Source organism: Eschrichtius robustus, chromosome 18 (assembly GCF_028021215.1).
Source record: "Eschrichtius robustus isolate mEscRob2 chromosome 18, mEscRob2.pri, whole genome shotgun sequence".
In the NCBI taxonomy this organism is placed as follows: Eukaryota; Metazoa; Chordata; class Mammalia; order Artiodactyla; family Eschrichtiidae; genus Eschrichtius; species Eschrichtius robustus.
Window position 1 is genome coordinate 79,774,362 of NC_090841.1, and position 141,176 is coordinate 79,915,537.

At 50.2% G+C, this 141,176-nt stretch overlaps 3 protein-coding genes across 9 annotated transcripts; 2 read left to right on the top strand and 1 right to left on the bottom strand.

The window, feature by feature from the left end:
* Positions 1–904: 904 nt before the first annotated feature.
* Positions 905–22,431, top strand: NAXD (NAD(P)HX dehydratase). 2 transcript variants are annotated; one of them, XM_068526412.1, is made up of 10 exons: positions 905–1,009; positions 4,416–4,566; positions 6,484–6,529; positions 7,163–7,251; positions 10,348–10,456; positions 17,962–18,012; positions 18,091–18,195; positions 19,033–19,153; positions 20,170–20,290; positions 20,983–22,431. In XM_068526412.1, the coding sequence occupies exons 1-10, from the start codon at positions 964–966 to the stop codon at positions 21,179–21,181; spliced, it is 1,038 nt and encodes a 345-aa protein (XP_068382513.1). In that variant the 5' UTR covers positions 905–963; the 3' UTR covers positions 21,182–22,431. The 2 variants fall into 2 exon arrangements, with proteins under 2 accessions (XP_068382513.1, XP_068382512.1); XM_068526411.1 differs by having other exon boundaries at positions 975–1,136.
* Positions 22,432–22,552: 121 nt separating this feature from the next.
* CARS2 (cysteinyl-tRNA synthetase 2, mitochondrial) lies at positions 22,553–62,730 on the bottom strand. 2 transcript variants are annotated; one of them, XM_068526410.1, is made up of 15 exons: positions 62,332–62,730; positions 58,749–58,799; positions 54,978–55,095; positions 46,312–46,383; positions 46,102–46,207; positions 42,607–42,690; positions 40,382–40,511; positions 36,893–37,026; positions 34,487–34,554; positions 29,561–29,627; positions 28,631–28,769; positions 27,053–27,176; positions 26,452–26,550; positions 24,146–24,349; positions 22,553–24,044 (listed from the first exon to the last, which is right to left on the bottom strand). In XM_068526410.1, exons 3-15 carry the CDS (start codon positions 55,029–55,031, stop codon positions 23,976–23,978), a joined length of 1,350 nt encoding a protein of 449 aa, XP_068382511.1. In that variant the 5' UTR covers positions 55,032–55,095; positions 58,749–58,799; positions 62,332–62,730; the 3' UTR covers positions 22,553–23,975. The 2 variants fall into 2 exon arrangements, with proteins under 2 accessions (XP_068382511.1, XP_068382510.1); XM_068526409.1 differs by lacking the exon at positions 62,332–62,730 and adding an exon at positions 59,139–59,376.
* A 421-nt stretch (positions 62,731–63,151) lies between these two features.
* Positions 63,152–69,555, top strand: ING1 (inhibitor of growth family member 1). Of its 5 annotated transcripts, none has more exons than XM_068526778.1 (3): positions 63,152–63,211; positions 66,238–66,397; positions 68,617–69,555. In XM_068526778.1, the coding sequence occupies exons 1-3, from the start codon at positions 63,209–63,211 to the stop codon at positions 69,315–69,317; spliced, it is 864 nt and encodes a 287-aa protein (XP_068382879.1). In that variant the 5' UTR covers positions 63,152–63,208; the 3' UTR covers positions 69,318–69,555. The 5 variants fall into 5 exon arrangements, with proteins under 5 accessions (XP_068382879.1, XP_068382880.1, XP_068382882.1 ...); XM_068526777.1 differs by lacking the exon at positions 63,152–63,211 and adding an exon at positions 65,775–65,966; XM_068526779.1 differs by lacking the exons at positions 63,152–63,211; positions 66,238–66,397 and adding an exon at positions 64,014–64,324.
* Positions 69,556–141,176: the final 71,621 nt, after the last annotated feature.

The window sequence follows — 141,176 nt, forward strand, 5'->3', positions numbered from 1 at the left end:
ATTCTGAATAAAATAAAATAAAAATGCAGTACTTCATACTGCAAATAAATAATCTGGCGAACACCACCTTAACCAAGCGATCAAAATTAACGAAGTTAATGTCACCTCAAAATGGGGCACACTGACATTGCTTGTGTAGAAGATCCCAAATAATCTCAGAAATATCTGCTGGAACTAATAGGAAAATTTAGCATGGTCAAAGGATACAATGACAGTATATAAAAATCAACTGTATTTCCACATATAAGCAATGAACAATTGAAATTTGAAAATTAAAAAATAACAATAATAGCATCAAAAGCATGATTTGGGTGTGTTGATAGAGATGTTCTAAATCATGCGGTGGTGATTACCTGATTATATACATTTGTCAAAACTCATAAAACTGTACACTTAAAATTAGTGAATCTTATTGTCATGTAAATTATACCTCAATGGAGAGAGAAGAAGCACCTACTGTGTGCCCAGTTCCAGGTGCTGAGCACACAGCACAGAACAAATAAAGCTTTTCCATTGGAGCTAACTTTCTAGTCAGGGTTAGACCTTTGAAAATGAATGAATGAATGTACATGTCAAGTAGTGAAAAGTGCTATGAATTAAAGCAGGGCAAGGGTGCAGGATGGCGGGAGAGGGGGTGTGACTCCTCTTATACAGAATGCGCAGGAAGGGATTCGCACGGATAAGACGGAAGTTGAGCCGAGACCAAAATTAGATGAAACCGACCGTCTCCGGCCGTCTTTGACTGGCAGAGGCCAGTCCGGGGGCGGAGCGAGTCCGCACCTCGGACCACTGGGAGTCGGCCGCCCGCTTCCGGCGGCGGCGCGGGGGCGGCCGAGAGCCCGGAAGTCCGTCGAGGGCGGTGAGTCCCGCGGCCGCGCGGGGGCGGCCGGGAGACCGGAAGTCCGCCGAGGGCGGTGAGTCTTGCGGCCGCGCGGGGGCGGCCGGGAGACCGGAAGTCCGGGGATGGCTGTGTGTTCCGGCTTCGGGGCGGTCAGGGGCTGCCTGGGAGGTAAGCGCGACACTGGCCTTCCCGGCCATGGCCACCCGGGCGGGGGCCGGGGCTGCGGTTGCCGGCGCCGCCGTTGTCGCGGTGCTCTCGGCCGCGCTCGTGCTCTACGGGCCGCCACTGGACGCAGGTACTCCGCCGCGGGCTGCTGGTCCGAGCGGGAGGCGCCGCCGTGGGGCCGGGGTCGCGCGGAGCCGCGGGTCCTGGGTCCACCTGGGGAGGGGTCAACCGAGGGACCCCGAGGCCCCCGGCCAGGCCTTGGCTGCTGAATAGAGCGGACTGTGTAGAAAGAATCGGGCGTAAACGGGACAAGTGCGTCCGACTTGGAGAACCATCCCTTCCTGTATGGTTTTCCTCTCTTGCCCTGCGGATATTATTGTACCTAAGATTTTCCAAACCGATGGACAGTGTGTTGTATTATCTCACTTCTCCCAACAACGTGGAGAGGCTGCTGTTTTGTACAGAAGGAGGCCCTGAGCCAAGGTTCCCAGCCAGAAAGTAGCTGAAATGGTAAAACGCGTTTTGGCTGTAGTCCTTAGCAGCAGGCAGGACGGAGAGTAACTGTTAGGGGGGTTTGGCTGTTTGGTTCTGGACACCGTAGTTCCAGGCGATTTGAGGAGCATTGAGGGGCCCCTCAGCTTCTGCACTTCGCTCAGTCACACCAGCCCAGGCGCTTCTGGGCACCAGTTTGTTCGGAGATATTTTATCGGTCGCAGTTAGTCTTAAATTCGTACACTCCGTGATTGGTTAGCAAGATTTCTCTTTGAGTCTGCTTGAGATTTCATTACTAGACCGAGCTGCGGAGCTTTTACCAAAAACTGGCTTCCCATCCCAGCTTTAGGGCATCTCAGTTAATTTGAAGATTGCTGTCGCATGTTCCAAATTAGCTACGGTTCACATTAAATTAAAGCAAGAAACATTGGTATTGCAAAGTTGTGAGTGGCAAGTAATTCTAGAAAACAGCCCAGAATAAAGAAATCTGTTTAACTCTCCTCAGCCACACTTCTTTAAAGCAAACAAAAACCAGACAGGTGTGACCTGTTCTTCTAGATTCAGAATTGTATGAAGACAAATTACTAGGATAAATTTCAAGTTGCCTCTTGCCAAGGCCTTTTTATCCTTAAGAACTTTGATGTTTATATTTCAATATTTCTGTGGATAAGTCCAAATGGTGCATGTCAGTAAGCCGGCTGAAACTTGATTCTCTGTGGAGTATAGGGAAGTTTAACTGACCTTCCTTCGGCCCTCTCACTAACAGGTGTTGATCTCAGGTTGAGTGTTACAAAACGCTAATGAGCAGGGAGGATTGTGCTTTGCAGTCATACAATTGCAGTTAAAAAGTGAAAATGCTGTACTTCTCAACAGTGATGTTTTTTACCCATCCCAAATTGGTTTCAGAAGGCATTTGAGAAGGATTTGACTTGTCTTTTGGTTGGTGGCGTGATTATTTGATTAAAAAAAAAAAAATTCTTCTGCCTGAAAATGGCAGCATTTTGGTAAAATGGTGTCTGATGCCCTGGCTTATCCGTTCCTAACAGTGGCATCTTCACAGGTCTGTCTCTGAGCCTCAGTTTCCTTGTCTGTAAACGAAGGATAAACTGGCTACGAGTGAGGAGAGTGAGCCAAGATGCCGTTAATTCCTCAGGCATTTATCGAGTGGCTTATTCTGTGCCGGACTCTCTTCCAGGTGGCTGGGGGTGGGAGGCCAGCCCTTAAGTCACAGGTGGGGGCTGTACCTCACTCTGTGGAGGCAGAAGGTGCAGGGGTGGCCCTGGGATTCTCTGTGTGGCTACAGCTGCTTAAAGTGATGGCAGCTAATAAACCCAAAACATTGTAAGGGACTCGGAACGATCCGTGAGTGACTGGTTAAGTTTGGATTCTGTCTCTACGATTTCCAGACTTTAAAAAGCACCTGTATTTATTGTTGTGGGGCATTTGGAGGAGAGAGCATTCTCCGATATCCTCGCATTGACCAGTCACGTCATGCGACGTTTGTTCAAGTTTGACACAGATGCATGGCAGGCACCTCGGACGGCTCGTCAGCGGTCAGCAGGGCCGTCCTGAAATCCGCCTGTAACAGCTGCGGTTCCTGTCCTGCAGGAAGCCTGTCCTGTCCAGGGAGCCCAGGCAGGGGTGTCTCACAGCCGCTGTGCACGGTGGCGGAGAGTGCGTGGCTGGGAGTCTGGGGTGCAGGCGGCCTGCGGGAGGCTGGGGCGGGGGGCGGGGAGTGAGAGCTGGTTGCTCTGTTAGGTCAGCGCCTCTGTGGCCCGGCTCTGCGTCAGGCGGGGCTGGACTGATGGTTGAGCAAGCCTTGTTGTGCCTTTTCACGGCCAGAGGGTTACGGCGATTCTGTTTGGAGTTTTAATCCTGTGTTGATTTGGAGGAAGGTAGGAAGGCGTTTGGATGGATGGTAATTAATATTTTTTTTACATCTTGGGGTCTAAGCACCCGTCTGATATATCGGCTAAGGAGGCGTTTACATCTACTCATTAAAGAAAATTACTTGAATAATTTTGTTGAGTGAAAAGTAAACTTGTAAGAGTGATAGAAGATAAAGCTGTTTTACCACATGTATGGAGATGAGTCAGTCTCTGTTCTTCACTTGGATTTGTGACCCACGTCTGGTTTTCCTCTGCTGCCGAGATAATGGGAAGATAAAAACATTGGATGCCTTTTTTGTGAAAATGTTGTTCATATCAGCAAAGACCCTTTAATTCTAGAAAAAAATGCATGCTTTATTATCTGTTCATACATTGGGCTCTACAGAACAGAGGATGTCTCTCACAGCTGAGCTTTTTTAATAATATGGCAAAACATACAACACAGGAAGTTTTTCAAGAAAGGCCAATTAAAATTAGCTATTCATAGACAATTCAATGATCAAACTATTTTAAAATGCCACTTTGAACCCAGTGTAAGATGTGTTCTTTATTTAGAACGCCCTTTCCAGGTTATTTGATTAGCATCTAATTGAGTGTTGGAACCGTGACTGGAAAACGAGGTGGGAATAACATGAACCACCTGTCTGGCTTGAACAGACCGTGGAAAGTAGCAAAGGGGAGAAGAGACCTAATAAACTTGAAGGAAGATTACGATGAAATATGTGTAGTTTTTAAGTAACAGTATGTTAAATAAAACTTCCTGAAAGGTTAAGTAGACTTCCAAGATGTCTGATACATTCGAAGTAAATCTGGTCCATGCAACAGTATTAGTAGTGTTGTGTTTGTTGTTGCTTCTGAACAGCATTTGCTTATAGAAATGAAATGATGAAACCTTTGGATAAAAATCTGCAGCGTTCATATTAAGCCAGTTTTGGGAAGTGTTTTGATTAATGGGGTATTTTGTTCAAGTCTGTTTTTGATGTATGCTGGTAGACGCTTACTTTTCTGAACATTTTCCTGTTTTTCAGTTTTAAATCGAGCATTTCCGCTGCATACGGCACGCTCAGTGACGGACATGGAGGCTGCTTTGCAGCTGGTGAGGAACGTGGTGCCTCCTCTGGCCGCCTGGCAGCACAAAGGGCAAGCTGGGAGGATAGGCGTGGTGGGAGGCTGCCCAGAGTAAGTGGCGCGGACGCATCGTCCCTCTCTGGCTGCTCGCCTACCTGTCGTCCCGCCGTCCGTCCGTCCATCCGTCCAGTTGGGCCCCAGGGGTCATTTCCAAGTGTCCTCTGATATTCTGGCAGCATTTTTCAGTGATGAACGTTTGATTGAATAGCAGAGAAAGCACGGGGCCCCGATTGGGTGAGGCTGTTTCTTCTTACTTTGTGCTCTCTGTACTGACGGCGTTCATTACTGTGAGCCTGTGTTACTTCTGTAATCAAGGTAAAGACACTCAGCATCTGCTTGCTTTCCTTTCTTAATTTAAAGATATTTCTGGAAGTTCCTTATGAAATTTGACAGATCCTAGCTATTTTCCAAGGCCTTTTTTCTCTTCTAGTTTAATATATTATGCTGCTGTGTCGACATATAAAGATTTGTAATTTGTCCTTGCTTGTAAGTGATACCTGCTGCCTTTGACTTAAATTCGATCTTGGTTACCATTCAGTTTCTGCTTCCTTTCTGTTTGCACTGATATGCTCTTTGCCTAGTCTTATATTTTCAACAGTTTAGCATTTAGTTGGCTGTATTTATTAAAATAACATGTAGCTAGGTTGTGTTTCTTTACCCAGTGTGACAGTGACTGCTCTTTCTAAGTGAGGGGAATGTATTTCTTTTGTTAGCGAGGCTTGTATTCACACTGTGGGGTGAGTGTGTATGTCCGCTGTCCTGTCCTTTGGCATTTCGGGCAAGTTCGTGGCTCTGCCCTGGGGAGAGTGTCACACCTGCAGCGTGCCCTGAGCATGTGTCCCTGTTCGGGTTAGCAAAGCTCTTCTTCACCCCAGGGATTGAGGTAACAGTTACAGTCACTCATCTGATGTCAAGTTCACGGATTTTCCTTGCTGTGCTTGAAGTGCCCTTAAACATAGTTACAGGAGGTTCCGAGCAAGCGGGTGGAAGCAGGAGGGAGGCGTGCGAGTCTTCTCGTGTGTCCCCACGTCCGAGGTGACAGCTGCCTCTGCTCACCGCGGCTCTCGGGGGTGGGTCCTTCTCCTTGGGGCACCAGCCAGTCCAGGGGCTCCGGCCTGGGGTCACCTCGAGCACTCTCTCTCTCTCTGCAGATGCCTGTGGGACACTCTCCCTGTCTTCTCAGACCTCCAGGTTTTGTTTTGTTTTGCTTTGTTTTTTCCCCTAACACACATCCCTACCGTCCTCCTTGCTAACAGAACCCCAGTCTTGTTCAGTCGGTGTTGCATTTTCTCTTACTTGTATCTGTGTGCATTTCTGATAAATCAAGTGCTTTCTGTGTCTATGTTAGTCCAGAGAGAGGTGTCATCTTTATGATATTAAGTCCTCTCATCAAGTGTACATCTTTTCTATTCTTTAATAGGTTTTAAAAATGTCCCCGCAGAGTTATCATGTGTTTTATAAGGTTAATTCCTAGATGCTTTATGATTTTTGCTGGTATGGTAGATGCTATCATATATTCTAATCAGTTATTCCCGGTGTAGAAAAAAACATTTTTTTTCGGTTGATATAAATCTTGCCGAGCCATTGTATACTAGGAGATTCATTTTTTAACAGCTTTATTGAGGTCTGGTTGGTATACAGCAAGCTGCAGATGTTATAAATGTACAGTTTGGTAAGTTTGACCTCTGTATGGCCCCCTGAAGCCATCCATCAAGGCTTCAGTTTGAACATTCGCATTTCAGAGAGACCTTGGGGCACCTGGCCAGGATCTGCCTCTCCTGACATGGTTCAGAGGCCTCATAGGAAAGATTGACTTTCCTGGAACTGATCCGTGTTAATAACCCTTTCCCGAGCTCCTACTGAGGGTTGGGCTGTGCCCGGGTGCTACGTGTCTGTGTAATTTACTGATAAGCCTGGTGTGCTTGCCTCATTCTCAGAAGTTTTTGACTGTAAATATCTTCTTTTTAGGTACACCGGAGCCCCCTATTTTGCAGCAATCTCAGCTCTCAAAGTGGTATGTTTGTTCATAGCTTCTTTTTCAGGATTTTTCTAGTAAAGAGTTGGATTATTTAAATATGACTGAAGGAAATGTTTTCTGAATATTCTCTCAATATTCAGAGAAATCTGAATAACATTTTGGGTAATCATGGGAAGAGACGTACCTTTAAATCTACCCTGACCTCTTGTGCAGCCACAAAGTAACTTGGATTGGGACTCATTTTCTTTTAAACTAAACATTTTTTAGAGTTGTACTTCACCGCAGTGATCCAGGCTGCCTCTTCAGTCCTAGCATAAGCAGTGGACATCTTTTACCTTGGCAGTTGTCACGGCAGCGTTTTGATCAACTCCTGAGGGCCCAGTGGCACAGGGACTGTGACATGGGCTGTGCTCCCTGCGGACCTTGTAGTGATGCCACCTGAGCCGGGCGGGGCCACCTGCCTCTCTGGTGGCAGCAGAAGTCCGCCTCTCTTCCCAGACCTTTCTTAGGCTCTCAGCCGCCTCCTGGCTGTGGGTTACCTGCGGCAGTGGGTGCTTTTCTTTGGCGGACAGTGCTACGGAATTCGCACGGTTGTACCAGAGCCACCAGCGCTCTGAGTGTCTGTCGGGCGAGTCCCGCGTTAAGCCGGCCTCCTGTGCCCCTCCTCAGGGCGCGGACTTGTCCCACGTGTTCTCCACCCAGGATGCCGCGCCTGTGATCAAGTCGTACAGCCCGGAGCTGATCGTTCACCCGGTTCTGTGAGTGGGGCCCCGGCGGGCGCGGGGCTTGTAGCCGCTCTCCTGGGTCCCGGGGTCGCCGCACCCTCGTGGAGCCGCTGAGCAGTAGCTGCGGTGCAGGGAGGGGGCGGGTGGGAGGGTGCTGTCGGAAGAAGTGAGGGAGCTGTAGTGAACCCGCCTCTGTAGTCAGTAAGACAGACAGGCAGACAGTGTGCAGGAGACCTGGGCACCAGGGCTGCCCGGGCTGTGCCCTGTGGCCCGTCGGCAATGGCCAGAGGGTCCTAGGCCCAGGGGGGGCCGTGGGCCTGCCTGTGACAGTGTCTCACGTGGCAGCAGTAATGACCGTTCGATCGTTCAGCAAGCGCTTCGTGCTGGACGCTGTCCTGGGTTCCACGGGGACAGCATGTGACTGGGCAGCCCAAGACCTGCCCCCGTGCAGCTTCCTCTCCAGGGCAGCCCTGTGCCCTGGAACTTTCTGCAGCGGTGAAGCTTTTCTCTCGGTGCTGTGCGAGACCGTGGCTGCCGAGCGCTTGAAACGCGGCCAGTGGGACTCGGGCGCTGAGTTTTTACTTTGACTTTAATTACACGTAAAAGCCCCGTGTGCCCAGCGTCTACTGTATTGGGCCATGTACACAGCTTTGGAGGACAAACGAGGGAACAGCTTGTCAGGCGGTGCTGAGGACCGCAGGGAGGACGGGGCAGGGAGTGCTGGGTGCGTGCCTGTGTGTGGCGGGTGCTCCTAGGGTGCAGTGGGCAGTGGCGCAGGGCGTGGCGTCCAGCGGAGGCGCAGACACGGGGGCTGGGGGGGGAGCGGGCGCAGGAGCTCGTGCTGCAGGCCTGCTGGGGACACTTAGTCTGGGGTGCTCAGGAGGGGCTGGGTGACCACAGAGGTTCAGGGCCACACTCTGCCGGTCGTGGGGGCCATAGTAAGGGTTCTGGCCCTTGGGGCCCAGGGCGGAAGCAGGCGTCCCGCTGGGAGGCTGTGGTAAGCCCCTGGGGACGCTTGCGTGCTGGGCTGGAGACCGGAGCGGGCCGGAGCCTGGCCACAGCAGGGGAGCGCAGCCCCGCGCTCCCGGCGGCGGGCGGGATGCGAGACCCAGCAGGAGAGGAGCGTCGGGAAGCCACCAGGGTGTGGGCTGAGCAGCTTGTCATCTCCGCGGCCTGCTGATGTGCCGGCGGACGTGGCTGGTGGCCGTGTGGTGGGCAGGGGAGCCTAGATCTGGGAGTTGCCAGCGCGTGGGCTGCGTTTAAACAGGAGGCGAAGCTGTGTGTGGGTCGGGAGGGCCCGGCGCGCTGGCGGCGGGCGGCTGGGAGCAGACAGGAGGGACGTGGAAGGGGCCTGGAGGGCGTCCTGGGGCCGAGTGGAGAGCTTTGCGGACGGTCCTGGAAGAGCCCGTGCCTGGAGCCAGAGACGAGGCCTCGGCTCCCAGTGCGGGGTCGCCGGCAGCCCGAGGGGGGCTGCTGGGGGCCGGGGGTGGGGGCGTCTGGTAGCCTGTGGGCCCTGAGAGTGGCGGCCGGGCCTCAGAGTCGCGCGCAGCCGTCAGGCCTGGCCCTAAGGGGGGCTCCTGGTGTCGCGGGGGGTTGGGGCGCCGCCGGGCACACGCCTGCCCGCAGGCCTGAGGTGGGGACGTCTGCACCGCAGGTAGGAGTGCAGCCTGCCCTGCATCTGTGCGCCTGTGTGGTGGAACCAGACTGGCACAGGTCATTTTGGAATGAGTCATCGTGTCTTATTTTAACGTGTTTTACGTGTTTTTTCCCCCATGAGTCTTATTTAAAAAAAAAGAAAGGAAAAGAGAGTGTTGTATGATCATGATTATATACCCTGCATTATTGACTCTATTTCTGATGGGAAGGAAGTTCCATTTGCCTCAGCTTTGCTGAGACCCAGATCCGCTGCCTACCTTTGCGGAGTTCACAGAAACACGTGGACCACTCGAGTAAACTGCTGGGGTCCGTCCCGGGGCCTGGCCAGGGGCCCAGCCCGTGAGAGGTTCCGTGCTTCGAGAACGGAGGACTAGGCCTCTGCCGCCCTCACATCACGCCGCGCTGGCCCCTGGTCTCTGTGCAGCCGGGCTGGTCTTCGTCGTTTCCCGTAAAACAGCCCTTTCTCACCGTGTTTCCTGCCCCTGCTGCACCCTCCTCCTCCTGTCTGCTTGTCCCGAGGGGATGGCTTCCCCTGCAAGCCTCCTAAGTGGAGGTGGCTTTTCCTTTGTTCCCCCAGCCACTGGGTCTGGAGGTGGGATGTGCGTCCTCCTGGACCATCACCTCTCGTTCCAGAACCACCAGCTCCTTTGAAACTCACATCCACTGACCCAGTACCCCTCCTCCCTGCAGCCGTCTCAGACCCCCCCCATCAGTCCGTGGATATTAATGTCTCTCCACCATTGCTCCCAGGACTGTTGCTAATGTGTGTGTAGGGAACTGCTTTACTGGGATATGATTCATGATAAAATCCACTGACTCTAATTGTACAGTGGTTTGTGGTGTGTTTACTAGGTTGTTACGTCACAGATAACCTTAGAACACCCCCACCACTCCAAGACGGAAGCCCCTCCCCGTCGCCACCCCGGCCTGAGGCGACCTCTCATCCGCTTGGCTTCTGAACGTTTGCCTTTTCTGATCATGTCTTCTGCATGGAGTCAGGCACTTGTGAGGTCTCTTGTGCCTGCCTTCTTTTACTTAGCATCTTGTTTTCGAGAGAGTTGTCCACATTGTAGCACGTGTCAGTGCTCTGTTACTCTTTAACAAACAAAAACAAAACCCAGAAGTCCCCCCCACCCCACCCCGCCAGCTGCTGGCAACCGGCAGTCTCTTCTCTGTGGGTGAGTTTGGTGTTGTATTTTTGCGGTTTTTTTGTTTTGTTTGTTTGCTTTAAAGTTTCCACGTATAAGAGATAGCATACGCTATTTGTCTTTCTTGGGCTTGTTTCACTTAGCAGAACGCTCTCAGGGGCATCTGAATGTTGAAAGCTAGACAACTATGGTGGGGTCCTGGCTGGGGTCCTGGAACAAGAAAAGGACATTGGGGGAAAATCTGGAAAAACCTGTAGTTTCATTAATAAAGTAAACAAGTAAATGAAAATTTTAAGTAAGCTGTTTCGCCCTTTTCCTTTTTTAGTGACAGCCCCAGTGCCGTCCAGGATGTGGAAAAGTGGTTGCCCCGACTGCACGCCCTGGTCGTAGGGCCTGGCTTAGGCAGAGACGACGCTCTTCTCGAAAACGTCAAGGTAACGTGTAGAGTTATTAACCACGCCTGTTCCGACAGGCTCGGCCCTTAGATCGGGGGAGTCTGATGGAATTGCATTTTCCGTGGTTTGTTGCTCTGTGTGCGTCTTGGAGGAGGAGTTGAGACGGATAGAACGTGGTCTGGGGAGTAGAGGAGACGCTAGGCGTAAAGGTAGGGAGGCGCTTAAACCAGAGCGGGGCCCCGCTGAACGGCGCTCTCACTCCTGGGGCTCTGGTCTCAGGCTGTGGCCGAGGAGGTCTCCGTGGGGCCCGACGTGACCAGAGTCCCAGCGTCCGGGCTGAGCAGGCTTAGCGGTGGCCGGGCGGGCGCTCAGGTGCGTGGTTGCCTCCCCGCGACCCCTTCCTGCTGGGGACCCCTGGCGGCCTGCTCCTGGTGCCCCCTGTAAGGGCGCAGTGCCCCCCCCGGGGCTGGCCGAGGGCCACGCTTTGTGAAGCGCCCTGCACGGTGCCCGGTTGGGCGCACGGAGCAGGCCCAGTGGGAGTCTGTCACAGTGAGCCAGTGGGAGAGGGTGCTTCTGGGTTGCTCTGGCGACTTCACCGTTGCTGTAAGTTGTGCGCTTAGAAACGTGAAAGGTGTTCTGGTGGTTTTAGCTTTGTGTCGTCAGCGGGTCCTCTTGAAAGCCCTTGTTACTTTAATTTCTTAACCTGGTGCTTCTCTGACCACCTGAGGTCCTCACTGGTCTAGAAATCCCTGGGCCTCGGGCCCCACGGGCCAGTTGTTCTGCTGCCTTTGCACTCTCTTCTGTCCCCTGCCGTCCTTTTCAGCTAAAGCCAGCGTAGCTGGCGCGGGCTGATGGGGGAGTGGGCAGGAGACCCTAGTTCACCCTCACGTGTACACGTGCATTCGTTTACTTTTTCGTTGATGATTTATGCTCTTCCTTATTACTGAAACTTTATGCCTGCTTTAATCTAAAAAGATGAAACTAATTTTTTAGCCTTAAAAAGTTGAAATAGAAGTAAATACTATCCTGGATCAGGGAAGATAGACAGCTCGGATGGCACACCAGCCCCACATTCTGTGTGTTCCCGCTGCCCAGGTCCTCCGACGCTGCCCTGGTGTCACTCTCTGAGGGGACACATCTCGGGGACCTGCTGAGCTCTTCCTGCCCTCCTTGGGGCCCTTCTCAGTGCCCCCAGACCGCCTGCCCCAGCTCCAGCCCTGGGAGGTGTCGGTTACGTGCCTCGAGGGGGCTAGCGGTCATAGTGAACCTGATTTGCCACTCTCGTTTCAGCAGCTGGAGGGGCTCTTGGCCCAGCTTCTGCTTTTTGAGTTAAACTGAACAAAAGCTCAAGGGAAAGAAGGTGTAGGGCGCTGTGAGTGGTGGTTGGACTTTCCTAGCAATCTCTGTGGGTAAAGAACATTTTAAAAGGCAGACGTGTGTTTGCTTTACCAGAATTTAGTGAGAACGTGAATTTTAAGGGTCCCTTCCACGAAAAATCTTTCCAGCCTTTACGGTGAAAGCTGGGGCTGGAAATCTCACTTTCTTCAAGCCCATGAATTATCACTGAGGAGAAACAGTAGCCGTGACAGGTGACTGGGGATGGAACTGAGCAGGAAATGTGTTTTCGACTTTAGCGTCGATAGTTGGTCCGTTTGTTATTGCCTTTTTCAAACGGTTTGGTTAAAAACACATGTACCCTCTGTAGGACATGATGCTAAGTGAAGTAGGCCAGGTGCAGCAGGACAAACACTGCACGATCTCACTTCTGCGTGGAGTCAAAATAGGTGAGCTCGTAGAAGCAGAGAGAAGGGTGGCTCTGGGGCGCTGGGGGTCAGGGGAGTGGGGAGAGTTTACATTCTCCCCCGGGGAGGTGACGGCGGTGTTGGTTAGCTTGACTGGTGATTATTTCACTGTCATCTGCACGGGCTCGCCTTGGAGATACCGGGGGTTCGTTTCCGGACCACTGCAATAAAGCGAATTCTCGTCATAAAGCCAGTCACGTGAATTTTTTTGGTTTCCCAGTGGAGATAAAGTTACGTTTGTGTTACACTGTAGCCTGTTATGTGTGCAATAGCATTATGTCTAAAAAACAGTGTACTGTTTTTTAGAAAAGCGCTGAAAAGCGCTAACCGCCGCCTGAGCCTTCAGTGAGACACGGCTGTTTTGCTGGGGGAGGGTCTGGCCTCCACGCTGGCGTCTGCTGAAGGCTGGGCGGCTGTGGCAGTTCTTGGAACGAGGCTGCGGTCAACGTTTGCCGCGTTCACAGACGACTCCTCTCACTGACGATTTCTCTGTAGCGTGCGCTGCTGGTTGATGGCATTTTACCCCCAGTAGACCTTCTCCCACAGCTGGGGTCAGTCCTCCCACGCCCTCCCGCCGCCTTATCATCTGCGTTGAGGTGATATCCTGCACCTGTCGTCATGCCAACAGCTGACTTCAGTGTCTTACGTGGGCGCAGTTTGTGGCACCCAAAGCAGTCACAGTAGTATTGGCAAAGGTCACTGATCACTGATGATCCCAACATAGTGAGTATAATAATAACGAAAAGTTTGAAATAGTGCAAGAATCACCAAAATGTGACCCAGAGACAAAAAGTGAGCAAATGCTGTGCGGAAAATGGCACCGAGAGCCTCGCTGCACGGATGGGTGCAGCTCCCCTGACCTCGGGTCCCCCGTCCTCTGTCCTCGTCACCGTGCTCCTCCGACGGGGGACGGCTCAGCCGGAGCCGCGTGCAGACGTGGTGCGGTCCCTGTGCTGCGTGTCACCACGCTTACGAGTTCCCAGAGCAGCCCTCTAGCAGCCGTTAGTGTCGTTTGCATTTTAGGAAACTGATAGAGATGACGTCTGGGCGGGTATCAGACTCCCGCGGTCACCCAGGTAGGACGAGTGGCCTTTAGCTCCAAAACGTCTGGTGCCAGCATCAGTACCTCGGTAGCGAAGCTCTGAGAGAAGCATGTGAGCTTGTACTTGTAAGAGCATCTTCAGGGGCTGTGTAGGTAAAGAGCAGTATTCTTTGGAATCATGCTGCGGGCTCTGGGGACAAACCCCACTGCTGGCCGGGGCGTGGTAAAGAATTGGCAGGTCTTTGTCCCCCGTCCCTCGCTCCCGGGACTGACAGGAGTGCCTTTTGTTCATGCTGGGCCCTTGGGCCGCACGGAGTTCGGGCAGTGAGATGACCAGGCTGACGGCTGTTCACAGCAGGAACGGGGGGCTCGCGGCGGGGAGGGGCGCAGAGTGAGCCCGGCTGCGGCGCGGGCAGCGGTTGGTCCAGCTCCGTGGGCGTGATGAGACCCCGGTGACCTGGGGGAGCTTCCTGGGGGGCCCCAGGTGCCTGGAGAGTGCCTCGTGTCTCCTGATTCGGCGGGGGTGGCCCAGGAGTTGTCAGGGGACCCGCGCAGACCTCGCCCCTTGTGTCTCTCCATCTGGCTGCTCCTGATTTGTGTCCTGTAAAAGAAAACCGATAGAAGGCATTGCGAGCCCCTCAGGGACCACGTTGCAGAGGGAAATACCTAATGCAGGGAGGGTCCTAGTTTGTAGACGGTGTGTATGGAGAGTCTGTCCACGCCCACCTAGACGGCACGTAATGAAGCAAACTTTGATATGTTATTTGGCTGGAATACCTTAACTGTTTATTTTTTCCCTACAACCATATTACAGACAAGTGGGCTGTGATCAGCCGAGGAATATTGTATCTGAAATGCTAAAATAAGAAATAACGATTGATGACAGACACGCAAAAACACAGTCTGTATCAAGAGGGATTGCATGTGGATTTACGGTTATAAAAGCCAGAGTTCTCTGTGGTTCAGGGTCTCTTCTCTGTGACTTTAAGTTCATAATAAAACATTTAGTATGTTTATCTTTAAAAACAACCCACGTTGCAACGTGCAAGTTAGAAATTGGGATGTGAGCGTGTGGCCGCCGCCCTTCCCAGCCTAGACTCGAGTTCATGTCTCCATGCATGGCCAGTGGACTGTCCGCCCTCTGCCTGTGAGACAGCAGTCGTGCTCATGGGAGTTCCTGGCGTGTCTGGAGCACTTCCTGGGTCCCAGCTAATACAAAGCACCGCACTGCGCTTTCCCCCTCGGTGCCGCGCAGAGCAGGCATTTAATAGATATTTCCTGGGTGAATTCATTATCTGGTGTCATCCATTAAACAACCCCATTAGTTAGATTTCTGTTCTTATTCGTGTTTTTCCATGAGGAAATTGAATCCTGGAGAAATTGAGTTACAGCCCCAACGTGGTCTGTAGCAAGTAATTTGCTGCTTTTTTTTTTTTTTTTAACAATTTTGTTGAGATTTTTACATACCATTCAACTCACTCATTTAAGTGTACAATTCAGTGGCTTCTAGTATATTTATGGAGTTTGCAGCCATCACCACAGTCCGTTTTAGGACATTTTCATCACCCCAGAAAGAAGCCCCATCCCTGTTAGCACTTGCTCCCTGTTCCTCCCAGCCCCTCAGCCCCTGGCGACCACTAATCTACTTCCTGTCTCGATGGATTGGCCTATTCTGGACCTTCGTAGGAACGGCATCATACGGTGTGTGGTATCTTGTAATTTCAAGGCTCACCCTGTTGTGGCAGGTTGTCAGTGCTTCACGCCTTCCGTTGCTGTGTGATAGGCCGTTGTATGGAGAGACCGCGTTTTTAAAATCTATTCATCAACTGATGGACATTTGGGTTGTTTACACTTCCTGGCTATTACAGATAGTGCTGCTGTGAGCCCTCATTTACAAGGTTTTTTTGTGGATTTGTTTTTATTTCTATGGGGTATATACCTAGAGTGGAGAAGCTGGAGCACACGACAACTCCGCTTGGTGTCTTATCTAAGGGTTTTGCCTGACCCAAGATTTACTCCTGTGTTTTCTCTTAAGAGCTTTATTCTTTTACCTCTGTGGTCCCTTTTGAGTTAAGTTTTGTGTATGGTGTTAAGGAAGGGGTCCAGTCCAGTTCAGTTTTATATCCAGTTGTCCCAGCACTTCTTCGGGCCAGTGAATTCTCCGGGCCTCCTTGTTGAAAGTCAGTTGACATCAATGTGAGGGTTGATTTCTGGGCTCTCCTTTCTGTCCCATCGATTGTACAGCTGTCCTCGTGCCAGTAACCACACTATCTTGATTATTGTATCTGTGCAGTAAGTTCTGGAATCGCAAAGTGTGGGTCCTCCAGCTTTCTTCTTTCCAGCATTGTTTTGGCTGTTCTGGGTCCCGTGAGTTTCCATGCGTTTTAGGATCAGCTTGTCAGCTGCAGAATGGACAGCTGGGATTTGGGTAGGGGTCACCTTGAATCTCTAGGTCTATTTGGGGATCACTGCTGTCTTAACAGTATGGAGTCTTCCAGTTCATAAGCTGGTTTTGAACCAGAGTTTGTGGATGTAGGATGATGTAGGATCTTGACTGACCCACCTAGTATCTGTGCTCCTTTTGCAGCTTGTTGTTTTCCTTGATGGATGTGTCTTGTTTTCCTTGATGGATGTGTCTTGGAGACTTTTCCTGGCAGAATATGCAGATGTTCATTATTTTTAATGGCCTCATCATAATACGCTGTAATGTATTTAACGAGTTCATTTCGGCTGTTTACAGCATTTTTTTCTATTAGTGATGCCTTGAACATTTCTGTATATCTGTTTGTTTCTTTTGGGTGTTTTCTTTAGGATAAATTTATGGAAGTTCCATTGCTGAATCAAAGAGTATCTGTGGAAGGTGGAGATACTGAATAACTGAATAACATCCTCTGAACTGAGAAGGAACTTTAAGACCGAAAAACGAAGCAGGCAACTGAGTGAAGTGCAGTTCTGGAGTTTACGTGGGGACTGACATACAGGCAGGATCGGGTGGAAGATGACCGACCCAGGTGTCCCTAGCTGCACGGAAAGGGTCCAAGGGGATTTCTGAAAAAAGAATCTGACCCCCAAGTGAGACGCATGTCTGCACTGATGGGGACTGGGCTTTATTTCTCCCCCCACCCCGGGGGGGTCTCTGCAGAGGCACTCCTCCAGTTTTCATATCAGACAAAGATGGTCAAGTCGATTGGGAACTTGTCCGGCTTGGGCGCATTCCTGGCGAGTGGGCTAAAGCTCAGTCACTCACGCAGGGAGGGGAAGGGGCAGGGCTGCGGGCCTGAGATGGAGCCGACAAAGTGGGGTCAGTGTGGTCCAGCCACACAGTGCGAACCTGAAACGTTTTTGAGAGATGCTCCCAGATTTCTCCAGAAGCTTGTAGCGGTTTGCTGTCCAGCAAGGGCCTGCCCTTGCCGGGATGTGCTCTGGGGAGCTGTCACTCCTTACTCCCCCTCCTCGTGTGTAGAAAGCTCCTTGTTCCACTTTAGCCCTCCTGACCTGTGTGTGGCTGGCTCCTTCCTTTGCCCGTTCTTCCCTTAGGATGTGTGTATGTGTGTGTGTGCGCAGGGCTTGCTGCCTCGTCACGGCGTGTGCTGGTGGCGCTGACCCTCCAGATGCCGTGACCGTGACAGGGTCAAGTGCACAGGCCCTCTGAGCCATGGAAGCAAGACCAGCCCCCCGTTCTCTGCGTCAGGAGGCCGAGTGTCACATTGTGTGTTACTCATGTGCTCCCCGTGGTGTCGGCTCACGTCTCCCGGGTCTGAACATTCACTGGGCCACTGTCTTTGTAAGAGCTCTAGTAGGAAAGTACAAAGACTCAGAAAATCTGAATTGGTTCTAACAGTAACGCCCGACTCGGGGCAAGCAGACAGAGCATTTCCACTGTTTAAGAAGGAGAGAGGCTTCCGTGGGCCCCGTACCCTGACCCTCCACCGAAGGGGCTTTTGGACACACTCCCAGCACTCGGACCAGCGTCGGCAGGTGCGACTGAGGCCCTCGGGCAGGGCAGCCGTGCTGGGTGAGGCTGCACTCCTCACTGCTACTCTGCGGACGTGGGCTTATCTCCCAGTGTTTTAAATTATCCCTGCCTATCACGTATCTCGTTCACCGTTCTAACGTTTTCTGTTACCCAGTGTTTTATCGGGTAGAAGTCCTCTTCGCATGCTGTTGCCATAAATGCCCTTGTCATGAAATACTGGTTCATGATAATCAGCAGTCATGTTGATCAGACACACATATAATTTTCAAGCGAAAAACCTCAAACTTTTAGTATAGCCTTCTCAGAGAGAAGTGATTCACTGTTCATTATTACGGTCTGTGATTTGAAAACACGTGAAGTGTTACTGACGAGAAACAGATAAAAACGAAGGAGTCGGGGAATTCCCGAGACTTCAGCGCTCTCAGCTCCCAGTCCTGAGCGGTAGTATCTGTAGGAGATTCGGAGGTGCCGGCTCAGGGTTGTGCTTCGTGGGCTGGCCTGGGACCCAGCACTGCGTGACGGTTCCCGTGGGCTCTTGTTCTCAGAGTTCCCAGTGCCCTGCCTTACAAAGGCTCTTTTCTGATTATTTTATGCATTTGCTTTATTATTTCCTGTCTGTTGGATGATGGCCTGATGCTGAAGTCCGTCGGGAACGGCTCGGTTTCTCTTACCTTCTCTGTGAGGTGACGGGCTTGTTGCTCAGCCTGGCTTCCCTTCCTCGCAGGGCATTTTAGAAGCGTCCAAGGCCAGGGGCATCCCCATCGTCGTCGACGCGGTGAGTGCGGCCTCCTCTCCCGTCCCCTCCTCCCCGGGGCCCCCGCGGCCTCGCGGTGACCTGAGTCCTCGTCTGCAGGACGGGCTGTGGCTGGTTGCTCAGCAGCCGGCCCTCATCCAAGGCTACCGGAAGGCGGTTCTCACCCCCAACCACATGGAGTTCAGCAGACTCGCCGAGGCCGTGGTGAGTCAGCTGACGTCCCGGGCAGGGGTGAGGGGTGCGCCTTGCGGCTCTGCCCCGGCTCGTCCTGCGGTGCACCTGCGGGGACAGATGTGCAGAGGTGGGTGGACACGTGCATTCCCGGGTGTGTGTAACGATGGGCATCTTCCAGTTAGCGTGTCTTTGACTGGATGAAAGGTGGCCTCTGGGGTCAGCCCGCCCTCCTGCCACCGTGCACCCTGGGCGGATCACTCCATCCCTGCCCCTGCCTCTGCCTCTGCCTCTGTGAAATGTGGAGCGTGATGGAATCTGTGTCACAGGGTTTGTGAGGACGAAATAAAACAATACAGCTGACCCTTGAACAGCGTGGGTTAGGGGCGCTGAAGGCTGCACGCTGTCAAAATTCTGAGTGTGATTCACAGTCGGCCCTCCGGATACGCGGTTCCCTGTGTCCTTGGTCCTGCATCTGTGGATTCAGCCAACCTCGGATTGTGTAGGGCTGTGGTATGTACTATGGGAAACAATCCACATGTAAGTGGGACCTCGCGGTTCACACCAGTGTTGTTCAGGGGTCAGCTGTATATGTAAGCCCAGCGTCCTCACGTATTAGTGCCCGTGAATGTTTGCTCATTATCACTCGAAGTTGCATCCCTCGCAAACCTTTACAGTCCCAACCATGGGCCAGTGGTCCTGACTCTGGGCCTCCTTCCCACTGGTGGGCGGAAACGTCTCTGCACGTGGGGCCCGAGCTCGGCCGTCGGCAGGTGCCCAGCGGGCCCTCCCCCGGATGAGTCGGGATCAGAGAGGATGGGCTCTTCCCGTGTCTGATGACAGCTGTGTCTGTGTTGTCCTCCGTCGTAGCTGGGAGACCCCCTGGATGGCAGGGACCGCTGCAGAGCTGTGCTGAGTCTCAGCCGGGCCCTGGGCAATGTCACCGTGGTCCAGAAAGGGGAGCAGGACGTGATCTCTGATGGCGAGCAGGGTGAGTGGCTGAGGGCTTCACGCCACGTGTTGGCCGGCCACGGTGGGCACCAGCCCCAGGGGGACCTCCTGTTCACACACGGTCACACACATGCACACGTACCCCCCAGAGAGAGGGACTCCCTGGTGAGCGTGTCAACCACAACTTCTGGAAGGGCCATTTTTGTCTTGTTTCTCGCTGTTTTGCGAAGGGAAGTGGCAGCGATGAGTGCTGGTCCTGGTCGACACCAGGTACATGTAGGGCGCAGTTCCGTCCGTGCTGTGCAAGGAGAGCCCCGAGCGGAGGCTCTGGACAGCGGGCGACCCTGCAGGCCCGTGGCCGCCTCGCCTGAGGCACAGGTGGAGTTGCTTGAGTCTTTCACTGCTTCCTGTTGTTTTATAAAAACGCCCGGAAAACGGAGACACCCGAGGAGCCGCCGGTGGGGCGGGAGCCCCGGGGCCCGAGCGTGGCCGCAGAGCCCAGCAGGCCCGCCCGCGTCCGCACCGGGGCTCGGTGCGTGGCGCCTCTGCTCCCTGCAGGCGAGCCCTCCTGTCACTGAAGTCTGCCCCGGAGGCAAGAGCACGCCAGGCGTTGACGAGGGAGCTGGACACACGGAACCGGTGCCCAGGAGTGTGCGCGCTCACACACACCGTCACACACACACGCTCGCTGTCACACGCTGGACAGGAGACGCAGAGAGCCTTCTGTGCGGGGCCCTGAAGCCGTGGGTCAGACGCTGGAAGGTGCTCTAGACTCTAACACAGAGAGCGTAGCAGCTGGTTAAGACGTTTTCCCAAGAGATAGAAACTTCTTGGCACAGCACAGACGAAGTCCCGGCAGGGCCGCTGCTGGTGCCGTGGGCGTCTCCTGGCGTGTGGAGCGGGTGCCCTGGGCCGGGGGCGCCGTCCCCACTCTGTCCCCGCAGACCCCTCAGTGCTGGTCGGGGGAGCTGGGCCTCCGCCTGCCGTGTCAGGACGGGCGGGGAGGAGCAAGGTGACGGAGCACGGCCCCTCTAACACGGCCCCCTCGCCCCGCAGTGCTCACGTGCAGCCAGGAGGGCAGCGGCCGCAGGTGTGGCGGGCAGGGGGACCTCCTGTCGGGCTCCCTGGGCATCCTGGCGCACTGGGCCCTCCTGGCCGGCCCCGAGAAGACCAACGGGTGAGTCACGTCTTTGTTCCTCCCGTGCTGTTTCAGCAGTTGCACGTTTAATAGGTGGCTGCTTGGAACATTCCGCCGAGATGCCGGTGTCTCGTGGAAGAAGAGCCCCCAGGGCAGGGGTCGGTCCCAGGATGCTCGCCTGGGAGCTCCGGTGTCCCTGCTGGTGTCGGGGGTGCTGCTCGGGGGTCTGCGGTGCATCCTCTGCGGGACCGGTGCCTCGGGGGACATGCGGGCGGGGGCGGAGCGTGTGCCGGGAGACGACTGTGCATGGGGCGCAGCGCCCTGAGTGGTGGGGTCCGCCGTCGCCGGCGGAGGGTGAGCCCGGCAGCCCGCCCCTCGGGGCCCTCGGCCTCTCCTCGCTGTGCCCATCCTGGCGACCCCGGGGGCCTGCGGGGCGTGTGCGCGCAGGCGGGGCTGTGATGGGTCCAGGAACGTAGCAAGCAGCTCGCCCCCAGGCTCCAGTGTCTTACAGGGCCTAGAACAGCACCGAGCACTTACCCTGTGACCGAGCGCCGGTCTGGCTTGCAGCCGGGACGGGCCGCGTCCTAACCTTTCTCCAGGCGGACGGGCGTTTCTGATAGGCCCAGCGGCACGTTAGACTGAACTTGCCAGAGTGGGTCCCAGGGCGACCACGGGAGGGGCGGGGAGGGCCTGCGGTGGCCATGACGCCCCGCTAAGCCGCTCCCCCGCAGGTCCGGCCCGCTCCTCGTGGCTGCCTTCGGTGCCTGCGCGCTCACCCGGCAGTGTGCCCGCCAAGCCTTCCAGAAGCACGGCCGCGCCACCACCACCACGGACATGATCACGGAGCTCGGGCCCGCGTTCAGCAGACTCTTCGAAACCTCAGCTGGTGCAGACGGAGGGGTGGCCCCGACGGGGGAGCTGCGTTTGTGACGGGGCCCGCCTCCGGTCCGTCCGAGTCCGCGCCGTGCGGGTTGATGCAGACGGTGTCAGAGCTTGGAACGTAGGTAGCACTTTCTGGCTCAACTGCTGTGTGCCTGGAGATGTTATGATAGGAAACAAAGTATTCCTGAACTTTTCTCAGCTTCTGGGCAATATCAGGAAAGAATGAAGAGACTCACATGACAGTGAGACCGTCTGTCACCAGCTCAGCTGAGGTCGTGGGCTTTTGCTGTGCGATTCTTCTGTTTGCGAGAAGTTCCCCTCCTCCGGTAGTCCTCTCGGGGGGATCCCATCGCTCGTTTTAAAAGGTCTACGCGAATGATGTTTTCTTTTTTAAACTGAGGTCCCCGAAAGGATGTAGTATTCATTCTTTAGCTCATTTTTGTTTCTTTTTGAATTGTGATTCGGTTGGACACGTCTGGGCAGAAATATTAAGCATTGCTTGTTTTGGTCAATTGGTTGAAATATTTCAGAATAATTAGAAATCTGTTAGAACTTGGAAACCCTTTTGGAGGCAGCTGGGAAGATCACAGAAGGGAAGCGAATGGGACCCTGACCCCCGAGTGCGCAGGTGGGGCCTCTGGGGTCCCTCACGCTCCCACTTCCCCTGGCCTGTGCGCCAGTCGGGTGCTGGCTGACAGGCCCCAGCGTGGCACATGGGAGTGGGAGGGACGCCTGGGGCTCCGGGGTCGGGCGGGAGGTGGCACCCAGGTTGGGGGCACCAACACTGTCCTCACGCCTGCTCACGGGGCAGGACGGCGGGTTCCTCTGCTTCGAGAGTGGGTGTGGCTTCAGGAACGTTCTGAAGAAGTTCTCTCTGAAACTGTAGTGAGTCGTCCCATCTGCATCAGGTCAGCTTGGGTGCGGCTTGTGTGAGCAGTTCTCTTCGTGGCCCGAGAGCTGGCTGTCTCCCGTCACAGCTCTCTGCGGGGCTGGTTACAGCACGTGCGCCTGAGCGCACTCTCCGGCATCCATGCCGCCTTCTGTGGGGCGGGGCCTGGCCTGGCCTGTCCGTCTGTCCTTCCCCACTGACTCCTGCTCTGTGGTCAGAAACCTCCCCGCAGAAAGGTCCCACCTTCCTCTAAATAGTCGTGGACTTTCAAGATTTCCTTTAAAATGTTTACCATTGTTATTTCACATCTAACTGTAGAAGAGTTTAAAAGTGTCACGGACGTTTTCTCCTTTGGGGAATTACGCCTAAATCATGGTCTCTATTAAAAAGCAGATCTGGTTTACTTCAAGGGAGAGTTTTGTATTTTTTTCTTAAATAGCCAGAATCCACCTTTCAACTTAGTCCTGAGTGAGGACATTTTCAGATACTAGGGAGATAAAAACACGTAAGCCCGTCTGTCTAACGGTATGGTTTTCACCACTGCCTACCAGTACCGTTAAAATGAAGTACTAAGCCCGCAACGTAGCTATTCTTTCCATAGAAGACAAGATTCAGCCCACACGGGAACCGTTGTGTTTTTGCCCTGAATCCCTTTGCTTGAAAAAGCACAGTTAAGGGCCCGTGCTTCTGAGTGAGGTGAGCGGTTGCTCCTTGTCCTTTGCAAACCCGGGCACTCTCTAGCTCCAGCCAAGGACGCTCCGCCAGGAGACCAGCACCGAGGCACATCTGGTGGCCAGGTCAGGCTCCGGCCGGACAGCCTGCCCTGAGTTCTGAGTGGCCCTGCTTGGCTGGCCCGTGTCGGGGGCTGCCCGCCCTCTGGGATCCTGACTCCACTGCTCACGGGCTGGGTCCCTTGTAGCAGGTCAGCTTCTGAACGGGTTTCCTCATCTGTAGAACAGGAACCCCCTGCCTTTCAGGGTCAGGAAGGTCAGTGACGAAGTTAACGCGGCTGCTGGGCCAGCCAGGCTGTGCGCGCGGCGCCTGACGGGTGCTGACCTGCTGCCCGGGGCCGCGCCCGCAGGATCAGTCAGTGCCAGCCCCACAGCGGTGGACGCGGGCTGGCCTGGCTGAGAGCTGGGGGGAGCGGCGAGAGGGTCACCCCGCTTCCCGCTGGCTGGCTGAACAGCTGTAGCCCTCCCGCCTGCGACAGAAAGGAGACGGAGCGCGAGGCCGCCGGCAAGCTCGGTCCCAGGTCGCCCGCGTCGTGCCCGCCTGTCACACCTGTGCCGTCACCCGTGTCACCCAGACTCCTCTCGAGCCACAGCCCTGGCCCCGTGGTGTCTGCTCAGAGGCAGCAGAGGACGGTACCCCAAGCACCAACTGTTTAAGAAAGAGGTCAAACAGGATAGAGGTGAAACAGAGCCTATCAATCAATCAGAGGAAACGGGCTGGACGCTTGCAGGGGTTTCTTTCCTCTGTTGGCGTTTTCTGTGGTTAACAGGTTACTTTGTAACCAGGAAAATAAATGTAAAACCGTATGCCCACACCCAGTCCAGCGCTGCCCAGCACGTGGGGTACAGGCTGCTTCTCCTGCTTGAGACCAGGTGACCCCGGGGAAGGGGTCCCGCCTGCCCTTCCCATGACGTCTTCCGGGACCCCGTGTAGGACTGACGTCCTGGTCTCACGGTTTCAGGGCCGTCCCACGATGTCAGGCCCCGGGCTCAGGGGCCAAAGGCCATGGTGTGGGCTGATGTGACTTTACTGAACTACTGCGTCTGTGGCCGTCGAAACCCATTCTTCAGCACATCTACTAGCACCCGTGGGGCCATGACAGTTTGGTTTATTTTAAGGTTAACTGAGCAGCCACGACAGAAACTTTAACGTCAAGCTTTTATCGTGACTTGAGGCAGCACAGAACCGCGCCGGAAGCCGTGGCCTCCGCATGCCGTGTCCTCAGCTCCCTGGTTTGGGGTCTTCTGTCCTCGGGTCCAGCAGCTCCCACGTGGACACGCCGCTCCTGTCCTGGGGAGGGAGACGGGCCGGGTGAGAGTCAGGGCGCGGGGGCAGGGCGGCACAGGGTCGTCGGGGCTGCATCCCGGCCCGCACCTGCGGGCGGTGCTCACCTTGATGCTGACACCGTGGGCCGCCAGGTCCCGGCGCAGCGCGTCGCACGCCTCCAGCAGGGGCCGCCTCTCCAGGAGCTGCCGCCGCGCCTCCCCGGGGGCCTCCCCCGCGGCCAGAGCGAACTGCCGGACCTTCTGCCGGAAGCGGACCAGCTCCTCGACCACGCTGTGCAAGGCGGCCGGGCTGCCGGCCCCTGAAACACACTGCCGGGGCGCCGGGTGAGCGGACGGGGGCCCCGGGCCGGGGAGGGGCCAGGGGCGCGGCTCATCTCCCCTCCCCTCGCCCGAAGGTCCCAGTCGCCCAGGCCGGTGAGCGGGGGCTGCCACTGCAGACGGCCAGCACCTGAGGGTCATTGGGCAGAGCCGGCAGGCCTGGGCCTTGTCGACCAAGGAAACCAAACCTGCTGGCTCCGGCCGCCGTTCAAGGCCCTGGACGTCCTGCGCACGGGTGGGCGTGCGCACAAACGCGCACAGGCGCAGCCCCGCGGCGCTCTCCCCCGGGGCCGGGGACCAGCAGCGTGGGTGCCGGCCGGGGGAGTTCCAGGGCTGGCTTGGGCCCGGAGCCCTTCCAAGTTGCCAGGCGTCCTCCCCCACCCCCCCCACCCCCCCACGGAGGAGGGGCCGGCGGTCCAACTCCTTCAACCTCACGTGATCCGCAGCCACTGCTCCCACAGTAGAAGACGGCTCGTTACAGAAACGTGAGCCCCCAGCGGGCTCCGGGGGCGCCCCAGCTCGGGGAGGAGGAGGGCTTGTGGTGACCCAGCGGAGACCTGGCCCCCTCAGCCTAGTGTGAGCCGCCAACAGGCCCTGGGCCGCCCAGGGAAGGCCGCAGTCCACTAGGGAATCAGTGTCTCTCGATAAACCAAACAGAAATCATCACAAAGATACGCGAGTCTTTGTGTTGAGGCCAGAGAAGCTCACAGCCTAACAAACAGTCCTAGGAGACGTCCCCGCTCACGGCCAGGGCAGCCGGCACCAGGCCTCAGCTGTCAGGTCCCCCAGCCCGGCAGTGTGGGCTGTGCCCAGGCCTCACGGCAGCAGGTGGCCCGGCAGGGCCCACAGGGAGATCCGGGTCGGCGTGCCCCCCGTGTGCAGTCCAGGCTCCCCTGTTAACAGCCTGTTCACACTGTTTTAGAAAGTGGCAACTATGGCCCTTTCCTTTCCGCTCCTGATCCTAAAAGGCTGTTAGGTGAGGCAGAGCGAGGCGGGCCCCCTGGAGGAGGAGGGACCCTGGCCTGGGGCGTCAGGCAAGGACGCTTCTGTGCAGAGGGCAGCCTGCTGGGGGTGAGGGGAGAGGCGGCGGCCGCGGGGAGACAGGTACACGTGGGGAGGGCAGCGGGTGAGTGATGTTGGGAGGTGGGAGCCCAGAGGGGAGGGAGGTGGCCCGGGACTGCTGGGAACCGGAGTCGAGGTGTCGGGGGTAACAGTCGATACGGAGAGGGGACCCAGGATCCCGGGGGCTGGCTCCGCCCGCCTAGGGCCAGAGCAGCTGTGGGCAAGCGCAGCGAGCACCTGGTGCCCAGACCCTCCCCGCCGAGAGCAGCCAGGCTCCTGGGAGAAAGGCCGACTCCTGCCTGCAACACAAGGTACCGGATGGGCTGGGAACCTAAGTGCAGGAAGCAAGGACGTGCCAAAGGGGTGGGGCCGTGTGCGGCACCGGCCAGCTCCACGCTCCGCCCCCCCAGCCGCCAGCGGAGGGGGACCCGAGTCCACACTGGCGCGAGGGAGGGTCTCTGTGGCGTGGTCACGGTGCACATCCCGGGCCCGGGACAGACAGTCACGGCCCAGAGGATGGCGTCACGTGTGCTGAGTCCCTGAGGGCGGGAAGGCCAAGGGACGCTCCACACACACGGGACCGGAGGCCCGGCGGCCGAACAGCCCACGGGCCTGGACCGGGCCTCTGCTGAGGAGGGCGTGACGGGGCCGGGGGGGGTGCCGGGGGGCCAGGCCCGGGAATCCCCGACGGCTGGGGCTCAGACGGCGCCGGAGAAACGTGCTCCCTGCGGCCTGACTGCCGTGTGCACGGAACCCGTGGCGCGCCGCTCAGCGTGCAGCGGAGGCGCGCGCTCGTCCTGCTCAGAGCCTCGTTTCGGCGAGTAAACCCCAGCTCTGAGCCCGTTCCCCTTCTAAGGAACGTAACGCATCTGAAGCGCGGGGTACGCCTGGCCTTTAGTTACCGTTACACCCGGCGCTTCGGAAGGGAAGAAGCGGCTGTTCCCGTGTTAGCGTGTAGATTAGATTAGCATGTTAGCATGTAGCATGTAGATTAAGTCCCACGATCAAGGACTGAAGGGAGAAGGGCGTACCTGTCGCTCAGCCAGAGAAATCCCCACCGTCTCAAAGAACTGCTCCACGTAGGACACGATGGCACCGAACACGGCGGGGCTCCTGGGACCACCGGCCGCCTGCGACAAGTCACCCAGAGAAGGCTCTTGAAAGGCAAGAGCACCAACCCCGGGCAGGTCAGCCCCCGGCGGGCGCGGACGCAGCCCTGCGAAGCCGGCGCTCCCGCCCGCGGCTGGGGCCTGTGCTCTGAGCGCCTGTGCTGGCACCGAGCCCCAGGGCGGCGGCGGCAGCAGGTGGCCTTCGGGGCGTCCCTGGGTCCTGGGCGTCCGAGTGGAGCCTGGCGCCAGGGCCCAGGGTCGGGCAGGGCTGGGGGGCAGTCGGGGTCCCCACCCGGCTTCCTTCCCCATCTCACGTCTTTGTGACAAACTCAGACTCCACTGAGCTCCTGTGTCCACGTGCCGGGCCTCCCCACGGCCCACAGCTCTACTGACCCCGGCCGGGACGGGGGCCACACTCACGGGTGGCCCGGAGGCCACCGGCTCCGGGAGCTGGGTGGCCCCAGGGGCTGGCGAGGCGGCGTCTGCTCTGTCCTCAAAACTGTGGCCACGTCCCAGGAGTTACCTCGGCGGCCGCCTTCAGCTGTCTGTTCCCGTGGTGAGCCAGGTCCGTGACGGCGTCCACCGCCCCCGGCGTGTCGAAGTCGTCCGCCAACGCCGCCTGCACGGCCCCCTTGGTGCGGCCCAGCCTTTGGGGAGGTGAGCAGACGGGGCCGCTCCAGGGACCGGGCTGGGTGGCAGGAGCCACAGCGCTGGCCGGGCCCCAGGACGGACGCCCCCCGGGGGCTCCACTCTCGGGCTCCCCGCTCGGCTCCCATCCCCAGGGCAGCCCTTCCAGCTCCTTCCCTCTGCTGTCAGACCCCCTCAGGAGCCGGCTGCCGCGATGCTCGACCCCCTCAGCCCCTGGCAAGGAAACGGAGGTCACCGTCACCTCCTCCTCGCCTGCCCCCTGCCCCGTCCCCAGCGGCACCGTCAGGTCCCCTTCGAGCCACCCCTCGCTCACACACCGTCCTGCCCGCCTGCCGGTCAGTCACCGGCCCCTCCGAGGCTCCGCCACCGTATTGATTCCCTGCTGCCCCTCGTCCCAGACTTTCCCCACCTCCTCCGGGTGCCCTGCTCCCCAGGCGCAGGAAAGGGTTGGGCAAAGCCCCCAAGCTCTTCCCCCCGAGCCTGGGCCCGAGTGACCACGGGGAGAAACAGACCTTTGCTGCCTGGGCTCCTGCGACCCAGCGCTGTCTGTCACCCAGCGTGACCTGACCCCTCCTGACTGATGCGCAGACTCTCCCCTGCACGCCTGCCGGTGAGCGGCACTGCCGGTCCTTCCCTGGCACCCGCCGTCGGGAGGGTGGCCGAGGGACTGACGGCTCCCAGCCACACAAGGCCCAGCTGCCCGGCCCCAGGGCGTGGGCTCCGGCCTGGGCGCCACTGTGACCAACAGGCAGCTCCTGCCTGCCTCCTGTGGATGCCCTCCTCCCGGCCGGCCCCGAAGGAGCCCCGGGCCCTCTACTCCTCTAGGGGATCCCTGGGCAGCGGGGCACACAGACCCCACCCACCACCAGCCTCCGGGGACCCCCGATGACCCTGCCCTCATCTCCCTCTGGTATCCCCCGAGGCTCTGTCCGTCTTCCCAGTTTCTCACCATCTCTGAAGCCAATCTCAAACCTTCCTCGCATTTTTTTGGATGCAGTTAAGACACAGAGGACCAGGTCGAGCCGTTTACCGAGCAGCAAAAGTGGAAACACTGTCTCCGCCTCCGGCTGGGCTCCGTCCTCCCGCCCGCGCCACCACTCGGTTCACTTCCCGGGGCCCCTTGCTGCGCTCCCACCTCTGCAGGCACGGCCGGCCTGTGGCCCCGACCCCCGGGGGGCGGGGGGCACACGCTGGGCTTCCGGGCGCGCCCGTCGACCCCTGTCACTGCGACCCGGGTCCCCCCTCCTTCCTTCAGCAGCTCGCTCGTCCGCCCACCCGCCCCACTTCCGTCGACCACGCCATCCACGAGGCTCCTGACGCTCAGTCGCGACCGTGGGCCGTCCAGGCCTCCCCGAAGGCAGGTCCCTGCCCCTCCCCTGGCGGGCCCGGGGCTCCCACCAGCCCCACCCCCGTGTCCACAGCGCTCCCTCGGGCGGCCCTGAGCAGCACCCACCTCTCCCACAGCACGTCCTCCTGGACGGGGCCGCCCGCCAGCTGCCCCCTCATGTAGGCCCGAGCGTCCCCCACGAAGGCGGCCACGGCACGGAGCAGACGCCTGGCCTCGAGCATGGCGCTGTCGCTGTAGTCCACGGCTGCGGGGAGGGAGCCCGGTCACCCGGGAGCCGCGAGCGCCCGCAGACCGCCAGGCTCTGTCCTGACGCCGGGCGTCCGGCCCCCTGGGAGGAAACATGGACACCCCTCCCCACGTGGGTGGCCGAGGGCTCGTTCCCGTTGACAGATGTACAGACAGACAGACGGCTCTGGAAAGCGGGGGCCCCGCCAGGCGCCTGAAGCGCCTCTGGGGAGGCCAGCCGACCGGTGCCACGAGGACTCGGGCTCCGTGTTCCCGGAGGAACAGGAGACCCGGCCGTCACCCCGCCCGCGAGCGTGCGGGGACAGATTAGGGACACTGGCTGCGCCCGGGCAGCCCCAGGTCTCTGGACAGGGGTCCAGCCAGCGGGAAGCGCCGGGGTCCCCAGACTCGCCTTCGGGGCTGGAAGGGGACGCGCCCTCTGGCCCGGGGGAGGGGCGATGCCGTGCTGAGGGCTCCCGGCTCAGGCCCTGTGCCAGGACGGCCAGGCCACGAAGCCGGGGGGCAGGTGCCGCGGCTCAGGCTCTCCGGGCCCCGCGGAGCGCTGGGCACCCGAGTCCCACTGCAGAGCCGCGGCCTCGGGCCAGGCTCCGGGGTCTCCCGGCCGAGCGCCGGGACCGTGCTCCCTGGAGGATCCTCGGGCTTCCGTTCAGAACCCAACCTCAGGGCACGAGGGCAGCAACAGCCCAACGGCACGGGGCGCACCCCACCCGGATTTCGGGGTCCCCAGAGGCCCTCAGAGGCTCCCCGGGGCCGCACGTGAGGAGCACCCAGGCCTCCCTGCCAGCTCACCTGACCTGTAGCTGCTCCGCAGGCAGAAGAGGCGGAAGACGTCTGGGGAGGCCGTGCTGAGGAAGTCCTGCAGGGGGCGGGGGCGGGGCCGGGAGAGACGGGAGCCACTAACCCCCAGGCACACGCAGCGCTCCTCCAACCACCAGTGTGGACACCTGGACCGCCCCCCGGGCAGTCGCGGGGTGTTCGCCCCCCGAGCCTGCGGCTGCGTCACCCCCACGCAGCCTGTGCTGTCGCTCATCCGATGTGACCTGCGGGGCTCAGACCCACAGCTGGATTCTGTTAGCGCGTCGTTCACTCAAGTGAGGGAGGGCGTGGATTCCTGTATCTCAATACAATCAACACCTGTCAAAGTCCTACAGATTTCATTCTGTGTGTTTAAAAACGTTAAGTTCTAAGGAAGGGGCCACAGATTTCGCCAGGCCAACAACAGGACCGACAGGGAAAAAGGTGAAGAGCCCCGTCCCACCCGACCTTCATCAGTAAGAGACCCGGTATTTCAACGTCCGTGTCCGTCTCCTGGTGCTCCTTCCCAGAGTGTGAAAGAGGAGTATTTCTTCGTCCCCTTAATTCCCCAAACTAGCCAACTACCTTGAGGCCCCGTGCGGTGGAGAGCACAGCGTGCGTGTTAATTCCCGCGTTTGCGCAGTCACGTGCCCTCGTGTTCTCACCCGTCACTTCCCCTTTAAATCTGCAAGCAGCAGCAATGGAGACCGAGCCCCTGCGCCGCGATGTAGTTGCTGCACCACGAACAGCACAGGCAGGTAAATAACTAGCACTGTCGCGCACAGAGCATCACTTACAGAATGCTAAGATGCGGGTGTGCCGTAACTGCAGTGTGTCTGTAACGGTGCCAGAAAGACGAGGCTTAGTGAACCACACACCAGACACCCAAGGCCAGGGCTGCATCCTGTGCCTTCTCTGCAAGTCCTTCTGTGTCCCGTCGGCCGTCACTCCAGCCACTCTGACAGCGCTTCCCCGACCTGCCAGGGTCTCGTGATAACCGGCTGTGCTCGGCGGGACCCCAGTAAACACGCACGCAGCTCAGCTGGCGTGGGGTCACACCGGGGACAGAGAGTGAACGCCGGGTACCCGGAGGGCCTTTAGCCACCCTCTGACTTTTCCCTCTCCTTTTTGAATTATTTCTTTAGGTTTCCTTCCCCACCAAAGCATGGACTCAACTGCTTCATAACTTGTTACAAGTCCTCTCCTGTCTCTGACAATGTAGCAGGAGGCCTGTTCCCCGTGGACATGCTTGCCTTAGGTGAGGATTTGTTTTTGTAAATTGTTGTCTGTTTAGCTTTTTATAAATCGCTGCCAGACGCTTGGTACGTGTGGCTGTGGAGCTGTTTGGGCAGAAGAAAAGCTGTGCATCTCCGCAGCGTGGCCACCGTCAGCAAGCCCTCCCCACAGCCCCAGGGCCCTGACCGCTGACAGACACACGACACGCCGCCCCCAGCCCCACGGGCTTCTCTCTCCGAGTTGGTACCTCTCCTGCACTCCTGACTTTCTGCTCATAATCGTGCATTTAGTCACAGAATTTAAAGACTAACATTATGGATATTTTACGTCTGTCTAGGTCTTCGGTTTTTCTGAAAGAAATCTCTTCTCCATTTTAGCATTTTTATCTTTTCGGGGTAGCCATGTTCTCTATTTCATCCAAAAAGGATTTCAGGTGGTTTTATTTTAAAGGGTTATTCCTGGACTTCCCTGGCGGTCCAGTGGTTAAGACTCCGCGCTTCCACCACCGGGGGCACGGGTTCAATCCCTGGTCGGGGAACTAAGATCCCGCACACCACTTGGGCATGCCCCACCCCCCAAAAAAGCTGGGGAGTTTCCTGCCACTCAGAATGTGGACTCATTCAGATAAACCTCAAAGTATGTTTAGAAATCTAAGTTAATAGTTCTCCAAACGCCAGCAACACTAAAGGGTATTTATTTTCACCACTGTGGGATGTCCCTATGGAGTCAGAGAGTTCAACGGAAATCTGGAATCTAACCTTTCTACGACATTCTGTGTCTGTGGACCGTTTCCTGATAATGATATAGAAAGAAGGTAGGACTACGTCAAACTAAAAAGCTTCTGCACAGCAAAGGAAGCAGTCAACAAAATGAAAAGACAGCCAACAGAATGGTAGAAAACATTTGCAGACCATCTATCTCATAAGGGATAAATATCCAAAATATATAAAGAACTCACACAACTCAATAGCAAAAAAAAAAAGATTCAAAAATGGGCAAAAGACCTGAATAAACATTTTTCCAAAGGAGACCTACAAATGGCCAACAGGTAGGTACCTGAAAAGATGCTCAACATCACTAATCATCAGGGAAATGCAAATCAAAACCACAATAAGATATCACTACACCTGTCAGAATGGTTGCCATCAAAGAAAAGAAATAAGTGTTGATTAGAATATTGCGAAAAGGGAACCCTTGTGCACGGTTGGTGGGAATGTAAACTGGTACAGCCACCGTGGAAAACAGTATGAAGGTTCCTCAAAAAATCAAAAATAGAGTTACCATACAATCCAGCAATTCCACTTCTAGGTACACATCTGAAGGAAACAAAATCACTATCTCGTAGACATATCTGCACCCCTATGTTCAATGCAGCATTACTGACAATAGTCAAGATACAGAAACAACCTAAGTGTCCACTGATAGATGAATGGGTAAAGAAGATGTGACGCACACTCACACACGCACATACACGTGCATATACATACTACGGACTATTAATCATCAAAAGAAGGAAATCCTGCCATTTGTGACAACATGGATGAACCTAGAGGACACTGGGCTCAGTGAAAGAAAGCAGAGGACGACAAATACTGTATGATCTCACCCACATGTGGAATCTAAAAATAAAAAACAAACTCACAGAAACAGAGCAGGGAATTCCCTGGTGGTCCAGTGGTTAGGACTCTGCGCTCACTGCCGGGGCCCTGGGTTTCATCCCTGGTCAGGGAACTAAGATCCTGGCAAGCCATGCGGTGTGGGAAAGAGAGAGAGAGAGAGAGAGAGAGAGAGAGAGAGGGGGGGGGGGAGGGGGAGGGGGGAGGGGGAGGGGGAGGGGGAGAGGGAGGGAGAGGGAGAGGGAGGGAGGGGGAGGGGGAGAGGGAGAGAGAGAGAGAGGGAGAGATAGAGGGAGGGAGGGAGAGAGGGAGGGAGGGAGGGAGGGAGGGAGGAAGGAAGGAAGGGAGGGAGGAAGAAAGAAATGGAGAGCAGACCAGTAGTTGCCAGGGGCTGGAATGTGAGGCTGGGGAAGACTTTGGTCTCCGACAACATCCAACAGCAGGGAAGTAACTCAGTCCTGGAGTAGCACCCCGCCATGGGCCACTCACTACGTGGTCAGGAAAGTAATGCAGACTTTGTAATACCTGTGAAAATTTTAAATGCATGTACCCAAGCAGATGTAGTTTAATACGGCCATGAAAAATATAATTTAAATGGCCATCAATAGGGGATGGTTTAAATTAATTAAGGTGCGCCCTTACAACAGATGATTCAGCCATTCAAATGAGTTAAGTCCATATGACTCATGCAAAAGACTCAGTAGTTTAAGAGACACCTGGGACAAACACCACTCGCACTAATGTTCGCATTGTAGGGGCCCCAGAAGAAGAGAGAGAGAAAGGGGCAGAGAGCTTATATTTCCAGCTAAGCTGGACATTTGCCTAGCCTGCGAAAGGAAATAGACATCCAAGCCCAGGAAGCACAGAGAGGCCCAAACGAGATGAACCCAAAGAGATCCACAGCAAGACACACTGTAATTAAAATGGAAAAATTAAAAACAAAGAGAAAATCTTAAAAGCAAGGGAAAAACAACTAGTTTCTCACAGGGGAACTCTCATAAGACTGTCAGCTGACTTTTCTGCACGCCAGAAAGGAGCAACGTGATATACTCAAAGTGATGCAAGGAAAAAACCTACAACCAAGAATACTCTACCCAGCAAGGCTATCTTTCAGATCTGAAGAAGAGAGAAAGAATCTTACAGACAAGCAACAGAACCCCTAAACCAACATTACACGACACGTTAAAGGGACTTCTCTAAGAGGAAAAGAAAAGTCCACAACTAGAAATATGAAAATTATGAAAGGAAAAATCTCATTGGTAAAGGCAAACGTTCAGTAAAGATAGAGTAACCACTTATAAAGCTAGTAGGAAGGTTAAAAGACAAAAATACTAAAAATCATCTCTATCCACAATAAGTAGTTAAGTGATACACAAAACAAAAAGATGTAAAACATGATGTAAAAAACATTAAACGTGGGAGGTGGGTAAAAATGCAAGCTTGTTAGCATGTGTTCAAACTGAGATCATCCACTAAAATAACCTCATATATACGTGGGATGCAGCAAAAGCAGTCCTAAAAGGGAAGTATTTAGTAATACAAGAAAAACCTCAGAAAAACTTAAGAAAAATCTCAAATAAACAACCTAACTTTACACCTTAAGGCACTAGAAGAAGAACAAACAAAACCCAAAGTTAATAGAAGGAAAGAAATCATAAAGGTAAGAGCAGAAATAAATGAAATAAAGACTGAAAAAAAATATGAAAGATCAATGAAACAAAGAGCTGGTTCTCTGAAAAGATAAAATCAATAAACCTTTAGCTAGACTCATCAAAAAAAAAAAAGAGAGAGAGAGAGAGAGAAAGGGCCCAAATCAATAAAATCAGAGTCTTGGAACAGGGAGGGGGAAGAGGCCGAGGCCCCCAGGAGCCGACACAGGAGGGGACAGGACAGGAAACACCGCCTCGCGCTTTTAGACAAGAAAGAGCCGTTTAACCCAGAAGCAGGAGAAGCCCGTCAGGGCCCCGGGGACACAGGGAACCGGAGATGGGGGTCTCCCGATGCACATCAGTCTCCGTGACACGTCGGCAAACTGGTGGGCACACGGGAAACACGACAAGCACGTTACCTTAATTGTGATGTAGTTCTTCAGTGATTTGGACATTTTCTCTTCTTTGCCCTTCACGTGCAAATGCCCTGAAACAAAAACAAAGTCACTCATCCTGTACCCCCAGAGGGAGGGTGAAGGAGGGCGCGTCTCCAAAGGCGCCTGGACTCCAGGAGCCCTGACCCGTCGCACGGCCCTGTGTGGATGCCCACACAGGCCCCCCAGATCGGCCCCGCGCTCAGCCCGCCAGGAAGGGGGGGGCCCACGTCCACCCTGGGCCAGGGCATCACACTGCGGGGACGGCCCCTCCCTCTCCTGTGACTCACCAACACAGGGGACCTGACTCAGCGCCCGAGGAGAGGACACATCTTTGCTTCCACAAAGCGTGCGGGTCTCCAAGCGACGCTGCGAGCGTTTCTGTAGCTCATTTCCAGACATATCCCAGCCTCAGCATCGTTTCACCCCCGCGTGTGAAAGATGGGGGACCCGAACCCCCTCAGGACTCCTCCATCTGAGCCTGGACCACATCTGTACGAGGTTCACTTCCAAGGGAGCTGTGATTTCCCAACAGAAGATTCTTCCACTTTTTCTGACACAACTTCAAGCACCACCTTTTTTCAAGCCAACTCTTCCAAGAACTGGTTACAATGTGGCTTCCAAAAAGCTACGTAACCTTGAATATGTCAACCTATGCAGCCTGCCATATACACCAAGTACAATTAAAGTTTTAAAAAACTGACAACATCTGGAAAACAAACTCATCTGACTGCTGAACTCTACTTCCATCCATTTACTTCAGGAAAACCCATCGATTCTCCAGGGTGTCAGGAGACACAGCTGTTCCTCCGGGACAGGGTGAAAGTGGGACAAAGAAGATTCCAACGTCCTAACAGATCGTGGGTCTTAACAGCAAAACCCTTCCCCACGCCGCATCCGAAGCAGCAGGACCTGCCGTGTGCAGACACAGAGCCCCGTGAGCGCTGGCACTGCCGCGGGTCCCGTCTGAAGGCAGACCCAGTCACCGAGGGGCACCGGTGCTGACGGCAAACCCCAACTCCTCATGCGCGCCACCGATGAAGGGCCTGTGGGGACCAGCCCTCGTGTCCCGACGGGTAACACGGGATCGCCCGTCCCCGAGCCTGCGACCGGGCACGGGAACACCTCCATCCCCGGGACCTGCGACTCCCTCCCCGGATGGGCCCGGAGCTCTCTGCTCTCCCAAGTCCTCCCGCTGAAGGGGGAGACCTTGTTCCACGCAGTTTCTGAGAAGGGGAGTGAGCCCCGACCGGAAACGGGTCCGGGGGTCCCTGCCGAAGCGCCGGAGGAACGGCTCTGGGGCCATCGGGCTCTCGGCCTGGCACAAAGGACGCGGGTTCTGGCTTCTGTCGGGCGCCAAGCAGGGACACGAGGTGGAAACCGGACCTCGGCCCCTGCGCTGGGAACGGCAACTCAGCCCGTCCCTTTCAGACGACCTCAGGGCAGCACTGAGATGCGGGGTCGCACATAGAGCCGCGAGGCTGGCCCCCGGGCTCCGGGCGGCGCACACGGGGTGCGGTGGGCTCGGGGTGGCAGAGACGCTGCAGGGCGGGCCTGCGCGGAAGGCAGCCCCGCTGGTCACTGTCACCCACGTGGACCCTCGCCGCAGACCTGAAGCAGCTACTGCATATTACAAAACTGGAGTGTGTCTGCGTTTAATACCACCTCGCTGGCAAAACCTGGTTTCCTTAATCTAAGGACTTAAAGAAATGGTTCTTGTTGGCTTCCTGAGCTTTAGATGTTGACCGTGTTTGCATCTCCCAACCCCATCACTACCAAAGCCTTTTCTCTTTCTTCCCCTCAAATACCTTCACTGCCCACTCCAGAAAGGTAACAAAACCAGTTCACGGTGGCTCCACGACCTTTGTCACAATCTTGGACACGTGAATCTCCCCATGCGTCACAGGAAATTCCAAAATTGCTTCGCTCAAGACGCCGCTGGTCTCACAACTTCGTATCCACTTCTGAGAGCAGACGACTGCTGTGAATCACGAGGATTTTTGAACAGGGAAACGGAAGGCAGCGCTTTCAGAGAATGACAGATATTCATGGTGCCGATGTCACAGCTCAAGAATGGCGTATTCATAATCATTACGACATCATGCTATTTGAAATTCCCTCTTCGTAGTTTCCTTTCAAACAAACTCCGACAGAACAGCACTGCGTAACATTTTCCGAACTCTCGTCAGCTCACGTTTCAGTTCCAAAAGGCATATTCGGTATTCCAGTCCAAGGAAGTTCACGTCCAACCAACAACAAGTCAAAGACAATTTAAGGGACAACTTTGTTTCTTGACCTATTAGCTGATGCAGGTGTTTCCAAAGGTAGCTGTTTCACAGACAGAGTCGAGAGAATTGAAATGGAACAAATCAATCTCAAGTCATCACTCACCAGAATGTAGGAAATAATTCCCCCACTGCTGGCACTGGTGAAAGACCTCGCACTGTGCGATTTCGTTCTCGTGGTGAGGAAACGCTAAATCTATGCCACCCGAGTGGATGTCCAGCCGACATCCAAACACCAAACTGCAAGACACAGTGCAGAGCAGGGAGTTAACTCAATCCAGTGACACGGTCTCCAAACCACATCCCGTATTTACTCCTTCCAGCCCTGGGCCACGCACACACCGAATGGAGCCCAATTCCAAGTGCATGATAATTCACCTGATGCAAACGGAACCTGACATTTGTTTTTACTTCATAAAATCTCTAATTCATGGCTTTTCCTCCTGGGAAAGAGACTTCATTTTCTTTGCTCTGGATACAATATGTGGTTTTTAAAAACTTCAAAGTTACTTTTTCTTACTTTCAATAGGCAGACCTTAGTGGTTGTTCAACTATAAGAACTATAAAATCAAGAGATTTTTAATTTGGCTTTTGAAAACTGAGCCATTCAGCAGCCATACATGCATAACAAAGTAACAGAATTCAAAGTGACACATTTCAGCTGGCGGCATTTCAGCTATAAGGCTGCTCGGTCCCGAAAAACCTCAGTCCACAGACTTGCACGCTGCACCTCTCAGGCCTGCCGGGGACACTCAGTGTGTGCAGCTGTCACCAGAGCACCTGCAAAACAACCGGTACCAGCACCAGTGGTCCAGGCTGACCAGCAGCTGCTTCAGAGGACGTTAAAAATGCAAAGATCAATGAAAAATGCAAAAGCTCGCACAACGGAAAGGGGGCGCAAGGCGGGCCCGTCGGCCCCCCGGGGGTGCAGACACCGGTGAGTTTTCTAATAATGGTTAAAAATAGATGTTTTCAAAGATGCCACAGCCTCACTGAGGTCCTTCCTGCTGAAGGCCAACTCTCCTCCCACTGGCCCAGCTCTGGAAGAACCACGCATGCACTGGTCACACCTGAGCTGACTGGGTGAGCAGGTCATCCAGGGCCGTACATCCTTGGCAGTGGTTTCTAGAGAATCTCTAACAAGAGTCCTTGAAATTCAAACGCTATGAGGGCGAGCCTGAGATGGGAGGGACCAGGACTGGGGAGGAGCGTATGAGGGGCCACACTTGCATTTGTAACGAGTGACCCATTTTTACAAAGATCTGAAGCAAATATGACGAAGTTAAGACTTAACAGCTAAACTGTGGGTCTGCAGTGTTCGCTATATTAGTCTCTAGTCTTGTCTGTATGTCACGCCTATTTTAAAATAAGAGAAAGCCGAAAAGGAATAGAAGTCCATTTTCATTATTTAGATTTCAACAAAAATAAAACATTCAATGGTAACATTACATTTGAAATTTACTAAATGTTTTCTGCTTTAGAGAAATTATTTGAATCTAAAAGATAAAGATCTTTTTACAACACGATGTATATCCCACACCACTCTTAAATCAACAAGTATTTGTAAATACTTTTACGTGTTTACGGCAGGGCTGAGAGCTGGACATGTCTGTTTGTTTTTAATATTTATTTATTTACTTTGGCTATGCTGGATCTTAGTTGTGGCACGCGGGATCTTCGTTGCGGCGTACCGACTTCTTAGTTGCAGCATTCTGACTCTTAGTTGTGACACGTGAACTCTTAGTTGCAGCACGTGAACTCTTGGTTGTGGCATGCTGACTTCTCAGTTGCGGCATGCACGTGGGATCTAGCTCCCCAACCAGGGATGGAACCCGTGCCCCCTGCATTGGGAGCGCGAAGTCTTACCCACTGGACCGCCAGGGAAGTCCCCAGTTGATGGTTTTTTAACGAAAAGTTGGACCCCGTTTCACACTGACAACAGGGTGTGACATCTCAGGAGTTTCAGGTGTGTTTCCCGGTAAGTCATACAGACATCACCACGGGCGAGGGCAGCGGGGGAGGAGCGCGCGGCGAGGGGTGGTGGAGGTAGGACCCCTTCTGGGTCTTCACTGGGATGGACACGCTGGCACAGGCGGGGGGCGGAGGGTGAGGCTTCCCCCCGGAGAGTGGGGCGAGCCTGGACCAGAGACGAAACCAGCGTGGGGTCGAGGCACAGGGCAGCCTGCTCCTAGGTAACGTTCACGCCCAGCCAGAAAGCTGCTACGTGCAACAGCCCATAGGAGGACGACTGGGTTTGCGATAAGAGGACGATTGGGTTTGCTGATCTTAAAATTTGGGGTGTGGCTGGTGGTTTGAAATGTTCACCTTCATCATACTTTGTTTCTAATTTTAAAAACTGATTACAGGGGCTTCCCTGGTGGCGCAGTGGTTAAGAATCCGCCTGCCAATGCAGGGGACACGGGTTCGGGCCCTGGTCCGGGAAGATCCCACATGCCGCGGAGCAACTAAACCCATGCGCCACAACTACTGAGCCTGTGCTCTAGAGCCCGCGAGCCACAACTACTGAAGCCCACGCGCCTAGAGCCGGTGCTCTGCAACAAGAGAAGCCACCGCAATGAGTAGCCCGCATGCAGCAACAAAGGCCCAATGCAGCCAAAAAAAAATTAATTAATTTTTAAAAAACTGATTATAATATCTGCAACACATCAAATGTATCAAAATCCATGAGTTAACGTGCAGGGCTCAGGGAACCATGGTGGGTCAGGCTGGAAGTGGAGAACCCAGCCGGGATGCAGCCTTCGGTACCTGCGAGCACACATGCAGACACACGCACACACACCTGCGCGCACACACACACACACACACACGGGCAGAGCCAAGGGAGCGCCGACGCCGGAGGGACGGTCCACAGGGCAGGTCCACAAAAGGAAGGTGGATGAGGCCCCAGCAGAGACGCCAAAACCAGAAGAACGTTGTTCCACAGAAGCCAGGGAGCGAGCAGGGGTGTCAGCGGCCCGTCACAGACCGGGCTGACGGTCACCGTGACCTCAGGAGACCAGAGTGGGTGGGGACGCCCGTCAGACAACAGTGGGGATGCGTGGACAGTGAGAGAAGAGACAAAAAAGAGGGTCCCTGGAGGAGAATGGGGACCAGAGAAGCATTGTGTCTACAGGGGTTCCCAAGACAGACACGTCCCGGGCGTGGTGCTGCCCGAGACAGAACCGGCAGAAAGGGCAGACGGAAGGGGACGCTGGGGGTCACGCTCGAGGCGCCTGGTCCAGGACCAGCTCTGGGGCCGAGGATGGGGGTCCAGCCCCTCGCCCAGGTCCCTGGCCGCCTTCCTGAACCTACCGCGGAAGAGATGCAGGCACCCCCGGAGCTGGCCTGCGTGCGATGGGCAGTCAAGAACTAACTGCAAAGCGGGCTCCTCTACTAAAGAGAACAAGCGCTGATGTTGGGGAGATAAACGTGTTCTGGTTTTGCTGTTTCCCTTCCCACGGCCGGTCCCCCCGGGCGCTAAGCTTCCTTTCCAAACCACCTGCGTTGCCGGCACTAGGACCAAGCCTGCCCCGCCTGCGTCCTCTGCTGGCCGAGCGTGCACATCACAGCACAGACGACTCCGGGAACAGCTTACCTGGCGATGGTGGAACACTCGGTATGCCAACCAGGCCTCCCGGCTCCCCACGGCGAGGCCCAGGACGGCTCCCGGGGCTTCGCCGCCTTCCACAGTGCGAAGTCGCTGGCATGCCGCTTGTCAGAGTGACCTGCCAGTGACAGACGGTTAATCAGCGGGAGGGAATCCAGAACGAACCAACACAGTCAGCCCCAAACAGGCGGACGCACGTCCCCGATTCCGTTCCTCTGAGAAGTAACCTCACGTTTCTCATGCACGGGTTTTTCTCTTTGCCACGTGAAAGCTAGACAGCTACCAGATACTCTTCTCTATAACATGACAGAAGCACGCGGTCCCCCGCAGTGCGGCCCGCTTCAGTAACCTGAGCGCTGCGCGCGGGGTTGCAAGCACGTGCTGCCCTGAGGGGCCTCCTCCGCACGCGCTCTCATTCTCCCTCATTCCGTCTGTGTCAGTAGCTGAGTTTCAGAGTCACGGTTTTCAAAGAGAGGTGATAATCACATAGAGCAAAAAGGGAAATACCAGAGTACTGTATTAATCACATTCAGAAAGCAAGAGAACTCGGAAGAGGAGGGTTCAGGGCCATAGGACAAGCCGGTACGGGGCTCTCTTTACGTTCCAGAGCTGGGAGGCCACCAAGATGCCCTTCAGTGGGTGATGGATAAACAAACTGTGGTCCATCCAGACAATGGAGTGTTACTCAATGCTGATAAGAAGTGAGCTTTCGAGCCATGAAAAAACATGGAGGGGGGACTTCCCTGGCGGCCCAGTGGTTAAGACCTCACCTTCCGGTGCAGGGGGTGCGGGTTCGATCCCTGGTCAGGGAGCTAAGATCCCACCTACCTCGCAGCCAAAAAACCAAAACATAAAACAGAAGCAATATTGTAACAAATTCAATAAAGACTTTAAACGTGGTCCACATCAAAAAAAAAAAATCTTTAAAAAAAATGGAAAAAAAGGAGGAACCTTACATGCGTATTACTAAGTGAAAGAAGCCAGTCTGAAAAGGCTAGACTGTATGATTCCCACTCTGTGACATTCTGGAAAAGGCAAAACAATGGGGACAGTAAAAAGATCAGTGGTTGACAGAGGCTGGGGCGGGAGGGGGGGATGAACAGGCAGAGCACAGAAGATCTTCAGGGCAGAGAAACTCTCTGCGCGATACTATAATGACGGACACCTGTCATTACACATCTGTCTAAACCCACAGAGACACCAAGAGTGACCCTGATGTAGACTATGGACTCGGGGTGAGGCTGGCGTGTCAGAGAGGGTCCACCAGTTCTAACACGTCCCACTCCGGTGGGGACGCAGGTACAGCGGGGCAGCGGGCGTATGGAACCCTATGGACCTGCCGCGCAATTCTGCGGTGAACCTAAAACTGCTCGAAAGAATAAAGTCATTTTTTTTTTTAAAGGGCTGCTGATGCTAGAATGTGTAGGTATCAGAAGTTCCTCCTCTGCTTCCCTAAGGCCGGGGCCACACCTCGCAGGCGTGGGTGGTCCAGGACGGGAGCAGGATAACAACGACCCGAGCACACGTAAGAAGAACAGTTCTGAGGAGTCAACTCAACACACCCTCTGTAATTAGACTGAAATGACACGGTTCATAGGGCGGGAGGGTTACGCCTACAGACAGAGACAACTCAGACAACTTGTCTTTTGGGTTTTTGCTCATTTTTTGTTTGATTCTGTTAAATATCAATAGTATCCTTTAAAATGATGTTTACGTCAATCCCAATCTCCCAATTATTTTTCATATAGTTCTATATACTTATTATTTCTTCTCCATAAAAATGACTTTGCAGAAGAGGGTACAGGAATAGATTCGAATACAGCGGGAATGTCATACATGCTAAAATACGTATGGGAACTTAACGACACGGGGAGGTTTACGTGGGAATTTATGTATGATAAAACACCTACGGGGATTTAACACGTGACAGCAGCCAGTTGGACAAGAGCGTTAAGACATGACACTACAGACGGCACGTGCACGTGCAGAGCGCCCCAGGGAGGAATGGGAGGCCGCGTGTCACGTGCTGCGGGAACTTTCTACTCTGCGTGGTCTCTCTATTCCAAAAACCCCAACTAAATCGAAAACTCGGGTGTGATCGACGTCCGGCAACATCACCACGTCTGAGAGAGCAGGCGTCCTCACCCCCATCGAGCACGGGAGGGTCTGGGCTTTGTCCCCAGAACCCCACGGGAGGGAGAGGATGGACCCACCTGTCTCTCCCACGGGGGCAGGGGCCACGCCGACCAGCTTGCCGTATCTGTCTCCTCTTGACTGCAGGTCGAAGTAGACGTTGCCTGTTTCATAAAGGTGACCGTGACGCTCGTTTCCGTCGTCAACACCCGCATCTACACACGCCTCACAGCTAATGACAATTAGAACCTGAACCCAGGATACGGCATCAGCCTTCAGGTGGCGCCTTTCACTGTACGTTTAAACCAGAATTAACAACAACACTGTATTGTAAAAGCATGCGTTTGCACACATCATGAACGTCCGGTTGTGGAAGGGAAAACACAAATGTAAGTTCTCTGTAAGATGTTGAGCCAGTTCTTTTCAACAAGAAAGAAGGCAAGTGAGTTTATCGCTGGCCTGCCTTCAGCTCTGGGCCCTGGGTTACAGACCCATCAATAAAGCAAGCCTTTTTCAACCCAGATACCCTAAGACCACCCTGCCACTCAGAACAGGCACCCCACACGAAAGCATCCCCCCCGCCGTGGGGTCCTTTCACCGAGGTGCACGCGGGCTGCGGGTGCCAGACGACCCTCCCACGGGGACCCTGCAGAGCCCGGGAGCCCTGCTCGCCCCCACTTGGGAAGAGGCAGAGCAGGGAAGGCGGCGGCACAGCCGCAGCCCTGGCGGGAAGAGTTCTGCCCCGAAGGAGCCGGCGCTCAGGAAGGCCGACGCCGCGGCCACTGGATCGCACTCCTGACTGGCCACCTGCACGCCGCGATCAGCGCAAGGGCCCAAGATCGGGTGCGATTTTTAACCTTCGCAAACTTCTGGTTTTTAATCTTCTCATTCTTTGTACTGACACAGTTACTAATCTGTATCTGCCCTATCCTTCTTAGGGACAGTGGCCTTGAAGACAGGTTGCTTTAAGATCCAGGAAGCTTTTATGGGACTTCCCTGGCGGTCCAGTGGTTAAGTCTCCGCGCTTCCACTGCAGGGGGCCCAGGTTCGATCCCTGGTCGGGGAACTAAGATCCCGCCTGCCTCACAGAGCGGCCAAAACAAACAAAACAAACACAAGATCCAGGGAGCTTTGACTGTCAGAGACCCATGTCCCCGGTCACTCTCCAGCCCAGCTGGCGGGGACAGGGCAGGCGCCAGCGCCACAGGGGGGCAATCGGCAGAACAGTGGGGAAATGGCCCCCGGTGACTGGGCTCTGCCACTCCCCCACGGGGTCCTTCCTCCGCACGCAGTTTATTACTGAGCCCGACCTACATGCCGGGGTACAGCAGCGAAACAAATACTGTGGGAACTGCTTTCTACTAAGTCAGAATGCGGACAGCACTTTGAAAATGCTTTGACAGAGGGATAAACTGCTCCCTTGATAGAGGACACGTTTTCCCGAACCTGGGCTTACTTCACCCATTTGCTGAACAAATTTTTTCTTGACAAATAGTTCAAAGCTCAAATTAGAGTCAAGCTTTTGTGGAACTGCCACAAAGTCCAAATTACTGGAGTTCAAGTTAATACATTTATTTTAAATGAATTATGTTTGTGTCACCATTATTAAAAATGTACAACCTGGGCTTCCCTGGCGGCGCAGCGGTTAAGAGTCCGCCTGCCAACGCAGGGAACACGGGTTCGAGCCCTGGTCCGGGAAGATCCCACATGCCGTGGAGCAACTAAGCCCGTGCGCCACAATGACTGAGCCTGCGCTCTAGAGCCCTCAAGCCACAACTACTGAACCCGTGCGCGACAACTACTGAGCCCGCGAGCCACAACTACTGAAGCCCGCGGGCCTAGAGCCTGTGCTCCGCAACGAGAAGCCACCGCGATGAGAAGCCCGTGCACTGCAACGAAGACCCAACGCAGCCAAAAATAAAAATAAATTTAAAAAAACAAAACAAAACAGGACGACACGCAGCATTTATCCTGTGCCACGCCTGGGTGAACCCCTGGTGCCTCAGGACACAGGTCTCAGGTCTGGTCACTCCTCCCCCTCTGGTTCCAGGACCGTGGGGAGACGCCTCCTGTATCTTCTGGAGCAGACGTGCAGCTGTGCATAAAGGGCCTCGCCCTACGTAACCCCAGCGCCATCACCAGCCCCAGGCGCTGCACCGAGCCCTCCCGCATCCCGCGGCCTCTGCACGGGGCTGTGTCCCCTCTTCCGTCTAAGACACACCCACTGTGTTCTCTCCACAGCTGAAGACACTGACCGGGTCCCCTGTCGTACAGAATGCCTGTCTTGGGGTGCTTTGTCTGGCCCTTCCTCTGGGTCCAGTTTAACTGGTTTAGGAGCTGCTGCTTTTGTCTGGGGCCCCAGGGCAAGGCTGCACCCTGGCGTTTTGCTGCCTCTGGGACCCTGCCTTTTTTCAGCTGCACCACCTTCTCCCCAGCCGTGCCTCCCAGATCCTGCCCATCCCCAAAGCCCTGGCCAAAGCCTCCTCCCTCCCAGGAAGCTTCTCCACCCCCGGGGCTGACGGTGAGCTTCCTCAGCTCTGATATCGGCACCGTCCCACTGGGCAGCCCATCCCATGCTGCCTTATTTGCACAACGTCGGTTCTTGGACCAGAAGAACCTCTGACCTCGTGAATAATGCCCAGAGTGCCCAGCCCGGGTCGGGGCTCTGCAGGTGCTGCCATGCTCGTTGCGAGCAAAGGACAACGGAAGAAGTGTGACCCTCGATGCGGTGTACGGGGATGACCGGACAGGGAGCACCTTTCCTTCGTGGTCCCGCCCGAGAGCTTGAGAGGCGCGGGGACCCTGCCTGGAGCCGCGTGCAGCCTGTGCACACGAGGACTTGTGGTTTCTCCTTCACGTATTTGCTATATTCAGGTTTTGTCTCCAAGAGGATCAGGCAAAGCACCCGAAGACGGGGTGTTCTGTACAAGGGACCCAGTCAGTGTCTTCAGCTTCGTGGAGGGAACACTGGGTGTGTCTTAGACGGAAGAGCAGACACAGTCCCGTGCAGAGGCCGCAGGATGCGGGAGGGCTCGGTCCAGCGCCTGGGGCTGGTGATGGCGCTGGGGTTACGTAGGGCGAGGCCCTTTACGCACAGATGCGAGTGGCAGTGTCGGGAGAGCTGCCGCTTCTGCCACTGGCCCATCAAAAACGACCCTCCCCTACGCGGAGAGGGAGGGCCAGTCCTTAACAAGGGAGTGGGTCTTCAGAGCGACCGCCACAGTCCCCAACTGTGTTGTGAACAATTATAAACAAAGTTGAAAAAAGGCTCCAGTGAAGACTGTACCCCCACCCGGACCCCGCGGCTGCTGGCACCCGGCCACGTTTGCCGCGTTGAGACCGACTCTCGGATGCTCATCTCGCCTCTGACAGCGCAAGGTATTTTGAAAGAGAACTGATTCAACAGCTTCACAAAGAGACACAACCACAGAAAATCTCACAACATTTTTGCCGTAAGAATCCTACCAAGAAAGACAGTAAGACGTTCGGCCCATCCGAGCCACCCAAATATGCAGCCCGCCCGTCAAACTCCTACGGGTCTCACCCAGCGATCAGGTTAATAACATAACCGCTACCTTTCGGGGTGGAGTAAGCGTGCCCGTTAGCAATGATTCTCTCGATAAAAGCAATTATCTGAGGAATGTTTTCAGTTACCCTCAGGTACACGGTGGGTGGGAGAACCTGTAAGAAAGCAGAGGAGAGACGCGATTTCCCCAGCTCCACGCGGGGTGGGGGGTGGTCAGCCCCACTGACTCCGCCGTCCAAGCTGCTCATCACCCACCTACCTTCAAGGCTGCCATGTCTTGTTTGAAGTCTTCTTCATAAAGATTGGCCAGGGAAGCGGGCGACACGTTCATCTGTAAGAAGATGAGGAGAGCATGCGAGTCTGGGGGGCTCACGGCGGAACCCCAGAGGCACGGCCACCCCTGACGGCCCGCCCAGCGCGGCCTCCACGGGGTCCTGGCCCACAAAGGGGCATTTAATCGTCCTAGTCCCTCAGCTGGTCAAAAAGCTTTACTGACCTGCTTTCTGGTCAGAGAGAAAAAGGAATAAACCGTGTCATGATTTCCGTTATATAATTCAAAACAAAACCCAAAGACCTACAAAGTAGCCTCTGCTCTTCTAGGACCAGGGCAAGCCAGGTCACCCCGCCCGACACACAACCACTTGAGTTCCCGGCTTGTGTCCCTTATCTCTCAGGGGGCAAGAGAAAACAAGTCACAAGCGCATGTGTGAGGAAATGTCTCAGAAACATGGGAAAGTGATGCAGCCCCCGTCGGTGGGGACCGTGACGGGTGTTCCATCTGGAGGGGCCAGGGCTGGACGTCGGGGGCAAGCAGAACCCCCAGAGAAGTACGCTGAATTCTGAACGCAGGGGCTCTGGATTCGGGGGGGAGGGGGGCCCGGCACACACGACAGTCCTCCCTAGGGCACTTCTTACTTTTCAGCAGAAAAACACTCCCAGCACAGGGCATGACCCTGACGTCCTGAAACCCTACGCGGGTCCACGACCGTGGGCTCTCAACTCCGCCGGCACCTGCGTCTGCTCCTCGCTAGGCACCCCTGCCCTGCTCCCCTCACCCCGTGAAACAGCGTCAGGGTGAAGACACTCCCGCTCCGGAGGACAACGAAACCTCCTCAAGTGGAAGGCCACCCCGAGCCCCGTCAGCCTGAGGCCACCTTCGTCCCAGCCCAGGGCCCGAAAAAGGAATCATCCTGGAAACCGAGGCCAGGGAGCATTTACTGAAGAAAGAAACCTGGTGAACAAAGTGTCCTTTTCGCTGCGCGGTCTGGGGCAAGACAACAAACCTCTCGGCCTCAGCTTTCTTTGCAAGGTGGAGAGTCCCACCGAGTCACCCCTTAGATGGCTCCGGGGATTCCCGTGCACGCGGGTGAGACAGCTCTGCGGACAGAAGAGCCTTGTTCATATCACTCCCCCGCAGACAGGACACCCAGACCCACTGGGCCTTCCCCTGAGCGTGGCCCTGTGGCAGAGCAGACCTCCTAAACAAGAAATCTGCTACCGTACATCTATCCAGAGGACAAAAGGCCAACCGAACAGTAACGCCTAAAAACTCGGTGTCATTGTGCCGTTTCAGAAGTTTCAAATAAAACACAATGTGGGACCCAAAGATCAGCATCTATCTGATCAGTATCTACCTGATTTCAGTCTCCTGCACGGCAGTTCTCTCTTGGAGAACACGAGCAACGTAAATGTGCGCAAGCCCGGCCGCCCTCCCACAAGGCAAACACCGTCAGAATCGTCCCAGGAGCACAAGCGTGGTCAGCTGGGTGCTTGTACCGCCTCTCCAAAGCCCCCCACGCGCCTGCGCCTGGTCTCCTCGGCTGACGCCACACGGTAGCGGGGACCCGGGCACGCGGTGCGCCGAGCGCCACCTTCCCACGCAGGCCTGCGTCCGCGTCCGTCTCCCAGCCGGGCGTGAACCTCGCACCACCCGGTCCGCGCTCTCGCCGTCTCCGGCCGTGACACCCACGCGAGTGCGCAGCCTGAGCTACAGACCCGCACGTGACGCCCTGGTCGAGGACACACGCCCACCCTTGGCAGGCTGCTGGCAGCGCCTCCGGAGGTACTGGAACCTGACCCGCCAGGCTCGGGCACAGTGCTGGCGGGCGGCTGGACCTCGTCGACGTGATACTAAATAATAGCACGCTCTCGTTGCATCTTTAAGCTGCATTTCTCGTATTTTGAGGGAGCTTGAACATCTCACGTGTTTAGGGACCATCTGCACTAAACCATCTGAAATTAACCTTTTTTCTACAGAGTTGTAGGTCTTTTAGGTCTTTTCTTACTGACACGTAGGAAGTATTTTTTAAAGAAAAGAAACCAACCTTTTACCCCCAGTAGGAATTTCAATTTTTTTCACAGTCTTTCAACCTTATGGCTATTTTATGGCAGGCAGAAAATTTCATTTTTATATTTAGCAATCTTTTACATTTCTCCATCTTTTCTGGGTTTGGAAACAAACTTAGGAAAGCCTTCCCCAACACAAGGCTATAAAAAGTGCCCCAAGGTTTATTCCAGTAATTTGTGGTTCCACTTCTCTTATGTGAAATCCGATCTGCTTCAGATTTGGTTGTGAGGCATATATCCAACTCTGGTTTATTTTTTTCCCCAGATGGTTACCCAACTGTCAACACTTTTTACTGAGTAATTCATCTGTTCCCCAATGATCTGAAATGCCATCTTTATCATAAAATAAATTTCCATGATTTACTGTGTCTATTTCTGGACTTTCTAGTGTGTTCCATCGTCTGTCTCTTCGTGTAACTATAAATTAATGTTTAATCTCTACAGCCTCCAGAGACGCAGAAAGCGGACGGGGGTGCTTCGGGGTGGGGCGCAGGGAGGCTGGAGGGTGGGGTTTCTGGGGGGGAGGGTGGTGACGGTCACCATCTCCACACCGGTGATGGTCACAGGCGTGGGGGGTTTATCGGGCTGCACACACTGTGTGCACTACGTGCAGCTTCCCTCGGGTCTGTTCCACCTCAGTAAAGCTGTGCTAAAAAAGGGGAAAGAATATATTAAAAACAACAACAACTTTCTATAGGTTTTTAACTGCTTTAACATCTGGTAGGGCTACCCCCTCCCTTGTCCTGGCTACTCTTGCTTTCTGCTCTTCCGTGGGAACTCCAGGATCAGCGTGTCCAGCTCCGATAATACGGACACACGGTGCGTGGGGGGCACCTCTGCGCAAACAGGCGCGTCCTGTTCCGCGCGGGGTGAGGACGGCTGCGAGCGCTCCCAGTGACAGTGAACTGCAAGTAGGCACGAGCTGTTGCTGGCTTGGGGGAGAGGGAATCATATTCCAAAACTAACATTTCAGTTCTAGGCAGCTGGGCCCACCCCACGAGGGGCTCGCGCTGCTCTCTCCACAGAACAACCTACAGGAGGCGCTGCTGACACGGGTCCTGGCCCCTGTTATTGCAGACCCCCGCCGGATCACCTCAGCTGAGCTCTCCCTGGCAGGGGACCCCGCCGGTCCAGCCCTCGCCCTCAGCTGCGCGTCCAGCCTTCTTCCCGGAGGGAAGGGCACGCGGGCCAGGGTTCCGAAGCACAGAGAGAGTAACTCGGCTTGAATCGCTGAGACATTTATCGTTTTTCTTAACAAAAAATGCGACCATGCGAATATACCTCGTTTCTTTTCATCCTTACCCCAGAAATCCTCCTGCGGTTTTTATCCCTGACAAACTATAAAACTGTGCCAAAAATTAAAGTCAAGGAAGTGATTCAGAAAAGTGAAATATTATAATTTAAAATATTTTAAGAGCAAGTGCTGGAGCAGATGGCATGAAGGTATGGCCATCGTCAAAAACGTTTGCCCTCAGTAAAAAGAACAGCCTCTCTGCTGGATCCGAAGAAACAAACAGGTATCTTCGTAACTCTGTGTTTCAGATGAACGGTTTATCCCCTTGAAGTAAGACTCTATTTTGAGGACAGAAGAGACCCTTGGATGCCAGGTTAGTATCCTGCTGTGTAATAAGTACTGAAACGCTCAGGTGTCAAAAATTAAAACATTCTGCGCTTAGGATCTTTAACCAATCCTACCCACTCTCACGTTCTAAGTAACGCAAATTCTTTGCAAGTTCTTTATAAAGTAGCAAGCAACGCCTCCCGCGGGACCCCCTGAAGCCCCACTCCTCCTGCGCCTGCGGACGTCCAGCCCCTCCCTCCCCAGGCTCCCGGCCTTCACCCCGTGGCTGCTGGCCCACACCCCTGCACACCCCATCTTTCCCCTCCGGCGCCCACCCGCCAAGCCCCCCCCCCCCCCCCCCCCGTGGCTGGACAGCTCCACCTCCGACTCTGAGGCCTCACAGCCAACCCCAAAGCGCCCAGGGCGGGGACACGTCCCGTCCGGGCGTGAGGACAGGTGGAACGCCGGCCTGGGCGCCGTCCTTCTCGAGCAGCCTGCACTTCCAGACGCCGCCCTGCCGCGGGCTTCCTGCAGGCCGCTCACCCAGCTGCCATGCCAGGTCACAGGCTTCTGTCCTCTCCGTCCTACCCCCGGCCCCCGAGGCAGGGCTCCAGCGTCCACCCTGCTCTGCGTCGCGGGACCGACCTTCCCACCAAGCGTCCCGGACCCTGTGCGGCTCCCGCCCAGATCCCAGCGGATTCCAGAGGGACGTCGCACGCCTGCCCCCCGCCTTCCCCTTGGTCTGTCCTCACCGTGGACGATAGGACACTCCTTCCTGCATCGCGTTCGCTCAAAACCTCCACTCTAGGACCCCAGGGCTGCCACCCCAGCAAGTGGCTGAGCACAGACCGAAGTGAGACGGCCCTGGGCAAACGGCTCCGGGCGGGAAGACAGAGGGACAGCGACAGGGACAGCGACAGCGACAGCAGCACACGGCCCCTGCCAGTCGGGGGCTGCGGCCCCGCCCCTGCGGCCCCGCGCCGCCCGCTCCCTTCCCGCCCCCGTCTCCCTCTGCTCCCCCAGCCCCTGCTCCCTCACAGGTCCCCACGAAGCAGCAGCTCCCGCGTCGGCATCTCATGACCTCGCCTCTAGGCTCCGGTGGTGGACCAGGGTGGACAAGTGACCGCAGGGACACCGGACACAGGCGGGGGATTTGGAGACCAGGCAGAGACAGAATCAGGCCAGGGCTCGAACTAAACCGTCAGAGAGAACCAGGGATGGGATGATGAACCGCCAGCGCTGGCACCGCCTGATCTTCACCTCCAGCCCTGCAGTGGCTCCTTTCTGGTACCAAACGTGGTGTGTCTTTTCCAATGCCAACCACTTCTCCGACCCTCTGACTCCAGCTGGAAGTCAATCCTATTCGTTTTGTTTTTTTAAAAATAAACTTACTTATTTTATTGTTATTTATTTTTGGCTGCATTGGGTCTTTTTTGCTGCGCGCGGGCTTTCTCTAGTTGCGGCGAGCGGGGGGTACTCTTTGTTGTGGCGCGTGGGCTTCTCACTGTGGTGGCTTCTCTTGTTGCAGAGCACGGGCTCTAGGAGCGTGGGCTTCAGTACTTGTGGCTCGCGGGCTCAGTAGTTGTGGCGGGCGGGCTCAGTTGCTCCACGGCATGTGGGATCTTCCCGGACCAGGGCTCGAACCCGTGTCCCCTGCATTGGCAGGCAGATTCTTAACCACCGCGCCACCAGGGAAGCCCCGTCAATCCTATTCTGACACCAGCTCCTGGGGTCAGCACAGAGCCCGCAAGTTAAGGGCTCAGTCCCACAGGACTGCCCCACTTCAGACACCTGCAGCAGTGGGGTCCCCAGGCCACCAGCACTTTTGTCCACCGACTAGAAATTTGGGGGTTTGATGAAACGAGTCACAGAGCTCAGGAGAACACTGCACTTCCCATTACCAGTTTATACGAAGGACACAACTCAGCAGCAGCCCCGTGGACAAGACACGAGGGACGAGGTTGGGGGGGGACACGTGCATGCCCTCGGGGGGCCGGGCGGGCACCACCTCCCAGCACCTCCATGTCCAGCAACCTGGAAGTTCCAGAGCCCCGTCGTCTGGGAGTTTTATGGAGGCTTCATCCTTGGGAAGGTTGATTAAATCCCTGGCCATCGGTGATCAGCTCAACCTCCAGCCCCTCTCCCCTCCCAGGAGGTAGGCAGGGGTGGAGGGATGCAGGTGGGAGTGAAAGTTCCAGCTCAACTCATGGCTGGTCTTTCTGGCACCAGCCCCCATCCCGACGCCATCTAGGGGCCCCAGCCACTGGTCATCCCGTTAGCTCACAGAAGACACACACTATCACTCCAGCTGTGGACCAGGAACCACGACAAAGACCACATGCGTATTTTTATTTCAACACAGCCCTGAGCTGAGCTTCAGATTGGTTTGGGTTTCCTCCGATACCTCAAACTCCCTCTCTCTCCACTCACGTAGCGCTCACCCTCCCCCAGTGCAGGGCGCCCACTGAGCCCTCCCTGAGGCCCTTGTCCCTGGTCGCATCCCCCCGCCCCAGAGCGGGCCATTCCCACTGCACCGAGCTGGTCCCGTGCTGGAAGGTCCCACGGTCTACGGAACAGAGCCCAACTCCCAGGGCATCGTCCAGGCCGGGACGCCCCTCCCTCTCCAGCTTCGCCAGCCGGCACCGCCCGCCCCACATGCCAGGGATACCGCAGGATTGGCTTCCATGCAGGACACGCTCTGCTCTCTCCACGCTCTCCCCTCCACCCAGAATGTCTCGCTCTTCCGGGGCCAGTCCCTTCCTAACACTTAACATCCCACGTGGGCGAACCTCCTCCAGTAAGTCGTTCCCGAATTCCAGAAAGGCGCAGTGATCCTCTTTGCACCCCACCCCCAATCTGGACTTACAAAATAAACTAAGTCACACACACAGCATCTGCCTGAGGGTCCGGCTGCCTCGCCGGACACAAGGTCCGGAGGCCAGAACTGTCTGTCTCACCTCTGTCCACACAAAGCCTCTGTCCCAGGCCTGAGCCTGGACCCGGACGGTCAATGAAGCTCAGGGACAGTCCTGGAAACAGAAGTCGAGTCCGCTGTAAGGGAACACGACACACTGACTGAGCTACCCAGGCTAAACAAAAATGGGAAACCCCACTGTGCCGAGGACGTGAGGAAGTACGTTGAAAGTTGGAACCCGTTTTCGGCACTGCTGGTAACCTCTCTCTGAAACGATCTGACTCCAAGAAGGGTGACAAATCGTATCAAATAAACTGCTCATCATTTGACCTAGTAATTCCACCTTGGGAAAAGTATTTACGCAGACAAAACAGAGGGGGAGAAAAAGAAATTCACTGCAGCACTATTTTTAACACCTAGAAACAATAAAAACAGTCAAAGATGGGGAGGTCCAGAGGACTCTCTGAGTAGCCTCCAACGGCAGAATGCTGTCTAGTTATTAAAAAGGCAAATCGGTAGGAAATAGGAAGATGGGGTTTCTAGGAAATAAATCTGAGAGAAAATAACAGAATATGGGAGGAATGCAAGAGTCCAAAAATAAGGATGGTAGTAAGTACAATGTCTGTGTGACGGAAGGTTGTTAAGACTATTTAAAAATGTTTAAGAATACATAACACGAGAAAACACTCAAAATGCAGTAAGTGGAAAAAACAGGTTACGAAACAGTATAAAGTATAAACTGGTTTTCTAAAACACTATATATATATATATATATATATATATATATATATTCATACATTTTTAAAATTACAGGATGTAAGGCACTCAATGTAGGTTTTTCTGTAAATTAGATAATTTAACAGTTTTGTATAGATCTTTAGAGATAACTGTTATAGATATACTTATATATAATTGTTATAGAGATACTTATATATAATTGTTATAGAGAGTTGCTAATCATAAAAAGCAGAAGAGGTGAACCTTTGAAAGAAGACTTTTAAAAATGTAACTATAGGGGGTTTCCCTGGTGGTGCAGCGGTTAAGAATCCGCCTGCCAATGCAGCGGACACAGGTTCAAGCCCTGGTCCAGGAAGATCCCACATGCCGCGGAGCAACTAAGCCCGTGCGCCACAACTACTCAGCCTGCGAGCCACAACTACTGAAGCCCGTGCGTCTAGAGCCTGTGCTCCGCAACAAGAGAAGCCACCGCGATGGGAAACCCACGCACCGCAACTAAGAGTAGCCCTGCTCGCCGCAACTAGAGAAAGCCCGCATGCAGCAACGAAGACCCAACGCAGCCAAAAATAAATAAAATAAAATAAAAAATAAATTTATTAAAAAAATATACATATACACATATATAAAACTATAGGGAATTCCCTGGCAGTCCCATGGTTAGGACTCCGTGCTCCCAATGCAGGGGGCCCAGGTTCGATCCCTGGTCAGTGAACTAGATCCCGCATGCATGCCGCAACTAAGAGTCTGCATGCCGCAACTGAGACCCAGTGCAGCCCAAATAAATAAATAAATAATAAATAAAAATAGAACTACAGGGACTTCCCTGGCGGTCCAGTGGTTAGGACTCTGTGTTCTCACCGCCGAGGGCCCAGGCTCAATCCCTGGTTGGGGAACTAAGATCCCACAAGCCACGTGGCATGGCCAAAAAAAATAAATAAAATTTTTAAAAATAAAAAATAAAAATATAACTACTTTATTTAATCCCTGTGTTAGAATTTCCCCCCAAGACTTCCTCTAAATGCTGAATGAGATATAAGAGAAGCGCCCTGTTCACTTAACAAATGAGAAAATTAAACCTCATATGAGCTAAATTTCCCTAGCCCCAAAATGGCCTTTTGACTTTCCTCTGTAAACAGGGAGTGAGGTATTTACCCTGGAGGCTGAGGGGGCAGGGAAGGGCCTGCATTCAGGCCGGGAAGCCTCCATGGAATGAGACGATTCAGGAAGATAACTTGTCAGGGTATCCTCGTGGGGCCACGTGTGGACAGTAAGGCCGGAAAAGTCTTGTGAAGTGCAAATAAGAAGTGTCAAATAGGGGTTAGAATACTAATCAATCAAAGCATTCATCAATATAATCCACACTTACCTCATTGGCTCTTTTGATTATTTTATCATCCACGTCTGTAATTCCCATCACCATGATAACGTTGCACCCAAAAACCCTGGTCAGGATCCTTCGAATTATATCAAATCTAACATAGGAGCTGAAAGAAAAAAAATGTTAGGGCATCTTTAAAACCGAAAGTCACGGGCTTCCCTGGTGGCGCAGTGGTCGAGAATCTGCCTGCCAATGCAGGGGACGCGGGTTCGAGCCCTGGTCCGGGAAGATTCCACATGCCGCGGAGCAACTGGGCCCTTGAGCCACAACTACTGAGCCTGCGCGTCTGGAGCCTGTGCTCCGCAACGGGAGAGGCCGCGATAGTGAGAGGCCCGCGCACCGCGATGAAGAGTGGTCCCCGCTCGCCGCCACTAGAGAAAGCCCTCGCACAGAAACGAAGACCCAACACAGCCAAAAATAAATAAATAAATTTATAAAAAAAAAAAGCAAAACCGAAAGTCATCACTGTGATCTTCAAAAGTGTGCGGTGCATTTAACATGATGCCGCACGTTAACTGTGAGTGTGTGATATCAAGGACAGTTCCAAGGACAGCTGACAAAAGGAAAAGCCTTTTACTGACTGGCCCATGTGGGTCTGCATGAGAAACTGACAAAGGTACTGCCTCAGCTTCAGGACACCACACTAGCATTTTTAACTTTACAGGCGTTGAGTTTACATCTATTCAATCGTATAAAAATTCACTTGTGATGCAAGCTCAGGAGGTGGTCAAGATACTGAGAGCTTTTACCATCCTTGTTCGTGTTCTAGAATAACTAATGTTTCACCGTGACAAGAGATAGAAGCAAATAATGACAAATCAAGACAGGGACAATCCCATCAAAGCTGGATAAGATCATTCCTAAGAAATGTGCACACAATTGTGGAATATGCAAACACCAGCTTATGGACAGGCTGTACGGGGGTAATTCAGACTTGTGAAAGCAAAAGGGTTTAAAATCTAAGATCCATTTAAAATCTCAAGAAACTAGTTTCCCATAAAAACAACCTTAAAACTCAGGGTCAGCTAATCTCATGCTCATCTCTGTTATCCACACGGCCAACATTTGAGCTCATAAAATCATTTTCCCTCGAAAATGAGCCTCATTATTGTATCCCTTGAACTCCCAACACCCACCTGCCCCAAAGAGAGCTGAGGCCAAATTCCAGGGACAAGCATCTCCAAAACTCCTTCTCAAGGAGCTAAAAGGTTAAATATCCTTCTGAAGCGTCAGACTGCTTATTTATGAACTGGGCAAAATTCCACTATCTCATAGGGTTGCTGTACATCATCTTGGTGCCTGTGCAGCAGGAATTCCAACTAATTCTTACTATAATTATCATCAGTGTACCCCTCTTTGTCGAGTCAGGAAAACTCTACAAGAAATGAGACTTAAGAGAAAAAGCTAACAGGAACCTGAAACAGAGTGAAAAAAGAGTCAAATCACATGCGCAGCCCAGAGGAGCTCGGGGGCTGCGGGTCCCTGATACCTGTTTGTGGCTGCTCCCCGGGGCCTCCCCAAGCACCGTGGGAACCCTGAAAGCCCAGGTGCAGGACCAGCTCCCCTGGCTGAGGCCGCGCCCCTAGCGGGGAACCTGGACTCGGCAGACACCCGCCTGCCCCTCAGCTCAGCACTTCGCAGCCAGGGGACCTGTCCCCATTTACACTCTGGGGGTGACAGCACCACCACCTGGTGTGGTCAGAGGATATCACTGGCTGGGGTTTGCGCAGCGTTTAGAACGCACGTAGCCAGAGCTGTGTCTGGTAAGTGTCTGTCTCTTTAACATAGAGGCTGGAGGGGCGAGCAGGGAGGGGAGTGTGGAGACACGAACCTGGAGAGTGAGGAGGGACAGACCCGTGGAAGGACACGGTCCTGGGCTTTGGGATTTCAAACTTTACTTAAGAGCAGTGGACCATGCCTGACCATCCCTGCCCCCAAGACTACAACCTCTTCAGAAATCTCGTAGCACTTAGGGTTCTACCTCGCAGGGACACCCCAGATTGAGGACTCTCCCTGATGAGGCGCCACCGAGATGCCCAGAGTGGTTACCCTCAAGTGGGGGCCCTGGGCGAGGGAGTCGGACAGGAGGCTTCTGGGGCGCTGATGACGTTCTGTTTCTCAGTCTAAGAGCCATGAACGTTGTCTTGGCCGTACGCTGAAGATCTGTACTCTCTCCCGTATTTGTAAGGACAGATACAAATCACAACTGAAAGGCCTGATTCTGCTAGTCGAAAATAAGGGAGAGGCTCTGCTCTACTCCCCCTTTCTTTCAGAATTTCTTCCTCAGCCCTTTTAAAATGTACCTAAATGCTTCTAACGGCTAAACAAGCCTCTGTCAGTCTCATAACTCAGGAAAGTTTCAAGGACCTGGGAGCCTTCACTTTGAAATGAAGTTACCAAGAATGTTCACCACCCAATGGGAGGGGCCTAACCTGTGCCCGAATGCACACTACAGACCTGCCTGAACCAGAGAGCTGGGCCCACTCAGCTCACACAAGACTGCAAGTCCCTTCTGTCTCTGCAATCCTTTCAGCGAGCTGCCTGTGCGTCCCATTCTGGTTTAAGTCTTATTCGATAGTAAAATTGTTTTCTTTCTCTTTTGCCTTTGTGGAGAGGTTTTTCCAGGGTGGGAGATACCATAACCTCTACTGTTTTCAATATTTCCCCCAACATATTTAATACTTCAATAAAGAGATCAAAATATGCTTTTTATAATTAAGTTAAGTTAGCCCAAAGTGAAGGAAAAAATGACTCCTAGACTATTTACTTTGTTATAACACACACAAAAAAGTTCAGATCTTGCTGGGTGATATATAAATTTTTGAAATACGTACTGAATAAAGGTGACTTTTAATCTAGATCTGAACAGTAACAAGTTTAAAAGATGCACAAGAGAAAATATTAGGAAAAGCAGCAATTTCAACAAACGCAGAAGGCAGCACATTACGCGGTGGAGACAGGGAGCACATGGAGGTCAGATGCCCCAGGGTCCACCCCAGCTCTCACACTTCCTAACGTGTTACCTATCCTCAAGAACTGGTGAGCCTTCACCACACTTCCCACCTCAGGGACTCGGTTAAGAAGCACTTTATGGGCGTTTTCATAAAATTGTGAAGATTCAAAAAGATGGATACTACTATCCCCACCTCAAAGATGAAGAAACCAGGACTCAAAGCGATAAAGCAGAGGACTTCCCTGGTGGTCCAGTGGGTAAGACTCCGCACTCCCAATGCAGGGGGCCTGGGTTCGATCCCGGGTCCGGGAACTAGATCCCACATGCATGCTGCAACGAAGAAGTCCGCATGCTGCAACTAAAAAAGATCCCACGTGCCGCAACTAAGACCCGGCGCAGCCAAAATAAATAAATGAATAATAAATAAATAAATATTTTTTAAAAAACAAAGTAATAAAGTGGCCTGTCCAAAGCTGGGAAGTAAATAAGCAGCGGGGGCCAGAAATAACTCCTGACCAGCTGATTCAAGGGCCCTTGGAAAGGCTTCATCTCACTACCCAACAAGAAGCACCTGATTCCAAAACAGGTCCTTCTTCACTGCTCCTCACTGCCTCCCTGACCTTCCTCACCTGTGAAATGGGACCAAGTGAGACTGTGACATGTATGCTTCCCACGATGCCTGCAATACAGTAATTATTCAGCATTCTCAAGTTGCCACTTGAGGGATGGCAAAAACATGCAAAGGCTTTTTCTTTCCAAAATAAATGGTCCCTTAAAGTGTGAAAATTCAACCTCAGGACACTCACCAAGCATGACCCAGGTGTGCATGATCGTAGACAGTTGGTCCACAGCTATACCTAGGAACAGAGTTAAAATCCACCATGTGAAACATATTTGCAAGAAACGGCACCCCACTCTCAGTTAGGATCATCATATAATCATGCCTTTTTTGAAAAGTAACCACTTTGGGGGAATGCATAGCCGGGGCTGTATTACACTTGAATCGCTAAATGCACAGCCAAACCTGTGAATCACTATGACTTTAAACATGCTTTTATCACTTATTAAATGCTTCCACCTGAGAACCCAATCCCGCTTTCCATGCAGAGGCCCCGCCTCCGAAAACGCTGGGTCCACAGCCCTTCCCGCCCCACCTCCCGCAGCACCCCGTCCCCCCCCAAATCCCCGGGGGCTACCAGGAGGCGGTGTCCGCGCCGCTCACGATCAAGGGGTCTTTCCTCCCGGTGAGGCTGTTGTACACCTTGACGCCCGTGTCGTAGCCCGCAGGCTGCAGCCAGCCCTGCCCGCGCGCCCCCGACGCCGCCCGCCCCGGCCGCGGCCCCGGCCCCAGGCCCAGCGCGGCCCGAAGGAGCGAGGGGCCCACTGGGACCCCGCGCGCCCGCAGCATGGCCGCTCCGCGCCGCGCGCAGATACTCGCCAGCCGCACCCACTCCGGGAGGGGCCACGAGGCCCCGCCCACACGGAAGGGGCGCGGTCACGCCCCGCCTACCCCGGAAGAGGAGGTCGGGAAGAGGCCGCCCCGCCTCCCTCGGGCTGTCCGGAGCCCTCTGCGGCGCAGGGGGAGGGGCAGTGCCTCAGGGTGGGGGAGGGGAGCGGCAGGCTGGGGTGGTGTCCCAGCCCCGGGCCGCGCGCGGGCCGAGGCGCTCCGCCCTTCTTCTCAGCGCGGGACCGAGCAGAGCCGGTGCAACCCGGGCCTGGGGACGGGCCTACGCGCGGCCCGGTCCGGTTCACGGGGCGGGCACCAGCTGCCGGCTCCTCGCCTGCTGGCGAAGCACGTCTGCACCCCAGCGCAGCACACAGAGCAGGTCTGCACCCCAACGCAGCACACCCTGTCTCCGCATGAAAGAGCGAAGCTGGGACACCACCCATTCATCAAGTACGCGTAGTAGGAAATGTCTGCCTGGGATTCATTTTAAGATTAAAAGTTATGTCATCTCGTCTCTTGAGAACAAAAACATTCTGAATTGCGGTTTCAACGGGACTTTTTAAAGGTGGATTCTCTTGAAGTTACTTTCAAATTATCTCGACAAACGTGTCCCTATTGATATCTTCCAAAACCGTGTCAAAAACAGAAAGAGAAAGAACGAAAGAAAGGATGAAAGAATGAAAGAGAAAGGAAGGAAGAAAGAAGGAAAGAAAAAGAAAGCAAGAGAAAAAGAAAGGAAAGGAAAAAAGAAAGAAAAAAATCCCCTTTGCTTTTGCAGTCCTCACAACAGCACATAAGTTCCCCAGTTCTTTCTTGGGCTTGTTTTGGTCGTTCTATAGAAAGGCAAGTGCTTAACTAGAGACAAACAATTATATCTTCCTAGAGCACTTAAACTTTTCCCCAAGATCCCTGGAGTCCACCTCTGCAGCTAAACGGTAGTCTAACGTGAATTGTGTTCTAAGGCATGACGCTAAAATGTTAGAATCTGTCGTTCAGAATTAGGAGACCTCCACATCAGTGCTAAGCACACACTCCCCAAATACAGTTCTGCTGGTGCATTACCCGATCCCTGAGTACTTTAGATTGCAAGTTCTTCTGAACTCTCTCACTGTACCCACCAACAAATTCAGAAAAGGATTGCAGAATCAATCTCTGATGAAATCCACCTGTTGTGCAGGTGGGAGAACATTTGAGCAGTAAAACATCTGATACAGAAAGCTCTGACCCAGATATTAGATATGCCAGTAAAATAAGAAAATGAACAAAAGGCTTGACTGCAATCTGTGAGAATATGCGGAATTCAAGGAAAAAGCTAGAAGTTTTGAAAACAGATTTAGTAAGACAACACCAAACCCCGCACATGAATCTGGATAGCTGGCATGTTTTAATTGGCCATAGGACATCATGATTTTTAAACTAACAATGGTATCTTCTGTCCTCTGAAAATTGGTCCCGTAAGGTGCTCAGCCCTTGGCAGGCAGCAATGCTACCTTAAGTCTTCTGGGAATCTTCAAACAGTGATTAACATACCCATTATTTAATGATGCTTAAAAGCATGACTCCTCTTGCAGGTTCAATATTAAAGTAAAAGTGACTGGGAAGATATATTAGCACATACACCAAAAGAGTGAAAGAGAGAGAGTTGAGGTGACTCCTCCCAGTCTAGGTCAGAACAAAGTATATTAATGATTCCAAAATATCACGAATGCCATTTCTTAGTCCTTCATGACAACAGCAAAAAAAAATGTAGTTCTCAGCATCACATTTTCTTTCAAAGCAAAATCTGTAAATCGAAAGTAGAGTAGATAAAGATAGCACATATTGTTTAGGGCGATTCAAGTTTGAGATGAATGTGTTAGGATTTATATTTTAAGCACCTCTAAAGAATTGTATGTTCATCTCTTTTACTCCCATAGGTTTCAGCATCTCCAGTTAAACTAGAAATATAACCTTCGAAAAAAAATTTAATAACCATTTTTGAAACACACTCCAAAGAACAAACTTTAAACAACTAAAATGCTTCAATCTATCCTCAAAATTAAACACTTTTCTTTAGTGGCATATCTAAAATGCGTGGTCACAGTTATGCGTTAGCTATTGGTCTTCTAACCTTGTCCAGAAAACGGTAAAGTCATTGGCATACACTTTAAGAACTTTGTAAAGCGAATCAAATATTTTCTGACTTTTTAGCCCAAGGGGTGAATTAAATGTCTTATAGACATTTTTTACCACTGCATCCCTAGTGCATAGAACAGCAGCTAGCACATGCTAGGTGCTCATTAAATATTTCTTGTTGAATGAGTAAGTTTTTTTGTTTCACGTGTCTGTGAAGTCCATGAAAACATGAAGAATCATTATTGGGATGACATCGTGATTAAAAAACAAACAAAAAAACTCCAGTTTGCTTATCATTGGAAGGGGTAAATTATTTCTCACCTTTATTCTTAAATCAAGATAAACACTACTCATTTTAGAGCCGATGAATGCAAGGATTAAAAGAACCTATCTCTTTCTTGCAACTGTACTTTAAAATTACTTATATGTTTTTTTCTTATTCAACGTTTACTCTCTATCCCATATAATGTCTCCGTTTCCACATAACGTCATAGTATTAAAGTCTTTCGTGCAGGCTAGTGGCCAGTAAATGAAACTTATCATTTGCTTTAAACTGGGCCAAAACTGGAAAAATGCAAATCGCTAAGTAAAATAACAACCATTTTCCTGAATATCGAAGTGAACGTTCGTTCTCCTGATGTGAGGGTGGGTTAAGGGGGCTGAGAGTAAAGATCAAACCCGTTTACTTGAAAGTGTAAGTATTATTCGTTGTTTATCACCGCATCAACGATCCAATGTGAACAACTCATTTCGAAAGACAAACAGCTCCATTTAGTCTCGTTTGCGCCCCGCAGATCGCTGGAATGAGCACCGCTGCAGATAATTACCTATTTTATAAACACTGGATTGGTCTGCAATGCTACTGGGTCACAAAGAGTAACTTAAAACTTCCCGGCGGTCGTGGTTGTCACAACACTGCTTCTCCGGAGACTCGGAGCTCCAACCAGAACGTGCCGAACCTCAGAGCAACGCTCCCCGACCAAGTGGAGCGTCCGCGGGGCAGCAGGGCACCCGGGAGAGAGGCCGAAACGCCCCATCCACGAGCCGAAGGGCGCGGCGCCGCCCAGGCGCGGAGCTGGTAGGGACGTCCGGAGGCTGCAGCCGAGGTACCTGACAGGGTTAGAGACCGCGACAGGACACCCGCCCCTCGGAAGAGGAGACGGCCAAACAGCAGAGCACGGCCGAAGCGGCACAGCGCGCCAAGCCAGGAACACCAGCCGTGGCGCAGCCCTGGGCCCAAAGGCCAAAAGCCAGAACGTGGTCACGCCCATGGGCGGGGCCTCGGCCGGAAGGGGCGGGCCTGAGCGCAGGCCCGTCGTCTAGGCAACGGGGCTCTTCCGAAAGTCTCAATCGAGGAGTTTAGGGCGGGGAGAGGAGCCATGGGGGGAGGGGAGGGGCCGAGACAGCACAGGGAGAGACCCCCCCAGGACCCCGGCAAGTGGAAGCCTGCCCCGCCCCGCTTTGGGTGGTCCTTCGAAATGGGGGCGCGGACTTAAAGAACGGATTCCAGGACACAGGCGGGAAGGAGTCGGGGTGGCCCGCCCTCTGCGGGGGCCCGGCGTGGGGAACGGCTCCCCTTTCGAGCCGCTTTGTCTCCAAGCCGCTCAACACCAGGCTCCGGCCGGCGACACAAAGGGAGGGCGGTGAGGACTGCGCAAGCGCGCGAGCCGCCGAGGCTGCTGGGAGTGGTGGTCCGACTGCCGAATGGTAGGTCTCCCGCGCGGGCAGGCCGCTGCCTGGGCCGCACCAGTGCGCATGCGCCATCGCTTCCGGCCTGCTCGGCCAGCCCTGTCCCCCCGCCCCCTGGAGGACGCGGGTTTCTAGTAGTAAGAGCCCAGGAGGAGGTATCCGTGTTCACCCCGCCTTCTCTTCGTCCTGATTGGACTACTGAGGTAAGAGCGGCAACTCGATTGGCTGTCGAGGTTGCCAGTCTGTTCCGAGCCGTACTTATTTCCCGCTGCAAGGCGGGCTTCGGAGAGTGAGGGGCTGAGTACGGGGAGAGGGGTGGCGACCTGGGCTCGCCATGGTGCCACTGCCGGGTCGGTTCCGGCCAGGTGTTGGGCGGGGCAACCTGCTGCCCCGCGTCCCCCTGTGGGCGTGCAGTGCCGCCCGACGTGCTCCGCCTACAAGTGCGAAACTCCTAGTAAAGTTTGCGCCTCGCCCGCCGCCCCTTGCCCCCGCGACCCCCGCCCGAGCAAAAGTGACAGACAAACCCACACCCCCGGGCGGCGGGGTTGTTGAGGGGCATGAATGCGGTGGGGGCGGGGCCCACGGGGGAGGGGGGCGGAGGGGCCGGGGCGCATGCGCGGTGCTGGGGGCCGAATGTTTCCCAAGTGTTTGAAACTGGTATTTGGGTTTTCCACGTTGGACAAGTGCGGCGCGGCGGGCGGCGCGCGCCCCTTCCCGCGCTCGCTCGGCCCCGGCCCCGGCCCCTGCGCCGGGGTGCGCGCCCGCACGCCCGCCTGCGCCCGCCCCGCGCCTGAGGCCGCCGAGCGCCGGTCCGGCCCGCCAGGCGCCGGTCCCCGGGCCCAGGCAGCGCGGCTCGCAGATGTAGCGGCGCGGGGCCGGCCGGAGGGGGGGCGCCGGCGGGCGGGAGCCTTGCATTTTGCAGCGCTGGGCTCCGAGGGGGCGGGGGCCGGAGGAAGCGGAAAGCCGCGCGGAGTCGCCGGGGACCTCGGTGAACCATGTTGAGCCCTGCCAACGGGGAGCAGATCCACCTGGTGAACTATGTGGAGGACTACCTGGACTCCATCGAGTCTCTGCCTTTCGATCTGCAGAGAAACGTCTCTCTGATGCGGGAGATCGACGCGAAATACCAAGGTACGGCGGGATGGATGGGCGGGGGCGGCTGCTCCATCCCCGCCGGTCGCGGCGCGCCGCGGGGCCGCGGGCCGTCCTGCTCCCCTCCTGGAGAGCCGCGAGCCCGCGGCGGGGCCCTTGCCGGCAGAAACAAAAGGTCTGGAGCGTCTTTGATTTGCCAAGGTCCTTGTGCGCGAAGCCCGGACACGGAGGAGGAAGGAGGAACGAGAGGTCTCAACGCCAGGCTGCGCGAGCAAAGCGCTCTTTGTAGTGAAGTGACGAGGCGGGGTGCTGCGGGGGAGGGGGCGCAGGGGGCGCAGGCTACAGCGCCGAGGGAGGGATGTGCCGCGGTCGCTAGGCTGAGGGGCGCAGGGACGGGGCTGCGCGCAGGGCTGCTGGGAGGGCGCTGCGGACGAGGGGTCCCCCGGCCCTGCTCGCTATCCCCGGAACCACCTTCACCCAGTCCTGAATCTGAGTGTTACATAAAGTCCGGGGTCCGTACTCCGCGTGGTGTAGCCCCAGTCGCCCCCGCCCAGCCCCCGGCCCTGGACACCGAGTGAGGGCCGACTTGCGAGGGGCGACGCGGCCGGGTGTAGTTTGCGGAGGGCCAGGGCTTTATTCCGTGTGTGCAGTGGGGAAGGGGAGGGCAGGGAAGGGAGGATGGGGCGAAGAAGTCGCCCATCTGTGCTGTGCTCGGGGGGCGCAGGCAAGTATTGTCGGCTTGGAGAGGAACATGGCAGGGGAGAGGACCTGTGGGTCGTTCTCTGCAGCCCCGGCTGCCCAGACTGCCGGAGAGAGACGGAGGGTTCGGGTCCGCTGGGAATTGCTGGCTGTTGGGGAAACTTTCCTTTCTGGTCAGGCACGGCATTGGGGTCTGTATTTGGAACGTGGATAGTCACTCGGAGTTTACCCATGTTTACAGGACTACGCAGCAGGCAAACGGAAGAGTGGGGGGAGGTGGAAAGCCAGAAAGCGCCCCACAGCGCACTAGAGCCCCTCAGGGGAAGGCGCCCCTACGCGCTCTACTGGAGGCTCGCCTTCGCAGCGACTTTTATAGGAGCCTTATTAGCATATTGCTAATGTTCCGCCTCGGCCTCCTGTAATTGGCCGTGGCATCTCCCATGGAATGTCCTTATCAGTCCGCTGCTGAACTATTGGTTGCTGGGCCGGATGAGGGCGGGCCTTGCGCAGTGACTGGCACGGGTCTCTGTTTCCGCTGCTTTCTTTTTTCTCTTTGGTAGAGGGGCGGGGAGGAGGGAGGAGGTCGAGTTGATTTGAATGTCTTCGGGTCGCTCGGCCTCCGCCGTCGCATTGGCCATTGTTGTAGCTAGGGCGGGCTGTGTTCTCTGGTTGTGCGTTGTGATTGGTGCCCCGCCTGGCCTCCGCCCTCCGGCCCGGCGATCCCCATAGGCAGTGGTTCCAGGGGCGCGGCGTGCCGCCGGCTGGTCACCTCCCCATTGGCAGGGACCGGCTTGGCCCCGCCCCCATGGACGTGAGCCTGGTCACTTCAGTCGCGAAGCAATGGCGGCGCCCGGGGGACAGGGCGAGGCCGGCAATCCTTGCTGCCGGGGCTGCCGAGGGCGCAGTCGGGCCTCCCGCCCGGGCCCCGAGGACCCGCGGGTGCGGCCGCGTGGAGCGGGGAAGCGTGAGTGACCCGGGCCTGGTGAGTCGGTGACCCAGGACAGGGAGAGCCGGGCGGCCCCCGAGGGGGTCCCGTGTGCGTTGAGCTCGGAGGCGGCTCGGCTGGTGGAATGACTAAAGCGGAGAGTTAACGGGTTTCCCAGTCTTTGAGGAATTCGTCGTCACCGGCACTGTTCCTTAGCATTTTTAGGAAATCTCAAGGAGACCAAAAAGTTCATCCTGAAAATTTTCGAACGTCCACGTCAGTATACCGTTGAGGTTGCTTTCTTACAGCTTTCCTTACTGTCTGGCAGCCTGTTTTACCGCTTCAGAGCCGGAGTATCTTCCGTCGAGTTAATACACGCTCAGTGCGTACTCGGCTCCGTTGGAGAAAATCAGTCCCACCCGCACCCTACCCGGCTCACGTGGAAGCCAGTGCCCTGAGTGAGCTGCAGAGCCTTAACATCCGTCATGGTAATAGTCGTAACTCATTTGGTTGGGACTTAGTACTTAAGTGTTGAGATACGCAGCACAGTCTAATCTAAAAATTAAGGCTTTATTTTTAAAAGAACTCCTAGGTTGCAAGTCAAACTTTTGTCAACAGTGTTTGCATAGTAAACATCAACTGGACATTAATTCATAAGGATGGGTCATAATTAGTTTACCAATGATATTTGAGGTTATTTTGAATTTAAAATATTTTTCAGCTATTTTTGAAGTGTTATTTTTTAAATGCCCGCGCAACAAGGAAGAAGGCTTCATAAAGAACTTCAGCGCAATCCCTGTGTAGAACAAAAAAAAACATTTCTAACAATTGGACAGATCAGCTTAAATGTGTCTGCAGTCTCGCTTAATCCTTAGATTCTTTCCATGGTACCGTTGCTTTCCTATAGTGTCAGTATGGAGCATTTTTAGAAAAAAGGGTCAGCAGCGGTTGGAGCTGATGAAGCCGAAGAAGCCAGGTGTGCTGACAGGATGCCGCCCCAGTTAGCACAGGGGTTCCTGTTTACAGATGTTTGTACTTCAGTGGCTTTGTTGATAAGAGTACTTCGCTTGGGGCATCGAAGAAACGTATGCCGTTGTGTAGGTAAAAGAATTATTTCTTGGTAATTTTGTAATGGGGTGTTTGTTTCTTTCCCACAGCGGGGCTTCACGTGGCAGTAAGCTTGCGTGTGATGTAGAAGAAGCTGTATGCTATTAAATTAGCAATATGATGGAATTGTTCTCTTTTCTATGAAATGATAACATTGTCTTTAGAAATTTGGTTACTAATTAAACCAGCTGATATAGTTTTGTAATGTGTAATCCACTTAAAAAATAAATGGCAGAAACTCATATTTTAGCACCTGTGAAATAGAACTTGGATAAGTTGAATAGAGCTGTTTATTTTCGGGAATAATTACTCCAAGAGCCCGTGAGACTATGGCATTCCTCCTTTCTGGTGGCAGACAGTCTGCATTATTCCTCTAGGAAGTGTCTTCAGGGCTATCTTCAGTTGAAGAATGTAGCCTGGAAAATAATATGTGCTTAAGTAGTATTCGCCTAAGTTCATATGTTTACTCTAGTGTGAGGTTTATGCCTTATAGCTAATTGGATATAAGATCTGGAAGGGGTTATGTCACATTTTATACTCGCCCCACCCGTATCCTCCCGCAGCTTCCGAGTTGGAGAGTTGAATTGCCTTATTTTAAGAGACTAGGAAAGGTTTTCAGGAGAAAAATCTGATACTATTTAATTTCATGGTTACTGTTTAGGGAAAATAACTCTGGGAATTTCTATCTGTGTATGTAAGTAGATTCTTGGGAAGAATATTTACTTCCCTTATTTCAATCAGATTATCTAACAGCTTTTATTTCTTGAGAAATTGCCTAATTACATTTGCCAAATTACATTTTAAAATCACATACACTGTCTTCTAACCTGTCCAAGAAGATTTACATTCAGTACTGAGGGGTTTTTGTTTGTTTTTGATAATGTTTTAAAATCTGTTGCCTTTTATAGATACAGATGTGATTGTTTTAAGCAGTAAATGGAAATGTAAAATCTGCAACGTTTGTTTTAAAGCAAGGCTGGGTCGCCTGGCTTATTGTGACAAACCATTCTTGTTTTCAGTAATACACGGTAATACAGAGATATTCCTGTACGTGCTGGGATGGAATGACGTGACCAATAAACTGAGGCCCTGGGTCACTATGTAGTATTTATGTACGTTCTCTAATTTAATCCGGTATTCTAGATGTCAGTGCATTAAAATAGCTAAAATAATAGCCTTTAAATTATTACAAAAATATTTGGATAGAAACAATGGAAATGTAGGACATAATCATTAATTTTGTAGAAAATAAAGGTTTGGACCTCAGCACTTTACCTAAACTTGAACTTTCCCCATAGGTGCCTGTCCAAGGAGTTTTCGTTACCCAATCTCTGAATGCACACAGAGTCCCTTGGGGAGCTTTGAGGGGCACTTTGATAAATAGGAACTGTGTTGATGTTTGTATTTAGTTCTAAAGATTTTTTCACCAGGAAAAAAAAAAAACCCTGCCAGAGAGACCTACAGGTTACAAGTTTTCATACTAGGAAGCCTTGCATTGATCCTTTTTGTCTCTTAACAATTACTCTTTTTGTAGATCAGAAAACCAAAAGCCTCGGTAGGGTTTATGGCGAGGGTGTAACGCTTATTGTTTCCTTTGCAGAAATCCTGCAGGAGCTGGATGAATATTACGAGAAGTTCAAGCGGGAGACGGACGGCGCCCAGAGGAGAAGGGTGCTGCCCTGCATTCAGAGGGCGCTGATTCGGAGCCAGGAGCTGGGCGACGAGAAGATCCAGATCGTGAGTCAGATGGTGGAGCTGGTGGAGAACCGGGCCAGGCAGGTGGACAGTCACGTGGAACTCTTTGAGGCACATCAAGAGGTCAGTGACACCACTGGCCACAGCAAAGCTGGCCAGGATAAGTCAAAAACTGAGACAGTCGCGCAGGCAGAAAAGCCTAACAGCAAGCGGTCCCGGCGACAGCGCAACAACGAGAATCGGGAAAACGCAGCTAATAATCACGACCATGATGACATCACCTCCGGAACGCCTAAGGAGAAGAAGGCGAAGGCCTCCAAGAAGAAGAAACGCTCCAAGGCCAAAGCCGAGAGGGAGGCATCCCCTGCGGACCTTCCCATTGACCCGAACGAGCCCACGTACTGTCTGTGCAATCAGGTCTCTTATGGAGAGATGATCGGTTGTGACAATGACGAGTGCCCCATCGAGTGGTTCCACTTCTCCTGCGTGGGGCTGAACCATAAACCCAAGGGCAAGTGGTACTGCCCCAAATGTCGAGGGGAGAACGAGAAGACCATGGACAAGGCCCTGGAGAAGTCCAAAAAGGAGCGGGCCTACAACAGGTAGTGGCGGGCCTGGCTGGCCCGAGGCGAGCAGGACGAGCCGAGTATTTATTGCATCGCCACCTGGACGGGCGCGGGGACTGCGCGTGTAGCCTTCTAAAGACTGTTGGAAGAGGAGCTCTTCCTCTCGTAGGGACGACCGGGGTTCTCTTTGCTTTTCCCTTGGTGCACATGTGTAACGAGAGAGTGGTCTGTGGATAAGCATTTTAGAAACTGCAAATATAGGTTTGAATTAAACACTCGAGTGGGTCTCTGGTTTCTGTTGTTGTTGGGAGTCGGGGATGACTTGGAAGCAACCGAACACATTAAATGTGGAAAGAAGAAATTTCACTTAGCTACTATTTTATTTTTTAAAAAATGTTATTACTTCACGAACAGATTTTTAAAAAGTTAGCCAAGTTGCTGAAAATATAACCCATAGCAAATTTGTTTCTTGCTATAATAGTGTATATCCATGTAACAATTCAATAGAAAGGTTTAAAGTTTGAAAATCATTTTTTAAAAAAGCTAAATGGTTACATTTTACCTGACAAACGTGTTATATGCTGGCCCGTTCCCCAAATGGCCATTTTTAATGATTAGGTACATTTTTTTATTAAACCAAACAGGAGTGGTCCAGTCCTGGAGCTTCAGATCACGCTTTTGCTATCAACAAATACTAGTGTAGCTGTCTTTAGCTTACATAAGATGTACAAATGTGCATTTTCAAGTGAACTTGCACTCGCTGTATTAGAGTCAGAAGTGCAGCCAGATGCCGTTGTGTGCATGAGAGCCATATAGACTTGACATCAAGAAATAAACGCAACTTGGCCAGTTTGTTCATCTACCGGTATATTTAATCTTGACATAAGTAAGTGTTAAATTTTTGTCTTAAAAATGTGTACGCCAGCAGCTTAGACAAAGCCTTAAGCAAATTTTGTATTATTGTTCTCACTTAATAATGAAGTAGAAGTTATCTGATTGCCAGCAAAAAATAAGTGTTAAAACAGAGTATATGTTTAGACCAGGGGTGGGGAAATTACTGCCCACAGACCAAATACAGCCCACCACCTGCTTTTGTATGGTGTGTGAGCCAAGAATGATCTTAACATTGTTAAATGGTTAAAAAAAAAAAAAAAAAAAATCAACATGAGACTCCAATTTCGTGACATATGAAAATTATATGAAATTCAAGTTTTAGTGTCCGTAAATAAAGTTTATTGACACAGCCAGGCTCATTCACTAGTGCATTGTGTGTGGCCGCTTTGGTACAGCGTCAGAGTTGAGTGGTTGGGACACAGGCCATACGAGCCACAAAGCTGAAATTATTTACTTTCTGGCCCGATCGAAGAACTGTGCTGACCTCTGATTTAGACTGACTTCTTGCATGGTAATTGGCGTCCTTCACTGCCCACATATTGAAAGGGTCAATGGAATTTTTCTTTCTAAGGGATATATGGTTCACTTTAACCCTGTATCGGAGAGAACAGTTTCTCTCCGTAGTCTGCTGAGTCCCTGAAGCTACCACAAGGAAGAATCGAGGAACCCCTGTAGCATCTGAGCACGTGTATGGCATGTGTTTATTACACGTAAAACCATAAGTTGTTTTCTGATTGTTGACTTCATTTGGTAAGCAATTAATGAGAACTTTTTTTGTGCCAGACATAACTCCCTAACTTTTACATTGAATTTCCAGTACAGAGGGCTGTTTGGTAGAGAAATGCACACTGTAGTTGATCACACATTAAAACGTGAACTGTTTGCATCTCAATACCTACAAATGGGCATTTGCTTTCCAGCAAAACTCCCAAACGTTTAAGAATCTTAAGTGTTTAAATTTGATAAGCTTTACCTAGACAAATAAAAATTAGGAAGTTTACTAGATGAAAATAAGTTAACTAAAATAGTCAATGACAGTCCAATGGCGAGAAGAGCAATTTAAACCAATCTTTGCTTGTATAAATTAACTATATTGAAAACAGTTCTATTTGCTAGTTTTCCACTTCTATTTTAATTAGAGCTAATGATGAAAGTTAAGTTATGGAAGAGAAAATTGAAGAGAACGTATTTGCTAATACTGGATTTCTTCATGTTTATTCAGTTTCGGTGTAGACAGCTCTCCTGGAGAGAGACAGGCACAGGGGCCAAAACTTGCTATGTCCGAACTCCATCTTTGTCCCTTAGGGCTTAGGTATTGAATAAATTGCCTAACCCGTGATCATGGTTCTTCACTTTTAAAATACAGTTCACCCTTGATCAACATAGGTTTGAACTGCGTGGGCCCACTTACATGCGGGTTCTTTTCAAAAGTAAACACTGCAGTACTGCACGATCTGCACTTGGTTGAATCCGTGGACCCTGAACCCCGGATACAGAGGAACTGCAGGGACGGAGGGCCGACTCTAAGTTATACTCGGATTTTCCACTGCCCTGGGGTCAGCGCACCTAACCTCCGTGGTGTTCAAGAATCAACTATATGTTTCATTTAGGGTGGTTCCGAGAACTAGATGAGGTGAAGTAAGACACTGGCATAGAGTTAATCTAACGCTGGGTCTTTCTTCCCTACCTTTGATGAAGTTTCCAGTAAGGACAAATGGCTAGCCATGTTTTCTTTTTAAAATGTGGAGTGTTACAGAGGCAGAGTTTGTTAGATTTAGCTGTCTTTTAAATCACTTTGATTAATTCCAGTGGACACTGGATAAAAAGTCACAGATAAGTGCTTAGAACCTTATCACCAGGTAAGTGATAAGAAAACAGAAAGATCCAGGTAACCCTCTGGGAGTGTGGAAAATGAGATTGAATTCTTTTTGTATTTATTTAGGTTAGTGAAAAGCTATCTAATGCAGAACAGTTGCTTTTTTTAATTTGCTTTTTGGTTTTTTTGATTTAAACATTTTTATGGAGGTATAATCGACATAACATTAAATGTTAATTATGTTTCAGGTGTACAACATAATGATTGGATATTTGTATATATTGCAAAATTATCACCACTAAGTCTAGTTGACACCTGTCACCACACAGTTATAATTTTTTTAAATCTTGTGATAAGGACTTTTTAAGATTTACTTTCTTAACTTTCAAATATGCAATACAGTATTATTAACTATAGTCACCATGCTGTACACTGGATCCCATGACTTATTTATAACTGGAAGTTTGTACTTTTTGACCCTCTTCACCCATTTCATGCACCCACCACCTCTGCTAACCACCAGTTGCTTATGTTTAATAACCAAGTTATTACAGTCCAGATAAAGGGTCTAAAATGTTTCCATTAGAACATACTTTATTTTAAACTGGGACAAGGCAACTCAGTTCACTCAACCACTGCATATCGGGCAGCCACGGCATGGTGTACCTGGGGCATGGGGTGCTCAGAAGAGGGTACCTTCGGGGTCCTGAGAAGGAATACTGCCGTGACAGGACCCCACAGGCCGCCCACAGAGACGTGCCCTCCAGCTACTTGGACGTTGTGGTGTGGTCTCGGTACCCGAGACCATCTGTGGGTGCAATTGCTGAAGTCATAAAGTATTTACAGAGCAAAATCCATTGTATTATTACTATATGCTTCTTTTCTTTTTTCTTTTTTTTACTGTATACTTATTTAGAAAAAATAAGTATTTACTTGAAATATCCTTTTGTACCTCATGTTCATATAGTGTTCCAGGTCACATGTATTAAGGTATTAAACCTTTCACTAAGCAAATTATGAACTTTCTGTCTGTGCACTTTTAAAGACGTAATGTGCTTCGGCAGGAGGGTCTGGCCCTTGCCCATCGTTCTGTCTAAAGTAATTTATGACTCTTAGCAATCGCTGGCATGTATAGAACAAGATTTTATGGAAATTGCCTCCCTCTCTGTTGTAGCCTGTGACCCATTCCTCTTTCATCTTGGTTCTGGTGGTTTTAGGCAGTCTGGGAGGTAGACTTCAGGATTTGTTTAATCTGGAGAAATTGCTGGTCAACTGCAGCTTTTCTTGACGCACTTGTGTCCTCATCACCCTCATTCTACACGAGTGTGGGAGTGTGGAGGCTCCGGAAGATAACAGTGGTAAAAGGTGTGTCGTGACTCAAAATAGCCTCGGGAGGTTTTTATGAGGGGTTTTGTTTCAGAATATTTAACATAACAGTTGTTTTCCTCACAAACCAAACAGGAGCGTGCTGTGTCCCCCGGCCCCGAGAAAGGTTGACAACATCTTTTGACTGAAATGAAACAAAGCATTAGGTCACTTTTCTTTCCCTGCCTCAAATTCTTTGTATTATCTGATTTTGTTCCAAAAAAATGGGGTTGATACTTTCTCAATTTAAAACCCTTACTTGAGAAGAAGTCACTGCAAACTGAGTAACAGGTTAAATCTTGATTTGAACCATTTAATACTTCGTTAAACCCGAGTGTTCCTATTAACCCAGAAAATGCTTTTGTTTGAGCAGGTCCACTTTAAATAAAGTGAGTCAGCACTGCTGACAAATTAAGAGCCACCAGTCACCGCCTGCCACATGCTAGCACTGCGGTAGGTATTTGTACACTTAGGTTAAACCTTTATAACAACCCTGCCTCGAAGGTGTTAGTCCTCCTGGTGAGGATGCTAAAACTCAGGTGAGGGGACCTGATTCTCACAGGCCTCTCGCCCCTCACTGGGCTGCAAAGCCTGTGTCCTCTTACCGCCATCCTGCACCAGGACGCCCGCCTGCAGTCAGGACCTGGCACCATTGGCCCATATTAACTGACGCCGCAGTGATCTTGCCTCTGTCCTCGCTGCCCTGGGCCATAGAGAATTACCTTCCACTTATGACTGAGAAAACTGAAGAAGATAGGAGAAACTTGCCGGGCCCAGGATTAGAGCTGGAATAGGAGCCCAGGGTGCAGGGCAGTCAGCCTGGGTTGTGCACTGCTGGGCTTTTACCTGAATGAAGGACCTGTGTTACCAAGTGTAGCATCTGCACCTGCCTTTCCTCCAGTGAAGCAGTGCGCTGTCCTAGCGCATTTCCTGTCTGGCCCCATAGTAAATTTCAAGCAATTTACCAGAGGCAGAGTGCTATCCAGGCCTCAGCGTGAGATGTGAGGTCGGACGGTTTGAATCGTGACTAGTTTACCTCATACAGTCGGACCTCCGAGAAGTTGCTTTCTCAGCCCAGTGTCCTCACAGACAAAATCAGGCCAGCGACAATGCATGTCTATCCCACGGCAGGAGGATCGGCCTAGCTAAGGTGTGCAAGTACCTTGCAAATGCTAAACACCGTGCCAATAATGACTGGAGGTGTGCAAGTACCTTACAAATGCTAAACACCGTGCCAATAATGACTGGAGTAATACTTCTGGTCAGTTGTTGATTATTCTAGTTAACAGATGTATTCTGAAAAATGAAATTGAGATTCCTTACAGCTGGAGAGAAACAGTCAAGTCCAGCCTTAGAATAAGGCGGCCACTTCCTCTTTCCTCCTGCCCGAGTAAGTCTGCAGCTGCTTTTCTATAAATGATTGTTTCTCTGTGTAGAACACAGAAGTAAGTAGAGAAATAGAGTTTTTATTTTCAGCAGCTATCAAAGCCCAGTAAACTTCTTGCTGACTCACCTCTTGGTTGAATTTGAGTGTAGAGAGAAGAGTAGTTCAGTCCCTTCTGTGTGTAGGTGAGGAAACTGAGGCCCAGAATGATAGTCACTCAGCAAGTCAGCGGTGGGGCTCTTGGACCAGATCTGGGTGTTGTGACTCCAGGGAGGCCCATCCCACTGTGCCACGCTGTTCCACGTGTGGCCTGGTCTCACTTAGACACTCTCCGTGGGAAGCCATCAGCCTTCAATGAACACGTGTTGAGTAAATAACGAATCCAAGAACTGACATAGAAAAACAAGACATTTTCTTCTCTAAGTTCTAAATGTTCTATAATCACACCTAAAATGGAATTTCAATTGGTTTGTGTGGAGGAAAGATTTTTAGGACAAATGTATAAGCCATTAGAAATGCAATGTTTCTAAATGATTGATATTTGAGAAATTGAATTTGGTTAGATTTTGATTACCCAATGCACTGAATACTTTCTATTATAAAATTTCATAAAATCAAGTGTCAATAATTGTCCATAGGGTTTATTAGCAATTTATCCATTTACAAAGATGCTTAGAAATGGTTTGCTGTCTCCCAAATTTTATTTTGCACAACAAATTGCTTGATAAATACTTAAATTTCCTCTATGATTGTATTTAAGCATCTTTTGGTTGCCAGTAGCAGTAATTGACTATGCCTTAAGCAAAGACGGAAGAGAGAAGGGACGGCTCAGAAAATCCAGGAGCCAGAGCAGCAATGGGGGCAGGCAGCATGGCTTTCTCTCTGCAGCACACATGTGACTTGAGAAACAGTTTGGCCCAGGTAGAGACAGATCCACTTGGCATCAACTATGGCCAACGGGGCAGATGGTGTGCTAGACTGGGAGCTACTGCAAGTCTGGCTCTGACATTCAGGTACTATGTTTAGAGTCAACCTTCCCTTTTTAAAATTCTTCTTGCCCTGATGGATGCCATGTTTAAAATGGATAATTATACTGCCACCATGGCAACCAGAGTGGATCTGGCTTCATTCTTTCCCCGATAGTTGGGACGTGCTCAGCGGATGGAAATTATCATTTGTATCTTAAGGTAAGTAAAAATTAGGTGGTGGTGAGGGTTATAATTATTCCATGGTCAATATACACGATTTTCAAAATATTTTTGGTTCCTTGAATCATAGATCTACTCCATAAACAGGAAAAACCCGAAGTTGACCAACAGTGAAACACTTTCAGGGCACAAAGATCTGCCCTAAAATATCGGTCAGTTGAAGGTAGGGATACGCCAGGATGAACTTCACAGATCGTCATTCAATGAGAAAGGCTAGTAATGAGCATTTCACTTCGCAAATTTTGAGGCCTTATTTCTAGGCTCAAGAACATTAACAAAAGTGAAAACTAGATTTAGCTGCACAAGGGAAGGATAAGAAAAGAATGTGTGAGGACAACTGTGAAATAGCTGGGGGGTTATTCCATATTACACTATAGTTCAAAAATGATCTTTAAGGTCAATGTAAAGAAAGGACACACTATTATCATTTTTATTAAGCTCTGACAGGACATATTGGTGTGATGCAAATCTTAGGTGAAGTTATAATTCCTGCCGCTGAGTTTGCAGTGCAACCTACTTTTTGGAAAATATGACAACTGAATAGACCACAGAAGAACAAATTTGATAATACTAGCAAAAACCTGAAGTGACAGCGTTATGGTAGTTACTGGGGCTACTGCCTTGAGGAAGCAAAATACACGGACAGATTTACTCACCTTATTTCCTCTTTTATTCCTATGAGGTTCCTTTGTAGTCTGACTCTTAATATCAATTTTATTTATATTTTCTAATATCCAGCACAAGAAAGAAGCTACTGAAGGACACTTCTGGCCTTACTGGTAAAGTCACAGCACTGAAGCGTGCATGGGATAGAAGACTGTTGCATCACCAAGGGTGGACGTTCCCCTCGTTGGTGGGGCGACTTGGAATTTTTGACAATTGTAGATGTCAGGCCAACATTCCTTAAGCGCAGAAAAAGCAGAAGGTCAGCCCGAGAAATAAAAATGTGGACGATAAAAATCAAATATCTATGGGAGCCACGAAGAGCTTCTGATTGATATGATCAAACACTAAAAAACTGCAGGAAATGTGCAGGAGGGAAAAAGTTTTATTACATCCTTAAGAGCAAACACAAGAAAGGAAATTCTCCACATGCCAAAGCAAAGGAAGTCAGAGTCAGAAGAGTAAGCAGCTGCTGAAGAGGTGGGCAGGTGACAGGGGCCTGGCCAGTTGAAATGCCCTACCTGCTGGCCGTAGTGATGAAGGTAAGAATGGGCAGGTACCCCAAGCCTATCACTACGCATCTTTCCTGGAACTTTCTTCTGGAGCTACAAGCACGATTACTTTTTCTCCTTCCACTGGAGCAGCTAACCTGTGAGGATTTAGGTCTGGTGCTTCCAAGGTGGCCTCGCCCATCACATGGAGAAAGTCTGCCTGGAAAATGAGAGAAATATAGAGTGCCCTGATGGCAGCGTTTCAACCTCCGAAGCCACACGAACCCCTGGGACGGCCAGTTACGTGAGTCAGTAAAATCCTTTTGTTCTTAAGCCGGTTCAAGATGGGTTTGTATACTAACCAAATCTACTACGACCTCCACTTCCCAATCTACTGACCTCCCCAAGGTAACAGCTGTCAACTGTTGGTGAGTATCTAGCTTTACAGATCTTCTTCTTAGAAATTATACACACTCCTCTACAGTGGTTTTAACACCACAGATCTCACACTCCTGCCATCAAAGATGCGGTCTCGTTTCCCTCCGCCGGTCTCGGGATGAGCCTTCCCACCCGCCCTCACGAGGAGAGTGCAGCAGACATGGTGCCGTGAGAGTTTCAAGGCTGGGATGCACCAGGAGCACAGCTTCTGACGGATCCCTCCTCCCCACGGGTGCTTCGCCTCGAGACAGGTGTTCCTGCTGTATCTTCAGCTGAGCCCCAGCTGGTAGCCAGTGCAACCACCAGGCGTGTGAGTGAGAACCTGCAGACAATTCCAGCCCAGCCCCCCACCCCATGCCAAGTGAGCAGAGTTGCGCTGTCCCCACCAGCCCTGCCCAAGTCACAGATTCCCGAGCAAACACATTTGCGGGTGGATTGTTACATAGCAGTAGACAGGCAGAACAATGCCTAGGCAAAGATACAGTTTTGCTTTGCTTTGTTTTTAACATAAGTGGGATCATATCCTATGTATTGATCTTCAACTAGCTAATTTTTTTCCTATGTAACACTTTGCCCTGGAGATCTTTCCCTGTCAGTACATGGAGATTAATTCAGTATAATTAACTACTGCAAATAGTGATGTCCTATGGATATGCCATAATTTATTTATACACTCCTCTAACGATCAGTATTTAGATTGTTTCAACTTTTTTTTTTTGAAAATCATGCTAAGATAAATGTCTTTGTGTTGATCTCATCGTGCACGTACATGTGTATTTCTCTATGAGAGATACAGAGAAATGAGATTTTTAGCAGAGAAGATTTTACACTTTATCTTTCTACTGAATTGTAAAAAAAAAAAAAAAGCTGTGCCCTTTTATATCTCCGCCAGCAGTATAAGAGAATACTTACTTCCTCTTGCCTTTAGTGCCATTGCATAGTAACCAAATAAAGGTTTTCCCATTTTGAGAAAAAAAATATAATTATACATGGTTATATCTGAAATACTTAAAATATTACATATTTTATACCTATTATATAATACATACATTTTATATATGTGTATTTAAATATAATTTGCACTTTCTTTGTTTCTAGTTATTTTCTGCAACTCTTCAGGTGTTTATTGGCCATTTGTATTTATTTGAAGATTATTCATTTTCCTATTGCTTCGTTATGTACAGATATTTTTCTCCTATTCTGTTATTGTTATTTTATATTTGTTTATGCCATCTTCTGTCATAGGAACCTTTACATTTTGAGATCACCTCTGAACTTTTGTCTTTATAGGGTTACATTTTGCTTAAGAAAGTCTTTTCCACCCTAAGACTATAAAATGTTCTCCTATATTCTTTACATTTAAAACAATGTCTGCTTTATCCATCTGGAATTTATTGTGGTGTTTAGGGTAGGGAGTTAATTGAAATTCCATATGGTGTGGGAGAATACAGGTCCTGAGGCAGAAGGACCTGTCCTCGGGCTCTGGTACTTAGGAGCTGTGTGACCTGCGTGCACTTTCTTCATCTCTCTGAGGCTCAATTTCTTTCATTTGTAAAATGAGTAATAATATGTGTCCCTCAAAGTGTTAATATGAAGTTCAAATGAGATAATATATAAAAGTGCCTAGAACTTAAACTTAATGTGTATATTAACTCTCACCAAATATTTCCCCAAATGGATGGTCAATTGTCCCAACCCAATATTGGATAATCCGTTACCTTCTCACTCATATGGAATGTCAACTCTATTATATACTCATTTTTTTATATATACATGGATGTCTCCATTAGTTTCCACTGATTCATTTATTTATTCCTGCAAAAACAGACAAACAAAAACTTCACTTTATGGTATTTTTTTTATATTTAATAGGACAAACGTTCTATTTGTTTCCATGAACTATTATAGATTAATTTGGAGAATACCTATGTATTTGCTATTTGAATCTTCTTGTGCAGGCATATGGTATATTTCCATTTACTCATGAGATCTATCATAGCCTTCTGTGAAGTTTTACCATTTTCTTCATAGTTCTTATTGGTATTTTGTATTTTAGTTTCTACCTTACATGGACCAATTTTTCATGACTTTGCTGTATTGGCCATTATTTGCAGTTAATTTTTGTATGTCGATCCTTGATCTGGCCGCCTCGCCTGCGGACATTTCTCTTTCAGTGAAAGAGAAATTCATTTCTCAGGTGTCAGTGGGCTGAGATTTTCTAGCTGTGCCTGGAGCACCTCCGTGCTGGCGGCTGCATTCCTTCTCAGAGCCTCTTTTCTTTCCTTCACCAGAGTCCTGTTCTGGTTCTCGTGGAAGTGCTTAGAGCGTTTCACCATTATTCTGATGTTGACAGAGATTCCTAGTGAATACCGTTTGTCAGGTATTCTGACAAGTTACTCCCATGATTTCTATTTCCAGAAATTAGTGTTGAATTTTGTTAGATTTTTTTTTAAAGTATTTGTTTATTTATTTATTTATGGCTGTGTTGGGTCTTCGTTTCTGTGCGAGGGCTTTCTCTAGTTGCGGCAAGTGGGGGCCACTCTTCATCGCGGTGCCCGGGCCTCTCACTATCGCGGCCTCTCTTGTTGCGGAGCACAGGCTCCAGACGCGCAGGCTCAGTAATTGTGGCTCACGGGCCTAGTTGCTCCGCGGCATGTGGGATCTTCCCAGACCAGGGCTCGAACCCGTGTGCCCTGCATTAGCAGGCAGATTCTCAACCACTGCGCCACCAGGGAAGCCCTTGTTAGATGTTTTTTTTCAGTGGGGTTGGGGGTGGGAGCCGCTACATGTGGATCTTTCCTTTTTTAAAAAATTTAGTAAATTTTCTAATTTTGAAAAATCTTGGCATTGTTGCAATAAACTCTTCATAGACATGATAGATTGATCCTTTTAATGCACTTCTGTGTTTGATTTGATAATATTTTAGTATTTTTATGTCTCTGAGATGAAGTTTTTTATTTAAGCTGTCCCATTTTGTTTTGATGTTAGGATTACATTAGCCTTATAGAATGAGTTTAGCAGGTTTACCTCTTTTTTCATGCTCTGGAAACATTTATATATCACAAGAATTATTTGTTCCTTAAAGGTTTGTTAGGAATAACTGGGCAAACCATCATTTTAGCAGTCCTTTCCAATCCCTTCTAATCAGGATCTCTGCTTCTTCTTGACTCCATTTTACCATTTCATATTTTCTATATTTTATATTGTATTTTTCATTAAAATAGTTATTTCATCTAGGTTTTCAAGTTTATTGACATACAGTTGAAGATATTACTTATTATCTCCTTGACGACTATGGTTATGGAACCCTCTCCTTTCTAGTGTTATTTATTGTATATTGTCTCTTGTTTCTTAAATTGGGTTGTCAAATACTAGTCTATTTAACTGGTCTTTTCAAAATGCATGTGCCTGGCTTTATTGATCAAATCTGTTATTATTTTCATTTTATTGATTTCTTCCGTTATCAATATAACTTTCTTCTTTCTCTGAGTTCATTGTATTGTTTTTTTCACATTATTTATTTATTTTCCCTCCTGCCTTATGGAGGCTTATAATTGACAAATAAAATTGTATGTGTTTTAAAGTGTACAACCTGACGGTTTGACATATTCATATTTTGTGACGTGAGTACCACAATCAGGCTAATTATAACACCTCCATCACCTCACATTGTTTCCTTTGTGTGTGGTAAGAATGCTTAATACCTACTCTCTAAGCAAACTAACACGACACTGTTAATCAACTATACTCCAACATAAAATAAAAATTTAAAAATAAGTAAATAAAATAAAATATTAAAAAATCTGCTCTCTAAGCAATTTCAAGGATACAATACAGTATGAACTATAATCACTGTGCTGTCATTAGATCCCCAGAACTTATTCATCTTATAACTGAAGGCTTGTGCCCTTTGACCAGCATCTGCCCACCTCCCCAACTCCCAACCCCTGGTAACCATCATTCTACTCTCCGTTTCTATGAGTTCAACTTTTCTTTTTAATTTTAGATTCCACATGTAAGTAAGATCATACGGTATTTGTCTTTCTCTGTCTGTCTTCTTTCACTCAGCACAATGTTCTCTAGGGTGATCCCTGTTGTTGCTAATGGCAGGATCTGCTTTTTTGTCATGGCTGAATAATATTTCATTACATTATATCTGACATCTTCTTTATCCATTCATATGACGACAGGCACTTAGGTTGTTTCCATATCTTGACTACTGTGAATAAAGCTGCAATGAACATGGAGGTGCAGGTATCTTTTTGAGATACTGGCTTCATTTCCTTCACATGTATGCCCAGGAGTGGAATTGCTGGATCATATGGTAGTTCTATTTTTTAATTTTTTGAGGAAAATCCATATTGTTTTCCATAAGGGCTGTACCAATTTACATTCCCACCAACAGTACACAAGGATTCCCTTTACTCCACACCCAGGCTACCATTTATCATTTGTATTTTTGAGAATAGCCATCCTAACAGGTGTGAGGTTGTATCTCATTGTGGTTTTAATTTGCATTTCCTGGATGATTAGTGATGTCAAGTACCTTTTCCCGGATGAATTCCGGATGATTAGTGATGTCAATGTACCTGTTGGACATTTCTATGTCTTCATTGGGAAACTGTCCAATTGAGGTCCTTTGCCCATTTTAAAATTAGGTTATTTGTTTTTTGCTATTGAGTTGGTAGGGTTTCCTTACATATTTCCTTATCATAGATATGATTTGCAAATATTTTCTCCCATTCTTTAGGATGCCTTTTCATTTTGTTGTTTATTTCCTTTGCTGTGCAAAAACTTTTTAGTTCTGTATAGTCCCATTTGTTTATTTTTACTTTTGTTTCCTGTGATTTTGGTGTCATATCTAAAAAATTATTACCAAGACCAATGTCAAGGAGTTATACACTCTCTGTGTTCTTTTAGTAGTTACGCTAGACTTTTCACCTACATACCTAGCAAGGCCTGAAATTAATTAACTTTTTTGCCCTCCTCCCCAACAACATAAAGACCAATTCATCTACATTGTTGTCTAGTATTTCAGTATTATTTTTCCTTACAAATCAGACATTACCATTATTGTTTTATAGAGCCAGTATTCGTTTACTGTCTTTGCTTACCACACTCCTGCATCTCAGACGTTCTCTTTGGGATTTTTTTTTTTCTTCCTTAAATTCTGACTTTAGGGGTTTCCTTTAATGAAAATATGTAAGTGGTTTGCTCTTTCCAATTGAGTCTAAGAATACTTAAAGTACATTTGACTCTCAATTTTACAAGGCAGTTACTCAGGGCAAAGAATTCTAGAGTGGCAATTTTGCTCTTGACTCTTGGAGAGAGGTTTCCTGACTTTTGACTTCTCTTGCTGCTACACAGACATCAATCCTGTGTCTAAATGCCCTTCCTTTGTGGTGATCTATCTTTTCCTTCTGGCAGCTTTTAAGGTCTTTTTTTCTTTTGAATTCTGCAATTTTACTTTTGTCTGTCCAGTTTTGTTTTCTAAGTTTTCTTAGGATCCACCTAGCTTCATTGATCTGAAGATTGGTAGCTTTGAACAGAATTAAAAATATTTAATATCTATTATCTTTTCTAATTTATCTCATCCCTGTTCTCCTTGTTATAGCCATCTGGAACTCCAATTACATACACATCATAATTCTCATTCTATTCTTCATTCTCTTAATCTCACTATTAAGTATATTTTCTTTCTTTGTCTCTACACATTACACTCTTTGGCTCTATCTTCCAAGTAATGAATGCTCTCTACAGTAATATCTAATCTATTTATTCTGTACATTAATTTTAAAATTTCAATAATATTTTTCATTTCTAAAACTTCTACTTGGTTATTTAAAATTTTTCTTTGTTCTTTGATCCATTATTAGATTCTTTTATTTTCAAATCATTTTAAACAGTTATTTTATAATGTTTGTGTGATAGTTCTAATTTCTGAAGTCTCTGAGGATTTTATTTCGCTGTCTGTAATTCTCACTTCTGGTACCTTGTTTCCTTATTTTATTTATTTACTTATTTACTTACTTACTTACTTCCTTTTACTGTGAAACAGCTAATCTCTTTGGAATTTTACCTGTAGAAATTCTTGAGGCCTCAGTTGAAGGTAAGTTCTTCCATTGAGGAGTTGCTTTTTCTTCTGCCAACTCACTAACAACCTGGAAACCAAGTAAAATTAAAATCCCAGCTTGTGGTTTTTCAAACCATACAACTAGGAGAAATTCACACCACAAACACACATGAAAGCTGGCTTGTGTTTTCAAATCTCCCCCCTTCACACAGCACCAAGGTAGAGAAAGACAACTTTTCCTGTTGTCCTGTTCTGCAGGGCAAATTTATTTCTCATTCTAGCTTTTTAAGAATGGACTATGCTGGCTTTCCCACTGGGCTGGGTTCTGGGCCAGAGCGAGACCCGAGAAAGGTCAGGGAGCTCTGCCCCAGAATGTGTTCCCCCTGCACCTTGGGTCCCACACAGCCCTCTACTCTGCACCTTGGGTCCCACAGAGCCCTCTGGGAAGAAGCCAGGACTCCAGGGTTTGGCCTAAGGAGAAAGACATTTTTGTCACTAACAAGGATTTCTGCTTTCCTTTAGGTTTTGGCCTCGGTGGATTTTTTTTTTTCAATCTCACGCCATCTCAGCAATGCATTTAAAAAATATTTTTTAAACATATTAATCACTTCAATCTGAGGGTATTCAGGATATCTAGCCTGCCGTATTGCTGGTGATAGAAGTCTTTTATCAAATGCCTTCTGCCCAGTAAACATTGAGTTCCTGGAGACCAGGAACCATGACTGATTTCATTTTTCTATCCTGGGACCTGTCACCATTGGTGTATGCACAGAAGTGTTATTTGAATGAATGCCAAAGCCAGTCATTTCAAATTGAAGTAATTGGCTTGAAATTCTAGGTACCATCAAGACAGTTTTTCTCCTGAAAACTCTTTTTTTTTTTTTTTCCCGGCCATGCCTCGTGGCTTTCGGGATCTTAGTTCCCCGACCAGGGATCGAACCTGGGTCCCCTGCAGTGAAAGCGCCAAGTCCTAACCACTAGACCGCCAGGGAACTCCCCCTGAAAACTCTTAAGGCTGTAACTAAACACCACAATATGGATTAGAGAATTCCTTGGGAAGTTGGCTATCCACACGAATGTTCTTTTTTAATCAAATTAACTGGGAAGTTGCCCAATTGTATTTTAATTTGAGTCACATGAATTCGATACAATAGGCCAGCAGACATGTCTGTGTTGCAGACAAATTGCACAATTATGGGGATCAGATTGCAAAGGTTTAGAAAAATATTTTCAGCATAAGATGTTTGCAGCTTCTGCTGCTTTCCAATGACGTTTCACATTCCCTCGCTGGTACTGACGTTTGCCAAGATCACTGGATTATCTCACTGCCCCCTCCTTCCTCACTCAGGACGCATCTCCTCAGTCAGCTTCTTGGGGTGCGTGGTCCATGCACTGTGGTGAACACAGGCTGCAAAGAAGGCGTGTTCCTGCCTCCGTGTCCTCCCGGTCAGAGACTCGCGCTAATCACTGCGATGGAGCAAGAGATAAACCACAATAGAAGCAGCATCGGGCAGGCAGTAGCACAGAGAGTGAGGCAGTGTGTTTTGGAGCAGCTGGGATGGTTTTCCTGGAGAGGAGACTGCTGGGTGGAGAACAGAATGGAGGAGAAGGCAAGGGGTGTGGGTCAGGGGCAGGAAGCAGTTTGTGGCCCTGTCGCCCCGGGGTCGGCGTCCCAGGCTGCCCTCCTGCTATGGGCAAAGCTTCATAAAGCCCCTGCGGGCTCAGATTTTAATGCCTCCACCCACCCCGCCCAAGACTCTCAATGTTTATTGCTCCCGGCACTGTGCTCACTGGCCCTTCCAAGGTGAGCCCTGACCAGATGGCCTTGCGCCCTGTCCCCGCTCTTCCAAGGTGACTTACACCTGTGCAAGTGCCGCTGCCCCCAATGCCCTTGCCTCACCTCTCCTTCCCTCCCTCTCTTTCTTTTTTAATATTCTACAGGATTTTCATTTGTTCTTTACCATAGCTCTCTTCCTATGGGAACTAAGTTGAAATTTAACTTTTTTTTTTTTTGCCTTGCTGCACAGCTTGCAGGATCTTAGTTCCCTGACCTGGGATAGAACCTGTGCCCCCTGCAGTGGAAGCGCGGAGTCCTAACCACTGGACCGCCAGAGAAGTCCCTGAAATTTAACATTTTAACTAAATACAAACTTGAAGTGCCATGATCTCTATTTAGAAATGTGAGTGATAACATTTAATACAAACCAAGAGAAAACACAACCAAAATACCCAGAACATACGCCCTGTCCCTCATGAGCACGCTTCTCATGTGGTTATTTATCCATCCTCTTTCTTCAACTGGCATTTCTCGTATTCTGAATTGAAATACAGGCTGAATATATTTTTTTATTAATTCCTTTAGTATTTCCGTCGACTCCAAAGTGCATTGTGACCCCCAGCAGCTGCCCAAAATTGTAGCATACTTATAATTTATTTTATGTTATCCTTTAAAATTTTCTAGTTTTAGGGACTTCCCTGGCGGTCCAGTGGTTAGGACTCTGCGCTTTCACGGCCGAGGGCCCGGATTCAGTCCCTGGTTGGGGAACTAAGATCCCGCGAGCCGCATGGCTTGGCCACAAAAAAAAAAAAAAAAAAAAAAATTCTATTTTTATGTTTCATAATATATATTAGCATGTTTCACGTAACTTACAGATATGCATAGACTGGGGTGCCTGCTGCAGCATCATTTGTTAATGGGGTGAACAATGAAGACAATTTGGAGAACGGTGGTTTGTTTAATTCTTTTCTCAAGCAAAATGCTTCTGGTTTTAAAGCATATTCTACCAGGCTTCTAATCTCCTGCCAGTTCTACTAACATAAGATTTAAAGAGTGCAACATCTAAATCATAAACACAGTCTTATCTTGCGAATGTTCTGTTCAGTGATAAGAGTCTTGCTGTCTTTCTGAATTTGTTTTCCATCGCCAAGAACTTCTGAGCTGCTTTGTAAAGATGGAGGTTCCTGGCAGGTGGCGAGGGAGATATCCCAAGAAAAGTATGAACCGGCAGCTCCTCGCTCAAATCACATTAGAGAAGCTCAGACTGGGGTGGGCTCCAAGTGGCTTTCCTGCCTCCCAGACCTTAGGGCTGAAGCTTCTCTGTTTTGCTGATTGGTTCTGCCTCATTTGAAAACCTCATAAATGCCTACGATATCGGTTCATAGACTCAGAGGTTTTAAAATCCCACCTCTACTTAAAAAAAAAAAAAAAAAAAAATTAAATTCTGTTCTTTTTGCCAGTTCAGTGAGAAATACACTACCACATTTTACAAGTTTGATTTCAAGCTTGATTTCTTCTTTTGCGGTTTTTTTCAAATTTAAATTAATTGTTTTCTTTTTAAAAAACTTTGTTTTGTGTCTTTTAAGCTTGATTTCTTTATTTTGCATACTTGCTTCATTATTCAAAATTAATTTCATGGCCCCTGCTATTATATTCTAGGGTTGGTAATCTAGGTTTTTCATTCTATTTAAAGAGTAATGTGATTGTGTGTGATAAAGTATCTTTTCAAGTTCCGGAAAGCGTTAATGAAACTCTCTTCATCATTTTAAAATGTACTTAAAACTGAGATGTCTGCTTAAGGCCGTCTCCCTGCTGTTCCATGGAAAAGACATTTTGGAATCTAGACCCTTTGATAATTTATGGTTTAAAATTTGTATCAAATGAAGAAAATGTAGCTCCTTAGTCCAGGTGCCTTTCTAACACAAGTCATTCCTAAGTAAGTTTTTTGGTCTTTCAAACATAGCTTAAATGTTGCCAGGTTTTATCTGACAAGTAAGCAAGTGTGGCCCTGAAGGCACTAGGCATAGACCCTAAGGCACGTGTGACCCCTCGGTGCCCCTGCCCCCTTGCCCCGCCTCTCCTGGTCCCCACCCAACCCCTTGCAGACATCTAGGGGGACCAGCATGCCTCTGGGAATCTCTCCTCCTACCGTCTTGCTGGGTCCTTCTTCAGTGAAGTTGGTGCAGTTTTCTGTCAACCAACAGATGCTCCTCAGACCCAGACATAGGGGCCCAGCCCTCGGGTAGGAGTGAGTTCCCTGACGGTGGGGCTCCAGCCCCAGAAAAGCTGGCTCAGCAGCAGCGTAACTGGCCAGACTGTGAGTCCTCCAGCAGATCCACCGGGTGGTGGGTTTCCGGGCAGTCACCTTTCTGCAAAGAATCGCAGCATGATGTCTGAAACAGCCCGGCGGGGTTCCTCACCAAAGACTTGGTGTTTTCATCTGAAAATGGGGAGAGTGGATAATATCACCTGCCACGCTTAATCTAATGGGGTTATTGTGAAAACCAAATAAAAAAATGGGAACGAGTACCTGCACTTTGTAAGTTACAAAGCTTATCCGCTCAAATTATTTCTCCGCGTCCCGGTGGACTCCTCTCCCAGCCCTTCTCTGTCAACCCAGTGCTGGCTGGCTTGGCTGGCACCTCATCTTGGGTGTTTATGACGCCGACCTACCCAGGGCTCCCACCTCCTTACTCTCTCCTAGTTCTTCCCGGCGCCCCGAGCAGGGGCTCCCAGGTTCCTGGTCACCACGGTGGCTTCCGCCCACACCTCTCACCAGTGCACTCCTTCGTCCCTCCCAGCCCTCCCCTTTCTCCCCCGTGAAAAAACTCATCATTCTCAATTTCTTTTCCTTATGGTCTTACTTTCAGATTTTTCATCCAAAGAGCTCATTTAGATGCAATGGATTTCTAGATCAGTGAGGAGACACCTTTGACCTTGGGGGAGAGGATCTGACCTTTCACTGACCTCCAGATGACCCTGCATCAGCTGCATTAGCCCTTGGATTATTTCAAGCGCTCAGTGTCCCCTGGATCCATAGTTAGCAAAATCCTATGTAGCCAGAATCCTATTTAGGATTTAGTTTGCTAAATCCTAGCTAGCTAAATCCTTTGCTAGAATTCTATTTTAACAAGCTCAGAGAAACTTCCCAGGTACTTCTCTGAAGGCACCCTCCTCTGAGGGGGGTGGGAGGGGGTAAGGGGGTGTAATCGGCAGACAGGGCGAGTGCCTGGTGTGTGAGACCTGTAGGGTGTCCTTCCTGACTGTCCCACAGCACCACTTCCACACACGGTCTCAAGGAAATAATCAGACATGTCTGGAAAAATTGACATAGGAGGATATACATGGCAGTTTTAGTTATAATTTATGTTACTATTTATAATCATTTTAGATAAAAGTTATAAACAACCGAATTATTTAGTAATAGGAAAATGATGTAAATATGTATGCTTGGCTGGATAGTGGGAATACAGTGCAGCCATTGAGAATTTCTGTTTGGAGAACGCTTAAAGGATGAAGAAGTCTATGTACTCTGGGACTTTAAAAATGACAAAACATTATGTAAACATTTTTGTTCCAAGATGAAACTTTCTGTTTGTGTGTCTATCTCTCCTTTCTCAAGACCAGTTTAAATGACCAAAGAAACATGAAAATAAAATTTTAACTATCGTACGTACAAGTGACCCTAAAGCAAAAAACGTGTGAAGGCTTAACCTCCCCCCCTCCCACCTCGAGGGTGGACAGGACTTAGCCACTTGCTTCCAAACAACAGAGTCTGGAAACGGGACACAGGTAACTTCACAGCGAAGATGTCCTGTACCCCAGTATGACGTGGGGAGAAAGAAGGCGCCTTCCATATTCTTCCAGAAAACCCATAACCCTTAACTAAACACAATGAAAACAGAGAAACCCACACTAAGGGGGACTCTACAAATTCCTGAGCATTGCTCACCAAACTGTCAAGATCACAAGGGACAAACGAAGACTGCAGACCTGCACAGACCAGAGGACACTGAGGGGCTATGGTGACCAGATGCAGTGTGGGGTCCTGGACTGGATCCTGACACAGAAAAAGGATGTTCACAGAAAAACTGGTGAGATCCAAATAAAACCTAGAACTTAGTTAACAGTAATGTACCAACGTTAAGCTCCTAATTTTGACAAGTGTACCATAGTTATGTTAGAGAAACTGGGGGAGGGGTATATGGGACTTGCCTATCTTCACAACTCTTTCTGTGAATCTACGATTATTCCAGGACTTCCCTGGTGGTGAAGTGGTTAAGAATCCGCCTGCCAATGCAGGGGACATGGGTTCGAGCCCTGGTCCAGGAAGATCCCACATGCCTCAGAGCAACCAAGCCTGTGCGCCACAACTACTGAGCCTGTGCTCTAGAGCCCGCGAGCCACAACTACTGAGCCCACGTGCCACAGCTACCGAAGCCTGCACGTCTAGAGCCCGTGCTCTGCAACAAGAGAAGCCACCGCAATGAGAAGCCCACGCACCACAATGAAGAGTAGCCCACGCTCCCTGCAACTAGAGAAAGCCTGCATGCAGCAGTGAAGACCCAATGCAGCCAAAATAAATAAATAAAATAAAAAATAAATAAATTATTCCAAAATAATAAATTGCTTAAAAATGTAACTCTTAATTTAAAACAACATTGAATTCATTTTATTTATTTATTTATTGTTTTTAAATTTTTTTTGGCCAAGCCGCGGCTTGTGGGGTCTTAGTTTCCCAACCAGAGATCGAACCTGGGTCGCCTGCAGTGAAAGTCCTGAGTCCTAACCTCTGGACCACCAGGGCATTCCCAAACATTGAATTCAGAATAAAAAGAATTACACAAGTTAAAAGTGTGGTGCCTTATAATTATAATGGGAGCAATATCTGATGAAGATATAACAGTTGTCAATAAGGCAAAAACATAGCATCTCCCTTCCCCTTCTCCTGGGTCAGCGGCAAGGATCGGCTGGTGTGACTAGTGCATTTGGTGGGGCTGGGGGCTGAGAATTCAGTGGCTCAACCAGCAAGTTTGGCAGCACTGGGCCGGGGAGGGCATCTGTGTGGTTGGCCCGGCAGTCTTGATGCCAAATAGATGGTCTGAATGGCCAGGAGGTTTGTCTTATAGGCAATTGAGCAAATAAGTAAATGCATTGTGGATAAGCAGAGCCATGTTCCAAACACTTGGAAGATTACAAATATGGAAAAGGGGAAGCTTAAATGATCTCTGCTGTATTGAATTAGAATTAGTCATGTCCATAGGAACTCATGGCCTTTAATACATATAGACAGGGAAATCGACCCAGATGTGCGTGTGCTTGCATATATGTTTCCTAGTTCTGCCCACTTAGGGCTCAGAAGCAATGGCAGTCCAGTGGCAATGAGCACACACAGCACCCAGATCTTGGTTTCTAATACCATTGTCCACTGAAAGGAACTGGGGCTTCCAGAAAAATGGCTGATTCCAGCCTGCACAGGGACAATACAGCTGAGCCTGGAATGCCTTGGGTCAGAAAGTAAGAAAGTGCCAAAGATGTTGGGAATGTGTCAAAACAACACAGGAGCCATCTTGAAGGAGCTTCTGTGGGCCAAATCTGAGCATCAAAATAAATAAGGATCATAAGAGATTATGACCCATTGAATAGTAAGAATCCATGGATCTCTTCTGACATAAATAAATAGATGAGTAAGTAAATAAATAAATGTCAACCAGTAGAAGTAGAATGAGTGATGGAATTAGAAAATCAACATTTGGTAATACAACATCGTGGTAATACTTCAGGCAAGAGTCATCACTGATGTGGAAGAGGATAGATACATCATTTCAGAGTATCTACCCGCAAGCTGTTACCTTCACAGTGGAGCAGCCTGGCAACCTCTTAACCAAGGGATGAAAGTTAATTTCGTGAGCAATGAGACAAATTGACATAGGCAATCCTGAAGAGCAGCAGTAGTGAAGCAGGTCTAATTGCTATTTATCAAACTTCGCATCTTGAAACAAAATACACCTTCCTTTTTAGTGTCTACCGAAGAGCCACAAAATTTGCTTGTGTTATATATTAGTCCACAAAGAAAACCCCAGTAGAATAAGTATAGTTGATGATTGTTTATTTCTGTGAGCAGATGCAGTTTTGAATAAATGGGCTTTAATAGTTCTATCAACCAATTTGGGCCCCTTAAGCTGGTGGGCTACAAGCATTTTTCAGCTTTAGAGTATTTTGTCCCTGAAATAATGCAGAGATGCGCAGCCCCGTGTTTATCCAAAGGCCACATTATTTCAAGGGCTGTTCAGATATCCAGGGGTGCACAGTGTCAGATTGCTCGCAGAAAATGCCTCATTACGTTCTATGCCCTTGTGCTGGCCAAGTGGAGGGTCATTAGTTTTCATTTTCATTTGTGTGTTGGTGTTTCTTTTGTGAATGTCATGAGTGTTGTTTTTTTTTTTTTTAATTAATTTTTTATTTTTGGCTGTGTTGGGTCTTCGTTTCTGTGTGAGGGCTTTCTCTAGTTGCGGCAAGCGGGGGCCACTCTTCATCGCGGTGCGCAGGCCTCTCACTATCGCGGCCTCTCTTGTTGCGGAGCACAGGCTCCAGACGCGCAGGCTCAGTAGTTGTGGCTCACGGGCCTAGTTGCTCCGCGGCATGTGGGATCCTCCCAGACCAGGGCTCGAACCCGTGTCCCCTGCATTAGCAGGCAGACTCTCAACCACTGCGCCACCAGGGAAGCCCGTCATGAGTGTTTTAAAAGTGTATTTGCTGGTTCTTTCTTCTTAACATTTAAAAAATACAGTATCTATAATATTTTTATAAAAGGTAAACGTCTACTTTGTCATTTTCTATTTTTAGTTGCCTACAAAATATTACTAATTAATATATATGTTACTTTTATAATGAGAAACAATAATTATATTTTTAAGTCATTTTCTTAACCTTCTGTAAGCTCGTCCGTTACAAGGTGAGTCTGCAGGAACCTTGAGGGATGGGGGTTGGGATGATTTGAACAGTAAGTTCAGTGAGAAGGTCATTCTTGTTGATGGTAGAGGGAGGAGCCGTCTGTTTGACCCTAGAGGCCAGACTCCTCCACAGCCGTGGTCCTCGCAGTTTCTGTAGGACGTGTTGCTTGCTCTCCACCGGGAGGGATGCTCTCAGGTGAGTCTGAGAGCCGGCGGGAGGCCTCAGATCTGTGACCGAATATTGCCTGCGTGGACCCTCTCTCCCACACCTTGCTGACGAGTCCTGAATTACAGGCTGCAGAATCTGGGGGCTTCTCGCTTTAGAGAACCAGGCAGCGATGCTGGCGGCGGCACAGGGGGGTCCACGTCTGCTCTGGGAGGGTCAGCCCCCCGGGCTTGGCCTGTGTCAGGGAAGCAAGCTGCCTGGAGGGAACCAGGAGTCTTGGTTGACTTGAGGGCTCAAAGGGGTTCAGGGGCTTAGAACAGGAGCAAGGAAAGGTGAGAGGCACTAAGGACAAAGGTACAGGCGCCCAGCCGGGGCCTTTGGTGGTGGGGCCTCGGGAGAGCACAGAACACTGACGTCTGCTTGGAAGGTAACTCCCCGGGGGTGCACAGGGAGTGAGGTGCTGGTGAGACGGAGAGGCTCGGGGCAAGGCAGCTTGTGGAAGACTCCTGAGCCTGGTCTGCCCACCCCAGTGTGGTGGGGAAATGAGAGGCGTGGACGGTGCTATGTTGCCCCTGGACCTGCAGGGGGGGGGATGGGCAGCCACTGCTGGGGACGGTCCTTTCCCCTGGGCACTGGGTTAGTTGTGGACACTTGGGGAGGAGCCACGGAGGGGATTCAGGGGGAGAGGGACTTTTTTTTTCTTTGTAACTTTAAAAAAAAATTTATTTAAATTTATTTTTGGCTGCGTTGGGTCTTCGTTGCTGCGTGCGGGTTTTCTCTAGTTGCGGCGAGCAGGGGCTACTCTTCATTGCGGTGCATGGGCTTCTCAATGCGGTGGCTTCTCTTGTTGCAGAGCACAGGCTCTAGGCGCGCGGGCTTCAGTAGTTGTGGTGCATGGGCTTAGTTGCTCCGCGGCATGTGGGATCTTCCAGGACCAGGGATTGAACCCGTGTCCCCTGCATTGGCAGGCGGAGTCTCAACCACTATGCCACCAGGGAAGCCCCGAGAGGGACTTTAGACTCTTGTTCCCTTTTGCATTTTAAGGCCAGGCAATCCTGAGTCCGTCCAGCGTCCCTTTTCTTTCCAGTTTCCGCAAACGCACCTGCCTGTGAGGCCCTGGTTTGTTCTGCGTGTGCACTGTGCCTCCTTCGGCTTCCTGCGATGGGCCTCTCGGCCTTGACCTCGAGAACGCACTTCACAGACAGGAGCGCTTTGCCAATTCACACTGTGCTTTTGGATGCACCTCTAATCACCAGGGTGAGCAGTCAGTGAAGCTAGTGGACACTGGATGTCCAGAGTGAGGCCGGGTCCTTCCAAACATTCGAATCTGTGTCTGTAGTTAAAGGCCTGCAATCTTGCATCTTTGACCAATCAGGGCTTGAGGGAGGACAGTGGGAATGAACTGCAAGTCTCTCCCCTGTGGTTTTAGCCCCCAGGCCTCGGGGGTGTTCTGGTTTCTTGAAGGTCCTCACGAACACTCGCCCATTGGGCACTTTCAAACCACAGAGTGGCGTCTCCAGGGCCCACCAGAGGATGGACAAGTTGATATAGATCATGGAGCCCAGGAGAATATGCCCTGAGGATCTTTCTGAATTGATTGCTAAATTCTTCACTTTTCTTAATGGGGGTCAGGAAGCAACAGCATGTACATCTGAGTGGGAACAAGGCATGAAGAGTGGGCGCGTAGGTGAATGTGGGTTCGGATGGGGAGCTGGGGGGAGGGGTGGTATAGAGGAGGGGGAGGGGCTGGGACAGACGAAGAGGTTGAATCCGTAATAAAAAACTGTCAAAAAAAGAGGAGCCCAGGCTGTTTCACCCTGAATTCTACCAAACATTTAAAGAAGAGTTCATACCAATTCTTCAAAAACTCTTCCAAAGAATAGAAGGGGAACACTTCCCCACTCATCGTATGGGGCCACTAGTATCCCAATACCCAAACCAGAAAGGACTCCGTTTAATATCCCATCCCCCTGCCTTTGGTTCTATTCTCTAGGTTGTCTGCCTTCCTTCTGATTATTAAGGCTATTTATTTCTACAGTACTATTTGATTTCTTTCTTATTTATTTATTTATTTATTTATGGCTGTGTTGGGTCTTTGTTGCAGGGTGCGGGCTTCGCACTGCAGTGGCTTCTCTTGTTGCAGAGCACGGGCTCTAGGCGCACAGGCTTCAGTAGTTGTGGCACACGGGCTCAGTAGTTGTGGCTCGCAGGCTTAGTTGCTCCACGTCATGTGGGATCTTCCTGGACCAGGGCTCGAACCCGTGTCCCCTTCATTGGCAGGCGGATTCTTAACCACTGCACCACCAGGGAAGTCCGTATTATTTGATTTCAAACACTAAAATATTATATAGACAAGTCTATTCTTTTCACTTTTACCCCCACATTTCTTTTTTTATTTCATACAAGTCTTTGATTTCTAACTCTTTATTAAAAAGTGCCTATTTTCTATTTCTGTGTATGTCAAAATGTACTTTTCCTTCCTTTGACCTGGACTTACTTTCTCCATTTATATTTAACTAAATTTGATCTCTTTCTCTCCTCTAATAAGATACATTTGTCTCAGTTTAAAATTGCCAATTCAATTTTTTTCTGATAAATATTGTTTCTTTAACGTCTTCCTCTGTAGGAAATTTTTGTTTTTTACCTGTGTCTTCTTAGGATTCTCTTTGGAGAAAGAGCCCTTTTGGGGTGCTTGTTTCAGTCCCCCCTTCGCAGTTGAGGGGGTCTTTCATGGTGGTTAAGAGGGTGGGATTTAGAATTCTTCAGCTCTGCTCCCAAAGCACATGAGGGGACGGGGGCAGAGGGCCCGTGTGCTGGGCGTGGTGGTGAGATGTGCAGTCTCTGAGTGGAAATCGGGGTTATGAGTCCCCAGGGTCCCCCAGACCAAGACAGCTCTGCAGCCATGAAGAGGACGTGCTCTTAGAATAGATGGAACTGTCAGATTCAGAAATCAGGGTTGGAGTTATTGTAGAAAATGCTTCAGAATACTTAACATCAAAAAGCGGTAGACAATCAAATTACATCTGGAACTGGAGGTGGGTACAGCAGAAGATAGTGGTCTACAGCTCCAACCGGCAAGTTTTTAAAGATTAAAATATCCAGCACTCAGATAAAGAGGCCCTTTCCAAAAAAGGTAAGTTGGTTTAAAATTTTCCCTAGGAAAACTTAGGTATACATTTCAAAAGCCAAAAACTACTCTCATCACTTGACTCAGCGGCTCCGTATCAGACATTTATCTCAATAATAATAACAGCCAATGTTTATGGAGGCCTGTGAGCGCTGTTGTGATTGCTTTACGTGTATTTGTTAATTTAATTGAAAAGAAACACCATGAGGTAGAAATTACTATTACCCCCATTTCCTGGTGTGGAAACGGAAGCCCAGAGCAGCCGGGCGCTGGAAAGAAGTAATTGGTCAGGGCCCCCGAACATGATGGAGTCTGGAAAGTGGGAAACTTCTGAGGATCATCAAGTGTCTGTGGGTGGGACCGGGGGGAGTGGGAGTCACTTCCGCCTGGCTGTGCACCAGCGCCTGGTGGGTGGGCCGTGTGAGCAGCGGCTGTGGCTGGTCCAGCCGTGTGTCCTTGGCCTGTAATGAAATACAGACTCCCTGTCAGACGTGGTCCACGAAGTGCTTTCTGGTCCTCGTGGCTGAATCAGAGACAACATTTACACACTGAAGATGTTCCCTAGGGGATTCGTTAATTCAGTTGTCACCGAATGGGGAAGTTCTTTTGCTTTTGTTTGCTTTTCATTTAAAACCTTGCTCCGAAGTGGTAGTTTTCTGCCGCCAGCTCTAATTTTACAAAAAAGATGCACAGGTTTGCAGCAAAAGGGATCTTCGGTTCACTGACTGGCCCGAGGCCGCCAGCTCCTATCAGAGGCTGAGGAATAGACCTCCGGGATCTGATTCTGAGTGTCACGCTTTACTCACTGCGGAGTGAGCTCTATTTGAAAAAGGTGTTTTTCTCTAATAACACTTTAAATTTGTTTTAAAAATTATTTTATTTATTTATTTTTGGCTGTGTTGGGTCTTCGTTTCGTGCGAGGGCTTTCTCTCGTTGCGGCAAGCGGGGGCCACTCTTCATCGCGGTGCGGGGGCCGCTCTTCATCGCGGTGCGCGGGCCTTTCACTATCGCAGCCCCTCCTGTTGCGGGGCACAGGCTCCAGACACGCAGGCTCAGTAATTGTGGCTCACGGGCCTAGTTGCTCCGCGGCATGTGGGATCTTCCCAGACCAGGGCTCGAACCCGTGTCCCCTGCATTGGCAGGCGGACTCTCAACCACTGCGCCACCAGGGAAGCCCTTTAATAACACTTTAAGGTGCATATTTGCTCTGGGGACAACAGAGAGCTAAAGCTCAATGAGCCGTTCGGCTCCGGCAAAATCACGGGGAGAATTTCAGAAAGAAACCGGCCGTCATGCATGTTCTGGGTTTGTTTCCGCCTCCTTTGTTAGTCTGAGGACAGTGTCTGCTTTCTGCTCCCAGATTCCCCAGCTCAGGGCACCTGTCAGTGTCCAGTGGTGACCCTTCAAGGTGCCCCTTGGCCCAAAGAAATACCTGACAATCCTGTTTATTAAGTGGTAGCGTCCAAACAAGTATTTGTATCCTCACAAGCAGGTAATTGTTTGAAAAAATAATACACATGCATCAGAATTAAAAACAATATTTCAGTCATCCTTACATAAGAACAATTGCCAGCTAATGGGCGAGCACACCTAGTTGTTACCCCTCAGCTTCTCTGTCCTTGCCACTTGGGGAAGCACCACCCTCATTATCGTGGGGCACTGCCACCCCCATTTCCTGGTCCACGTTGATTTTTGCCTGGTACTTGCTTCTTAGCACAGCAGCTGGAGGAAACCCAGCTCCACAAAGGCATGGAGCTGCTATCTGATGTGAAGTTGTGGACTCCTTCGAGCTCGTCGTTCCCCGGAACATTACTGAGTATCCTTGGAAGTATAAAGCATCCCGTGGCACACTGGGGTGTGTGGTGCCCCCCCAGGGTTCCTCGGCACACAGTCTGGGAACCACTGGCATAAGCTCAGTTTCAGATTTGCAGCCACTGATTTAGGAAACGTACAGGCGTGAAATCGGCCCCAGGAAGTCTCCTTGTCCGATATTCTGTGACTGTAAAAAATTTGTACATTTGTGAAAAACACTTCTCAGTGGCAACAGAGGTCAATCAAAATTCTTCACACCTTCCTTTGCATGAGCGCACATAATATGAGTTAATCTTCCAGGCCTCCCTTTTGGGTGAAGAAGGCCAAGTAAGAATGAAAACAATATTCTGAGCAGCTTCTTCCTTTTTCTTCTTTTTTGGCTGCGCTGCACGACTTGTGGGATCTTAGTTCCCCAACCAGGGATTGAACCTGGGCCACAGCAGTGAAAAAGCAGAGTCCTAACCACTGGACTGCCAGGGAGTTCCCTATCCTGGGCTTCTTAGCTGCATTTTCCTGTGTCTGGCTGGTCCTGAAAATCGTGCTCCAGTTTTCTCCCTTTTCTGAAGGCGGCTCAGGCCCAGCGACCGGACCTGACAACTAAACCCTGACAGTGAGAACTGGACAAGACAGGAGGCGTCTAGGACTCCAGGCTGAGCAGTGAGCATGAGGGGTGTCCCCTACACTAATGACAGGTCAGTCTTCACCAAGTTCCCGAGAGCACCAGGACCAACTTCCTATGCCTGATTGATGCGGTGGGAAATTATCAAGCAGTAATGGAAATTGACTCTATAGAAAGCCTTATTCATATTTTTCTTGACTGAAAACCCAAATGGGCCCCTGAGGGACTAAAGTTCCTGGAGCTGCAAAGATTTGATCATGTGTAGAAGATGGTCTATGTGAAAAAAAATACCTGAATTCCTCGCCTGGGTTCTGTAAAAGGAGATTCAGACAGACGGGACTCCCTCTCTCATAGTCTCACTTGGGGAAAGAATTGATATTATTTAAATGAATTAAGCCTCAACTGGTTATAAATCTCTCTTAATCCATGTCCTTAATTTGAACTTTTTATTGTTCACCAGATTTTTTAGCCTTTTTCAATTTTAGAAACCCTTCCTCTAATGCCCCAATGCTCCGTGATCTTGTGTAAGTGTTTCTGCCCCCTTCCCCCAAGCTGGGAATTCAGAGCTCACCAGTGTGAGCGAGAAGGAGATGAATCTTTACGTAGACGTGCGGAACATCCCTTCTGCAAGGCACATATTCATGGTGGTGCCCAAATGTGAGATGACGAATGCATTTCCATGAAATCCCATTTAGTACGTGACCCATGATGTTGGCAAAGATGGAGAGAGAAGAAAACATCTCAAGTTAAACCCAAAGGAAATGGCCAATTACATACAAAGGGATCCTCTTTAACCTGTTCTTAAAATGAACTTTTTATTTTTGAATAGTTTTATTTAGATTCATACAAAAGTTGCAAAGAAAAGTCTGCAGGGAGTTCCCACCTGGCCCACACCCCATTATTAACATCTCATTGTCATCATTACATGTGTCACAACCAAGAAGGCAGCACAGATACATGACTATAAACTCTATGCTTTACCCTGATTTCATAAGTTTTCCCACTAATGTCCTTTTTCCATCTCAGGGTCCCATCCTGGATCCTCATGTTACAGCCTGAATATTGTGTCTCCTCAAAATTCATATGTTGAGGGCTTCCCTGGTGGCGCAGTGGTTGAGAATCTGCCTGCCAATGCAGGGGACACGGGTTCGAGCCCTGGTCTGGGAAGATCCCACATGCCGCGGTGCGGCTGGGCCCGTGAGCCACAATTGCTGAGCCTGCGCGTCTGGAGCCTGTGCTCTGCAACAAGAGAGGCCGCGATAGTGAGAGGCCCGCGCACCGCGATGAAGAGTGGCCCCCGCTTGCCACAACTAGAGAGAGCCCTCGCACAGAAATGAGGAACCAACACAGCCAAAAATAAATAAATTAATTAAAAAAAAAAATTCATATGTTGAAACCCTAGCCCCCAACATGAGGGTATTAGGAGGTGTGCACTTCGGGGGGAAATTGGGTCGTGTGGGCCGAGCCCCCATGATGGGATTAGTGCCCTTAGAAGGGACCCCAGAGAGTCCCTCGTCCCTTCCTCACCACGTGAGGACACAGCAAGAAGACAGTCTATGGACCAGGAAGTGGGTCCTCACCAGACGTGGAATCGGCAGGTGCCCTCATCTTGGACTTCCCAGCTTCCAGAACTGTGAGAGAGAAATAACTGTCTGTTGTTTAAGCCACCAAGTCCTGAGCCTGTTGTATTTTTTGTTATAGCAGCCCGGACTGACTGAGAAACCTCACAGCCTTCAGGCATGATGTCTCCCTGGTCTGTGACGTTTTCTCAGAAGTTCCTTGTTTCTCGGTGACCTTGACAGTTTTGAGGCATACTGGTCAGTATTCTGTATGCTGCCCCTCAGTTTGTGTTTGAGTGATGTTTTTTTTCATGGTTACACTGGGGTTATGGGCTTGGGGGAACCACATCCCAGAGTGCTGTGCCCCCCTCACCCTGGCACACAGGTCCCTGTATCCTGCTTGGGTGTAAACTTAGTGGGGAAATTGCTGTGACATAGGATGTGCACATGTTTAACTTCAGTAAATGATGTCAGAGTTTTCCAAGGTGTAATATCAATTTACACACCCACCAACCTCATCTGGAACTTTCTGCTTCTCTTCAACCTCACCAACACATGTTATTGAACTTCTTTTTAATTTTAGCCTTTCTGATGTGTGTAGTGGTTTCCCAGGGTAACTGCTTGCATTTTAGTGAGTTTGAGAGCTTTTTATTCTTATTTTTAAATTTTTTTTAACATCGTTATTGGAGTGTAATTGCTTTACAATGTTGTTAGTTTCTACTGTATAACAAAGTGAATCAGCTATATATATACATACATCCCCATATCCCCTCCCTCTTGCGTCTCCCTCCCACCCTCCCTATCCCACCCCTCTAGGTGGACACAAAGCACCGAGCTGATCTCCCTGCGCTATTCGGCTGCTTCCCACTAGCTATCTGTTTTACATTTGGTAGTGTATATATGTCCATGCCACTCTCTCACTTCGTCCCAGCTTACCCTTCCCCCTCCCCGCGTCCTCAAGTCCATTCTCTACGTCTGCGTTTTTATTCCTGCCCTGCCAACTAGGTTCATCAGTATTGCTTTTTCAGATTCCATATATATGCATTAGCATAAGGTGGCTATTTCCTTTCCCATGTTAGGGAAGTTTTCGACTATAATCTCTTCAAATATTTTCTCAGGTCCTTCCTCTCTCTCTTCTCCTTCTGGGACCCCTATAATGCGAATGTTGTTGCGTTTAATGTTGTCCCAGAAGTCTCTTAGGCTGTCTTCATTTCTTTTCATTCTTTTTTCTTTATTCTGTTCCGCAGCAGTGAATTCCACCATTCTGTCTTCCAGGTCACTTATCCGTTCTTCTGCCTCAGTTATTCTGCTATTGATTCCTTCTAGTGTAGTTTTCATTTCAGTTATTGTATTGGTCATCTCTGTTTGTTTGTTCTTTAATTCTTCTAGGTCTTTGTTAAACATTTCTTGCATCTTCTCAATCTTTGCCTCCATTCTTATTCCGAGGTCCTGGATCATCTTCACTATCATTATTCTGAATTCTTTTTCTGGAAGGTTGACTATCTCCACTTCATTTAGTTGTTTTTCTGGGGTTTTTTCTTGTTCCTTCTTCTGGTACATAGTCCTCTGCCTTTTCATTTTGTCTATCTTTCTGTGAATGTAGTTTTCCTTCCACAGGCTGCAGAATTGTAGTTCTTCTTGCTTCTGCTGCCTGCCCTCTGGTGGATGAGGCCCTAGCTGAATTCTTCTAGCTGGTGCTGGCGGCACCTACCCCAGGTAAGCAAGCACTTTCCTTCTGTCTCTACCTGCGGCCACCTGCCTCTCCTCAGATTTCTGGTGAATCCTTTGTCCTGTGACCTTAGTGCTCTGATGGGCTTAGGAAAGCCCATCAGAGCAGGAATTTGTAGTTTTCCGGTCTTCTCCTAGTTGTAAGGGTGGAAGTGACCCTCTTTCTGGCTTTCTACATCCCCAAGCAGAAACTAGAATAACGTTATAGTTTTGGAATCTTTTCCTGCTTTTGAGTGGATCGTGTAGATAGACCATGAGATCTAGTCATATTTTGAATATTTACATGGACATTGAGTTTATTTATTTTAATGGCTGTACAGCATTCCATGTTATGGTTATGCGACCATTTATCTTTTTTTCTATTACAACTGTGCTTGTATGCATTTCTTTGTGTAAACTCTGAGTGTTGGTTGGAGTAGATCTCAGTGGACTGATTGCTCGGTTTTAGGACAAAAGCATTTGTTTTTCACTATAGTCTGCCAACTCCCTGCCCAAAGCGGCTCCTCACATTTATACTCCCACCAGCAGAATGAAAGTTCTTTTTAACCATGTTCTTGCTAACAGTTAATATGGTCAGGCCTAAAATCTTTTGCTAATCTGATGGAATGATATCCTGTCATTTTACTTTTTCATTCCCTGATTACTAGTGAGATTAGGCATCTGTTCAGATTTTTATTGGCCTTTCTGAATTTTTCTTTCTACCAGCCTGGGTGCTAAAAAAGTGCCTTTTATACACAGAATATCTCTAGAAAGACATACAAAACATTAATATGGGTGCTGCCTCTGGAGGAGGGGGCTAGGGGCTGGAGTCAGACAGGAGACTCTTTAATGCATCCCTTTCTGATTTTTTTAAAACATCATGTGCATGAACTGCTGTTTCAATGAGTCCATTAGTATTTGAAAACACCGATAAGTGAGAATCAGACATTCGCACACACCCCCCTTGGTAAGAAGACGCAGGCTCGGGGAGAGGGTCCTCTCCATCCCTACAGGAGGAGGGCGTGACCAGCAGAGAACAGAGTCTGTGGAAGCAGACGGAGCAAGAACCAAGGGCCAGCGCTCAGCGCCTGGGGTGGCGCCCCTCCACCTTCCTGTGAGGCCCAGTCCTCTTCTTTTTTCTTCTCATTCCCTCCTTTCTTTCCTTTTCCCTTCTGTTTAGATCTTTTTAGCCTCAAAATAAATCCCACTCTTTTTTTTTTTTTTAATAACAACAACATTTATTGAGCATTTCTGTGCCAGGGAGGTTTTTTTTTTTTTTGGCCTCGTACCTTGCGGGATCTCAGATCCCCAACCAGGTATCGAACTCGGGGCATGGCCGTGAAAGCCCAGAATCCCAACCACTAGGCCGCCGGGGAACTCCCAATACATCCCACTGTGATTTAAGCTGGCCTGAGTTCCTGTTGCTCATGGTGAAAGTACTGGACTGTTACATCACACTGGGAGACAGGAGAGTGAGGCTCTGGCACCGCCAGGCCTGGGTTCCACCCCTGGCTGTCCACTTCCTAGAGGTGTCATTGTCACCTTTCTGCCTCACTGATGGATGGTATTTCATTGTATGCATCCATCCTCCCATAGATGGGCCTTTGGGTAACTTCCAGGTTTACTATTACAAATAAAGCTATTGTGAACATTTCAGCACATGTCTTTGGTGGGCACGTGTCTATCTGTTGGCTATAAATCAGAAATAGATTTGCTTGTTTTAGGGGAGGCGTTTCTTTAGCTTTGTAGAGACTGCAGCGCACATTCTGAGAGTCGTTTCACCAACTTCGGCTCCACCAGCAGCGTGAGAGTTCCAGTGCTGCATGTTCTCAACAACACTTGATGTTGTCCCTCCTTTTCGTGTTGGTGTCGGGCTTATTGCATTTTTAAAGAGTTGTTGGCCTGGAAGTTTACAACAAGAAAATGTCAGCCATGCTCACCCAGCTCGTGCCCCGGGAATGAGGGTGTCAGGAAAGTGACTGGCAAGAGAGGGGCTTTGCCGGCAGGAATGAGCCTCTGGGAAAATGGCATTTCTAGCCACAAATTAGCAAATTGGCATCACTGTTTTATGGTCTTGGTTAACGTGAGCTTGTCCTGAGGGCTCAGCTGCCCATAGTGAGTGCCTGGCTCATGGGAAGAATCAGTGTTTCCAGAAATCAGAATAGCGGTTGCCTCTGGGGGTGGGATGCATGATGGACCAGGAGGGTGTGTGAGGGAAATTTTCTGGTGCTGAGAATGTTCTAGATCTTGACCTGGTGAATATACATGGAAAAAAATCATCGAGCTGTACCCGTAAGATTAGTACACTCTACGGATTGTACTGTGTGTGTATGTAGACCCCTGTTAAAAAAAAAAAAAAAGGAACTAAGTTCCCTTCTCTTCCTCTATTGGACAAAGGAAGACCTCTGTCAGCCTGGCCCCTGTGATTTTGACGAAGGAAAGGAAACGTGGCATCAGGACAGAGAGGAGACGGCCTGCCAGCTCTGTCTGGGAGAGGGGACAGGTCTGCATGGAAGGTTCTTCCTCTGAGCCGGCGGGAATCCCAGCTAATGCTAAGGGCTGTCAGAGGACCAGGCGTGGAGGGGAAAATACAAGTCTGTTTTCCCACGTGTCAGTAGAAGGAAAAAGTTAAGAAAAAGGTGTTACCTTCGGATTTACAAGGCACCATGCTGGGTTTGCCAGTAGAAGAAAACCCAGTTGCTCAGCCAGACTTAGAAAAATATTATTTGGTCCCTGAGTGAAAACAGATGCTGCTTCCCATTACGCCCTCTGGCACCCACCAGCAGCAAGGCGTTCTTCCTGCTGCCTGATCAGATGCACGAGGCTAGCGAAGACGAAAGGAATTCCAACTCCATCCTCTCCAACTTCTTCATCACTTGTCGCATTTGCCTGGTGACAAGTGGGCAGGGAGACTGTTCTCCCACTGACGTGTATCTCCTTGCAGTTTATCTCGTCCTCCCATCACGGCTGGACACGCAGGGACCGTGCACCCCCACTCGCCTCTCCTGGACCCTCGGAGCGGGATTCCAGGGAAGGACTTTCTTTTTCATCAGGTCTAGGGTTTGGACTGCTGGTTGACTGATTGCTTCCTCGGCCCCCACTGATTGAATTTTGCCAGCTTTAGAAAGTGGCGTTTGCCTCCTTGCCCAGGCAAACAATAATTTAGGCTGTGAACACAGGTCAGCATATGACAGTTTAATCCTTTCAGGCACCTGTGGGGCTTCCTGTGTGGCCAGCCCTTGGCTAAGCTGCCAGCGGGCTGTGTATCTGGCCTCAGCCCGCCCATCGCCCTCGGTTCTCTGTACCTGCCCCCCTTCTTCCTTCCAGGATCCCCTACCTGCAGCCGTGCCAGCTCACACTGTCATTCACCATCATGCGGACTCGGTCACACCTTCTGAAGGATTTTCAGCCAGAACTGGATTTCTCTGACACCTTAAGAAGCTGCCCATAATAAACCACGGGACAAATAACACTTGCCCTGTTTTCACAGCCTGAACTATTATTTTGCTTGATTTATGGGGAATTAGACTCAAGGAAGATGTCGGTCTTTTCAGATGTCGCTAAGTGCATGCTGAAGCCCATCGGGGTCAGGAGGGAGCTCGGGCCCTGCTCGGCTCTCACAGCCCAGCAGGGTTCACAGGGCCTGGCAGCTGCTGGGATGGAGCAAAGAGGTGAAGGAGGGCAGGGAGTGCATCGGCGCGAGGGACCCCCAGCCCCGGACTGGCTCTGGGCCGTGCCAGTGGCCCTTCAGTCCGTGCCAGGGCTCCCGCCCGGTGGATCACCGGCGTTTCTCTGCAGCGACGAGTTCACAAGGCAGCCCGCCGGACCATCGCTGCCTAGCAGAACTGGCCACATTCTCTCTCTGCTCTGTGCAGTGTGGTCACCTTTGCCCGCTGAGCGCTTGAAATGTGGCTCATGAAAGAAATTTTAATTTTATTTACCTTCCATTAATTTGCTGTTTTATTTAAATAGCCACGTGTGGCTTTGGCTACTTTATTGGACAGCACGGCTTTGGAGAGTGGGGAGAAAATCATCCAGACTTCTACTGATATTTATTCTCATCTAACAAAGAAACTAACATCGCCAGCACCTAATATTCAGAGTGGCCCTGGGGCCCTCGCTTACTTGGCCTCTGGGGGGTCACTGCCGCAAGCTGTGCGGGGGCCTGGCCGGGAGGTCCCAGTCAGAGGGTGACCGTGGCGCCTTAGTGGCTTGTTCAGAGTCTCATAAGTAGCCTAGGTGTGTGCCTCTTTTACTGGATTTGCAAATTATCTGGTTTTAAGAAAAACTAATCATTGCAAAGTGGAACATTGATTTAGAAAGAGTCCTGTGCTGAATCACAGGTTGACGGTCATGTTGATGAAACGGACAGGACAGAGGGGACACTTCTTTTTTTTTTTTTTTAATAATTTTTAAAAAAAATTTATTTATTTATTTATTTAGCTTGGCTGTGCTGGGTCTTAGTTGCGGCACACGGGTTTCTTAGTTGTGGCATGCATGCAGGATCTAGTTCCCCGACCAGGGATGGAACCCGGGCCCCCTGCATTGGGAGCATGGAGTCTTACGCACTGGACCACCAGGGAAGTCCCCAGAGGGGACACATCTGCTCCAGCATGGCATGGTGTGTGGAGGCCTCTGCAGGTCTAACTGGACCCCTGCTCCCGTGTCTGACAAGGCCACAGGATTCAGAGCGACCAAGACTGTGAGTCACAGGTTTACCTTCCCCATCATCCAGGATAACCCTCCCCGAAGGGTAAGTCGTGTCTTGAAATATTGGCTAATAATAGTATAAAGTCACCGAGATGAGAGAGACACTTAAGGATCAAGCACATGAAAATGATGACAATTTTCTTTTTTTTTTTTTTTACTGTTTTAAAGATCCTAAATATAATACATTATAAAATTTCACTAAATGTTTGAAAAATTTCCAGAAGCCTCTTTGGATTTCAAATTTAGCAGCAATTTTAGTCAAACACCACGGAGGAAGCACTTCCATCTGTGGGTCAAAGAGCCGAAATACAAAGAAAGTAATGGGGCAGCGTGCCGAAAAGCACGCCTTTGTCCCGGGCGCTGTGGGAGCCAGTGGGAAGCATCCCGAGACTGAAAGGGAGTGGGTTAGAGCGCGGTACACAGCGAGGGGGGAGCTCCTATCCAGGCAGATAAAAGCATAGAGGCTCCTTGTTAGCGTCTTATTTTAAAATGATTTCAGATTTACAGAAAATTTGTAAAACTGGTACAGAGAGCTCCCCCGTACCCTTCACCTAGTTCCCCTGATGTTAACGGCACAGTGACGGACACCAGGACAGCAACCCTGGCACGTGTTGTTCACCAGCCAGCAGACCTTCTCTGCGCTTCTCCTGTTTTCCAGCTGATGGCCTTTTCCCAGCAGGATCCCATCCAGACCCCCCATGGCGTGAGTGTGAGGTCTCCCCGCACACTCCCATTTGGGAGTGTTCCTCAGTCTTTCATGACCTGGACACTTTGGAAGAGTCCTGGACAGGTATTTTTCAGGATGTCTCCCCTTTGGGTTTGTCTGATACTTTCTCAGGTGTCAGGAATGCCTCGGAGGGCACGCTGGGTGTCTGTCCGCCCCTCATCCGGGGTCCACAGGTCCAAACATCTCGCTACTGCAGACGCTAACCGCCGCCTCCTCACTAAGGTCTGTTTGCAGGTCTCCCCTGAAAAGTGCTGCTGTTCCTTTTGTAACTAGCAAGCGTCTGGGAGGCACTTGGAGGCTGCACGTGTCTTCTTGCTAATCAAGGTGTCTATGTACCCAGTACTCATGACACCTGCTGTATTCTGCTCCAAAACTAAACTGAAAAGAGATCCATTTTCCACTGTGTATCTATAGAAAGATGTGTCATAGAACATATATTCTTTTGTGTTTTTTTAGTTTAGTTTATTTATTTATTTTTGGCTGGGTTGGGTCTTCATTGCTGCGTGTGGGCTTTCTCTAGTTGTGGCAAGCGGGGGCTACTCTTCATTGTGGTGCGCGGGCTTCTCATTGCAGTGGCTTCTCTTGTTACGGAGCACGGGCTCTAGACACGTGGGTTTCTGTAGTTGTGGCACACGGGCTCAGTAGTTGTGGCTCGCGGGCTGTAGAGTGCAGGCTCAGTAGTTGTGGCGCACGGGCTTAGTTGCTCCACGGCATGTGGGATCTTCCCGGACCAGGGATTGAACCCATGTCCCCTGCATTGGCAGGCGGATTCTTAACCACTGTGCCCCCAGGGAAGCCCAGAACATATATTCTTAACAGTAACTGGCTATTTTATTAAAGTAAAAAAATTTTAATGGAAAAACTGTAACCAATCTCATTGACTGAAGCAGAAAAGGAAAGGATCTGGATAATAGTTATTACAACACATGTGAGACTCATTCACTGTATCTGCATAAGTGAGTTACAACAATCAGACTCTTGTAGCCACAAGCCTCCAAGTGCTACAGATGCCACCAACACACTTATGCTGATTTAGAACTGAAAACATAAAAGACTGTTTATACTACTTTGTAATGAGGTGGGGAATGAATATTTTTTTGTACCAGAATTATTCTGGTTAAATTGTAGCAGGATAATTAAAAGTGTTGAACTTAAAGATGAATTATACAGTTTTCTGTTACAAAACCACGACATAGCTGTTCAAACTTTGTGACCTGCCATTGGGAAAACTAGTGGCTGTCAGAAGGATGATTCTTAGCAGATATTTAAAAAATAATAACCAACACTGTTAATTTTGTACCTTAAAAATAAAGGTGATTTTTTAAAAAAAATGAGAAAATTACAGCTTTTTGAAAGAAACTTGAGAGAAGCTTTTGAAAACAGATGGGCTAAAATTTTTATTGTTGCCCAAAATGATGTGTCATCTATTAAAATGCTCCTGTCTGCCTACTTAAAAAAATAGACTTTATTTTCTATCTTATTTGACAATCTTCCCCAAAATGGTGGGTTGTAATTCCATTTGCTATAAAATGTTAATATGCAGTGACTTACGATTAATTTGCAAGAACAACTAATTGACATCATCGAAGATGGAAATTTACTAGCTGAATTTCAAACAAAAATGTTTGCAGAATTGGGGGATAAGATTGAAAAATGAGTAACATGATTTAGTAAGTCAATTATTCATTACTGTTTGGGTTTGTGCTTCATTGAGGAGTATTTTTTACAAGTGTGAGAGCCATTAAAATCAAGTATCAAAGTACACGACTTAGAATCAGACCTTCAAATGCTGTATCAGAAAATGTTAAACTAAGAGTCTCAAAAAGAGTGAAGTTCAATCACATCGCTCTCCACTAAAAATACTATTATGTATTATTGTAGTATGTATTACAACACAATACCAAAAAAATTGTATTATGTATTATATATGTATTATGTATTATTTTAGGGAGGATAAAAAGGTTTGCCGTACCATAAATAAATAAAATAACCCACAATTATTTTAGGGCATTATTCGTTTAATCTTTAGCTCAGCCTTTAAGCACATTTATTGTTGTGTAGGTTTTAAAATATAGGTAATATGTTAGCACGGCCATACTTATATATGGTTTAAAAATACATAATTATGCAAGGAGAGGTTCGCTTAGCTATTTTCACTTCTGGGGATGTGAGATCAAAAGTATTCTTAGACCACGGCTCTGAATCCAGGATGGCTTGAACCTCAGAGCAAATGTTTTATATGCGTTACTTCATTCAATTCTCATAACAAGAAGAGGTGAGTCTTCTTTGTGAAGTGATAGTTGTCCCTAGTTTTTAGTTCAGGAAGCGGGAGGCTGAGAGAAGGTGGGAAGTAAACGCGTGGTGTAAAGGCAGGAAGGGGTTCGCTGGAACTGAGACCCAGCCTCGTGTGTCTTCCCCCCGCGCTCGGACTCGGGTGAGTCTGTCCCCAGGCCCCACGGAGTTTCTAAAATGGGCTTTTCCCCTCAGTGTGGAGGCTGAAACCGTGAAATCCTCTTCCATCCTCACGGGCACCTTTGTTGACGCCCCATGTGCTGCGTCCAGTAGATGTGGAACCGGGGATCTGAATATCAGGACTTGCAAACATTCACCAAGGACAGTGGTGAACGTTTAACTGTCTGCCGGCGCCCCGAGAGAATCAGAGCTGTGCCAGTCTGTGTGTGAGGTCGTTGGGTGCCCACGTGCGACGACACTATTGTGCTGAACTTCTGCTTTCATTTGGGAGCCCCTGCACACACGCTGGCTCATCGCATTATCACAAGAACGCTCTAGACAGGTATTATCTACCCCACTTTCCCTTGTGGGCAGGTGGGAGCGGGCAGGGCGCCGGGGGCTGAGCGAGGACCAGCCTTGTGGGGCGCCGTGGCCACTCCAGGAGCATGAGCGCGCCGTCGTTTACACCAATGAAGTGAGGGGGGGAAAGAGGTGATTCTGAGTCCCCATTTTGCAGAGAATTGACTGAGGCTCCGAAGGGGAAGTTAAATGACTTTCTCAGGGTCACACAACTTGTAAGTGTGCCTCCAAAACCCGTTCTGAATCTACAATATTTTTCTGTCTGTGTTACTAAACGCTTCGTTCAGTGGTTCTTACCAGGGGAGGTTCTGCCTCCGAGGGGATCTGTGGGGACGTTTTTTGCAGTTGTCGCAGTGATTGCTGGTATTTAGTGGGCAAGGGCCAGGGATGGCGAAGGTTCTGTAAAGTGCAGGGGGTCCCACACAGTAAGAAGTGTCTTATGGCTGCCCAGCTTTGGTTTTACGGCGTGTTTGTCGTTATCTGGACGCAGAATGTAGCACCACATTAAGGTGTGGAGCTGGACAGCCATGGAGGGGTGCCCATCCTCCTCCCGTGGTCCATAGTCAGGTACCAGGACCTCCCGGGGCAGTGGTGCCGGGGCCCAAACTGCTGGGGAAGTGGGTGGAAAGCTCTGTGTATATTTCCTCTTCCACATTCTCCGTGGAGAATTTGTTCTTTGGAAGTATTTGTTCATGACCTCTCCGCCCACATGCAAAACACTTTTAAAAAGCCATCATGGTGTCTCGGGATGTTTTGTAATCAGGCGTCTCTGGTTCTATTCCTGGTCCTCCCCCTTTGGGGCAAGTTCCTAAACCTATCTGGGCCTCAGCTTCTTTGTAGAATTGAGTAAAATCTCAGCCTCACTTGGTCGTCCAGGAAACCAAACGAGGCAGAGCCTGTGCCTAAAGCACATGGACCACTCGTGCCCCGTCCTCTCCCCTCCTTCCTTTTTCTGCTACAGGAGGAGTTCAGTTTGCCTCCTGTAACGTATCCCTCATTTAAACAGGAGAAGTGTTTTCATCATCGAGAATGTCTTTCTTTCTGCAGTTGTTCTTGTTCAAAACAAACAAAAATAAGTAAATGCATGGCTACTATTCTGAGCATCGCAAGGGCTGTGGCCTACTTTGAGATTCTAACACGCATCTCCCCGCAGGTGCACAGACACACCTGCCCATGCACTTTTACAGGTTAGCCTGGCTCCACCTAGAAAGACAGGGTGGGCGTGGCTCCAGAGGACGCCTGAAGGCTGCCCTGAGTGGTGCTGAGCTGTGGGGGCACCCAGACCTGGCGTGGAACCGGGCCGTAGGGCACAGGCAGGATGGGCTTTGGGCCGACTGGCTGCGGGCCTGCGGCCTGGAGAGACAGGCCGCTCGCAGACAGACAAAGCCTTCAACTGCACACGCAAGCACCCGCAAGTGCCTGCACCGCCACCTTGATTGCCAGGGCCAACCCTCGTCGCCCTGCCCTCCCCTGTTACTGAAGCATCTTCTGGGGCAAAGAGGAAGCTATTGTGGTCAGGGTGTGTGAGAAGCCAGCACCTTCACTGGCAGTTTCACCACTAAAAGACCTCATTAAGTCAAGCATCTGAGAGTGACCAAGTGGAATTATTAACTTCGGGGATTTCCAGTTTGGTCTGCAATAGACCATGACCAGAGAAATTCACGCCAATGACAAGCCAAGCGCTTGAGTTTTCCCTCTTAAAAAGTTACATTTAGGCAGAAGCCATGATGCTCTTTCCGCGGAATTGTTATACGATACTGTGCAAACTGCAGGAATTTTCCAAGTGAGCACTTGAAAGCAGTGGTGCCTGGTGGGTTGCGATTCCTTGGACAGAGAAACAAAAGACAATGTGCCCTAAAAATAAAGCCCAGATAGGGAACCTGATTTTCCACCTGGAGGTCACCCAAAAGCATGGTTAAGAATCTGTATTGGTTTTTCAAGGTCTTTCCAGGGAAAGAAATGGAGGAGGGAGGTGAGCTTTTGCTTCAAGTGGCATCAGAGTCCTTGCTTCTCTTTTGGCCCAGGTCTTGCTATGATCCCTGCAAGTTTTCACTGGTGGTTTACAGCCCAGACCGCCTGGCCCTCAGGGGGACGCTGAGCTGATGGGATCTGCAGGCAGGACCCACGCATGGACGGCCGCTATCTTGCCCTGGTCACACTCACACACCAGGTGAGTCTGAGAAAACAGCCAGGAGAGAGAGGGGTGTGCTTCCTCATGCAGCGTGACCCCCGGAGAGGCAGCGAGGGGTCCCGGGTGAACAGACGTCACCTGCAGGGCTGGGATGAAAACTCCTGACTTTTAGTCCCAGTGGTGGGAACTGGGGGTAATCAAACCAAATCCTGTTCTGCCCTCTTCCGATGTTGCAGAGTTGTGGCAGGTCCCAGCGGTGGCCCTTCGGCGATGACCGTGGCCAGAGGGATGGCTGAGCAATGGCTTGGAGGGAACCCGGGCTCCTCCTGCCCAAGCGCAGGGAACACAGTGTTGTTTGTAAAAGCAAAAATAACGGCAATAATCTAACACCTGTCGGTGGACCGCTTCAATAAATGTTGGCGCAACCGAACAGGAAAATATATAAAAGCATTTCAAAGAATGAGGACGCTCTGTATGTACCAAAATGAAACCACTTCCAATAAACAAAGTAACAGAACAAAAGTACTATGAGGAAGTGTGATTCCTATGCTCTCGTTTGTGTAAAGTAGATTGCACTCGTGTCTACTGGGTATGGAGATGAATACACTTTTACACAGATAATGCAGTACATAATACTTGAGTTGTCAAAAAACCAGTAACAGAGCTTGTCTCTGGATAAAAGAAACACGAGCCTGAGGAACAGAGGTGGTACCAGAGCTCTTATTACATGTGCAAAGAATGTCACAAAAATAAAAGAGTAAAACAATGTAAAACTTCTCATTTTTCCTTTCGACCATGTTTACTAACCACCCCACAGCTTACCCTGCGTTAGCTGATGGGATGAGACAGAGAGACACCAGGTTTGCAGCGAGCATCGGGCCAGGAGGCGAGCTTGAGGCCGGGGTGGAAGGGCTTCACCGTGCAGCCGGGAACCCAATGCACTGCAGCACTGGCCCTGGGACGCGGCTCCAGGGGCAGCCCGTGCAGGTCTCTGCTCCCGTGGGCTGTTGGGAAGCCCTGGGCTGGCTGGGGGGCTCTGCATCCATGGGGTCCTCACCTCGGGATCCTGGCGTCCGTCGGGCCGACACTGCCGTCCGCAGGCACCCAGGGAACCATCATCTCTTCTCTACATTCACGGAGCTTAGATTCCGTCATCCAGTTAAAGGAGGCGTTTCTCAGAGCCTGGTCACCGGGCGGGGGGGACCAGAAGGCAGCCCTGCCGGCTGTGCCCGTGCTTTGCTGGCCTCATGTCTGTCTGGGACAGTGCAGGATGGACAGTGCAGGTGGCTGGAGAGTGGGTCACACCGACTAACAGAGTATTCAGGTTAAGAGAAGGGCTTTCACTGAGTGCACGGATTGCCAGTTTGCGAAGAATGTAACAAAGTGCCTCAGCTAGGAATCATCCACTTTGCTCGGATGACTCAGAGGCGCCTCAGCGCTCAGGGTCACACTAGAAACCAATCATGGTTTCACGGGAGGACAGAAGATTGCGTGATGAAACGTTTGCCAGGAAATGGGGTCTCCAGCCTCAGCATTCCCCGGGCACCTCAGGGAGTGGCCCTTTGTCGGGGGCCGCTCTGGGCTTTGACCCTGGCAGATTCCTGGTCTCGAGGTTCGAAGTTCGAGCCCTGGCTGCCGAAGTGATCAACACCCCGAGCGAAGCCAGCATCAGCACCTTAATTTTAAAGGCGTGGAATCTTGGATTCCTGAGCTGGACTTTCACGGCGGGGCATAGTTTCCAAGGTCTGCTGCAAAAGGACAGGACGCGGGTCTCCAGCAGGCTCCCACTGCTGGGTGCTTGGGTGAGTCACGGGGTCACCAGAGGGCAGCAAGCGGGCGTCCCGCCGGCCGGGTCGGGGGGCTGTCTCCTCCCCAGGGAGCTCGAACCCCGTTGAGCCCGTGGTTTGAATCTACAGTGCGGAGGACTGACACCCCGGCCTCTCATTTAGTTAACTGGCGAGGTATGATCACGGAGGCACTGCCATCGCCCCGAGCGACGCAACCCGCCCGGCTCCTGCGTCTGCGTCGGGCGTTCTCTCGATGCGGCCGGGCCCTGCCTCCCCGTGAAGCACTAAGGGAATGTTTCCGTAGTGCTTCACAGGAACTTGCACTTAATCCCCTCAACAGCCCTTTGAAGTGGGTGTGATTTCCTCCGTGTTGCCCGGGAGAGGAGTAATTCAGGCAGGTGGAGCTGCCGTCCGAGGCCCCTCCCTGCCTCACCTAGACGTTCAGGGGTGAATTTGGCCACTGCGCCCCAAGATGCTCGGAAAATGCACCTTTACCGCCCGGGAGCCGGCGTCACGGCCCTCCCGCACAGCCGCGGCACTGGGGTAGGTAAGGGCCGGGCCTCCCGCAAGCCCAGCAAGGCGGCTCCCGCGCCCTGGCCCGGGGACGGGCAGAGGCCGGGCTGCCGGGCGTGCTCGCTGCCTCGGCCGAGGGTCAGCTCAGGGTCCCCCCCGTCCCCCCGCGGGGACGACAGCGCCGGCCACCAGCCTCTGGGTGCAGCCCTTCCCGGAAGCGCCCCGCGCTGAGGCTGAACCCACGGGTCGCCAAGTCCTCGTGCTACCCCAGGTCCCCTCCAAGCTCGCGTTTGCCCGCCCTCCCCCGCTGCACCCCGCCCCGTCCCGACCTGCGCTGTGCTGTTCTCACTGGCCCGCCGGGGCCCGATTTCTTCCCGCTGGAGCCTCAGCCCTCGCTCTGCGCTGCGTCCTCGCCTCTCGGCCTCCTGGGCTCGACGTGGCCTCCTCGGAGGCAGGTCCAGGGCCCCGCTCAGCAGCGCCACTGGCTGTCTGTCCCTCCTGCAGCAGTGAGGGCGGATCGAGGGACGGTGGTGCCGGCAGAGGGAAGGGGCGGTGGGGGGGCAGGGGCGGGGCTTAGGTGGGGGACAGGTCAACCTGCCCCCGTGCAGGCAGCAGGGGTGGAGGGGCAGCGAGGCAGGCACAGTGGGGCGGGAAACGGGGGTCCCAGAGGGGGTGCTCCCGCCACAAGGTACCCCTCGGGCAGGGTCAGCCCACAACTCTCTCCAGTGTTTCTTCTTGGCTTTGGCCTTCCTTTAATTCTAAATGTGGAATAAAGTGTTCACAGGACTTTCAAGGACCTTAGGGATCAACTGGCTGACGGGTGAGGAAACTGAGGCTCAGAGACATTGAGTGATTTGCCCAAGGTCACACAGCCGGCTGATCAGAGACTGGGGTGCGGCCCCCCGTCGCCGTGTCAGCAGCTGAAACAGCACACGTGTGTTTCTCTGATTCTGTGGTCGGGAGGCTGGGTACGGCTTTGCGGGGCCTGACCACACTGGCCTCTGTTTGCAGTTTCTGTCTCCTTTCCCAGCCTCAAACCTCCTACCACCCTGATCCTTCTTTTTTAAATTTTATTTATTTATTTTATTTATTTGGCTGTGTTGGGTCTTCGTTTCTGTGCGAGGGCTTTCTCTAGTTGCGGCAAGTGGGGGCCACTCTTCATCGCGGTGTGTGGGCCTCTCACTGTTGCGGCCTCTCTTGTTGCGGAGCACAGGCTCCAGATGTGCAGGCTCAGTAGTTGTGGCTCACGGGCCCAGTTGCTCCGCGGCATGTGGAATCCTCCCAGACCAGGGCTCGAACCCATGTCCCCTGCATTGGCAGGCAGACTCTCAACCACTGTGCCACCAGGGAAGCCCTCCTGATCCTTCTTCTTTAGTGCCCCTCGAGGTTGCTCCTGTAGTGCTGCTGGGTCCTTTGCGTAGTAACAACGTGATTCTTTCACAAGCAGACGTGTTTTTACAGCGCTGTTCAATAGCCCACCTCCTGCATGGGACTTTCCATCGATTCTTGTCGGGAAGTCTTCAGGGTGCCTTACAGATAAGTGGCCTTTTCAAAAACATCGCAAAGGACAGAAGGACTAGTGAACGTATTGCTTTGGGACCCTTCTGTGCCCTTGTTAAAAAGAGAGGAAAGAGCTTCATTTCTGAAGCAACCCAGGTCCTTTTCCTGTGGCCACAAGGGTGCAAGTGTATCCGTTTTGATTTACTTAAGGAACGGTGTTGCTCTAGGAACTGACACAATAGCATTCCAGAAGCAACTGGTTACAGATCCTTCGGGAAAGTGACGTCCTTCCATCCATCTAACCTACACTTGAGGTTCTCAAGGCAGGGGAGGGAATGAAACAAAAACAAGAAAGCCCATCGACACTGGAGCATTTCCATAATCAAGCTACACCAAAGATGCGTGGCATGCTCACTCCCCAAGTGACAAAGCTTGGACACACGGACAGCAGACATACAGATAGCAGGGCCCACCAAGCTCCCGTTCTCTCGAGGTGGCCTTTACATCAGCCTGGCTCCCGGACGACCTTCACCGATTTACCTAATCCCTCTGCAGCTTCATCCCGGCGGCACACTGGGAACAAGGACCCGTCGGAAAGGTGGAGGGCAGGCTGCTGTCCCCTGGGACACGCCTGTGTTGTGTGTGACTGTGCTCTGATGGGGCCTCCACGTTTCAGAGTCTCCCCAGTCTTGTAGGCTCAGAACATCAGTAGTTATTACAGGAGGCAAGGAACTGATGTTAAATGAGCTCCCCCAAATCTGAGGTCACGGTGTTAGTCTACAGCAAAACTAAACCCAGTGGGCAAAATACAAGTGTTTGCGGATTCTATATTCCCTCCTGTCTCCATTCCAGACTGGGTGGCTTTTGACAACAGGAGTTTGTTTTTCGCAGTTCTGGAGGCTAGAAGTCCAAGACGAGGTGCCGGCCGATTCCATGTCTGGTGAAGGCCGGCTTCCCAGTCCATAGACGGCTGTCTCTGGCTGTGACCTCACGTGGCAGAAGAGGGGAGGGACTGTCTGGGGTCTCTTTTAAAAGGGCACAAGTCCCATTCATGGGGGTTCCACCCTCATGACCTCATGACCTCCCAAGGGCCCACCTCCTGACACCATCACATTGCGGATTTGGTTTCAACATATGCGTTTGGGGGGACACAGATATTCAGTCTACGGCAGCTCCTTAAAGGCAAATCTACGCGTGGAGACCAGGCACAGTCCGAGGGCTGCCTGGAGCATTGGACTGAGCCGGGCGGGGCTGGGGGGTGGACGACTGGAGTGGTTGTGGTCCAGCTATAAGAACTGGGCCCCCGCTGGGAGCCCGCGCGCTTCGCACGTTGTGGTGCCCCCAGGTGGGCCCCTGACTGCTGGCCTGTGGCCCTCCCGCAGGGCAGGATGCGTCCAGCTGATTCCTGCGAGCTTCCACACGTTTGCGTGTTTGTCCTCCACGCAGGCTGATCTTCCACGACTTTTCCTAGAGGTTCACCACCTACGTATGTATCACCGTAGACACACAGCGTTTGGTTTTGTCGTTTTGGAACCTTATACAAATGGCATTGCACGTTATGTATTCTCCCACGATGTTTCTTGCTCAAGACACATCATGTTAATTTGCACAGCTTTGTCCCATTCTTTACGACAACTGCATAGTATTTTTTTATGTAACACACGGCAACTTACTTATCCATTTACTCCTGATGGATCGATGCCCAGCTCTTCCCTCCCACCAACAGCTGGTATTGCCTGGCTTCTAATTATGAAGTGGTAGCTCATCTGGTTTTAAATTCTCTCGATTGCTAATGAGGTTGAGACCTTCACATACGTTTATGGGCCATTTGTGACTCCTTCTCTGCAAACTGTCTGATAGTGTTTTTTGAATATTTTTCTATTAGGTTATTTGTGTTTTTCTTGTCTGTGTATGTGAATTCTCTGCATATTCTGGATATTAACTGTTTGTGAGTTACATGTGTCGCCAGCATCTTTTCCTAATCCTGGCTTGTCTTTTTCTTTTTTTTTTTGTTCAAACAAAAATTTTTTTTTTACTGTGGTAAGAACTACCCTCTTAACAAATTTAAAGTGTACAATACAGTATTGGCAACTATGGGCATAATTTTGTAGAGCAGATGTCTAGCGCTTAATCATCTTGTTTTTTAATCTCTTGATGGTATCTTTTGATGAGTAGAAGTTTTTAATTTTAACATAGTTCAACTTATCAGTTTTGTTCATGATTGTGTGTGTGTGTGTGTGTGTGTGTGTGTGTGTCTTTAGATCCAAATGCACCCCATGGTTATAGAGAGAGTCTTTTTATTATCTTGTAAAAGTTTTACAGTTCTTTTTCGTATTTGTCTTTAATCCACGTGGAATTGATTTTTTAATATGGTGTGAAATAGGGATGTAACATCATTTTCCTCTGTGTTTAATGTATTGCCAGGGTACTACTCATTAAATGGTACTTACTATTTATCAAATAGGGCACACCTGCTCCAACACAAATCTGTTTCAGGTATGAAGGGACTTGGTTCTTGGCTCCCTGCGCTGTCCCGCTGTCTGTCTGTGTGTCCTCTTGCCCACCCCACGCTGTACTAACCATTCATCTCCCTGAGTTGTCCTCCTCCTGGGAGGGTACCTGCCCCAGCCTTGCTTTTCTTCCACACAGTCTCAGCTACACTGGGTCCTTCATTTTTCCATATAAATTTGAGAATCAGCTTTTCAAGTTCCATAAGAAATAAAGCTCGTTGTGATTTAAGTGAAATTCTATTGAATCTACAAGTCTGTTTTTACTTTTCTATTGTTATTTTCTAAACTTTTCCCCTCAAAAACAGTATTCAAGTTTCATGTAGAAAACTGGAAAACCCAGTAAAACAAAAACAAAGAAAATCACGAAAGCAAATTTCACCACTAGAGATAAGCACTGCTAACATTTTAATGTGTCATTTTATCATCTTTTTATATATAGCCTATTATACACAAAATACCTATTGAATACATGTATACACATACAGAACATATATAAATATAACACATATCTATATATATAGAATATTTATATATGCTGCAGACCACATGTTATCAACCCAAAATGCCCATTTTTTTCTCTTCTCTGGACTCAGGACGCTCTGTCTAGTCGCCCTGGGCCAAGCAGACTTCTTGACCCTGCGTTGCGTCCTCTCCTGCATAGGACCGTGCAGGCAGAACCACTGCAGCGGTGGGGCTGGAATGCCCTTCATTCCACAGATGCCGCTTCCCTGTGCCGCTGCCCTGGTGGAAGTGCCCTGAGGAGCCTGACATGTGCATCCCGGGCTGGGATGTGGTTTGGAAGACAGACCCTGAACTTGACAAAAGGCGAAGGAATCTTAACCACTTGGTTTTGCCTTATTTCCCTACTTAGGTATCCAAAGAAGTGATATTTGATAAAAACCCATGTCTAAATAAGACAACAATAGCTCTTTTGACAAGTACAAAATGAAAATTCTAAATGTTGATACAGCATGCTTTTTCACTGAATTGTGAACGCTTTTTTCCCTCTTAACTGGCCATAGAATGATGGGAGGTACCATGTAGACTGTGGATGGGCTGGTACAATCCCCCGGCATTAGCACTAGCGTCAGTTCCTATGGGGCGTGACCCACCTGCCTAATCGCCTGCTTCACAGCAGGTGGACAGCTGGAAACCCCTTCCTCCCTCCCATAACTGGGAACCAGCTGTGGTTCTGTTTTGACTCTGACATGAGTTATCAGTGACTCCCCCTAACTGTCACGCCCAGATTGAGGTTTGGTGTTGTGTTTTAGGTACCATGTGTGTTATCAAAGATGCACCCTGAACTCCCCTTGCCTTCTTTGGGATGGGAGTTCAGTGGACATCACCAGGTGGCCAGGAAGGTGATATGGAGGGTGCTGCTGCCCCCTGCTGGTGGAGGTGGACATTGCCAACCATCAAAGCAAAGGCAACCGGAGTTTCCCGTCCCAGGGGTATCTTTTTCCCACAAGCCACACAGCTAATTTGATGCAGAATCTGGGATTTTCCTGTAACATTGAAGTGAAAACCACCTGGGTACACAACTCCAAAGCAATGGTGGCGTTGCTACTAGAGTTAAGCTAGTCTCAAGCAGAAGTTATTTTTTTCCTACTGCTCACCAGGTATTAAATATTTATGGTGAAATTTTGCTTTTCCTGGACACTGGACATTGTAACTATTTCAAATGTATTATTTTGTTATATACTGTGTATTCACTATTATTAAAGTATTTTTTAAAATTATTATTTATTTATTTATTTGTTTTTTGGCTGCGTTGAGTCTTCGTTTCTGTGCAAGGGGTTCCTCTAGTTGAGGCAAGCGGGGCCACTTCTCCATTGCAGTGCGCGGGCCTCTCACTATCGTGGCCTCTCTTGTTGCGGAGCACAGGCTCCAGACGCGCAGGCTCAGTAGTTGTGTCTCACGGGCCTAGTTGCTCCGCGGCATGTGGGATCTTCCCAGACCAGGGCTCGAACCCGTGTCCCCTGCATTAGCAGGCAGATTGTCAACCACTGCGCCACCAGGGAAGCCCATTAAAGTATTTTTTTAACATGTACTATGGCTACCTTTTTAAAGAATCATTTAAGTATTTTTAGTCTGCCTTATATTTTGTACCAATTTTTAGTAGTACATTTGCTCTGTCGATATGAATTTTATATACATTTATTCTAATTTGTTTCACGTTGTGGCTTGCTTTTTATTTACTGGTATTTCCTGAAATACAATTCCCATGTTGGCTTTTAATGGTATGTGAAGCATTTGTAAATGTATTAGTAAATTTGTTGTGTTTACTTGTGCCCTATTTAACAAGATTTCAAACACAATTTATTTATGTTTGGCTCTATGGTTTTCCATTTTTCTTTTTCAGGTTTAAATCACCGTGATTTAAATCACGGTGATTTAAATCACCGTGATTTCAGGTTTAAATCACCGTGATTTAAATCACCGTGATTTTTCAGGTTAAAATCACCGTGATTTCATCCCAACTGGACTCCAGTGCCTGGTATAACTTTATGTAGGTTTGCTCCTGTCATAACCCTTGAAAATAGCGTTCCATACATAAATGATAAAAAAATGCTTAAGATTTTGTTTTTCAAAAATGTCCTTGTTGGGTTAGGAGCCCACATTCTGGGTATGGGTGGACGGGCCTGCGTCTCCGCCTGCTGCCCCGTAGGGGTTATGATGGGGAGGTGAAGTCTTGCCTGGGTATGGGGCTGTAAATGACCTTTGCAGATCAAGGGCTTTGGGGGCTGCCTCTCTGTAGCAGATGGCCACTTCCTGCCACATTCCCTAGAGAAATCCTCGGAAATAAGGAGTTATTGTCTCCAAGAGTTTGTTCAGTTCAGAGATAAATGCATACTGGACTGAGAACACAGGTGTGCAAAGGGCCTTCACATCCCAGGGACCTGCTCTGGTTTCTCTGAAGTGTGAGGTGTGCAGACCCGTGGGAGCGGCTTTCTGGCTCAGAGTTCCCGCCACTGAAGAACAGCGCTGCCCTAGCCACTTCCCACCCGCAGGGGACGGCACGGGTGGACCCTGCTGGGGACTGGAACAGGGGCTTCCTCTTCTGCCAGTTGGTCTCTGCATGTGGTTGAACCGGTTCGTGTAAATCAGAGACCAGCAAAAGCCAGTTTGGGGAGAGATGGAGAATCCAGCAAGTGGGGAGAGAGGCGGAGACTGAACACTGAACTCGGAGAAACAGCTGCGTTCTCAGCAGTCTCTGGTTCCAGGCGCTTCCCGAGGCTCCGGTGCGCCCCAGCCAGCCCTGTACGAAACGTCATTGCTGCCTCGTCTTGCTTCTGGGGGCCTGAGCTTGCTTCCAGTTCTGACAACCCAAGTACACGAATGGATACAGTGACTGATGCTTGTCTGTTTGACGCTAAAGAAACATGCCTTGTGCAAGAAATCAGGTCATTTAAACATCGTCAACTCCCATTATTAGATATCAAAGGTTATTTTCATAATGGATGATCATTTATTATAATTTGAAAAACTAAACATCAAACCCCCAATGAATTGACTCTAATATTAATGCAGTAGCATCATTGGATGGGGAATATTCTGGAATCTTGGGCTGTTTGCTTTTAGTGTAACACAAGAGAGCCGGCTTTAAAGCAGCTGAAGGACTACGGTCTTGTTCGGAAGAAGGGCCGGCCAGCAAAGGGAGCAGAAGCAAGGGGGTTCAGAGCCCATCTAGCGCGTCCTGCCCAGGTTCCCTCCGCGTGAGCCCCCTCCTCTGGACAATCTCCCCTGACAACCCCACCACCCACCCTGGGGGAGCTCATCCCCCGTGGCCCCTGTACTCCCCCCTCGTGGCACAGAATCATAATTCCCTGTTTACCCGTGTGTCCCAGAAGCGGGGTGAGCTCCTGGAGGTTAGGGGACACTGTGTGCCCTTCGCCCCGCAAGCCCGCACCCGTGAGGGCTGAGAGCAGAAAGAAGCCTGGCTTTGGTGCAGCCCTCCGTGCCGGCCGTCTCCGTTTTCTGTTAAATACATCCTCAACACAACCGTGCCGGTCACTCACACACCCACTGGGTCGTCTGGCCGTGCGTGGCTCGGGGCCAGACCCTGGAGCAGGCGCCTCGGCCCCAGTGCACACATCTGGGGCGGCCCAGTGCACACATCTGGGGCGGCCCGAGGCGCCCAGGCCACAGGCCTCTTTGTCGCATCCAGACCTCCCTACGTGCTTTTCATTTGAACTTCCACCAACTTCCGGGGTTTGTTTACGAGCAGCTCAGGTTTCTGACAATGTTTTTAGAAATCTGATGAATAATTATCACGCTACCATACATTCTGCTCCGTGAGAGGAGAAAACTCAGAACAACCTGAATGACTTATTCAAGGCCCCGTGCAGCCCCAGGCTGAGGCCAGGACGGTGCCCAGGAGTCTGACCTGTACAAATCAGGGTTCTCTGGGGAAGCAGAACTAGCAGGGTTTATACACATACAGAGACGTGTTACCAGGAGTTGGAGAAGGAAGCAGGGCACCAGGGCAGTTCCACCTAAGCCCTCATGGTCACGACCACTGCATCAACCGGTGATTTGGATGTTCAGTCTGGGGGGTTGATTTGTTGGTGGTGAATTCCACAATATGGTGTTTATTGGTTAATCCATTTAAAGGGGGATGACCCCCAAATCCTGAGACTAGGTTAGGACCACCACCTACGACAGGCTGATTATGACTAGTGGGGACGGAGGCTGGCGTCGCTGGAATGGTGTAGCCCACCAGAACCTGCGGTGGGGGGTGTTACTTCCTCTGTCGGGACCCGGAAGCTGAGCCCTGGGCACTGAGATACGAGCCCGGGTCCCAGCCGAGGGACAGAGCGTGACTGAGCGCAGCCTGGTCCAGTGCTGGAGCCACGGTGACGGGACGCTCAGGGACGCTCAGATCTCAGCGCCTGTCCTGCCCTTGTGCTGGTTCTTTCCCGGGCGCCCAGGCGGATGTGAGTCATGCTCGGAAGGAGACCCATTTTCCAAGTGGTTGGTTTTCCTGAGCGAATTTCTGCGCCAGCTGGGATGGCTTCCAGCCCCTCCCCCTGTGACTGTCAAAGCCCGGCCAGCGGAGGGGCAGTCTTTCCGGAGGTGCCGACGGGCGGGCTCCAGGCTCATCTGGAGGATAGTGGCTTCAGGATGGGCTACTTGTAGAACAATCAGCCGTCTTCATAAATTAACTGATTGCCTCCTCATATTACGGTGGAAAATGAGGGCTCAAATTGCTGTTGGCAAATTTGACAACGTGGGGTGACTGATTAAAACATGTAAAGGGGGTGGCCCCCAAATCCCAAGGCTAGTCAAGCAGGTGGAGGGAGTGGAAAGTAACTAGAGCGAAGTCCAGCAGATGTGTCTCCTCTGAGCTGCCCTCTCTTCCAAGGAAGGCCCTGCTGAAGTGCTGATACACAAAATCTACTGGACGTGCCCCCCAAAAATCAAAACCTCAGCTTTTATTTACATGAACACTGTTTATCTTTCTTCCTCTTTCTTTAATTCAAATAATATTATATGCAGTACTGAGAGCGAAAGTGCATTAACACACGCACTTCTGGGGATGGTTTCCAGCCCTGGTGGGACGCGTCATCAGGACAGGCTGAGGAGGAGATGTAGTGATTCCATGACTCTTTCCATCGGTCCCCAACTTCCCTGCTCAGGTGGCAGCAGAAACAAGGTGGCTGGCGGGTTAGAGCTGGGTTCCAGAAGGCCTCACCTGCAGGCTCGCCCACGTCCAGGGGCCAGAGAAGCCCGGCGGTCACCGTGGGCAGCTGCATTGGGTGGACCCCTGCCCCTGGGAGCAGCCAGCGAGCGGCGGAAGGCTGACTGGCCCCTCAGCTCCTCTCCTCCGGGGAAAATGGGCCTGATGGTGGGGAATCCCCGCCACCACGCAGAAGCCCCTCAGCTGGGTCCCCCTTCCCCTCCAGACGCCTGCCCCTCTCCCTGGAACCTGCCCAGCCTGCAGGAGGGTGCTCAAGCCCAGCCCCCCTCCTAGAGCCTCCAGGAAGGAGACTTCGGCCCAGATTCCCACCTCCTGCCCCGGACACTTTCCCGCGTCACCGCTCTGCCTGAGGACTCCACGGACCCTGCAGCCCCCTGCTCCGCAGAGGGAAGCCGGCCTCGGGGAGAAGACGCTGCAGCCCCTTCTCACAAAGTGCTTGGGGGCCTGGTTAGGGGCTGCTCTCCGCACACAGAGGGGGCATCTCTGCAGGGTCCTGCCCCCGGGGCAGGCACCACTCCACCTCCTGCATCCTGAGGCCCCCGTACTCGGGACAGTGGACACACACAGTGGGTGCTGGATAAGCGTTTGAAGGTGGAGCCAAGTTTGGGGCAAGATGGAGTCACGTGCAGGCTCCAGCCTCCCTCCTCATCTGCCACGGGATCGGCGGTCCTGCAAAGCTTGCCCTCTGGTAGCACCTCAAAGGCTCCGTGGGGGACTGTGCCCGAGGATCAGCGCCCCCGAACCTTTGCATTTCCTTCTGGTCATTTCCTGAAGGGAACTTTGCAGGTTCAGAGATAGAGGGATCAGGTTTGATAGCTTACAACTTGCTTTGTAAATATATTTATCCTTCAAGCCCGTTGAAGGATAAAACTGATCAAACCCGGCTCACTCAACACCTCATTAAAAATTGAAACTGGAAGAAAACACACTCTGTCCGAAGATGAAGGCTTTAGATCGGGACAGCTCCTACAGTGTCACTTCTTCCTGCTGGCGTCACCCCCAAAGCCACCGCTGCTAGGGACACGAGTTAGACCTGCTGGGCTGCCCAGCGAGGCCCATCCCCGGCTGTTTACAGCCTCTGGGTCCTGAGGCTGGTCTGCTGCTCAAACACAAAGGGAGCTGCTCCTCTGGGCCTTCGCGGAGGCCTGAACGGACGGGCGCCATGGCCAGTGGCCAGTGTTTGTCTTGTCGGCCAAATCGCAGGTTGCCTAGGTGCCCACTGAATTCTCTAGATTCTGAAGCAGAGGGCGGAGAGGAGCATCTGCAAGCCATGGTGCTCAGGGTCGCCGGGAGCCCCCGGGAGCTGGAAGAGGCAGGAAGGGTCCCCCTCGCGCCTTCAGAGGGAGCCCGTCCAGCCTGCAGACTGTGTGGGAACCCGCTTATGTCGTTCAGCCCGCTGTGCGAGGGGCTTTGTCCCATCAGCCGCGGGAGCCCCTGACCCGCAAATGAGAGGTGGTGGGTTGGGGGCCAGAAGGCACATCATGTCCAGGTTCCGACGAGACAACAGGCAACCGAGGCAGACGAGGCCTAGTGCAGGGAAGCCGGCCTTGCCGCTGTGGCCTCTCCTCCCCTGGGCTCCCCGTGGGCCCGAAGCTGTGCCTTCCGTGTGGGAGGAGAGGCGCGGGGACGGGTCCCAGGGCCCCGCCGCCCTTCCGCCCGGTACCCCGCTGCACACCCACGTGCCGGAAAAGGGCAGCAGGGCCCGGAGCAGGCCATGTGCTGGCCTGGGGGCGCCCAGGCCCCGCTCCCCCGGCCCCGCACGGCCTCATGTCCCCGCCTCCTGGGCCCCCCGGGGAGAAGCCGTCCTCCCTCCTGGGGCCTCCGACAGCCTGGCCTGAGGACAGCCGAACGGGAGCCATCCCGGGAGGAAGACCCAGGGCAACGGGCTGCGGTGTGTCTCTCTGTCCCCCAACCCAGGGGCATCTGGGGCCGGAGGGGAGGGAGGGGGTTGAGGGCAGAAACTCAGACCAGCACGTGGGCCAGGACGCCGGGACAGAGCAGTCAGCAGGCCCGACTGGAGCAAGCCGAGTTCACACACAGCATTCCTTTAGAAGGTCCTCGGTCCTGGCCCAGATGCTCACAGCAGGGGAACGGGGAGAGGGCTGGTGACCCGACCCGTCTCCTCACATCACACCGGGACCTTCCTGAGGGACGGGGACCTGACCTTCTCCTCACAGCACGTTTGGGGACACCCCTGAGGGCTGGTGACCTGACCTTCTCCTCACAGCACGTCTGGGACTCTCCCGAGGGACCGTGACCTGACCTTCTCCTCACAGCACATCTGGGGACCCTCCTGAGGGCTGGTGACCTGACCTTCTCCTCACAGCACATCTGGGGACTCTCCCGAGGGATGGGGACACGGACAGTCTCAGCACACAGATTTTGTAAACTCGTGACCTGAATTGAATTGACTATGACCAAAGGTCTAAGTGTCTCAAATGTAAACAGTAATGGATGGGCTGCTGTCTGAGGTGCAGGAATTTGAGGGCTTCTTTCTCACGGTACCTCCATGACTGCCTGGGTCCTAAATCTCTCTTGGCTCTATTTCTTTTTCTTTTTCGTCATGGCCGTGCGGCGTGTGGGATCTTAGCTCCTGGACCAGGGATCCAACCCATGCCCCTGCATTGGAATGCAGATTCTTAACCGCTGGACCGCCAGGGAAGTCCCTTAGCTCTATTTCTTTACATCAGAGCGTTGGGTCCCTCAGTAAAACACGGTGATTATTGGACTTATGTTGCGTTTTCCTAATTTATAAGACCTGGATCCGTCAGCTGTCCAATCTTTCTCCTGTGGCTTGGGGTCCCCCCTCCCTACCGCCTCGTTCCCCTCAGGTAGAAGCCGGCCACGTCCTCCAGTCCTGAAGGCCAGCTCCTCCCGGCCCCCTGCCCGGCTCCACTCGCACCACGTGGCCCTTTCCGTCTAAGGTCCCCCACCTCCCTGGGGAGCTAGTGTTAAGGAGAGCTGCCCTCCCCTCCACGTGCTCCTCAACCTCGCTGTCTTGACTCTGGTCCCTTCCTTCCACAAACCCGTCCTCGCATGCGCGCGGCCCCTTTGCCCCCCACTCTGATGGGGCACTTCTCCCGTCTGACCGGCCTGGACCTTTCAGCAGCTCTGGGCCCCGCTGAGCGCACCTTGCCTCCTCACTCCCCGCGTTCAGTCAGCCAGCTCGCGGTGTTCCTCCGACGTGCCTGCCCAGTCTTACCGTCTTCTGCTTGGGCCCCTCTTCCTCTGGCCTCCTTTACTTTCTCTTTCCTTTCCTAGCCTCGCTAGGTGAACTCACCCATTCCCACTGTCACCTAGAATCTGACCACGTCTCAATCCATATACCTTCTTAGATCTTCTTGAGTCTCAGACTGAAACGCCCATTTACTCAGTCAACTAGATACATATTGTTCTATTTTATTGGAGTCGATTTACAATGCTGTGTTAGTTTCAGGTGTACAGCAAAGTGAATCTGTTACACATATACACGTATCCACTCTTTTTTAGATTCTCTTCCCATATAGGTCATTACAGGGTACTGAGTAGAGTTCCCTGTGCTCTACAGGGAGGTCCTTATTAGTTATCTCTTTTACATATAACAGTGTTCAACTAGATATTTTCACATGGCTGTGTTATAGGTTAAATTGTGTTCCCCCTGAAAGAGGCTGCAGCCCTAACCCCTGCTACTTGTGAATGTGACCTTATTTGGAAATAGAGTCTTTGAAGATGACCCAGTTAGGATGAGATCATTAGGGTGAGCCATGGTCCCATATTTCTGTGTTCCTATAAAAAGGGGAAATTTGGACACAGAGACAGGTACACACACCCAGGGAGAACACCATGTGAAGATGAAGGCAGAGATTTATAAGCCTAGGAGAGGGGCCTGGAACAGGCCCTTCCCTCACAGTCTTCACAGAGTACCAACCCTCTGGCACCTTTGTTTCAGACTTCCGGCCTCCAGAAATGGGAGACGATCTTTCTGTTTTCTAAGCCTCCAGGTTTGTGGTATTTTGTTCTGTTGGCCCCAGGAAACAGGCAGTAATAACTAATTCTCACATGGTGCTTTCCAGGAGCCAAGCGCCTTTTAAGGGTGTTCCAAGCATTAACTAATTTAATTCTACACCAATCTGTGAAGCAGATGCTGATTCCCCCATTTCACAGCTGGGGAGATTGAGGCACGAGCGCCGGCTGCATGGGTCCCCAGAGCCTGTGCCGTAGCCCTTCCGCTCTCCCTCTGACCCTCCAGACCACCTGTCCGGGTGGCTCTGAGCTCCCCCTTCTCATGCCCCCTCCCCACCGTTGCCTGGGAGATGAGTCAGGTGACAGGAAGGGAATCTGCACTCAGCTCTTCACTAAAAGGCCCAAATCCACCACTATCACAGCTGGACTTGGATGTTAGAACTGTCAGTGGCGTGGAGGTTAGGTCGACGGTTCAGGTGAAAGAGACAGTCACCGCCCGAGAAGAGGCTATAAAAGCCTGCACGAGGGCAGCCTCGTGGGATGGAGGGGAGGGGGGATTCCGGAAACGGGCAGGATTATCATCGCTGCGACACGGTGAGTGGCTTGAGGGAGGGGGTCAAGGGCTCGCATGTCCTCCAGCTTCAGGAGCTGGTACATGGGGTCCCCGTTGCCAGGACAGGGGACAGCAGGATGACTGGGTTTGAGAGCCTTCTAGAAGGCGGATGAATATTTGGAGCTGAAGCTCAGGAAGGGGTTTGGGCTGGTAACCAGAATTCAGAATCCTAAGTAGTGTTCACAGACGCAGGTAAAGCATCCAGGGAAGATGTTGGCCTGACTTGTTACCCCTCCTTGTACCTTCTCCGCCAGCTTGCCGAGGGGCAGGCAGCTCGTAGGGACGGCAGTGCTGGCCTCTGCCTCCATCGAGCCACCCCACCAGCACCGAGAGCCAGAGGAGGGGCCCCTGGCACACGGTGGTGTGGGCGCCCCACTTTTCCACCTAGAGGAGGGGAGGGGGCTTACAGGCCGGGGGTGGTGAAGTTGGCTGTTGCCCAGCTACTTAAGGAGAAAGAAGATTTCTCCTACGTGCTGGGCGGGTGATGCCCTCCAGATGGGACCGGGGAGGCTCCCTCTACCCCTGGCCGCCCTTCTGCCCTTGGATTCATGCTCATGCCCCGCGGGGGCCCCTGTTATGAGTCTCTGCGGCCAGCAAGTCCATCCCGCCTTCAGGACACTTCCACGGAGGCACTGCCCCTTCTTCGGACCCTGCCTGCCTTGGGCCGCTTCCTGGAGCCCCCAGGCTTCCGCTGGGCAGACTCTGATGGTCGGAAGAGGCTCCCTGGGTGCACCTGGGCACTCTGCTCTGCCCAGCCTCCCAGGTGGGGCAGGTAGAGGCTGGGCCCGGTCCTGGGTCCCCTGGCTCTGCTCCAGTCTTCACTCCAGCCGAGTGTAAGGTCCTGCTTGCTCCTTGACCGTGTGACTAAGTCAAACATGTCTCAGATGCTGCTTGTGACTTTACTGAGGAAAGAATATTCCTCCTATGAGCAGCTCCCTGTCCTCACGCTGAGGCAACAGCGGGACCCTGTTACGACCCTGAGAAGGATGGCGCTTTTTGCTGCCCTGTCTGGGGATCCGTCAGCTTCACACAAGAACTGCACCAGCTTGGTTCAGCTTTCACATTTGCACTGAATCACAGCACATGCGAAAGGCGCGGACCACGGTTGTGTGGCTTGAGGACGGCAGCCAGTGGGCTCACCTGTGAAGCCATCATCCCGGTAAAGACGCAGAACGTTTCCCCAGGGGCACCCTGTGCACCCTCCCGTCACTCAGATTAGATTAAAAGGAAAACAAAACGAACCTGAACTATATTATTTTTAAGAGACAGTCAAAAAAGTAGTCAAGAAATAAAAGAACAGGCAAATACAAAACAAAGAGGAGCAGGCAAAGCGGGATTTCAGGTCCTGGTAAGATAACAGGGCACGCACAGATGGCAGCCTCGGATGTGGCTCGCTGGAGGAGGGCTGAGTGACAGGACTGGGCACGAAGGTGGGACAGTGTCTTGGGCACCACGGGGGACACTTGGGGGCTGCCGACCGCAGGACTGTTCTTTCTCCAAGTTTTGAAAGGGTGGGGGAGGGCGGGTTAGGGGGCCCAGGGAGACAGAGTCAGTGGGAGGGGTCACCGAGAGGGGGCAACCTGAGGCAAACCCACGGGCAGGGGCTGCGGGATCAAGGCGGGGCCGCCACCCCCCGAGGCCCACCCAGGCCGGGGCGCAGAGCCTGGAGGCCGTCCGTGGTGGGTCTCCTCCGAGGAAGGGAGCGGGGCTGGGGGGCTGGACGGATGCCGCATCCACGCATCCGCTGGGCTAAGGGGTATGTCGCGAAGTTAAAGAGAATGGTCCACTTAAGAAAGGAAACAGTCAGTGCACCAAGCCAGACACATCAGGCAAAAACCCCACAAATCCAGGGAGAATCTGTAAAATCCCAATCCCAGTGGGAAGCTGTAATACCCCTCTCAGAACCTGACCAGTCAAGAAGGAAATAAATAGACATTCAGGGTTCAAATAAGAATCAACGAGCCAGGGTCTGTGTGAGTGCGTGTGTGTGTGTGTATGTGTGTGAGATATTCTCTTCTTGCGAAAATAGAAATTTCCCAGTTTCTTTGATATCAAAGGAGTTTTTCATAAATTGTGAAAAGTAGAGTTCTTGCAGACCACACTGATCTGGAAATTAATAATAAGAAGCCAAAATATTTATCCACTTGGAAATTTGGAAAACACTTTAGAAAATGATTCCCAGATCAAAAGGCAAATAACCTCTAAGTGACTAGTTATGTAGAAATCTGTAAAGTGAGTATATTTCATCTTAAAACCTTTAAGATGAATCTAAAGTCATAATTAGAGAAAATTTTATAGCTTTACCCATAATTACTTTTATTGTTGAGCAGGAAAGTTTGAAATGAACAAGTTAAGTATTCATTATTAGAAACCAGAAAAAGAATGAATAAAAGAGAATAAGAAGGATAAAATTGAGAGTGATAAAATTAATAGAGTACAAAAAAACCCCTGGACCAATAAAAAATACCAAAAGTTGGTTATTTAAAAATATATATATTTGGGAAAGACAAGTTCCTGGCAAGCCTGACTTTTAGGAAAACTGAGAGGGAATATACACAATCAAATTTAGGAATGAGAACAGGGATGCAACGGCAAGAGATGCAAGAGATGAAAAGAACTGTAAAAGCTATCTGTACAATTTTTTGTCAATAAATTTGAAAATATAGACGAAATTAATGACTTTGTGGAAAAATTCACCCATGGAGTGGGAGTGAGCCCAGGTAGATAGCCTGATAACCACGTAATCCTGTGAAAAGCATAGCAAAGACTCACCACCAAAAGAAGGTGAAAAGCTGCCAGAGTCAGACGATTTTTCAAGTGATTTTACCAGATATCCAGGGAACATGTAATCCCTATTTACACAAACTGTTCTAGAACAAAGAAGACTCGAGTACCAATCATTTCATAAAACCTTCACAAACAACTTAATAAAGATCCCCCCCATACACTGTAGAGGCATTCCTTCCTCATGACAAGCAAACACACCAAGTAAATCATGAGCAGACTGAACCCAGCAGTGATATGTTAAGAACTCAGACTGCGGTCAAGAGGGGTTTATTCCAGAGCGTGGGGACTGCTTCCTCCCTGAGAGATCCATCAACACAGCTTATCACATCCCACGTTCCAGAGAAGAGAAGACAACTCATGGAATTTTATCACTGCACGACCAAAACGCAGCTGATAGAATCAGATTTCCTAATCACAAGCTTGGTGTAAATAGAAATAGAATAGAACTTCAAGACTATAACAAAAGTGTCTTCCAGAAACCAACAACAAATACAACCTTAAATGAGGAAATACTGAAGGTGTTAAAGGCAGAAACCATTTAGAAATGCCCATTCATGTAATATCGCTTCAGACATTTCAATCAAAGCAACAAAGCAATAAAACTGAGTATACAAATACTGCCAAAGAAAAGACAAACTATCATTACTCTCATTTTTAAATAATGGCGAAAAATTAACTTTATTTTTACCATATTTATTGAGGTATAATTGGTATATAAAAAACTGGACACATTAATGTATATAATTTGGGAGCTTGGACATATGTATAGACTCCTGTCACCATCACCACAGCCAAGTAAATGAACACATCCATCGCCTTGGAAAGTTTCCGTGTCTCAGTTTTGTGTTTTTTGTGGTGATGACATTTAACAGGGGAGCTACCCTCCTTGCAGATTTTTAAGTGCACAATACCTTTTTTTTTTTTTTTAAAGATGGAAGTGCTGAATTTTATTTTATTTTATTATTGTTTTAATAAATTTATTTGTTTATTTTTGGCTGTGTTGAGTCTTCATTGCTGCGCGCGGGCTTTCTCTAATTGTGGCGAGCAGGGGCTACTCTTTGGGCAGTGCGTGGGCTCCTCATTGCGGTGGCTTCTCTTGTTGCAGAGCACGGGCTCTAGGCACGCGGGCTTCAGTAGTTGTGGCACGTGGGCTCAGTAGTTGTGGCACATGGGCTTAGTTGCTCCGTGGCATGTGGGATCTTCTCAGACCAAGGCTCAAACCCGTGTCCCCTGCATTGGCAGGCGGATTCTTAACAACTGAGCCACCAGGGAAGCCCCACAATACCTTCTTGTTACCTTTCAGCACATACTGTACAGCAGATCTCTGGAACTACTCATCTGGTGTAACTGTAACTTTACACCCATGGCGGCCCTGCCCCCTCCCCCATAACCACTGTTCTGTTGTCTGCTTGTCTGTGTCTATTTCAGGTGCCTCTCAGCAGAGGAACATGTGGCTCTTGTCCGGTGGCAGGCTTATCTCACTCAGCATAACCACCTCCAGGTCCATCCACATTGCTGCCAATGGTAGGAGTTCCTTCTTTTGCAAGGCTGAATAATATTCCATTGCATGTATATGCTACATTTTCTTTTTCCATTCATTTGTCAATGGACACTTGGTTGTTTCCATACCTTGGCTCTTGTAAATAGTGCTGCAGTGAACATCGATCGGACTGCAGACAGCTCTCTGAGATACTCATTTCAATTTTTTTGAATATATATCCAGAAGTGAGATTGCTGGATTGTACAGTAGCTCTATTTTTAAGTTTTTGAGGAAGCCCTACACTGTTTTCCACAGTGGCTGCACCATTTTACATTTCCACCAACAGAGTACAAGGGTTCCAATTTCTCCACAAACTTGCCAACACTTAAAAAAAATACTAACAAAAATACTCATCCCAACAATGTGAGGTGGTGTCTTATTATAGTTTTGATTTGCATTTCCCTGATGATTAGCAAAAAAAAAAAAAAAATATCGAGCACCTTTTCACGTACCTGTTGGCCATTAGTATGTTTTCCTTGGAGAAAAGTCTATTCAGATCCTTTGCCCATTTTATTTTATTTTATTTTTTTTCATTTAAAATTTATTTACGATTTAATTTGAAAACAACTTTTCAAGCATGGTAAGTTCTGGGGATGCAAAGTCAAGGAGTTTTTAGACTCACAGTGGATACAAGTAAACAGTGTGACAGTGCTGTGGTATCTACAAGAGCAACCCAAATAAAATGGAGAGAGAGATGCAAATAAAATTTACCTAAAATATTTGTACATTTTTTCCTGTGATTAGATTCCCTACCTCTATTCTACATGTACACAGAGTATAATGTATATTATCAACAAATTATCAACAACAAAATTATGGGCTCACTCACAAAGTCCCATTTTTAGAATGCATCTATATATGTAATACAAAATGAGAAAAACCAATTCTCTTTTGTATAATGTGAGACAAGCAGAAAGCAGTCCTGATAGGTTATTTTTATGTGTTGCTACTTTCAGCTCACTCTTATATGCACACCAGAAAGGCACTTCTAAATCTAATCTCAAAAAGTAAATATTGCATTGTTCACAATATTTGTACCCACATTCCACATGGCCATTATCATCTGCTTGTTTTATTTTATTTTTATTTATTTATTTTTTTAGAAATGTGTAGGCTTTTTTTATGGTTTTTTTTAAACATCTTTATTGGAGTATAATTGCTTTACAATGGTGTGTTAGTTTCTGCTTTATAACAAAGTGAATCAGCTATACATATACATATATCCCCATATCTCTTTCCTCTTGCATCTCCCTCCCTCCCACCCTCCCTATCCCACCCCTCCAGGTGGTCACAAAGCACCAAGCTGATCTCCCTATGCTATGTGACTGCTTCCCACTAGCTGTCTATTTTACATTTGGTAGTGTTTATATGTCCATGCCACTCTCTCACTTTGTCCCAGGCTTACTCTTCCCCCTCCCCATGTCCTCAAGTCCATTCTCTAGTAGGTCTGCATCTTTATTCCTATCTTGCCCCTAGGTTCCTCATGACCATTTTTTCTTTTTCTTTTTCTTTTTTTTTAGATTCCATATATATGTGTTAGCATACGGTATTTGTTTTTCTCTTTCTGACACTTCACTCTGTAGGACAGACTCTAGGTCCATCCACCTCACTACAAATAACTCAATTTCGTTTCTTTTTATAGCTGAGTAATACTCCATCATATATATGTGCCACATCTTCTTTATCCATTCATCTGTCGATGGACACTTAGGTTGCTTCCATGTCCTGGCTATTGTAAATAGAGCTGCAATGAACATTGTGGTACATGACTCTTTTTGAATTATGGTTTTCTCAGGGTATATGCCCAGTAGTGGGATTGCTGGGTCGTATGGTAGTTCTATTTTTGGTTTTTTAAGGAACCTCCATACTGTTCTCCATAGTGGCTGTATGAATTTACATTCCCACCAACAGTGCAAGAGGGTTCCCTTTTCTCCACACCCTCTCCAGCATTTATTGTTTGTAGATTTTTTGATGATGGCCCTTCTGACCGGTGTGAGGTGATACCTCATTGTAGTTTTGATTTGCATTTCTCTAATGATTAGTGATGTTGAGTATCCTTTCATGTGTTTGTTGGCAATCTGTATATCTTCTCTGGAGAAATGTCTATTTTGGTCTTCTGCCCATTTTGAGGTTGGGTTGTTTGTTTTTTTGTTATTGAGCTGCATGAGCTGCTTGTAATCTCTCATCATCCTTTGTATTTCTGCAGTGTCAGTTGTTACTTCTTTTTCATTTCTAATTCTATTGATTTGAGTCTTCTCCCTTTTTTTCTTGATGAGTCTGGCTAATGGTTTATCAATTTGGTTTATCTTCTCAAAGAAACAGCTTTTAGTTTTATTGATCTTAGCTATTGTTTCCTTCATTTCTTTTTCATTTATTTCTGATCTGATCTTTATGATTTCTTTCCTTATGCTAACTTAGGTGTTTTTTTGTTCTTCTTTCTCTAATTGCTTTAGAGGTTAGGTTGTTTATTTGAGATGTTTCTTGTTTCTTGAGGTAGGATTGTACTGCTGTAAACTTCCCTCTTAGAACTGCTTTTGCTGCATCCCATAGGTTTTGGGTCATCGTGTTTTCATTGCCATTTGTCTCTAGGTATTTTTTGATTTCCTCTTTGATTTCTTCAGTGATCTCTTGGTTATTTAGTAGCATATTGTTTAGCCTCCATGTGTTTGTATCTTTTACAGTTTTTTTCCTGTAGTTGATATCTAGTCTCATAGCATTGTTGTCAGAAAAAATACTTGATATGATTTCAATTTTCTTTAATTTCCCAAGGCTTGATTTGTGACCCAAGATATGATCTATCCTCGAGAATGTTCCATGAGCACTTGAGAAGAAAGTGTATTCTGTTGTTTTTGGATAGAATGTCCTATCAATATCAATTAAGTCCATTTTGTTTAATGTGTCATTTAAAGCTTGTGTTTCCTTATTTATTTTCATTTTGGAATATCTGTCCATTGGTGAAAGTGGGGTGTTAAAGTCCCCTACTATTCTTGTGTTACTGTCGATTTCCCCATTTATGGCTGTTAGTATTTGCCTTATGTATTGAGGTGCTCCTATGTTGGGTGCATAAATATTTACAATTGTTACATCTTCTTCTTGGATTGATCATTATGTAGTGTCCTTTTTGTCTCTTGTAATAGTCTGTGTTTTAAAGTCTATTTTGTCTGATATGAGAATTGCTACTCCAGCTTTCTTTTGATTTCCATTTGCATGGAATATCTTTTTCCATCCCTTCACTTGCAGTGTGTATGTGTCCGTAGGTCTGAAGTGGGTCTCTTGTAGACAGCATATATATGGGTCTTGTTTTTTGTATCCATTCAGCCAGTCTATGTCTTTCGGTTGGAGCATTTAATATATTTACATTTAAGGTAATTATTGATATGTATGTTCCTATTACCATTTTCTTAATTGTTTTGGGTTTGTTATCGTAGGTCTTTTCCTTGTCTTGTGTTTCCTGCCTAGAGAAGTTCCTTTAGCATTTGTTGTAAAGCTGCTTTGGTGGTGCTGAATTCTCTTAGCTTTTGCTTGTCTGTAAAGGTTTTAATTTCTCCGTTGAATGTGAATGAGATCCTTGCTGTGTAGGGTAATCTTGGTTGTAGGTTTTTCCCTTTCATCACTTTAAATATGTCCTGCCACTCCCTTCTGGCTTGCAGAGTTTCTGCTGAAAGATCAGCTGTTAACCTTATGGGGATTCCCTTGTATGTTATTTGTTGTTTTTCCCTTGCTGCTTTTAATATTTTTTCTTTGTATTTAATTTTTGATAGTTTGATTAATATGTGTCTTGGTGTGTTTCTCCTTGGATTTATCCTGTATGGGACTCTCTGTGCTTCCTGAACTTCATTAACTACTTCGTTTCCCATATTAGGGAAGTTTTCAACTATAATCTCTTCAAATATTTTCTCAGTCCCTTTCTTTTTCTCTTCTTCCTCTGGGACCCCTATAATTCGAATGTTGGTGCGTTTAATGTTGTCCCAGGGGTCTCTGAGACTGTCCTCAATTCTTTTCATTCTTTTTTCTTTATTCTGCTCTGCAGTAGTTATTTCCACTATTTTATCTTCCAGGTCACTTATCCGTTCTTCTGCCTCAGTTATTCTGCTACTGATTCCTTCTAGAGAATTTTTAATTTCATTTATTGTGTTGTTCATCATTTGTTTGTTTGCTTTTTAGTTCTTCTAGGTCCTTGTTAAATTTTTCTTGTATTTTCTCCATTCTATTTCCAAGATTTTGCATCTTCTTTACTATCATTATTCTGAATTCTTTTTCAGGTAGACTGCCTATTTCCTCTTCATTTGTTAGGTCTGTTGGGTTTTAACCTTGCTCCTTCATCTGCTGTGTGTTTCTCTGTCTTCTCATTTTGCTTAACTTACTGTGTTTGGGGTCTCCTTTTCACAGGCTGCAGGTTCGTAGTTCCCATTGTTTTTGATGTCTGCCCCAAGTGGCTAAGGTTGGTTCAGTGGGTTGTGTAGGCTTCCTAGTGGAGGGGACTAGTGCCTGTGTTCTGGTGGATAAGGCTGGATCTTTTCTTTCTGATGGACAGGTCCACGTCTGGTGGTGTGTTTTGGGGTGTCTGTGGCCTTATTATGATTTTAGGCAGCCTCTCTGTTAATGGGTGGGGTTGTGTTCCTGTCTTGCTAGTTGTTTGGCATAGGGTGTCCAGCACTGTAGCTTGCTGGTCATTGAGTAGAGCTGGGTCTTGGCATTGAGACGAAGATCTCTGGGAGATTTTCGCCGTTTGATATTACGTGGAGCTGGGAGGTCTCTGGTGGACCAATGTCCTGAACTTGGCTCTCCCACCTCAGAGGCACAGCCCTGATGCCTGGCTGGAGCACCAAGAGCCTGTTAGTCACACGGCTCAGAATAAAAGGGAGAAAGGAAGGAAAGGAAGGAAGGAAAGAAAGAAAGAAAGAAAGAAAGAAAGAAAGAAAGAAAGAAAGAAAGAAAGAAAGAAAGAAAGAAAGAAAGAAAAGAAAGAAAGAAAGAAAGGAAGGAAGAAAGGAAGAAAGAAAAGAAGGAAGGGAGGAAGGGAAAGAAACAAAGAAAGAAACGAAAGAAAGAAAGAAAGGGATAAAATAAAATAAAATGAGGTGAAATAAAATAAAATTAAGTTATTAAAATAAAAAATAATTATTTAAAAAAATTAAAAATCAAAAAAAGAAAGAAAGAAGAGAGCAACCAAACCAAAAAACAAATGCACCAATGATAACAAGCTCTGAAAACTATACTAAAAAAAATAAAAAATAAAAAAACCAAAAATAAAAACCAGACAGACAGAATCCTTGGACAAATGGTAAAAGCAAAGCTATACAGACAAAATCACACACAGAAGCATACACACACACCCTCACAAAAAGAGAAAAAGGGAAAACAATATGTATATCTTTGCTCCGAAAGTCCACCTCCTCAATTTGGGATGATTCGTTGTCTATTCAGGTATTCCACAGATGCAGGCACATCAAGTTGATGGTGGAGCCTTAATCCGCTGCTTCTGAGGCTGCTGGGAGAGATTTCCCTTTCTCTTCTTTGTTCGCACAGCTCCCGGGGTTCAGCCTTGGATTTGGCCCCGCCTCTGCGTGTAGGTCGCCTGAGGGCGTCTATTCCCCGCCCAGACAGGACGGGGTTAAAGGAGCGGCTGCTTCGGGGGCTCTGGCTCACTCCGGCCGGGGGGAGGGAGCGGTACGGAGGAGGCGGGGCGAGCCTGCGGCGTCAGAGGCGTCGTGACGTTGCAGCAGCCCGAGGCGCGCCGTGCGTTCTCCCGGGGAAGTTGTCCCCGGATCACGGGAGCCTGGCCGTGGCGGGCTGCACCGGCTCCCGGGAGGGGCGGTGTGGAGAGTGACCTGTGCTCGCACACAGGCTTCTTGGTGGCGGCAGCAGCAGCCTTAGCGTCTCATGCCCGTCTCTGGGGTCCGCGCTGATGGCCGCGGCTCGCGCCCGTCTCTGGAGCTCGTTTAGGCGGCGCTCTGAATCCCCTCTCCTCGCGCACCGGGAAACAAAGAGGTAAGAAAAAGTCTCTTGCCTCTTCGGCAGCTGCAGACCTTTTTCCCGGACTCCCTCCCGGCTAGCCGTGGCGCACTAGCCCCCTTCAGGCTGTGTTCACGCCGCCAACCCCAGTCCTCTCCCTGCGATCCCACCGAAGCCCGAGCCTCAGCTCCCAGCCCCGCCCGCCCCGGCGGGGGAGCGGACAAGCCTCTCGGGCTGGTGAGTGCTGCTCGGCGCCGAGCCTCCGTGCGGGACTCTCTCCGCTTTGCCCTCCACACCCCTGTGGCTGCGCTCTCCTCCGTGGCTCCGAAGCTCCCCCCTCCGCCCCCCCGCAGTCTCCGCCCGCGAGGGGGCTCCTAGTGTGTGGAAACCTTTCCTCCTTCACGGCTCCCTCCCACTGGTGCAGGTCCCATCCCTATTCTTTTGTCTCTGTTGTTTCTTTCTTCTTTTGCCCTACCCAAGTACGTGGGGGAGTTTCCTGCCTTTTGGGAGGTCTGAGGTCTTCTGCCAGCATTCAGTAGGTGTTCTGTAGGGGTTGTTCCACATGTAGATGTATTTCTGATGTATTTGTGGGGAGGAAGGTGAGCTCCACGTCTTACTCTTCTGCCATCTTGAATCCTCTTCCTTTGCCCATTTTAAAATCAGGTTATTTGTTTTTTTGCTATTGAGTTGAAGGAGTTCCTGACATATTTTGGAAATTAACCCCGTATCAGATAAGTGGTTTGCCAGTATTTTCTCCCATTCCATAGGTTGTCTTTTCACTTGGTTGGTTGTTTCAGTAGATGTGTAGATTTTTAGTTAGATGCGGTGACCCTCGTCTGTTTTTGCTTTTGTGCCTGCGCCTTTAGTGTCATATCCGAGAAATCACTGCTGAGACCAATGTCAAGAAGTTTTTCTCCATGTTTTCTTCTAGTTTTATGGTTTCAGATCTTACATTTAAGTCTGTAATCCGTTTTGAGTTAATTTTTATGTATGGTATAAGATATGACTACAAAATTTAAAATCCTTAACCAAAAATGTATTAGATTAGGAACATTCAGCAAGATGACTGGATATGAGACAAACTTATGTAAAAAATTTTTTCATATTGACATTATTGTTAGAAAATGAAAGGCCCCACCCGGCCTAGGGGGCGGCCTGGCCCAGTTTCACCCCCTCATCAGCCAGCACCGGCAATCCCCCCACCACTGGCTGCACTTATGCCCCCATCTGGAGCCTGTCCCTCCTCCCCTGCGGGTTTGCTGCCTGGCTCACCCTGGCCCTTCACTCCGCTCGGGCTGTTTCACTGTTCACGGTGACTGTACAGTCTTGTCCCCGCGATGCCCGAGTAGCCGACGCCATCACCTCCATCAGAACTGCTCCCCCCCGCCCCTGCCCTCCCCTCCTCAGCTTAAATCCCAGCCACTCCAACCGCTGCTGTGTCCAGCTGGCTCAGCTGAACTGTAACGCGGTTCAGCCCAAAGTCAACTCGGCCCTTCTGCCCAGGATCGCCTATGGCTGCAGCCACAGGTTGGGATGCCATTGTCTCTTGGAAACCACCTGCCCAAGCTGGGGGCTCACAATTCACCAGAAACGGGAGCAATCAGGAGACCCATCCCTTCTCACGTCCTCACCTGTGCCTCCAGGCTTCCCTCCTGTATCTTCCATCTTCAAACCCTCTCTTGATGTCACGTCCCCTTCTCCCTACAGCCTACTTCTTGGTTCCACTTTTCAGGAAAACTCTTCAGAAAGGTTTCTGTCTCCAATTAGTCTTCCTCCATTCTCTGTTGCTCTCAGTTTAAAACATTCAATCTACAGAAAGGCCTAAAGAGCAATTCAAAGAACGCTGTCTAGATCCCAGCATTTATCCCTTAGTTGCTGAGGTCTCATCGGCCCAAACGCTAACAGCACAGTTGATCCAGCAGTTCTCAAACTGGGATGAGCAGACTCCCTGGGACCCTGGGACCATTTCAGGGACCCAAAAGCTCACAGCTATGTTACCAAGATGTGATTTGCTTTCTCCTGTGTTGACATTTGCACTGTGGCTCAAAAGCAATGGTGAAAGCCTTAGCAACAACTGTCCTGATTACCATTATGTTCCTCACTGCTGTGCGGTTAAAAAAGGCCAATTTCACTTAAAAATGTCCTTGATGAAGCAAAAAATACATATTACATCTCAACCACTGAGTACATGTCCTGTGTGATGAAATGGAAAGCCTGTGGAACAAAGTACAACATTGCCTCCAGGAAAAGCACTTGCCTGGCTGGTTGTGTTGCAACGTAACCAGTTGCTTTCTTTCTAGAAACATCATTTTTATTTGAAAAATGATTGACAAACAATGGTTACTAAGACTTTATGAGACTTTTTATGTTTGGCAGATGTGATTAAAAAAAAAATTAACCAAGTGAGCCTGCCACTTCAAGGAAAACAAATGACAGTATCTGTGGCGAATGATGAAGTCGGCTTCTGACTTTGATACGTTAGTGTTATTAGTGAGTTTTTCTAAATATTAAATGAAATGTTTCAACATCTGGAAGATCTGCGGACCTCAGTTAAAGAATATTTTCCAGGAATTTCCTGGCGGTCCAGTGGTTAGGACTCCGTGCTTCCACTGCAGGGGGC

Coding starts and splice junctions, on each gene's coding strand:
- CARS2 (XM_068526409.1), bottom strand. CDS start 59,350: ATGCTGCGGGCGCGCGGGGTCCCAGTGGGCCCCTCGCTCCTTCGGGCC. Junction 46,384..54,977: donor TAATCAAAAGAGCCAATGAG/GTAAGTGTGGAT, acceptor ATCTTCTTACAG/ATGAACGTGTCGCCCGCTTC. Junction 24,350..26,451: donor TTTCTCTGGCTGAGCGACAG/GTACGCCCTTCT, acceptor GCGCCCCGGCAG/TGTGTTTCAGGGGCCGGCAG.
- ING1 (XM_068526777.1), top strand. CDS start 65,790: ATGGACGTGAGCCTGGTCACTTCAGTCGCGAAGCAATGGCGGCGCCCG. Junction 65,967..66,237: donor GCGTGAGTGACCCGGGCCTG/GTGAGTCGGTGA, acceptor ACTGTCTGGCAG/CCTGTTTTACCGCTTCAGAG. Junction 66,398..68,616: donor GAGCCTTAACATCCGTCATG/GTAATAGTCGTA, acceptor TTTCCTTTGCAG/AAATCCTGCAGGAGCTGGAT.
- NAXD (XM_068526411.1), top strand. CDS start 1,037: ATGGCCACCCGGGCGGGGGCCGGGGCTGCGGTTGCCGGCGCCGCCGTT. Junction 6,530..7,162: donor CAATCTCAGCTCTCAAAGTG/GTATGTTTGTTC, acceptor GCCCCTCCTCAG/GGCGCGGACTTGTCCCACGT. Junction 7,252..10,347: donor CTGATCGTTCACCCGGTTCT/GTGAGTGGGGCC, acceptor TTCCTTTTTTAG/TGACAGCCCCAGTGCCGTCC.